Source organism: Leopardus geoffroyi, chromosome A3 (assembly GCF_018350155.1).
Source record: "Leopardus geoffroyi isolate Oge1 chromosome A3, O.geoffroyi_Oge1_pat1.0, whole genome shotgun sequence".
NCBI lineage: Eukaryota > Metazoa > Chordata > Mammalia > Carnivora > Felidae > Leopardus > Leopardus geoffroyi.
The window spans coordinates 10923703-11056453 of NC_059336.1; the positions used below are offsets into that span (position 1 = coordinate 10923703).

General features: G+C 46.8%; 4 protein-coding genes and 1 long non-coding RNA gene across 11 annotated transcripts; 3 read left to right on the forward strand and 2 right to left on the reverse strand.

The window, feature by feature from the left end:
- The first annotated feature begins 2087 nt into the window (after positions 1-2087).
- KCNG1 (potassium voltage-gated channel modifier subfamily G member 1) lies at positions 2088-21342 on the forward strand. The gene is made up of 3 exons (XM_045444224.1): positions 2088-2514; positions 13471-14282; positions 20171-21342. Exons 2-3 carry the CDS (start codon positions 13497-13499, stop codon positions 20939-20941), a joined length of 1557 nt encoding a protein of 518 aa, XP_045300180.1. The 5' UTR covers positions 2088-2514; positions 13471-13496; the 3' UTR covers positions 20942-21342.
- Positions 21343-52121: 30779 nt separating this feature from the next.
- On the reverse strand, positions 52122-69585 carry LOC123580016. The gene is made up of 3 exons (XR_006703078.1): positions 69498-69585; positions 61827-61831; positions 52122-52188 (listed from the first exon to the last, which is right to left on the reverse strand). It is a non-coding gene; the product is annotated as an uncharacterized LOC123580016 (long non-coding RNA).
- On the reverse strand, positions 65525-67831 carry MOCS3 (molybdenum cofactor synthesis 3). Its single transcript, XM_045444231.1, has one exon. The coding sequence runs from the start codon at positions 67804-67806 to the stop codon at positions 66430-66432; it is 1377 nt and encodes a 458-aa protein (XP_045300187.1). The 5' UTR covers positions 67807-67831; the 3' UTR covers positions 65525-66429.
- On the forward strand, positions 67804-88509 carry DPM1 (dolichyl-phosphate mannosyltransferase subunit 1, catalytic). Of its 2 annotated transcripts, XM_045444232.1 has the most exons (9): positions 67804-68289; positions 71884-71983; positions 77678-77711; positions 79730-79806; positions 79892-79917; positions 81879-81974; positions 85275-85343; positions 86828-86942; positions 87811-88509. In XM_045444232.1, exons 1-9 carry the CDS (start codon positions 68129-68131, stop codon positions 87913-87915), a joined length of 783 nt encoding a protein of 260 aa, XP_045300188.1. In that variant the 5' UTR covers positions 67804-68128; the 3' UTR covers positions 87916-88509. The 2 variants fall into 2 exon arrangements, with proteins under 2 accessions (XP_045300188.1, XP_045300189.1); XM_045444233.1 differs by lacking the exons at positions 85275-85343; positions 86828-86942; positions 87811-88509 and adding an exon at positions 82948-83076 and having other exon boundaries at positions 68103-68289.
- LOC123580012 (activity dependent neuroprotector homeobox) lies at positions 87933-121170 on the forward strand. 6 transcript variants are annotated; one of them, XM_045444227.1, is made up of 5 exons: positions 91682-91813; positions 93829-94002; positions 113178-113290; positions 115102-115194; positions 116965-121170. In XM_045444227.1, exons 3-5 carry the CDS (start codon positions 113183-113185, stop codon positions 120070-120072), a joined length of 3309 nt encoding a protein of 1102 aa, XP_045300183.1. In that variant the 5' UTR covers positions 91682-91813; positions 93829-94002; positions 113178-113182; the 3' UTR covers positions 120073-121170. The 6 variants fall into 6 exon arrangements, with proteins under 6 accessions (XP_045300185.1, XP_045300181.1, XP_045300183.1 ...); XM_045444228.1 differs by lacking the exon at positions 91682-91813 and adding an exon at positions 95350-95420 and having other exon boundaries at positions 92298-94002; XM_045444229.1 differs by lacking the exons at positions 91682-91813; positions 93829-94002 and adding an exon at positions 87933-88018.
- The last annotated feature ends 11581 nt before the right edge of the window (positions 121171-132751 follow it).

A 132751-nucleotide genomic window follows, 5' to 3' on the forward strand; every position in this document is an offset into this window, starting at 1 on the left:
TCCACACAACAGCTTGGGAAGGAATGTTTCTCAGGAGGGAGATGAAGATAGGAAGAGAAGAACTGAAAATCTGGAAGGCTCTAAAGGGAGGGAGGAACTGCAAAGAGGAAATTCCTTAAAAGGATTTAAAAGAGTTTTATTGGACACAGTTTAGCACAAGTCAGGGATAAGAGCAGGCAGTAATTTAACTCCTGGGCACAGAAAGTGAGTCTCTATATGTGGGTGGATGGGGGGCAGGGGGGAGGGGGAAGAACGGTCCTTAGGGATGGTCTCCTTGTGTTTCAGGGTCTTCTGTCCACAGGTCACCACAACATCTGACTCAGGTGCACAGTGTTCTGATAGGCCCATCCCCCGGGGACAGTACCCCTCTCCCAGAGGTGCTCATAAGGTCCAGCTCACCGGACACCCCACTGGATCTGGCAGATCATGTGGGCTTTAAAGTCAGACCCAGCTGGGTTGAGTTTCAAGTCTTCAACATCAATGGTTCTCAAAGCCGCAGACCAGGAACATCAGAATGACCAGAAAATTTATTAGAATGGTCTCACCCCAAACCCACTGAATCAGAAATTCAGGGTGGGGAGGGCACTTCTATTCTGCACCTTCCTCCCGTGCTCTTGGAACAAGTCCTGTGTCTCCCTGGAATGATCAAATCTACCCCCCTAGGACTGTCCTCAGTGCTCCCCCAACGACTCTTTCAGAAGCCTGGTCCGTCTGTGCCTGGCAATGTGGAAGATGCTAAAGGGACAGCACATAGTCCCAACCCTGATGGAGCTTGATGTCTCGCGGGGGAGACGGACAATCCGCAAGGAGAAAGAGACAGAAATGCCAGTTTTCAGACGGGATGGGAAGGCAGGGACCCGATCTACCACCTGGGGCCCTGTTTCTCAAAGTGTGCTCCAGGGACCACCTGAGCACCAAAGCCCACACAGCCAGGAAGACTTCCTCTCCTGCACACCCTCCCCACTACTCCTCTCCGATGCCCCTGCTATTCCTCAAATATGCCTCCCTCCTTCCTGCTTCAGGATCGTCGTCTTTGCTGTTTCATCCAGCTGCAAAGCTCTCTTACCACATCTTCCAAAGATGGGCTCCTTACCCTTGTTCATGGCTGTGTACACGTCCCCTCCCCAGCGGTCAATCTAAAGGGGTCTCGCCCCTCGCTCTGTACCCCCCACCCTGCTCCGGCTTCTTCGTCGCCCCTCTCACAGACCGCAGTCCTGCTCGTTCTCGGTGTTCCTGGCTCGGCCTTTCCCCCGAGCAGAAGGTGAGTTCGGGGGGACAAGTCCTTGTCAGTCGTAGTCCCCACCACCACGCCAGTGGGCGTTCAACTCACGCTTAAGGACCAGGTCTCAGACCCGGCCCACATCAGGGTTTCTCCACAGCCTTTCTTTGTTCTCTGATGGTGGGGAAAGGCCACAGAGGCTGGAAGTTAAAGAGGAAAGGAGGGTGGGAGGCCAGCGACACTAAGAGGCGGCTCTGCCGTGGCGCCCCCTCGGGCACAGCCTTCCAACCCAACCCCCCAGCAAAAGCGCGACTCCTACCAATTTCGAAGCGAGGCGTCGCTCCTGACCGGCTGCCTGTGCACTGGTTGCTGGACCCCGGGACCCCAGGGCCCTGTGTGAGTGCCCCGCGTCGGCCAGGGGTGCCGGCGGCGGCCGGGCCACGCGGACCAGGAGGGAAAGGCGCCCGGCGCGGCAGGTGCCGTCCCTAAGAAGTTGACGCCGCCAGGCGCGTGCCGTCCCTGTCGCGCGGTGACATGAGGGACCCGAAGGCAACGGTGCACCGGGACCTCGCGGTAAAGCACGGCCCGTGGCCCCCAGAAGGTTGAAGCGCATGCGGGGACTTTGCGTGGCACGTGGAGACCCTGGGACAGCAGCGCGAGGGGTGCAGGACCCGCAGGGCGCCCGAGGCGCGGGGGGAACGCACGTGACGAGGCGCGCGACCTCGGGGGGGGCGGGTGGAGGTGGGGCGCGGACGGCCCAGGAGCGGGGAGCGCGGGGCGGAGGGCGGAGGGGGCGCGCGCGCGGGGCAGAGGGGGCGGGGAGCACGGGGCGGAGGGGCGCGCGCGCGCGCGCGCCGCGCGGCCCCGGCGGGGCTCCGGCAGGGGGCGGGCGGAGCGCTGCCCACCCGAGGCGCGGGCCCCCCGCGGAACCGGGCCGCGGGGCGAGGCCAGCGCCGCGCTCTCCGCCGCGCGCCCACTCTCCCCGCCCCGCGCGCAGTCCCCTCCCTCCGTCCCGCCTCCCGCCCCGCACCCTCCCTCGGCGGCTGCGGCGCGGCGCTCCCGGCGCACTCGGAGCCCGGCGGGGACCGGGAGGCGGAGGCGGGGCGGCCCTGGGTCCGAGTGCGGGAGCAGAGCCGGCCCGGGGGCCGAAGTTTGCCCGCGGCTCCGGGAGGCGGCCCCGGGCGGCTCCCGGCCCCTGCTCGCGCCCTCGCCCAGGACCCGCCGGCAGAGCCCAGGGGGACCGCGGCCGCGGCCGGGCCAACTCCGCCGCGGGGACGCCGTGACGGGAACTTGAGGTGGGAACTTTGCGCGCGGCGGCCCCCGCGCCGGCACACTCGGGCTCCAGCTCGGGCTGGGGGGCACGTGGCCGTGACCCCCGGGCTCCCCCTGCGGGGGGAGGCACCGAAGGTCGCGGGGCTGGGAGGCTGGGGCGACCGAGGACCCGGCAGCGGCTGCGGACGGCGGCGCGGGGCGCGCTCGCCACCGTCACAGTGCGGGTCCGGCTTCAGTTCTTCCCGAGCGGTCCCCCGGGGTGCGAAGTGCCGGACGTGCTCCGCCGCGGTGACGGGGCAGGGGCGCAATCCTGGCTGTGGCGGAGGTTTCTGGATCCAGGATGGAGGGAGTGTTGGGGAGAGGTGATAGAGGGGGGGCCGTCACTCGCTTATTCACTCCATCCTTAGGCACAGAATGCAGCATCTCCACCAGTGCAGATGGGCTTTACTAAGTCATTCATTTGCTCAAGCTTTTATTGAGCGCCCACTGTGTGCTTGGCGCTCGGGATCCCAAGACGGCTGTGTTCCCTGGAGCCTCTAGCATCTGATGGTGGGAAAAGTGGTGGTCGCCTCCTTAGCCTCAGGGGCTCCATACCCAGGAGGGGCTCGGCCTGGATGGACTGGAGTCTGGGTGCCAAAGGAAAAGAGAGAAGTTCATTCATTCATGAATAGAACAAACCTGGGTTGAGCACCTACTGTGCGCAGCTCACCAAGCCAAGTGCCTCCCATGCATTATTTCATTCACTTAACAGTTGTTGAGGCGCTGAGCTGGGGAGGAAACACTGAAGGAGAGGGATGGGATGCGGGTGGGATAGGATGGAAGCATCTTGCAACCTGGAGAGAAGTAGGGACTGAGACCCAGCCCCTGCCGAGAGGAGGCCCCAGCCTGCAGGGGTAGCTGACTGCAGCAGCCCCCCTGTGTATAGGCAGAAGCAGAGTCGCCTTTGCCTTGGTTCCTGTAATGCAGTCATTCTCAAGGGGAGCGGGAAAGCTGGAGTAGGTTCCTTGGATAGGAAGAAAATGTCTTCAAAAAGCTCCATAGGGGGAAGGGGGTTGAGAAATCCTGATCTAACACTGATGAATGCAGGCTCCCACCAATGACAGTTCATTAAAGTTGTCTGTTCAGGCAGCATTTTCTTAAGCACTTAAAGGGTGCCAGGCACCAAAGTCACCCAGAGGATGAGACAGACATGGAGACCTGACCTCCTTCACTGACACCTTGAGATGAGGCACAGGGGGGAGGTGCCAGGAGGGAGCGGGAGCTGCTCTGATTCATTGGGTGGGGGGTGGAGGGGCTCCTGCCTCTATGAATCTGAGCAGAGCTTTATTCACTAGGGTGTGTCTGATACCCACACGCATGACAGCAGCCGGAGCCACTACGGGGAGCAAGTCTTCGGGGGAAGTTTGGCATTGCCGGAGACCTGGGGCCAGTGCCGGGGCCAGGGGAGGGACAGGTGGCCCGGGCACGCTGGCTTTCTTGAGTGGACTTCTGGGGTTCTCCCGGACCTGAGCTTGGCACCAGTGTCCTCTGTCTTGGACTTCTGCAGAGGCCCCTGCCGAGTGGGGAGTGAGGGACGGTGAGTTAGAAAGACAGGCTAGGATGGCCTCTGGGGATTGCCCTTATGGGTCATTCCCTAAAGCAGTCCGTTCCAGTGGAAGGATGTCTCCAAACCTGTGGGCAACTGTGCGTGTGCTGGAAACAAGGGAGCCTTGACCCCTGTCCCAAGGCTTGAGAACCCACGCTGGGGGCACCACAGAGCCTGGTTGCTGCCACTTTGAACTCTCTGCATCAGACACACAGCTGGATCCTGGCAAAAGTCTTGAGAGATGCCTCCAGGGAACATCCCCCCGGGTGCAGGGCTAAGACACTCAAACCAGAAATTAGGAATTAACCCCCTGGACCCCAAAAAAGTGTCTTCACTGGGCTGTCCTATCTCCACATCCCACTTCCAAATCCGTGATGAAGAGTCAGCATTTCCAGTTGCCAAAGACATAGGGGTCTGGGAAACCACTCCTGGCTGGTTTGTTAAACCCAGAAATGTGGTCCCTGGGTGGAAAATGGTGGCTGGAAAAGCCACTCTAAATAGGACGAATAAAAAGGGAGAGGCAGGAAAGTCTAGCCTGCGAGCACTCAATCACTGTTGGCCATTTTTATCATTGAGCAGACAGTATTTGGTTGGCAAAATCAGAACACAGAGTGAGTGGGCCACCGACAGGACCTGCATTGTGCCTCAGATTTGCCCCTGCCCTGTGGTGGCTTTGCATCACACCTGCGTCTCCCCAGGGCAGGCTGGTACAGCCAGGCTCTCCCTGCTTCCTCACAGCCCCGCCACACCGTGCCACAGGCACTGCAGCCTTAACACCTATTGAAGGAAAAGGAACAGAAGGGCTGCGTGTGCAGTGTCCCCTGCCTGCTGCCCCAGGTCCTCGCTGCTCCCCCAGACTGTTCCTCTGCTTGTGCCTGTGCTCCCGGGGTTCGGGGCTGCGAGGAGGCAAATAGAAAAGAACCTTTGCCTCCATCCCAGAACAGCTCCCAGTGGAAGACAGATGTGCATTGGGTGTTATTTTGCCAGAAGCAGAATAAGGAGACTCCGGAGGCCGATCTGTCTTTTCTATAGAGGGGTGCAGGGACTCTGGCACATTTTCTTTTGGGGAGCAGGTGGAGATGGAGGGAAGAGCCAGCTCTCCCTCAAATACTTCACTCCCACCGGTATCTTGGGCTCTCGGGAAGCAGGACTGAGATCCGCCCGGCACGGCTGCCTTGTGACAAGGATGGACAGCAGGTAACTAAGACAGACAGAGTCTCCATGCAGGCGCCGCATCTCGAGGAGATCCAGCGTGCTGGGACCTGGGCCAGCCCGCTGGCTGGATCCATTTTAATGCTTTAATTGGGAATTAATGCAGCATGACCCGCCTCTAGAATCAGCCCAGCCAGGAGCCCCTACCCCTGACAGATGAAGCCGCGCTGGCAGGGCAAGGACGGAGTGGAGAGATCTTGGGGTGAGGGCACAGGTTGAGAATCGTGGTGTGAGTAAAAGAAGCGAGAGCCTGAGCTGCTCAGGACAGAAATGCTTTTCGTTTAGCAAGTTGGCATTTGAAGTTGTGTTAGGTCCCCACTGCCACATCTTGCCACCAACGTAGCCGCTCAAAGCAACACACATTTAGTATCTTACAGATTGGGGGATCGGAAGTCCAAAATGGGTCTCGTTGGGCTAAAATCAAGGGGTCAGCAGGGCTGTGTTCCTCCTGGGGGAGAATCCATTTCCCTGCCCTTTCCAGCTTCTAGAACCTGCCCGCATCCTTGTCTCCTGGCCCCACGTCACTCCGGCCTCTGATTCTGTCATCACATCTGCTTCTCTGACTCCGACTCTCCTGCCTCCCTCTTTAAGGATGCTTTGTGATTACGGGGGGCCACCTGGATAATCCAGGCTCGTATCCCCACCTCAAGATCATGGGTTTAATTAATCACACCGGCAAAATCTCTTCTGCCACGTAAGGCCACATATTCTCAGGGTCCGAGGATCAGGACATAGACCTCTTAGGAGGACCATTATTGTGCCTACCATAGGGGTTTGCCTCTTCAGTTTATGTTACAGATGGGGAAACTGAGGTCCAACCAAGTGGAGAGCCAGCGCCGAAGCCCCCTCTTCTGACAGGTGTTTTCCACTTCACATTCCTCCCCTAAAGAAATGTAAGGGGAGGTGCCAGGCTTGCTACACAAAAGCCTTTCTAGCAAACACAGAGCCCTAACGTGCGCAGCCACAGCTCCAAGCACTTACAAGGTGGGATAATTACCCCAGTGTGCTGAGAACACTCAGGCACAGAGAGGTGCAGTCACTTTTCCTAAGGGCACACAGCTAGGAAGTGGTGAACCCGGCAGTGTGGCCCAGAGGCCACACCCTCACCTCTGGCTGGAACCCGTTTACACCACAGGAGAGCTCTTCTGCCCTGAGGCCAAAATGGCACCCCAGACTTTGACAACATCAAGGGTTTTGTCGATATCTTAACTCTGCTCTTGTGCAAATATACAATAGGAATAAATGCGTTTCCCCCAGCCGTGGGCGGTTGTCTGCTCCACCCCCCCCCCCACAAAAGACTTTCCAAAAGCTTGTCCGTAGAAAATAAGAGATGCGAGATCCAGTCCCTAGCTTGCTGCAGGTGGTGGAGACCTCTCCCTCCTCCCAGGAACCCGTAATCCAGGGAAGCAGTGAAATACAGACAGTTTGCCTTGGAGTCCTATAGGCGAAGATTGATTCTGGCTTCATCACTTCTGTCACCAGAATCCTGAGTTTTTATTTCTCAAAGCCTCAATTTCCTCATCTATAAGATGGGGGTGTTAATGGTCATGTCTGACATGACTCACGCAATTAAGGCTTTTAGCACAGCACCTAGCACTGAGTGTGCAATTAAGGGTGGCCGTGGTTGCTGTTCTTACGCTGTGAGTGTTCAGCGCTCTCCCTGCATCCCCCCTCCCACTCAGAAGAGGGACAGACAGCTCCGTCCCCGAGGGATCGGCACAGGGCTGGAAAACAGAGGCAAGAGAGACCAGTGGTTTGTGAAAAAGGCCGGGAGACGTCTTAGCAGTCGGGATGAGTGCGCAGCAGTTTATGGAACCCATTCGTGACCTTGACGGGACACGGCCATGGGGGCGAGCAGTCGGGCAGCACTGCTACTTCCCGTAGAGGAGTTCCACTCACCAGATCCCCACAACAGCCCTGTGAGGTAGGCACACTCATCCCCACATCATAGGGAGGAAAGCGGCTCAGAGAGGGCCGGTGACTCGGTGGGTGCAGATGGCTGTCTCGGGCCGAAGGCTCATCAGCAGGAGCAGCTGGGGTGGCCAGACAAGCCGGACTTGGACCTTCGTCCCATCCCGTTCTCCCCTCCTACCCCCACCCCCGGGTCTCGTACCTCCATTCGTAGTCAGACGCTGACCACACAGCGGCCCCATGGGCTCTGAGCAGCCTCAGCCACTCAGGACTTACGGTTTAAATGACTGTTTATTTTTGGAAATGAGTACTCAGCCCTGTCATAACTTGCGCACACCATCTCTCTCCCAAGGGAAGGGAAAGAAGTTGCATGGGGAGTTTCAGCAGATCTGTAGGCTCACAAAGGGGAATCTGATCAAGGCGGCCCCAGTGCAGAAGGTTTTCTCTCACACCAGAAGGGTTTCTACTGGGTACCACAGAGCCTTCCCGAACCTCCAGAGAGATGGAAAAGTTGGTCAGGGGGCTCCCTACCAAAATCCAGAGCAGCTGTAGCATCCCCCGGCCCCTGAGGGGGGTGATCTCCAGGTTTTCAAGGCGTCCACTCTTTGGGTCTCCCTTGAACTTGAGCGCACATGAGAATCTCAAAGGGAGCCAATCAGAATGCCAGTTCCTACCCCCCAACCTCAGAGATTCTGACTGAGAAGGTCTAGGGATGGTCCTAAGAATCTGTATCTCCACTGAGCCCTAGGGGCAATTCAGAACCTGGTGACTTGGCTGGTTTTGTGCTCCGCATTTTGCTTTACCTGGATTAACTCCCAGAGTTGTGTTACCTTCAGGCCGCTCTTCATCACTGGCCGATGCCACAGGCTGTCTTGTTCATGGTTCCCTCATTCCAGCCGCCCTGTTTGTCCCCTCCCCCTGCCCTGCCAGGCATCCTCCCTGTGGTTGATATAGATCCTTCCATGTGCTTGAGTCTTTGTGAAATATGTAACGTACGTGTGTGTGTGTGTGTGTGTGTGTGTGTGTGTGTGTGTTCATTTACATAAATAGCATAGTGCTATAAACTTCTGTTTCTTTTCCACTCGGCATCATGCTTTTCAGATCTAAATGTGTTACTAAACCTACATCTAGTTCAATCCTTCTAATTCCTCTGCGATGTATAGGAGTCCACCATCTGTGTCTACCACGACTCACTTGTCCATCCCTCCCCACCCCCACCCCCCACCCTGGGATAGACACCAAGGGACATCTAGCACCACAGGCAACGCAGGACATGCATTCTTGTGCCTTGTTCCTCTCTTGGATCGGGTTCCCCAGAAGCAGACCCTGAGTCAAGGATCTGAGTACAATTAAGATATTATTGTGTGCCACAATCCCTGTGGACCTAGGACTGGGAAATCTACCCGGGACTGGGACTCCTGGGTCATACTGCAGCAACATCCATCACTTCCCTCAATACCCCTTACAGCTTTCCCAGAGACTGTACCAGACTGTGCTCCCTCCAGCAGTGGGCTCTGGGGGTCAGACAAATGCTGGGTTCAGATCCCACTGGGTCGGGTCAAGAAAGGAGTCACCCTTGGCTGGTGGAGAGAAAGATCACAGACCTCTCTTCTAGCTAATAGTACAGCAGGTGTCCCTTGAGGGTCCACCGTGTGTCAGGCATTGGGCCAAGCGCATCACCCTGTGTCACCTGCCTTCGTCCTCACCATAAGTCAAGGAGGTCGGAGCTGGTCGTATCCCCATTTTACAGATATGGTTAGTGAGTCTGAGAGGCCTGACTTCCCCCAAGTCAGAGTGACTGGCCTGGAACCCAGGTCTCCTGATTTCAGAGCCAGTGAGCTCTTCTGCTCCAGCTTGGAGTAGTCAGCAGGTTGACCCCAGAGCGGGAGTAGGACCTGGTTTTTCTCAACATCCCGTGTGTTAATTTCCTACTGTAACCGAGTACCTCAAACTGAGTGGCTGAAAACAACACAAACTTACTACCTCACATTTTGGAAGACAGAAGTCTCAAATGGGCGTTACGGGGCTAAGATAAAGGTGTCTCAGCAAGGCTGCGTTCCTTTCTGGAGGGCCCGGGGGAGAGTCAGGTCTTGCCTTTACCAGCTTCTAGAGGCGGCCTGCTGTCCTCGGCCTGTGGCCCCTTACGTCTTCAAGGCCAGTCGCGTCTTCCTCACATCGCATTGCGTCTGACACACTTTCCCGCCTCTTTCTTCTATCTTTTAAGGACCCTCGTGATTGCTTGGGCCTCCAGAGAATCCGGGATCATCTTGCCATCTCAAAGGCAGCTGATTGGCAACCTTGATCCCTCCTCGCGTGTAATCTAACATATTCACAGGCTCCAGGGATCAGGATTAGGACATCTAGGTGGGGTTGCGTTACTCTGCCTACACATGCCCCACCAATGGTGTCTACCTGTGCTCACCAGACCTGGTGTGGAGTGCGGCTTCGATAGGGAAGTGGGTGCTGGGCATGGGGAGCCCCTCAGCCTCTGGGCTTCGCCATTTCTCTGCCAGCCTGGTCCTCCCGCCCCCTGTAGCCCAGCCAGGGCTGATAATGCTACCACCCACCCACCCCCACACACAAACACACAAAATCCTCAGGTCAGCTTTGGTGTGGTCTGACTCCATCCGACCATCCGTCCATCCACCCACCCATGCGAGCCACCCTCACCCCTGCTGTCTCTCCCGGATTTGCCCACCTGCCCTCCTGTCCCGCATCCCACAGCCAGCAAATGCTGCCCCTAACTCCGTTCTCATCATGGCGCCACCTAGCGTCTCCTCGGTGAATGGCACCACCGGAATCCATTCTCTTTCCCCCTCCCCCCTTCCCGTCCAACCTCAGCCCCGAGGTTCCCTCCTCCAAGAAGCCCTCCCAGACCCCTCCAGCTCATGCTGCTGTCGTTTCCTTGCTCTATTTCCTGAAATGACCTTACTTAGGGACCGCCTCCACCACTAGAATGTCCACTCCCTGAAGACAGGGGCTGGGTCTGTCTTTGCTTTGCCTATAGACCTGTCAGAGGCCCAACACGCAGTAAGTGCAGAATGACAGTTCTGGACCCCTCATCCTTATCCCCACAGCCCCGTTCTCAGACAGCTCTCTTCCCAACCGTCCACAGCCCCTCAGAGGCAAAATCACCAAAATCCATGGTGCTCTGGAACTGACAGATACAACACCGGAGAGAAATTTTAAAAAACCAAACTTCTCAGGAGGGTGTCAGGCTGGGTGAAAAGCGGCAGTATTTTCCAGAAGCAGGGCTTTGGGGCCTCTTTGATTTCTGGACTTCTTTCGAGACTCTAGAGTCTAGCATGCAGAGCCGTCTCCCTACACCCATCAGACGAGGTGTCCCCAAGACCAAAGGCCAAGGAGAAGCGTGCCTGTTCCTCATTTGGCAAACCCTAGCATCTGGCCTTCCACGTGCTAGCAGACCAAACGAAGTGGGCTTTTTCCTTCTCCATACCGTATAGTATGCTCTTGTTCCCTTCTCCACACTAAACAGGATAACTTTCCACATAGGACGCTGAGGCTTTGACTCACAACTGACATGAGTCAGGAGAGGAAGAAATGAGGGATCTCTAATTGGGGGAGCTTTCTGCCGGCGGGAAAGCTACAGGTTGAAGGAAGACATTCTGGAAGAGGTGATTACAGTCAAGGGGGTTTCACAGGGGCTCTTCAGGGCTTGCAGGACAAGAGGAATGAATGTTCCTTTTCCTCCGCCACCACTCTTGCCAAACAGAATGTCGCTTCTCCTCTTGTCTTCGGTGGCAAAGAGAAGACAGCAGAGCTGAAAAGCGGTACCGCTAATGTGAAGTGCCTGAAAGGGATTATTCTCGCTCCCCCAAAGGATTCTGGCAGGCTGTGCCTGAGGAGATCGGTTCCAATTTTAGGCGAAGTTAAGAAACATTCTCAACACTCTAAAATCAAATCATTTTCATTTCAAACGCAGGTGTCCCCTGGTTTCCCAGCACCCAATCTGTGACACTTTCCCCAAAGACAAATGAGTGGAGTGACGGTTTGCTTTATGTAAAAGAATTTCCGTTAGGATGGGAGCCTCTTTCAGATGGACTCCCCTCCCCCCCGCCTGGCTCCTGCTGAACTCTTTGCATCCATACAGGTGTACGTGCACCCGTGTGCGCGCTCGTGCATTTTCCCTGAACGTGTCCGTAGCACAGATTGACGCTCAGGTATTGGCAGTGGGTTTCCATTGGCACTGATAGACTTTGCTGCTACCACTTGCTTCCACGGGGTACTGGGCTGGAGGGAAGGATGATGATTTTTAAAAGCAGAGTATTAGACTGTTAATACTTTCCTGTGGATCAGCTTAACTCTGGAGAGCTCAGTTGCCATCATCTAGGGTCTCCAACTCAAATGCCTACAGGGGCCAGGAAGGAAACCTACATGAGTGAAGGGGAGTGGCTGTGCGAAAGATAACAGGGAGGGTCGGGGACTGTGGTAGATTGTAGCATGCACACCCTGCCGACAGGAGGCGGTCATTTCTCAGCCGGAATTTAGGCCAAATGTTGCCAAGTGTCTGATTTTTTTTCAAGAGAAACCGAGAATATAAATTTTTACACAAAATTCCTCCACTTTCAAAATCTCCAAGCCAGGCAGAATATTTGTGAGCCAAATTCAGCCCATGAGCTATGAATGAATACATAGCCTTGGTTAGCTTTGAGGGTTGGGAAAGACAGGGCCTGTGCGAGCAGATGTTTTGACCTCAGGTTCTCAGAAGTGCCTTCATCACATTGGCCTCATTCGGGAAGCCCTTTCAGCTCTTCCAGTGCTGGGCACGGGGATTCGGAGCGGAGTATCAAGCCCAGTTCTTGCCCCACAGAGCAAGCAGTCTTATAAAGGAGCCAGGCTTGCATACAGATATGGCAAAGATAATGCCCCAGGTACAGGCGTGGGAAGAGCCAAGGAACATTTCCTGGAGGAGTGGGCATGCCTGTCCGGTTCACCCCTATCTCCTCAAATTGATGTTTGCTGATACATGAGCAGCTGTGACACTGTTGTGATAATTAATGCGTTTCTTTGGACACTGCCTGTTATTTATGGCCAGCGATACAGGTTTTCCACTTAGGGAAGCAAAGCAAGGTGTCTCTTTCAGTTAAACACAAACAGTAATAATAGACAAAAATGATTGAGTATCTATGTGCCAGCCACTGTTATGAGGGGCTCTTATGCACATAATTCATGGAATCCTCTCAGTAATCCTAGGAAGTAGGCCAAGTGGTTTTACCCACTGTACAGATGAGGAAATGGAAACAGGTCAAGGTTAAGTACTACTTGCCCAGGCCATGAGGAACCACCACATCAGGGCTTCTCCACCTTCACACCGTGCACTTTGGGGGCCAGAGAATTCTCTGCTGTGGTGTCTGGCCGGCTCATCATACGATGTTGAGCAGCACCCTTGGCCCCTATCAACTAGATGTCAGTGGCCTCCCCCGGTCATGACCATCAAAACATTGCCACACGTCTACCTGGGAACAAAATCGGCCCGAGAACTCCTGGTCTACACTAAACTGACTTTCCAAGCCACATGAATACAATGATAACAAAAAACCCAGGCTAATTTAAAACAGAGCATTAGGTAGGTAATAGTACAGATGTCGTGTGGCAGTCCATTGGGATGTCGGCTGTGGGGGGGGGGGGGGGGCCGGGGACCGTGTCTGACTCCGTGTAAACCCCCAGTGCTTAGAGCAGTGCCTGGCCCACGGGAGCACTCAGTAAGTTTTGATGGCCTAAGTGAGGGGGATGTGGAAGAATCGTTCTGTGCAATAAAGGCTGAATGACACTATTGCTCTTCAGCTTGGGCTGCTGTGGCAAAACACCCACGCAGGGGCCGGAAACAACAGACATGCCTGGCTCCCGGTTCTGGAGGTTGGAAGGCCAGGTTCAAGGTGCCACTGTGCTTGGCTTCTGGTGAGGGCTCTCTTCCCGGCTTGGAGAGGGCTGTTTTCCCACGGTGTCCTCGCAAGGTGGGGAGAGGGGGAGCTCTGGTGTCTCTTCCTCCCCCCTAGAAGGGCACTCATCCGCCCCTCACGACTTCATGTAAATCTAATCACCCACCACACACACACACACACACACACACACACACACACACACACACACCACAGGCCCTGCCTCCTACTGCTGGCCCGCGGGGCTCAGGGCTTCCCCTATGAATCTGGGGGGGACACAGTTCGGTCCCTAACAGCACATGTCTGCAGCCTCGGGACTGCTTGCCCAGGCTCTGGAGTCGCTGAGGGTCTCTCCTCCCTTCTCCCCCCAGGCCCGAGGGGGATGTGAAGGCCCAAAATGACCCTCTTACCGGGAGACAATTCTGACTACGACTACAGCGCCCTGAGCTGCGCCTCGGACGCCTCCTTCCACCCGGCCTTCTTCCCGCAGGGCCAGTCCCTCAAGGGCGTCTTCTACCGCCGCGCGCAGCGCCTGCGGCCCCGGCCCCAGGACGCACCCCGCCAGGGCGGCCAGCCCGACGACCGCCGGCGGCAGATCATCATCAACGTGGGCGGCATCAAGTACTCGCTGCCCTGGACCACGCTCGAGGAGTTCCCGCTGACGCGCCTGGGCCAGCTCAAGGCCTGCACCAACTTCGACGACATCCTGAACGTGTGCGATGACTACGACGTGACCTGCAACGAGTTCTTCTTCGACCGCCACCCGGGGGCGTTCGGCACCATCCTGACCTTCCTGCGGGCTGGCAAGCTCCGCCTGCTGCGGGAGATGTGCGCCCTGTCCTTCCAGGAGGAGCTGCTGTACTGGGGCGTCGCCGAGGACCGCCTGGACGGCTGCTGCAAGCGCCGCTACCTGCAGAAGATCGAGGAGTTCGCCGACGTGGTGGAGCGGGCGGAGGAGGACGACGACGAGCCGCCATCCAGCGAGGACCCCGGCAGCGAGGGCGCGGCCGAGGGCGAGGGCCGCCTGGGCCGCTGCATGCGGAGACTGCGCGACATGGTGGAGAGGCCGCACTCCGGGCTGCCGGGCAAGGTGTTCGCCTGCCTCTCGGTGCTCTTCGTCACCGTCACTGCCGTCAACCTGTCCATCAGCACCCTGCCCAGCCTGCGGGAAGAGGAGGAGCAGGTAAGAGCCGCGGGCCCGGCTGCGTGCGGGGAGGGTCTCTGCACTCAGGACACCAAGCAGTCCTGCAGGCCGCTCCCTCCCAGACGCCCACACGCTCCGCGCCCGCACTGTCCCCTCCACCAGGAGGCCTTCCTGGCCTGCGCTGGCTGAGCAGCATCTCCAGGCCCTTCTGACCGCCTGTTTCCACGCGTGTTGTCCAACTCCGCGTTCACACATGAGCCCCGGGCCCCTCTCGGTGTGCGCTGTGCCCCCCCGGGGTCTAGAACAGGGTCCAGCCCGGACGAGGTGCTCAGCCGCTCTGGGGAAGGAGCAAATGAGTGAGTAGTACATGGATGATGTGATTTATGATGTGTCTGCCCCTGGGCTAAACACATAATATATCCTCAAAATTTATTTCACCCACGTGATCCCTCTCTCAGCCTTCCTAATTCCCGTGTTTAAAAATAGCCCAGGATGGGGTGCCTGAGTGGCTCGGTGGGTTGAGCTTTCTCTGACTTCAGCTCAGGTCATGATCTGGGGTAAGTTTGAGCCCCGTATGGGATTCTGCTATCAGCGTGGAGCCTACTTCAGATCTTCTGTTTCCTTCTGTCTCTGCACCCCGCCCCTGCTCACACTCTCTCTCTCTCAAAAATAAGTAATAAAACGTTGTAAAAAATATATTAAAGGAGCGCCTGGGTGACTGTTGGTTACCCAGTTGGTTAGGCATAGGACTCTTGGTTTCGGCTCAGGTCATGATTTCATGGTTTCATGAGTTCAAGCCCCGGACCGGGCTCCTGCACTGACAGTGCAGAACCTGCTTTGGATTCTGTGTCTCCCTCTCTCTCTGCCCCTCCCCCGCTTGTGCTGTCTCCGTCTTTCTCAAAACAATTAAGTAAACCTAAAAAACATGTCTATAAATATATATATCTATATATTTTGTAAATATCCCAGAACCATTTTCCAGGTCCTGAACATAATTTTTATTGGTAGCTGTATGTGTGTGTGTGCACATGTGCTCAAATAGTGAGCATCTCTGTGTTAAATGCGTGTAAAGTGTTTGCTCCATGGCCTGACTGAGGTGTGTGCTCAGGTCTTAGGGGTAGCACACGGCAGGCAATTACTAGGAGCCAGGGGCTGGGCTGTAGTTCTGCTTAAATCTTAAGTTCTCAGTGAAACTTCCAGCACCCCGGTATAGGAGGGGTTCTTATACCCACGTGACAGAACGCCGAGGCAGAGCAGCTTGCCCAGACCCAGGTCTGACTGCATCCAAATCCTGTGGTCTTAAACCAGGAAGTACGGGGCCCACATGGCAGCCTGGGACTCCACAGAGCCCCACGGAAGTGTGTGATTGGCCCGTACCGTGCTCCCTAAAAGTCTGACTTGGTTGCCAACTTTTAAAACTAAGGTGTTTTGGGGGTGCCTGGATGGCTCCATCGGTTACACATCTGACTCTTGATTTCAGCTCAGGTCATGATCTCATGGCTCAAGAGTCCGGGCCCTGCGTCTGGCTCTGTGCTAGCAGTGTGTGGATCCTGCTTGGGATTCTCTCTCATTCTCTCTGCCCCTCCCCTGCTCGCACGGTCTCTCGCTCTCTCAAAAAAAAAAAAAAAAAAAAACTAAAAATTTTTAAAAATAAAAGTAGGTGTTTTTCATTTAAAAATTTGAACTCCCAGCCTCTCAAAATGTATACAGCAGGCTTTCTGGCCTGTGCCCCCTGTGCAGTCCACACAGCACCTCTTGGGGGGCGGTGAGTCTACGGAAAGTGTGTGCTCCCCAGTTCAGCTTCGTAGTGTATGAGACCTTTGGGCTTTTCAGTTGGGACCCTTTCCCCATATGGGTGGGGGGGGGGGGTGGGGAGGGACGATTCTAGAAGCAAGTTTCAAGACCAAAACATTCAGACAGGTACAAACTGTATAAGCAATGGAGAAATAGGTATGGTTGTGTGAACTCAACATAAAAATAGCGCCAAGCCAGCATTTATTGAGCACTGGCTGTGTACCCTGCATGTGCTAAGTGCTTCACGTGAACTCTGATGGAACATTGGAACTGCTCACCACACGAGGACTTTTCTGTGTACATATGTTATGGAGGAAGTAACACCAACTATTGCATTCATGATACATGGGGGGTTTCTAGAGCTTTTGTATACATTAAATTTTTTAAATTTTTTTTTTTTATTTTTTTTTTCAACGTTTATTTTTATTTTTGGGACAGAGAGAGACAGAGCATGAACGGGGGAGGGGCAGAGAGAGAGGGAGACACAGAATCGGAAACAGGCTCCAGGCTCTGAGCCATCAGCCCAGAGCCTGATGCAGGGCTCAAACTCACGGACCGCGAGATCGTGACCTGGCCGAAGTCGGACGCTTAACCGACTGCGCCACCCAGGCGCCCCTAAATTTTTTAAATCTTTTAATGTTTATTTATTTTTGAGAGAGAGCGCAAACGGGAGGGGCAGAGAGAGAGAGAGAGGGAGACACAGAATCTAAAGCAGGCTCCAGGCTCTGAGCTGTCAGCACAGAGCCCAACACGGGGCTCAAACCTGTGAACCATGAGATCATGACCTGAGCCGAAGTCAGACTGAGCTGCCAGGCACCCCTATACTTTGAGTTTTTAAAATAAGTATTGAAGAGAAGCAGCACTCGACCAGTAAAATTAATTTTTGATAAGCAGAAGGGGGAATGATGAAGATGGCCTGAATTTGAATCCCATTTTGTCCACTCTGGCTGTGTGTCTGTGGGCGAGTTATTTAACCTCTCTGTGCCTCACTTTCTGAGCGAGTCTACGGGAAGTGATTGGAATGATGCCTGGTGCTGGAGCGTGCAGGAAGTGCTAACGATAAGGATTACATGCACCTGCCAAAAAAAGAAAGAGAAAAGTCTCATTGTTTGAGACCTGTCCGAAAGCACCTGTGTGTAGCATAAATTTCTTCTTCGCTCCAACATAGGCAATCCCGATTTTATCAGGAAAATACTAATAAAGCCACTGTTCTGTTCAACTTCTGACCCTTGCTTTTTTTTTTTTTTTTTTTTTAAATCATGCCTGGACTTCTTCATGATTCACCGAAAATGCCATTCTTTGACTTCATTTTGGAGACCAGTGGGATTCACTGTTTCACTTGCTCCCTGAGCACACCTTTGAGTGTATTGCACTGTCTTCAGGCATCGCCAGGCATCGCAGGGTGACCAGAATGAGTATTCCAGCTACAGGGACTTCAGGTCTAGTGCAGGAGGGACAGGGATACCCCTGTGACCCTGAGCGTGAGACACAAGCCAAGGGGGCTCTCGGGAGAGGCCCGCCAACTGTGCTGGGGATACTTCGAGGGGGCACACTCCAGGAGGGCTTTCTAGAGGAGGGGGCTTCCCATCACAGAGGACCGGGACCTCAGAGCCCCACCCAGGCCTAGTGCATCTCTCCAGCCTCTAACGTATTCCTAGAGAGAGCTGCTATCGTAAGCCTCCTAGAACCCAGCTGTGCCCAGGAATGACAGGTGCCCCAGGCTGGCACCACACGCACCTGCCCACTCTGTCAGACGGAGGTCTGAAGCCACTGGGGACGGTCTACCCGCCCAGTCCCATTGCAGACCAGAGAGACCCGCTGGCAGCCCGCATGCCAGATGCGGCACACAGATGCGTTTGAGTGGCCCACAGAGTGTTTTCTCTGTATTGAATTATCGCAACATTTAAAACGCAGGAATTTCACGCAGAACTCCAGAGTTCCAGCCCCCCTGCTGACTTTGGTGAGGCAGCAGCCTGAATTCTCCTGGGACAGTCGTCAGGAGGTAGTTAGCAGGACAGCTGTGTTCTCTGGCAGGCCTCCGCCCCCACCCCCCAACCCCCGTGCCCACCTCTCTTGGGCTCCCTTTGCCCACCTGGCCTTGAGTTGGCACTCCCATCTAAACGCCACTCCCGGGGCACCTGCGTGGCTCAGTGGGTTGAGCGTCCAACTCTGGATTTTGGCTCAGGTCACGATCTCACAGTTTCAGGAGTTTGAGCCCCTCTTGGGCTCCACTCTGGAGCCTGCTTGAAATCCTCCCGCTTTCCCTGCCCCTCCCCTGCTCACATTCTCTCTGTCTCTCTCAAAATAAATACAGAAACTTTAAAAATAGTAATAATAATAAATAAATAAACGCCAGTCCCATGTGCTTCCATCCATTCTGGTGACCAACATGAACTGGTCACCTGTCACGTGCCAGGCCGTTCCAGTCACTGGGGTCCTGAGGGTGAACAGAGAGAGAACACAGCTGCCCCTCCCTGTGGGGCTATAATCAGCTGGAGCAGGGGAACAGGGGAGGTGGAGGGTGGAAACTGACAATAAACATGACAAATAAGTAACTTATAAAGCATATTAAGAGATGATGAGGGGGATCAGGGTGGAGGACAAAGGGAGGAGGGGACTTTTAATCAGGGCGAGGATCAGGAAAGACCTCCCTGGGAAGGTGATAATGAGGCAAAGAGCTGGAGGAAAGGAGGGCAGAGCCATGTGGGTGTGTCCGGGAAGAAGACTCCCACAGGGGGAGCAGAAACTCCAGGCCTGGCTTGGGGGTGCAGGGAGCCCCGGGTGTAGGCTGGAGCACAGGAACAGGGCAGGCGGGGGGCTAGGGAGTGGGAGAGGTAGCAGCAAGGCCATGTGTCCCAGAAAGGACTCCAAGCTATCTCTGTGAGCCATGGAAGGTGCTGAGCAGAGAATGGACAGGATCTGATTCATGTTCTCTGCATCCCTCTGGCTGTGTACAAAATAAACTGTAGGGACCAGGGATCCCAGGAAAGAGGTGCCTGCAACTGTCCAGGCAAGAGAGAACGGTGGCTGGACCAAGGTGAGGGCACCAGACATAAGAGAAGTGGTTTGATTCTGGAATCATTTTATTTTTTTAAATGTTTATTTACTTATTTTGAGGAAGAGAGCGAGGGAGAGAGAGAATTCCAAGCAGGCTTTGTGACGACAGACCGAGAGATCATGACCTGAGCCAAAATCAGGAGTCGGACACTTAACCGACTGAGCCACCCACATGCCCCGGAATAATTTTAAGTGAAGAACCAACCAGATTTCCTGAGGATCATTTGAGAGGGTTTAGTATGTGGCTGAGTCTCCCAGACCCCAGCAACTGGAAAGGTGGATAGCTAAGAAGGGACAGCACTGGTGGGCAGGTGTGCAGGAGAAAGCAAGAGCCCAAAGAGGCTAAATCTTGATGGGTTTCCACCCCCCAAAAAAGAAATGATAGTTTCGCAAGGTGATAAAGGTGTTAGCTTAAGGTTGTGGTGGTAATCATATTGCAGTATTATAGATGTATCAAATCAACATGTTGTACACCTGAAGCTTACACAATATTAAGTGTCAATTATAGCCAATAAAATCAATAAAAAGAACTTAAAAAAAATCAGGAGCCACTTTGGGGCATAAGTTTGAGACACCTATCAGACACTCCAGGGGTGGAGTCAAGGAGGCAGCCCTTCTGGGGTCTTGAATCCAGGGGTGGGACCTGGAATCTGGGGGGTGGGGTCTGGAATCCAAGGGCGTGGCCTGGAGCCCGGGGGCGGAGTTCTGGGGTCTGGGGGGCGGGGTCTGGAATCCAAGGGCGGGGCCTGGAGTCGGGGTGGGGGAGTATGGAATCTGGGGTGTGGGGTCTGGAATCCGGGGGCGGGCTCCGGGATCCAGGGGCGGGGTCTGGAATCCAAGGGCGGGGCCTGGAGTCCGGGGGCGGGCTCCGGGATACAGGGGCGGGGCCTGGAATCCAGGAGCCCGGTGTGGCCTCCAGAGATGAAGAGCGGTGGATGCAGGTGCTTGCAGCCCTCGGCCTGGCCGGCGTGGCCCAGGAAGGGAGCCTCACTAGAGAGGGGCCGGGGCATAGCACGCAACGGCCTCGCTGGGAGGACGGCTGACCTCTCCCCCTGACCTCCCCGCCTCTCTCCCAGGGCCGGTGCTCGCAGATGTGCCGCAACGTCTTCATTGTGGAGTCGGTGTGCGTGGGCTGGTTCTCCCTCGAGTTCCTCCTGCGGCTCATCCAGGCGCCCAGCAAGTTCGCCTTCCTGCGGAGCCCGCTGACGCTGATCGACATGGTGGCCATCCTGCCCTACTACATCACCCTGCTGGTGGACGGCGCCTCCGCGGGCCGCCGCAAGTCCGGCGCGGGCAACAGCTACCTGGACAAGGTGGGGCTGGTGCTGCGGGTCCTGCGGGCGCTGCGCATCCTGTACGTCATGCGTCTGGCCCGCCACTCCCTGGGGCTGCAGACGCTGGGGCTCACGGCCCGCCGCTGCACCCGCGAGTTCGGGCTCCTGCTGCTCTTCCTCTGCGTGGCCATCGCCCTCTTTGCCCCCCTTCTCTACGTCATCGAGAACGAGATGGCCGACAGCCCCGAGTTCACCAGCATCCCTGCCTGCTACTGGTGGGCCGTCATCACCATGACAACCGTGGGCTACGGCGACATGGTGCCCCGGAGCACGCCCGGCCAGGTGGTGGCGCTCAGCAGCATCCTCAGCGGCATCCTGCTCATGGCCTTCCCGGTGACCTCCATCTTCCACACCTTCTCGCGCTCCTACCTGGAGCTCAAGCAGGAGCAGGAGAGGGTGATGTTCCGGAGGGCGCAGTTCCTCATCAAGACCAAGTCGCAGCTGAGCAGCATGTCGCACGACAGTGACATCTTGTTCGGAAGTGCCTCCTCGGACACCAGAGACAACAACTGAGCCCAGAGGACACACCCCGCCGCCCCCACCGCCGCCGCCGCCACCGCCGCCAGGATACCCCCAGCTCTGCCTGCCCTCTGCGGCCTGAAGCTACTGCCGTCACTATCAGAAGCCTCTTCAGGCACGTGCTGCTCTGAGCGCGGCCCTGGCACAGAACCGACTGGAACCACACCCCGAGGAGGAAGCCTGCAAGGGCCACACAGGAGCCCCTACCACTCTGCGTCCACAAGTGAAGCAGAAGCTGGCCGAGAGCCCAGCACCCCTGCCCCACCCCCCACCCCCCATGTCTGTTTCCCTCAATAAGGAGATGGCTTTGTTCTTTCCACCATGTACATAACATGCCCAGCAAAGACTTGCTTCATGGGCCTGCCTGGAGAAAAAATGCAAATGGCAACAGCAAATGTCTGTGTGTAGTGTGGATCGTATGCAATTAAAGAAAACCAGTGAAAAAGAGAGAAAATGCCTTCCCCAGGGCTCTGAAGAGAGGAAGCTGTTTGCAAAGCCAGCCAGGGCCGGTACTGGGAGTACAGGGGCCTGTTTCCTTGGGTCGTTCAGGCCTGGTGGGGCCCAGGGGGCGTTGGGGAAAAGAGAGAGAACAGAGGCCTTTGGGGAAGTGGCCAATAAATACCACATATCCTCCCCTAGTTTTCGATTCCTCTCACTTTCCTGGCCTCTCTTCCTCCCTTTTCCCTTCTCTCATATCCTCAGTTCTCTTCCTCGTACCTTAGGGTTCTCCGACTTTCCCCCAAGGCACCCCAGCAGTTAAGTAGACGCCAGGGGGGCCTGTCAGCATCGCTGATTATAAAGGAGAAGTCGCTTCATTTTATTTTTTAAAACCACTGTGGATATTCTTTTCTATCCACATTTATTGTCACATTCTTTTAAAAAAAAAAAAATGCTTTAAATCATTTACCTGAATCTACGTCTAGAGTAGGATGGATGCTTTGGGAAGGTGGCTGTGGTCCCCTGGGCAGTCTGGGAAGCAAAGGCAACCCCTCCGACGGGAATGTCAGGTAGTGTGGGTGATGCATCATAGAGAGAGACCCCCAGCCTGCCAACAGATTTCCTCAGCTCGAGGGCATCAGAGCCCCCTGTGCCCGGACAGGGAGGGGGCTTCACCCCCAGGGCACGGCCACAGCCTGCTGTCACCCTCACAGGCAGGGCAGCATTGCTTTCTTCATCACAAAGCCGCTACTGCCTTGGCCACGGCCCCTCCCCTGGGCCAGCAGCAGGAAGCACGCTCTGACACAAATCTGACCACCTCACTGTCCTGCCTGAGTCCACCAGTGGCCATCCATTACATCGAGAATAAAGCCCAAATGCCCTGAGTGACCCAGGCCCCGCCCTCCTCTCCAGCCTCGTCACCCACCTCTCTCTGCTTTGCTCACCGCCCCCAGCCACAGGGGCCTCAGCCCTTCTGACCCACCCAGCCGGTTCCCAGCTCCGGCCTTCACACCTGCAGATCCCTCTGCTGGGAATGCCCTTCCCAAAGAACACCGCGAGGCTGCCCCTTCCCTCGCCTCCCTGCCCACCTCTCTAAAGAATGCACACCAGCCTCTCCCCCCAACTCCCTCCTACCCTGCTTGATCTTCCTCGTCCACCTGTCGACCTTCCCAGGTGCCCTTTATTCTCGGCCGCTCAGTTATGGGCTGTCTCCCGCACGAGGAGGTCAGCGCTGCTCTCGCACTGTGAGCCCCACTCGCACTGCCGATTCCCAGCACCCGGCACAGGGCCTGGCACCTAATAGGTGCTCCCGAAACATCCGTGGAATGAACGAATGAATGAGTGGAGGGAGACGGGACAGAGGGCCCGGAAGTAGACAGGCCTTCAAGCACGTCCCTCTCTCTGTCTTGGGCGGAGGGGCATGGCCATCTCAGCACGATGTACACACAGCAGTGCAGAGTGGAAACATCATTTGAGTCACGAGGGCCTTGTTAAAGGCTCCCCTGACACCTGCTTCCAGTGACTCATGCCTGAAAAGTAAGTTTTCAGACTAATTAGCTCTACTACCGAAGCAATCCGGCACTGCCGTCACGGTACTAATATCTTAGATTTATGGGATGACCTTCTCCCCCTCCTTCAAAGTGGCTGTGAGAGACAGGGGTCAATTGAAAATGCTAAACAGACCGAAATGTGACACTTTGAGGGGGTATAGAATGGAGGGGAGTGGAAAGCAAATACCGTTTGGGGTGGAGGAGGGAGCCCCAAATGGGACAGCCCTGGTGGGGGAGATGTGACCCCCCCCACACACACACACTGAAGACAGAGTCTGGGGTTGTGCAGAGAAGGAGCTGGGGTCACTGAAGGGCTGAGACGTCTGCATGTTCTTCCACAGATTCTGATCTGCGCTGGTGGCCAAGATAGAGGCCCAGACTTGGGCACCTCTCCAGACCTCCCTTGAGGGACAGAGGAGCTCTAGACACTGACCCTCACACCCAGAGAGGGGTTGAGGGTTTTTGGCCCTAATTAAGAAGTAGGAGGCCTTGGAACACCTAATCTGCTGCTTCTAGGACGAAAGTGACCAACTTGACGGCTGTGGTTTTTCTACTTTTTCCTGGCAATGTGGAATGTAATGCAGAAAGCCCAGCTCCAAATCACACTGAATATAAGACCCCTTCTCATGGGAGCATGGCGGCAAATTCCTTGCCCCTGCCCTACTGAGCCTTCCCTTTTGACCCTGGGACAGGCATCTGACTCCATACAGCTGGGATGATGGTGTGCGAACCCACTGCTCTATGGGAAACAACAAAGGCCTTTCCTAATTTGTTTTCTTTCTTAGGTCACGTGGTTCTCCCCCATCTCTAATTTAGCTCGGAGCTTCTCTAAGACTTGCAGCAGGGGGTTGGGAAGGCAATTTAATAATACAGATTCTCAGGCCCCACCTCTGAGCAGGTTCAGGACTTGTCCCCTTGAGCGGAGAATTTAAGGGGAAGCCAAAAAAGACTCAGTAATCAAGATAAATCAGATTTTAATGCAGTGTTTTGTAAAAATCAAAATTAGGGGCACCTGGCTGGCTCAGCCAGTAGAGCGTGCGACTCTTGATCTCGGGTTTGTGGGTTCGAACCCCACGTTAGGTGTAGAGAATACTTTAAAAAAGAAAATCTTTAAATTTTTTTTTTTCAACGTTTGTTTATTTTTGGGACAGAGAGAGACAGAGTATGAACGGGGGAGGGGCAGAGAGAGAGGGAGACACAGAATCGGAAACAGGCTCCAGGCTCTGAGCCATCAGCCCAGAGCCTGACGCGGGGCTCGAACTCACGGACCGCGAGATCGTGACCTGGCTGAAGTCGGACGCTTAACCGACTGCGCCACCCAGGCGCCCCAAAAAAGAAAATCTTTAAAAAAAAAATCAAAATTAATACCCTAAATCCATGGTGAAAAAAATATCAGAATTTTAAGTAAAGGCAAGTGCCGTGGCACTTGACATGATTTGGCCCCAACTTGCCCCTCCCTGGTTCTGATCCTACCCTGCCCACCCCCCACCGCGTATCCTGCAAGACAACTCCAACTGGCCAAGGGCAAGTCTCCCAAGAAGTGCAGGTGGGGGCTTTGAGCACCTGGCACTCACAGCTGCTGGGACATGGGCACCCGTCCCCCTGAGGGGGATCAAGGAAGTCACCAAGACCACCTCCCCCGCAGCGGACCATGCGAACCGAAGACAATAATTTCTGACGTTGGTAAGCACAGCGTGACCTGGCAAGGAGTGACTGGAACCAGGGAGGACAGCCACTTAAGAGGGTCAAGGAAGGGGGGCGTTTGGCTGGCTCAGTGAGAGAGCACGCAACTCTTGATCTTGGGGTTGTGAGTTTGAGTCCCACATTGGGTGTAGAAATTATTTAAATTTTAAAAACTTAAAAAAAAGAGAGAGAGAGAGAGAGAGAGTGAGGGAAGGACTCCCTGAGGAGGTGGCATTTAAAAGGGGACCTGGAGGAAGCACCTGGGTGGCTCAGTCACTTAAGAGCACGACTCATGATTTCAGCTCAGGTCGTGATCTCACGGTTCGTGGGTTGGAGCCCCGCATTGGGCTCCGTGCTGACAGTGCAGAGCCTGCTGGGGATTCTCTCTCTCTCTCTGCCCTTTCCCTGCTCCCGTGCATGCTCGCTCTCTCTGTCTCTCTCAAAGATAAATAAACAAACATTAAAAAAAAATAAAAAGTAAGTAAAAGGGGACCTGGAGGAGGGAGATGGACAGCAATCCAAGCAGCGGGCACAGCCAGTGCAAAGGCCAGGAGGCGGGGAAGATCGGGACATTCCACCAGCTGTCGAGGGAACACATGGGCATGGAAACACGTCCCTGCTGGGAACATCCTTCCTCCCAGGGAGAAAACTCAGATCTGCAAAGTAGACGCTCTGAACAAACGTTTCCAGAGCACTTACTCTGAAGCAGGCGTGATCGCGGCAGCTGGGCACAAAACAAACAAAACAACGGAACTGGACTCAGTCCCTGCCCCAGGGGTGCTGCTCATCCGATGGCGAAAGGACACACGAAGAAGATACATGGAAATATATGGAATGATGGGGGTGCAGGCCCGGGGGCTGGAGGAGCCTGGAGAAGGACACCAGCCAAAGAAAGCATGGTTTTCACTCAGCTCTCCATTTGCTAAAATGGCCTCATGCATGTTTTCCTTCAGAAACAAACACGGTTCCTCCCAACACTAGTTCTCCTGCCTCTCCCGCTCTGTCAGACCTCTCCCCATCCTGGCCTGTCGGCTGAGAGTGGGAATCTACGCTTGTCTCCCCCATTGCTACAGCCGCATCCTCTCTCTCCCACCTGGATTGTTGCCAGAGACTCCTCTCTGGTCTCCCTGCCTCTCTGCCTCCTCTCCCCACCCCTTCTCTGCACAGCAGCAGAGAACCCAAGTCCCATCATGCTCACCCTCCGGGAGCACCCCGCCTCCTGCAACCTGGTGACATTCATCCCGTGCGCAGTAAAAGCCAGGGTCTCAGCCCTACCTCCCTGATCTGCTTTTCTGGTCTCTCCTCTCAGCTTGAACCTTGACCAAATACAGCCCGACCTCAGAGCCTTTGCACTTGCTGTTTCCTCCACCCCGGAGACGCTTCCCTGGGATACACCCACTGGCTCCCTCTCTTCATTCGGTTCTCTGCTCAAATGTCACTGAAACAGAGAGGCCTTATCTGACCTCTTCCCCCAGCCCCGCATAAAGACCTCACTCCCAGAATGCCCCCAGTGTATTAACCTTGTCTTCTTTTTTCTGTATTCTGATGCTTTGATCTGAGGCCTTGCAGACCTCAGAGGGATGGCCCCTCCCAGGATTAGCCAATGCCTAGAGATGATCAACGACGCGCCCATAAATGTGCTTTTCAAATACCAGCCAGTCCAGAGCCCATACTCAACCACCTCCTTTTTCAGGCTCTCACATACTAGGACACCATCCTCCTGCCCTAATCACCCCAGGGCTAGGTACCAGACAACCAGGAACAGCCCCCAGCCCCCAGGACCTGCTGAAGTCATTCAACTAGACAATTCTAAGCCGGCTTGCCTGGCTTCGCCTCTTCCTTCCCTCAGAGATCACGATAAAGACTCCTGCCACAGACCCCCCACACCTCTGCCTCTGACCAGCCCTGGTGCATCCCCATGTGCCCTCCCCCCTTTAGGTGTGCCCCCTCCTCTTAGGAACTATGAGTATAACAAACTAGCTTATTTTTTTTTTTAAGTTTATCCATCTATTTTGAGAGGGAGCAAGCAGGGAAGGGGCAGAGAGAGGGAGAGAGAGAATCCCAAGCGGGCTCTGCACTGTCAGCGTAGAGCCCAATGCAGGGCTTGATCTCATAAACTGCGAGATCACGACCTGAGCTGAAATCAAGAGTGGGATGCTTAACTGACTGAGCCCCCCAGGCACCCCACAAACTGGCTTTTCAATGGCAGTTTCTCCTAGTCTGTTGGACTCACCATACCTTAATGGTAATAAAATCCATTTTTTTAAAGCACCCAGCCCCCTTACCCTGCTTCATCCTCCTCTAAAACCCTTATTGTCACCTGACACATTATATATTTATTTGCTTATGGTCTTTTCCTCTCCACTAGATGTTCGGCTCCATGAGGACAGGGACCTTCACAGGAGCATCTCTGGCCTAGGACAGCAGCTGGCACATAGTAGGTGCTCAATAAACACTTGCTGAATCAACAAATCCACATGAATCCCTTACTTCTATACAGAGCCCTACAAAATACATACACGTATTGGGCCTATCTGCTCATATATACGGTGACATGAATCTCATTAAAATCTATTCCTCTGCAATGACACTACAATTACGGCAGGCAGAAAACCTGCCCCTCACCCAGGTCACCCGATGGTTTCTGCTTGGAAACAATGTCTCCCATGTGAATTTAGTTCTCCACCAACATCTTTGTATTTTGAATTAAATGTATGAAAAGATACTGTGGGGCTTTGTTTGCAACCAAAAAAACAGCCTGAAAGATTTTTTTCCTCTTGTGGAACGAACGTGCTGCTTATGCAAAGGACCTGTAAAATCCAAATAAATGAATTTCTTGAAATAAATTTAAAGCCGTCATCTGGCCTTGCTTTAAGAAATGGTGCGGCGGGGTGGGGGATGTGGGGACAGGGCATAATAAAGGACCAGATCCTAGGTGCCGGTTCCTGGTTATTAGGTTTTATTATTATACATACAGGGGCCCCCAAGAAAAAAAGTAATTAGAATCATTCTTTCAATGACAAGTGCATTTAATAGGTGGCCAGGACTGCTGCTAAATGGACAGAAACGGTTTCTCCATACAGTCAATTAAATAGGAACAGCCTCTTCACTTTGGAAGCTCAGAGGTCTTTTGCAATTGGCATAAAAATTACTCAGCAGTGACAGTCAATCAAGGTATCTGGGGACAGTTGTGGGGAAAGGGGAGCCGGCAGAAAAGAAGCCGGCAGTAGCTTTATTCTCTGGCCCTTGGCTGTTCAATTGTATTCAATTGTATCCCATTAGGGGCTGCTGGGCTATATTTTGCTTTCAAAGGAGAACACATTGGGAGGCCCAGCCAAAAGCACATCCCCAAACACTGAGCCTGATCATCTGCTGGCAAAGAATAGGAGTGGGTCCTCCAGCCTCCTCCACGAACGTAAGGCAAGACCCTGCCTTTGCCCAGAAATTGCCAGGCAGGGTCTGGGAGAGTTCGGAGGATACCTCCTCTCTGTTAAGAGAGTCTAACATATTTGCCTGCAGGGACTGGGGAAGGATCTAGAGGGTCAGTGACAACCACTTGTGTCTGTGATCAGTGCTCAGTCTCGGGGGGCAGAGGCTGCTGGGTGCCTACATGAAGGCTGTTCCCCTGACTTCCCCACCAGGAGGTCGAGCGTTCAGCCAGTCCCAGGGTTCAGGCCAGCCAAGGTCATCCCATCACCGTCTTGCCAGAATGTCCCAGGGGCAGGCACGTGACCAGCCCTGGCAATGAGATCCCAGGAGAAGCCGGCCTGAGGTTACTGCGGATGTATTCCCTCTGGGCGGAGAAAGCCCTTTTCTCCTCTTTCCTCCCTTCTGCCCTGGATGCAGTTGAGCGGGCACGTGGGTAGAAGACGCTGTGGGTGTCCAGCCCCGGCTTCTGTGCGTTGTCGTGCCTCATGGCAGCGCCCTCCCCAGGGACTCACAGCATCCAGAGGGGCACAGCCAGTGACCGGCTGACCGGGGGCGTGCGCGTCCCGTGATGGTGCGCATGCGTCCCAGCGCCCCATGGGGTCCTGCTGAGACCCAGCTCCAGCTGAAACCACACTTGGCCCTCTTCCCCGCGCCGTCCTGCTTCCCTCCTCCCTTGCTGGTTTCTTTTGCGGGCACGCCTGTTAAATCACGCGCCCGTCAACCCCCATCTCAGCCCCCCAGCTTCTGCTTCTAGGGAGCCGGGGCTAAGGCAATGGGTGCCGCAGCTGGGTGGCCACACTCGTCACCAGGCGCTGGTCAGCTGGGAGGAAGGAAACCCAACCGGTGAAGGAGGCGGGGCTGAAAGACGCAAAGAGCCCGCAGGAGGCCACGAGGATGTGACTAAGCTGCCGGACCCACCCGGGGATGTCTTCATGATTTAAGTTGCTGCCACTTGGGCGCCAACCACCCTGGTTTGCCCAGGCCCCCAGGGTGGTTGAATGTGGATGCCACATTCAATTCTGAACCCAGAAAAGCTCCCGGAAAACCTGGACAATTTGGTCATCCGACTGCTTGTCAGGCGTTCTCAGCTTGCAGCCAGAGCATATCCAGCTGGTGGGATTATGATCCCCATCTTGCAGTGGGAGAAACTGAGGCACAAGAGGCAAAATGACGTGTATCATACAGCCAGTTCGTGGCAGAGCTTATTTAGCAATCCAAAACTTAGGGCCACTATTCCGGAGCTCCTTCTAAGATACCCGTTTCACGCCGGAGGAGCTCTACGACCTCAGCACAACACTGCCGGCCGGCTTTAGTGGGCACCTGCACTCCCTCTCTCCACTAGCATCTGCCAACGGCCACTGGGACAGAAATTCTAGTGGCCCGTCCGACATCCACGCTCCCCTTCCTTCTTACTAATGTCGACAAAATTCCACCGAGTTGATCCAAATGTGCTGCCACTGAGAATGGAGGTTATATTTCCCAGCCTCCCTTGCAGCTGGATGCGACCAAACAGCCAATGGCCAATCCTAGTTCTGGCCAGGGAGATACAGTCTTGTGGGGGACTTTGAGAAGTTTCCTTCAAAGGGAGGAGATGGTACTTCTGTTCTTCCTGTTCCTGGAACATACATGCGATTGCTGGATCTCAAACAGCCCTCTTGGACCAGGAGGTGACCATAAACATACAAGCTAAGTGCTGAGGGCAGTAGGACAGGAAGATGAGAATCTGGGTCCTTGAGGATACCTTAGAGCAGATATATTTCTGGAATCTATCCTCCAAACGGATGTTCAGATTCTTATGGGCCTGTCAGCAAAGATCTTCTCTCTTGCTCACTGAATATAAACCTGAGTGGTATAGAAATGGTATAAAGATTGGCCTGAGAATAGAGCCAATACAGAGGAAAGAGATCCAAAGGACGGAGAGAGCGAAACTAGGTTCTAGGCAGTGTTGCATCTCTGGAACCAGAAATACCTGAAGCCATCCCTTCCATTGGACTTTTTATTCATATGATTCAATGAATTGGGTTTCTGTCACGTTCACTGAGTGGTGCATACCTGGGTCTGAACTGGGCGTCCAGGAAGGGTCCTGTGAACTTTAGCATCTATCAAGACAGCCTTAAGAATAAGAGTATCTTAAAGCTGAACTGAGCACTCTAGCCAACCAGGCACACTTGCCTTCAGAAGAGTCAATCCACCCAAGTTTCTTAATTAAACCACCCCAGATAGGCACATGCTCTTACGATGAGTGGGAAAACTTGGAGTAGCAGAAGGCGTTCCAAGTCCCAGAACAGAAAGAAGGATCCTGGGCTTTGGAGCCAAGGAATCTCCAGTTCGATTCCCTGACACTGCCTTGCTGTGTATCTCCGGGTAGGTTACTAAACCTCTCATTGGTCCTCTGTAAAAAAAAAAAAAGGGGGGGGCGGATAATAAGCCCCATCAACCTGGAGTGATGAGCCAATTGGGTGAAACAAACACTATAAAGCATCAAGAACAGAATCTGGCCCATAGTAAGTGTTCAATAAATAGTAGCTATGGCCATTAGTGTTAATTGCTCCCCGAGAACTCAACTAGCAACAATGAAAGAGGTCTGGTAAATTAATACCATACACAAGATAACAAGGGTATGTCTTAGCCTACTTTTTTATAACATTCCAAAGGACTTTCACACGTTTCTCATTTGCCTGCACGGCAGCGGCTGCTAATTACAAATGCACGTTCGCACTTCGTTCCAACAGGTTTGGCAGGACCGCAATTGGGAGATCTTTTCATTAGCAGTTAGATAATCAATGTGGGAGAACTGTATTGTCCAATTACTCAGGGACCCAGATTTCCCCCCTGCCTTCCCCTGCAGCCAGTGTGTATTGCCTGTTGCAGTGCACGGCTCGGGCCACTCGAGAAGGTGGACAAATGGCTTCGTTCTGCTGGGAAGCAGCATGGGGTGCTATGAGGGGCTGTGTCCTGTTTCTACCAGTGCCTAACTAAGTAGCCTTGAGCTAGTTACCTAGCTTCTTTGAGCATTGTTTTCTTCATCTGGAAAACAGGGATAATAATGCCTTTCTCCAAGGCTGTGTGGGGACGGGGAAAGGATCACGTGAGATAATGCAATCAAGTGTTTGGCAAGGAGGAGGTATTTGGTTGTAGTTTTTTCCTAAAGCCACTTTGTAAAAATTGTAATGGATAATATATCAGGCAGGACTATTATGTTTCCAAATAGCAGAAAACCCAACTCAAACTGGCTTAAGTGAGGAGTGGGGAGAAAGGAGTGTGGAGAAAGGACATTCATAGGTTCACGTATCTGAAAGTCCAAGGTCCTGCCCGCCTCAGGTGCAGTTCAAAGTCATGAGGAGTCACCATCTTACAGCCTCCACCTGTTGGGCTCCACTCTCTTGTTCCACCTGGCAGGTCAAGACTCTCCCTGCATAGTGACAACGGGGCTGCAGACGCCCCGCCTCTCATCTCCTCAAATTCAAGTCCAACAGGAAGGAGCAAGGCACCTTTTGGGTGGCTCCTGCCACAAGTTTTGAGATTCACTCTGACCGTGAGGTGGCTTAGACCATGTGCCCATCCCTGAGTCCATCAGTGAGGCCACCAGGAGTCAGTGCTCTGATTGGCCTGGCCTGGGGACATGCTCCACCCCCTGGGCTGAAAGCGGACTAAGCAGGAAAACAGGTGATCCAGCCGCATCCCTTTAGCGCCCTCTACTGATGGCGTTTAACATTGCACTCACTACAAAGGAAGGATGTTTGCGGAGCCCTGTGCGTTATCACAGAACAGGTAGTATTGAAGGGTGAATTTGGAGCCGACAGGCAAAATACATTGGTAATCGGAAGACATCCCCAGCCCTGGAGCTATAGAGGCATCTTCCCAGCAGGATCTGTGGTCGTATAGAAACCCACAGCTGGGGGCGCCTGGGTGGCGCAGTCGGTTAAGCGTCCGACTTCAGCCAGGTCACGATCTCGCGGTCTGTGAGTTCGAGCCCCGCGTCAGGCTCTGGGCTGATGGCTCAGAGCCTGGAGCCTGTTTCGGATTCTGTGTCTCCCTCTCTCTCTGCCCCTCCCCCGTTCATGCTCTGTCTCTCTCTGTCCCAAAAATAAATAAACGTTGAAAAAAAAACAAAAACAAAAAAAAACCCACAGCTGCAGGCCCGAGCAGGGAGGAAACAGGTAAAAAAAAAAAAAAATGCCCATCTTTTGCCAGTGCCTCCCTTTGCAAACCCAACCAGAAGCCAGAAGGCAGGATGCCTGAGAGATGCAGTTTCTATTGGCCAGTCCCCCGGGGCAGAGAATGGGTGTGGGGAGCAAACCGAATGCCCAGCTCAGCAGGCCCCGTCACTATCCCCACGTTGCAGGTAGAATAAGAAACTTGCCAAGGCCACACATGACCCAGCTCCGCCGTGCTGACCGCTCCGGAGCCATCCTATCTTCGCAGCAGTGAGAGGGAGCAGGGCTGGGGGCGGGGCTCAAACAGACTCCTTCTCCTCAAAACCGCATTCCTAGGAACTCAAGTGTCACTGTTGTCCCTTCCAGCATTTCAACAAACTTGCCTCTACTTGCTTGGAAGAAGGAGAGGGAAACACTTCTTTATTGCAATCTCTCTCCAGGGGGCGGCTCAGGGAGAGTTCTCATCTTCCCCGGGAATGTCTTCACTTGCACACTGACCCAGCCTACTGTGGGGTGAGAAGTAAGTGAGCTAAAAGGAGGAGAAAGGAGGAGAGGAAGATACCAAAGGCGACCCCATCGCACCCAATTAGAAAGACCAAACCAACCGTGCCTGTGACGGGCGCGGTCTGTGGGTGCTGTGCGTGGATTTTAAACAAAAATATATTCAGCAGCTGATTTGCACTGCAAAGCTGGGACCCGGACAAGCCAGTGGAAATACAAGTGTGCTTTTTGGATGATGAGAGCCTCGCTCTCTCCTCGTCATGGTCAAAAGTAGCTGGCTTGCAGGGATCCTGAGTGGCTCAGTCAGTTAAGCATCCAGCTCTTGATTTCAGCTCCAGGCATGTTCTCATGGTTCGTGAGTTCGAGCCCCATGTCTGTGCTGACAGCAGGGAGTCTGTTTGGGATCTGCTCTCTCTCTCAAAAATAAATGAACATTTTTTTAAAAAAAAGTAGCTGGTTTGCAATGAACCTAAGTGTGCTCTCAGCCCTTGCTACTCAAACTCTGGTGCGTGGACCAGGGGCATGGGTGCCACTGGTAGAAATGCAGGTTCTTTTGCCCTACCCCGGCAGTGGAATCTGTCTGCATCTCAGCAAGAGTCTGGATGACTGATGTACACGGTGGAGTTTGAGAGACACTGGTCCAAACCCACACTGGTGGGACCGGGAGGAGGCAGAAGTGAAGGTGATGGGACACTTGGCTTCTGCTAGGGTGACCAGCTGTCCCGGTTTGCCTGGGGCTTTCCTGGTTTGGTGCTTAACATCCTGCACAAACCACAATAGCTGGTCACCTCCGTTGCTGCCCCAACCACCTTTACCAACTTCTGGGGCCCATGTGCTTAAAAAAAAAAAAAAAAAGTAAACACCTCAACCCTCAAGCTAAAGTCTAAGACCCATAGGGACGCCTGGGTGGCTCAGTCGGTTCAGCGGCCAACTTCTGGGTGGCTCAGTCGGTTCAGCGTGCGACTTCGGCTCAGGTCATGATCTCGAGGTCCATGGGTTTGAGCCCCGCGTCGGGCTTCATGCTGACAGCTCAGAGCCTGGAGCCCGCTTCCGATTCTGTGTCTCTCCATCTCTCAGCCCCTCCTCTGCTCATGCTCTGTGCCCCTCTGTCTCTCAATAATAAATAAATGTTAAAAAAATTTTTTTTTTAAGTCTAAGACCCATAACACCATCTCCAGTCCTCCGTGACCAGGCCCCAGCTCCTCTCCCCATCGTCTTCCTTCTCTGCTTCTCCTTCCTCTCTTGGAAGCTCTGGGTATGTAGGGGTTTGCACCCAGGCCGTGGGGAAGCAGAGGACAGGAGGTTCAGGTCCGGGCAAGCTGCAGTTGAACGCGTAAGGGTTCACGCCCAAACCTTTCAGCCTCTCTCTCTGCCACACTGCAGATCCTCTTTACCTGGACTGTTCTTCCAGCTCGCCTTCTCCTTAACTCCCTCCCCTCCCCCCAACCCCACTGGGAGCTGCTCAGGTCATGACGTCACGGCCAGGTGTCTCCTCTCCCTCCTGCTACATCCCAGCCTCTAGCTCATGTCTCGCTCTGCACACATTTGCAAAGAGGCACAACCAAGGCAGCGTGTGGACAGCGTGTCATCAGGACTCATCACACTGAGCGGGGCTGAGGTTCTTTCCTAAGTTATCCAGAAGTTCTCAGCCCTGCTACGCTAGAAGCTTCTCTTCGGGGGGGGGGGGGGGGGGGGGGGCTTTGAAAAAAATCATCGATACCAGAGGCTCTGGTCAGGAACCCCTGAGATAAATCTGAAAGACACCCCCCACTCCCATTCCTACCCCAAAGGTCTCAGGAGACTGAGCAGAGGATGAAATTTCAAATGGAAAACTACAGGGCCCAGACTAACAACCTGCATGCAGAAATTGGGAGGCGTGTCAGATAATAAGGGTGGCAGGCCTTGTAGGGTACACGACCCAATCAAAGGCTGTCACCATGGCAGTCCCAGCAAGGCACAGTCAATGAATGGCTTTGAAAGTGGTCGAGAGGGAGCCATTTCCCCTTTCTCATCTGTAAATGGGTATGCCGATGAGGATACCTATCTCACAGGGTTGTTTTGCAGAGAGAAAACAAGTTAATGCACGTAAAATGCTTAGAATATTGCTTGGCACATAGTAAGTTTTCAGTTAGTATTGCTGTAAACACCACGATCTGCCAACCACAGTCTACCGCCCGGAGGCTGCCAGAAGCTGGCACCCACTGAGCAGCCAGATTTATAATGAGATCATGACCTGAGCCGGAAGTCGGAAGTCGGATGCTTAACCGGCCGAGCCACCCAGACGCCCCATGAAAAGCTGTTTTGAAAGTTAAATGAGGCAGAGCCTGTAAAGCACAGCACCTAAAACACAGGTGCTTAACCATTTTGGGCCATGGACAGCTGCTCAGAACAACAGTCTTCAATTCAGGAAATAAAATGCATAGGACTGCAATAGAAACCCACCATACTGAGATGCAGTTATCAAAATACGTGTTAACGTTTGCTTATTTATTTATTTATTTATTTATTTAGAGGGACAGAGGGATGCCTTCAAAATATTTTTTAAAACCAGTCGGCAGTTCAATAATAAATGAGCTTCTTTACTCACCCGTTAACAAGATACAGCAGTGCTCCCAATTAACCACAATTTGGAGGTAATGTGGGACAGGAACAGTATTTCAAGATGTCTGCAGCAAGTGTAAAGAATTACGAAAAATATCTGGGATTTATCATGTGAGGGATCCATGTAGGGGAAGAAGGGGAAAAAATCTTTTTCCTTCTACCCCTCTAGGTTCTCAGCTGGGTTGTGTAACAAAAGACAGATTAACAAGAGAGAAAGCACAAATGTTTATTTCATAAAAGTTTCGCGGGAGGTGGAGCCCTCATAAGGAAGTGAGGACCAAAGAAATGGCAAGCCCTCTGTGCTACACTAGGTTGAACAAAGTAACAGTTACGGAAAGGTAACCAAAATACATGGGAAGGCTAAAGGAGGATGAGTTATTTCAGCAGAGCTTGTGCAGATTTTTCTCTGCCGAGACTCCCTGTCTCTGGTGATAAGAATGTTGCTTTCCTTCTGGTGCAGGAGGAGACATCTTTCACGTGGGAGTTTATCTCCTGCTTTCAAAAAGGAAAAGGGAGGTCACGGTGTCTTTTTTGCACCTGCTGTTTTTCCAGTGCCTTCAGCTCCAAATAATCAATATGTCGAAACAGCACATTTGGAGGAGGCATGTCTTGAGTTCTCTCCCGTGTCCTGAACTCCATCATAGGCCAAGGGCACTGCGAATACTGTGGGGGTTTGTGGCTATGCACATGGTGGAAGAAAATGCTAAATTTCAATTCGAGGTTAGTGAAACAAAGACGGGTTTTTTTTTTTTTGTTTTTTTTTTTTTCCCATCCAAGTTCGAGCACTGAACCCTCGGCCCAACACAAAGTACCACTTAACTATTAGCTCAACCCTTAGCATCAATTAGTGGCCTCCCCACCTCCCCTGAGGTTTAGTTGGCTGGAGTGAGTTTAAAGTGTTGGCTTGGCCACTTACGAGGTGGAGGACTTGGCCAGGTTCCTTAAGAACTCTGTGTCTATTTTACTAGTTCTTAAGGTACCGAGGGTGCTCCAAGTGCGGTCCCTGGCCCTGCAGCATCAGCCTCGCCTGGGAGCCTGTTGAAATGCAGGTTCTCAGGCCCTGCAGAGACAAATTGCATCCGAAACTGCATGTCAGGAGATCTCCAGGTGACAGGTGACCGTGCAGGAAACCTTGCGATGCACAAAGGCGGTCTCAATACCAGAGGGGAGGGGGATCCACAGACTGATCTCCCCCGCCCCCAGTGGCTTCTCTTTATTACAGCAAAATACATAAAACATAAGATTTACCATCAGGGGCGTTTGGTACATTCACAACGTGGGGCAGCCACCGTTACTACCATCCAGTTCCAGAATGTTGTCATCACCCGAAACAGAAACCCCACATCCATTAAACAGTCACCCCCATTTTCCCTCCTCCCAAACCCTGGCAACCACTAACCTGTTTTCTGTCTCGGTGGAGTTGCCAACGAAATCCTACACTATGTGGCCTTTTGGGTCTGGCTTCTTTCACTTGACATAATGTTTTCAAGGCTTCTCCATGTTGCTACATGTATCAGTACTTTGTTCCTTTTTATGGCTGAGTAACATTCCCTCATGTGGATAGACCTCATTTTGTTTATCCACTCACCAGTTGATGGACATCTGGGTTGTTTCCACCCTTCCGGGATTGTGAAGAGTGCTGCTGGGAGGCAGGCTAATTCTGAGTGGGTGATTTCCAGATGTCCTGGTCCCTAACTTCTGAAGGAGGCACTACAGCCTGGCTTCCCACTGTGCTTGGCCTCTTATTCACAGAGTGACAGCAGGCAGAGAGGCTCGAGCTCTTCTGCCTACTCAGAACACTTCGCAGAGTAGATAAACAGTAACATGAGGTGACAGACATCAAGTCTCCTCCCAGGCACCTGGTGACACTCACTAGGGCTCCCTTCTTACCCCCCACCCCCCACCCCCTGGCCAAGAGACCAATTGCAACTCTTTCCAGAGGTGAAGACTTGGCAATGTGGAGACTGCATCTATAGCCCATGGAAGCCTTTTATTTGGACCACACATTGTCCCCTGAGTCGCTAACATTTTAAAACCTGGAGCTCTTGCATAAAGATCTAGGCATCTGGCTTCTCGACGCAGTCTGAACCTCAGGAAGCACCAGGCCTGTATTCTTGCCAAGCAGGCGCTGGTGAGGAACACAGGCTGAGGAACAGCCATCCCCTCCCGATGGATAGTCGCGTGCTGTCCTGTGGCTCAGAGTCCCCTGCCCCCAACAGCAGGCAGACCCGTCACTGCCTGACCTCCAACCAGAGCTCCAACCACTGCTTCTCTGGGGCCTGTAACGTTTCTTACAACAGAAAGATCTTTCTCTGCGCTTCTGACACCCACCCAAAATGGAGAAGCGAAACACATAATAAAAGGAGATGGGTTTCTCACACCCCCTGCCTCGTCCACTCAATCTCTGTTCCCTGCGTGATCCCGGATGTTTATAGTCTTGAGAAGGAAGAAGGAGAAAGATGCTGGTATGCAAAGGAGCGTGGAGGGGCCTCGCCCCGTAACAGATGGTACATAAGTGTCCATTAATTTCCGCCTTGTGGATCTCAGAGATATTAACGTACCAGAAGCTGGCATTCCCATGCTGTACTTGTGCGAGGGCTGTAGGAGTGGTAATCGGGCGGATCTGAACAAGAGTCCCGGGGCCGCTGGTTTTATCTGTTTTTTATCCTTCAGCCCCACCTACAGGTCTTTCCAAGAAGTACAGCCTTGAGTCAAGCCCAAGCTCTCCCCACCGACCTCGCTTGTAAAACTCCATAAAGGAGGTGAGAACCCCATAAGATCTATGCTTCTGGAAGAAGTTCTCCCCAAGGATCCCCTTTATTCCCCATGGTCTTCCATATCCGCAGGGAGGAATCATTCAGACTATCTCTAACATGTGTTCTCGGTCACATGGAGGCATGTGGTGGGCTATCTTTACAATCGTTTTCTGGTTTCCACGTCAGAGGAGACATCAGTCCCAAAACTGGGATAATGTAAACACAAGAGGAATACAGTCTTCTCCCAGACCCTCACATGCCCGGCTGCCTCTGTCTTCAGTCCTCAAACTCAGAGATCACCTCGGGAAGGACACTCAAGATGCCCCATTGCCATGGCTGCTCTAGGGCAGGAGGCTGGGGGGTCTCAGAATTGGGAATGAGGATAGGCACTTACGTTTTACTCTTTTTGTGTTGTTGGATTTTTTTCTTTAAACACTGCAGGCGTCTCTGTTTCAAGAGTTCAATTTGGAAAGCGTCAATAAATCTGAAGCTTAATCCTTGAAGCCAGATCACTTGATAGTCTCATTACATTTTTGGAGGGAAAGATACGTGCAAACATACATACGTGACTCAGTGACTACATACTTAGCTTTAAAAAAAAAAGTCATACTAGATCACACTCATGGTCCACCCTGCTCAGAATGCTCCCCCAAACAAGGGCCCTTGGAGTGACACCAAGCCTGTCACAAGGTAGACTGAGAGGTCCCCAGTCTCTGTGCCCTCCCACGGACACCATGCTGAGGTGCCTACTGCACACAGCTTTCTTCCTGTGGTCCTTGAACCTTTATTTTTGCACTGGAGAACATCTACATGGCTGGACCTCAAATAAGAAAAAATTTTATTCTACTTCTTAGAAAAACTTCAATGGTGGTAGGGGCGCTTGGGTGTCTCAGCAGGTTAAGCATCCAACTTCGGCTCAGGTCAGATCTCAAGGGTCGTGAGTTGGAGCCCCAAAAACGGCTCTCTGCACAGCACAGAGCCTGCTTCAAATCCCGTCTCCCTCTCTCTCTGCCCCTCCCCTGCTCACACGTGTGTGTGTGTGTGTGTGTGTGCTCTCAAAAATAAACATTTTTAAAAATTAAAAAATAAGTAAAATTGTCAATGGTGGTTCAAAAAAATACACATATTATTTACCATCTGAACATTCAATTTATTCACATTGTCATGCAACAGATCTCCGCAACTTTTTTGTGTTGCAAAACTGAAACGCTGCACCCATTGAACGTCCCCCCACTTCCCCCTCCCCCACAGCCCCTGGTTGCCAACCTTGTTTTTTCCGTTTTGACTCCTCAAGATACCTCCTGTGGGTGCCTCTACCTTCGGCCACAGTGGGACTCACAGCGAGTCTGGGAACACCTGCCTCCGCTGTTTCATCTGTAAAGCGAGGAGAATAATAGTACTGACCTCATAAGGTTGTTGTGGGGGTTAAACGAAGCCATCGTTATAGAGCTGTTAGACGATGCCTGGCTTACCAGACGCGCTCTCTAAAGGACTGCGGTGGTCAGGATGGATTTATTTTCGTGGGCATTAGAGAAAAGGTTGAACCAGTACAGAAAAGCTATGATTTCGTGGACGTTGTTTCTAAAAATAAGACTAAAGTGTGTTTTTAATGTAAGAAAGTTGAGTTAAAGAATGTTACCTTTGGGGGGGGGAAAAAAGTCTAGTAGACATTGTGACCTTTTCTAAAGTGATCTAGCGCCCCCTCCTGGTGCCGGAGCGGCAACTCTCCGGTTCAGAAGCAGAAAACCGCGAAGATGGAAGATGTCAGCCCCATCGCTCACGTCTTCACAGCCTGAAGATGTGATGGATGGCCAGCCCCCAAAAAACGCGGCCCTGCGGTGTCGAAGTAGCTTATCGGGAGCCACCCTCCACGCCGCTGCTGTTCGAAGGTAACGAAGGGCCCAATGTGTTCCTAGGTAGGAAGGTGACCCAGACTCAGCCGGCCACCCTGCACCTCCCCGGGGGATCCCTGTCTGGTTTCCCGGGCCGGCCTTGCCTGGACAGCCTGCAGACTTGAGGAAGCCCAGGAGACAACCCACCAGAGGGTCTTTCCTACTCCAGCAGGGGTCTGTGCCCCTCCAGCAGAGCCACCCCCGAAGGAAGGACGCGTCTTTCCTGCCCTTGTGCGCTTTATACTCACGACATTCCCTTGGCAGGTTCGTAAAACACAACTTTCCCACTGGGCTCTCCGGTCCCTACATCCTCTGCCCCTGACTTTGTTCCACCCCCTCGTCTGCCCTCCCTCCACGGCAGCACACTGGTCTCTGCCCTCCAACCTTGGGAGCTTCTTCCCACCTCATGGCTGGTGCCCTTGCTGGTTCCTCCACCCAGATTTTCTTTTTTTTTTTTTTTTTTTTTTTTTTAATTTTTTTTTTCAACGTTTATTTTTGGGACAGAGAGAGACAGAGCATGAACGGGGGAGGGGCAGAGAGAGAGGGAGACACAGAATCGGAAACAGGCTCCAGGCTCTGAACCATCAGCCCAGAGCCCGATGCGGGGCTCGAACTCACGGACCGCGAGATCGTGACCTGGCTGAAGTCGGACGCTTAACCGACTGCGCCACCCAGGCGCCCCTCCACCCAGATTTTCACATCGCTCGGTCCCTACCTACAGGTCTCTATTTGGCGCCGTCCCCCCCCCCTGAAGTCCCCATTCACACCGGCCCCCCCAACCCAGCTCACCCCAGCTCTCTATGTCCCGTTCTATCCCCTTCGTGAGCTTCTCAATGGTGCGACTGTTGTCTTTCTTCCCTTACCTGTTTGTCACCTATCTCTCTTAGCAACAGGTGCCTCCCTGGCTGGTTCACTCACCCTCTCCAGCTCCTACTTTGTATCGATGGTGGTTTAATGAATGACCATTATCCCCACTTTATGCACAAGGGAACTCAAGAGAAGTAAAGTGACTTGCCACGCGGTTACGAGTGTCCTTTGACTTAAGCCCACACTGCTCGGGGCTGGCACGGCCACACCAGAGTCGGGTCAGTCATCTCCAGGGAAATTGCTCTTCCCTTTTGCTGGGTAGTGGGGCTGGGACTCTGGTGACATCACGGGGGGAGACTTAGTCATGGAGCCAACTCACTGGCCAGCTCCATGGTACAGCCCTTCAGCCCATGATTCATCCCCCCTGACATTTTCAAAGAATGTGTAGACACAGTATCAATGGAACTTTTCACTCACAGGCAAGAGTAATAGATTACTCACTCCCTCAGCCACCAGATTGGCAAGTGAACCGTCTCTGGGAGCTGTGGACAGAAGGGGAGCCCTTATGCATACTCAGAGCTCAGACACATCCAGCCCTTTTTTTTTTTTTAGGGGTCATCAACTATTCCAAACCCTCATTCAGACCATAAGGTGGTTGCCCGGGCGATTTGATCCATCATTGGACAAATATTTATTGAGCACCTACTGTGTTCTAGGCCCTGGGATACAGCAGGGAACAAAACAGACGCAAGTTCCCACCTTTGCAGAGCTGATGCTCTAGGGACAGATGGTAAACAAACAAACTAGGGGAACATATGGTACAGCAGAGGGTGACACTCCGTGGAGGAAAACAAAGCAGGAAAAAGCCCGGGAGGAGGTGCGGTTTGAAATCGCATTTTTAAAGTTTAAGTTATGTAAATTAGCTAATTAGGGAGGGCCTCCCTGAAAACTGACATGTGGGTGAAGCCGGAATAGCCCGTGCAAAGGCCCTGAGGCACACATCTGGTGTGTTGAGGTGCAGCAGAGAGGCGGTGTGCCTGGGACAGAGTGAGCAGGAGACGTGAAGAAATCAGATGGCCGCCCTCTGGGCAATTTGGTTTTTGCTCTGAGGGAGACGGGAGCCAGGGGAAGATTTTGAGCACAAGGGCGACAGAGACCACCTCGTTATTAACAGATTCCCTCTGGCAGCTGTGGGTGAGGTGGGCGAGGTGACAGCAGGGCTACGAGGGAAGCTAGAGGTGACAGTGCCCGGACCAACGGAGGCAGTGAGAAACGGGCAGGTTCTGGCTGTATTTTGAAGGGGAAGCCAACAGTGTCTGATGACAGATGGGATGTGGCAGTAAGAGAAAGACAGGAAGCAAGGATGATTCCAAGGTTTGTGGCCTCGGCGCCCGGAAGGATGGCGGGGCCACTTTCAAAGCTGGGGACAGCCGCAGAAGGGGTTGTAGAAAGGCGAGCTTGGGAGATCTGTGTGGTACGCCAAGCTGCTTTGGGTCCATAAAGCTGGACATGGTCCCCAAACCAATCCTTCACAGAAACCCGAACGTCAGTCCAGCACCGGTTCAAGCCCTTTGCAAGCGGCAGGGAAAACCGTTACGCGGGTTTGCAGAAACTCCCGGTGGCATCAGATGCAGGACGCAACGGGCCGCTGAAGCAAACGGAAGGATCGAGGCTGAGCACAAAAGCCTCCCGCACGAGGAGGGTGGCTTGGCGTGCCAAGCCCTCGGTCCCCACACAGGATCCAGGCCGGGGGGCCCGGGGCCTGGATGGATCAGCTCCCAACTCGGACGCGACCCAACCCCAACACCACAAAGGAGGCCGCCTTCCAATCTGCAGCTCCTGAGGGGCGCCCAGCTCCCTGGGGAAGGGTCTCCATGAGTAAAGAGGCAGGAACTAAAGGGGCAAGGCCCCTTGGCACACCATGTGTCCCCAAACCTGACAGTCGTCTCTCAGCAGAAGCTGTCCGAATGGCAGCTGTCCTGCTGTTGTGTCTCTCACTTTGCCCAGCGCCTGTGCCTCTACGGGGACTAACACTCCTGTTAAAGCCTGAAGATAAACATCTTCAATTGCTCAGATCACCCCCTCGCTCCCGGCGACAGCAGACGCAGTTTCTGGGCGGTTTTAAATGAAGCACGAGGGTCTGGTGCCAGCGGCAGTGAGAACCGCAGCCATTGTCAACTGTCAGCTTTTCCCGACAGCCGTCCAGAATGGAGAGCCGTGGCAGGTGCCTCCCACGGGCCCTGGGACCCCGGGGGCGGAGCGGGCTGGAGACAGCCGGATGCTTCCTCAGACCCCAAGAGGGCAAACCAGGAGGCTCGGGGCTGCCGTGAATCCCAGCCCCAGGGAGAGAGGGCCCTTCCGGGAGCCCTGGGACAGGAACTGACCAAGAAAGCAGGGCTCACATTTGGGGCCAGAAGCGGCTGGAACTGTATTTCTGTGCCGTGGATCTTTTCTGCCTGCCCAGCGTCTGTCTCTACTTCTGCCCATGGAAACTGGATTTTTAGTTGGAGAAGTATAGTAATTATATCTTGTCATTTTGTATTTTTGATGCTTTCACACTTGGGGGCCTTGCCGGCCCTGGAGGGGCCGCCCCTCCCAAAGCTAAGCAATTCCTAGAGACAGTAAACTGCTCTGTCCGGGAGCTCACTTTTCCTCTGCAGACCAATGGCTCTGGAGCCACACCTCCAACCTTCCCCTCTGTCCTGTGCTCTCATCCTCCAGGGCCCTACCCACCTGCCCTAATCATTCCCGGGCCAGGTACCAAGCAACTAGGGACAGTCCCCCTGCCCCAGAGCCCGCTGAAATGATTCAAGCCAGCCAGCCCTAAGGCTGCTCACCCTGTCTCCCCATTCCTTCTCACAGTAACCACAGTAAAGGCACCTGTCCACCTCCCCTCTCCCCCTCACTCTGCCCTGCCCCAGCGCTTCCCCCGTGTGGCTGTCCCATAGCATGCCCCCTCCACTTGGGAGCTGTGGTAGAAAACCATCTTGTCGGGGCGCCTGGGTGGCTCAGTCGGTTAAGCGGCCGTGAGTTCGAGCCCCGCGTCAGGCTCTGTGCTGACAGCTCAGAGCCTGGAGCCTGTTTCAGATTCTGTGTCTCCCTCTCTCTCTGACCCTCCCCTGTTCGTGCTCTGTCTCTCCCTGTCTCAAAAATGAATAAAACGTTAAAAAAAAATTAAAAAAAAAAAGAAAGAAAACCATCCTGTCAATGGCAGTCATCTGCTGATCTGCCGGCCTCCCCATTCCTGAAAAACAATAAAAACCTGCTATTTAAGGCAAGAACCACCCCTCCGCACCTTGCAGGTGACCAGATCTGGCCAGGCAGGGACCCCGTGCTTACTTGCCACGCAGTTCAATGCCCAGGGAGAGTCAGTCCGGAGGTTTGAGTTGGAGCAACTGGGAAGGTGGCCGAGAAGATGACCTTTCACGGCCGCTTTACTCTTCAGCTCACTTCAAGCAGACTCTCCACCCCCTACCCCGCCCGAGGGCAGCCCGACCTCACCTGGCTAAAGAGCCATGCCAGTCAGCCTGGCGCTATTTTCTCTGGCCATGTTGAGTAAGGCATCTGCAGGGCTACGCTGGACTTAGTTAGCTCGGGGGCTTGGCCAACATATAACACATGTCTGTTGCGCATGTAACACAGCAAGAAGGCCAAGAGCGTGGAATATGCTAGAATGTGATGGTCGTGACGACAAGGGAATCTAGAACGGGTTAGAGGGAAGTGAAATTATGGGTTGGGGTGCAGTGAGAAGGTTGTAGGATCGTGGATTTGTAGGGCCCACGGCTCAAGGCGTTGCTAGAACCAAAGCACTGGGGGGAGGGAGTTGAAAAGCCCCACGTAGGGCTCTGCACAAATGGCACAGCCTGCCTGGGATCCTGTCTCTCCCTCTCTCAAAAATAAATAAATAAGCATTTTGAAAAATTGTGTTTAGTTTGGGGAGAGTGCGGGTGGGGGAGGGGCAGAGAAAGGGGGACCGAGGATCGAAAGTGGGCTCTATGCTGACAGGCTGACAGCAGCGAGCCCGACGTGGGGTTCGAACTCACAAACTGTGAGATCGTGACCTGAGCTGAAGTCGAAGTTTCAACAGACTGAGCCACCCAGGTGCCCCTAAATGAGCCTATTTTAAAAATCCTTGTAGACCATCAAAGGCTGCTAACATCACAGAGACATTACCTGCCTCCTGCTGGAAGAACACATCTCCACCTATGAAGATGTTTTGCCTAAAAAAAAAAAAAAATTGAGGAGCGCCCGGGTGGCTCAGTCGGTTAAGCGTCCGACTTCGGCTCAGGTCAGGATCTCGCGGTCCGTGGGTTCGAGCCGCGCGTCAGGCTCTGTGCTGACAGCTCAGAGCCTGGAGCCTGTTTCGGATTCTGCGTCTCCCTCTTTCTCTGACCCTCCCCTGTTCATGTTCTCTCTCTGTCTCAAAAATAAATAAATGTTAAAAAAAAAAAAAAATTGGTCCTAAATCTGATTCAGCCACTAGATCGAAATATCACTTTACAGCAGAGGATAGAGGAATATTTGAAACTACACCACGGGGCTGCAATCAACAAAATCCAGACCGTGGGAAACTCTACAAGACACGCCGCCCCGTGTGTTTAACACACGTACCACCAGGGGGAAGGAAAATTTGGGGCAAGTAGTCTATAGATGAAAAGAAACGTAAAACATAGATTGACCCACTGGGATATGTGAACTTTATAGAAATCTTCATTCAACTTTTTTTATATAATTTTTTTAATGCTAATGTTTATTTTTGAGAGAGAGAGAGAGAGTGAAATAGAGCACGAGTGGGGGAGGGGCAGCGAGAGAGGGAGACCCAGAATCCGAAACAGGCGCCAGGCTCCGAGCTGTCAGCACAGAGCCCGACGCGGGGCCCCAACTCATCAACCACGATCTCATGACCTGAGCTGAAGTTAGACGCCTAGAGCCACCCAGGAGCCCCAACTTTTTAAAAATTCTAATACTTTTGAGACAATTGGAAATTTGAATATTTATTGGATATCCAATGATATTAAGGAACTATTATTCTTCAGATACAATAATGGTATTCCGGTTATTACTTTTTTTTAAAGCCCTTATTTTCAAAAATATGGACAAAATGATGTGGTAGGCAGAATTCTAAAACGATCCCCAATCTCTCTTGCCTTGAGTGTGGGTGTGATCTATAATATGAGGATCACCATTCCTGTGATATGTCACATGTAGGCGAAAGGGGTTGCCGCAGTTGTAAACTAAGTTCCTAATCAGTTGAATTCACCAAAAGGAAGGTTATCTTGGGTGGGCCTGACCTAATCAGGTGAGCTGTTTAACCAACATCTGGAGGTCAGAGACAGAGTAAGTTAGAGAAATGTGCTCCTGCTGGCCTGGAAGAAAGCCAACAGCCATGTTGTGAACTGTTTGTGGGTGCCACATGGCCAGAAATTATAGGCAGCTCCCACGAGCAATGGCAGAAAGAAAATAGAGGCCTCAGTCCTACAGCTTCAAGGAAATGAATTTTACCAAGAACCAGTGAGCTTCAAAGAGCACTTCATGCCCCAGGTGAGAATTGTAGCCTGAGCAAATCTTGACGTCAGCCTGGTGAGATTCCGACCAGAACAGTCAGCTAACACAGACCCAGACTCCAGACCCGTGGAAACTATGAAATCGTAAACTGTGTGTTTAATTTTTTTTAATGTTTTTATTTATTTTTGAGACAGAAAGAGGCAGAGCATGAGCAGGGAAGGGGCAGAGAGAGAGGGAGACACAGAATCCGAACCAGGCTCCAGGCTCTGAGCTGTCAGCACGGAGCCCCACGAGGGTCTCGAACTGACGGACTGTGAGATCATGACCTGAGCCGAAGTCGGATGCTTAACTGACTGAGCTACCCAGGCGCCCCAGTGTGTGTTGTTTTAAGTTGTGAAGTCCGTGATAATTTGTTATGCAGCAATAGAAAACTGATAGAAGTAACCATGTTTGGGGTTTCCTTCCAGCTACTAAAGGCAGGAGAAGGTGGGTGGGGGTACACATAAAGAGGGTGGCTTGCAAGTTGACTGATGCCCATGGGGCTTCATTTTACTCTTCTGTCTCCTCTTGTGATTGAACGTTTCCATCATACAAAGCTACTAAAAGAAGGGGGTGTCGCTGAAGAAGCTAAGGATGAAACAAGATACATCCATAGGGATGAACGTCAACATCTTAGAAGGCAGCCAGACCAAAACGAAGGCGCAAATGAGAAAGGAGAGACCAAAATCTTCAAGGAAAAGGGATCGCATTCAGGTCTACTGTATCCTACAGGCGCATTTGAAGAGAGGCAGAATCCTGACTGTCGCGAGCACCCAGAGAAACCAACCAGAGGCAGAAAGGCCAGATCTTGACAGCCCAGAGCAGCCATCGGATATGGGGCAGAGACACAGAAAACCTTCACAGCTGCAGAGAGAGACTCCAAAGGAAGAATGAGAATGGAATCATCCCTTGAAGGTAGGGACATCCAGACCAAGTGGCTCCGACTCGAGAGGAAAACATCACAGTAAAAGAATCAAAATTATTATTGGGTGAGTTTCGCGGTAACAGGGACTCAGGTGAGCACACAGGACTTGCCTGCATCCAAAGGAGAAACAGGCTTACAGATGTCATTCAGTCGTGGGTCCAAAGATGACTTCAGCAAAGATGAGACAAATTAGAGAGGAATCATAGACCAAGTCGGGGCTGGTCCAGATGTCGGTCTGTGAGGAGAGTGTCTCCCAGGGAAGACAGCCCAAGTCAAGGAAGAAAAGGGAAAAAGGCTTGTATGGACGCTCCTGGCAGACCTCGAATTAACTCCGTATATCTCACCTGAAGAGACCCACAAAGAATGAAGAGGCCCCACGAGAAGAATACGGAAGAAAAACAATGGTAGGGCCAGAAAGCAGAGAGAAAGCCGAGAAAACCAACCCGAGGGCGACCACACTGTGCCTGCCTTCCTCGAGGAGGAAAGGGCCGGGGACCAGCCTTGAGAAACAACCTAAACCAAGGGTTGGCCCAACTGTGACCTGTGGGCCAACCCCGTCTGCAGCCTGTTCTTGTGTGGCCTGCAAACTAAGAATGGTTTTTGCCTCTTTTTGCCCCCTAATGGTTGAAAATAAAAATCACGAGGAAAATAGTATTTCGTGTCACGTAAAAAATACGTGAAGTTCGAATTCCGGGGTCCGTTGATAAAGTTTTATTCAAACAGAGCTTCGTGCATCCATTTACATACTGTGAGTGTGGCTGCTTTCCTGTAACAGCTGTGGAGGGGCGTAGTTGTGAGGAAGATTGTATGGCCTGCAAAACCAAAACCACTCACTGTCTGGGACTTCACAAAAATGTTTGCCGACCCCTGAGTTAAACCATTAAAACTCCAAATGAGCCTTGCCTATAGGATGAGACGAGGAGGAGAAATGCAAAACGAGTTGCAGTTCTTAAACTAGGTCCACAGCCTTCCAGGAGTGCCTGGGGTGTCTGTGAACTTGGATCGGGGAAAAAAACAAATACATCTTTAATGCTCACTCACCTTTAACCAACATGCCGCATTTCAGTACGAGCAGATTAACGGTACCGATGATTTGGCCACCGATCGAAATCACGGATATTTTTATAATGCATCAGAGTTGCTGCAAGTATCCCAAAATATTGCTTATGCTCAGTCATGGGGGTTGACCTTGTCGTCGGACTGTTATCTGATACACAAACAGCACAAAAACACAGGAAGCACAAATACCCCTACGTCACAAATTTCTTTCTACAGTTTACTGTGTTTCCCTGTAAGTGACTTCCTTTATAAGCCTCTGTGTGCCAAAGGAAGCCAACTGGATATTCTGAGAAGGGGTTCATGGGCAGTCCTAGACTGCCAAAGACACCAGCCCTCACCCTTCCAGCCCCCGTCAATTTAAGAACCCCTGTTAGCAGCGTGTAGCCCACTCTTGCAGAATGCCCCCCCCCCCCCGCCGTGGACAGAAAGGCCAGACCCTGACATAGCATCTCACCAAGAAACCATGCCCTGTTCCCATAAAGGCTCTGGAAACACAAGGCTCAAAGGGGAAGTAAACACAAAGAGGCTTATTTGCCGTAAATGATTATCTGAAGCGGGAAGAAAAAAGACTTCAAATGAGATCCTCATATTTTTTAAAAAATGTTTAATGTTTTATTTATTTTTGAGAGAGACGGAGACAGAGTGCAAATGGGGGAGAGACAGAGAGAGAGAGGGAGACACAGAATCCGAAGCAGGCTCCAGGCTCCGAGCTGTCAGCGCAGAGTCCGATGCGGGGCTCGAACCCATGAACTGTGAGATCGTGACCTGAGCTGAATTGGATGCTCAACCAACCGAGCCTCCCAGGCGCCCCAACATTTTAAGTGCTACCCTGGGAGGAAGAAGACATAGATTTCCCCCCTGGATATGGTAAATGGCTAGTGCCAAAAGTAACTTTTTGGTGGGAGATTTCTCCCAATTAAAGGACTGGCCCATTACGGTCCATCACCTGTTTTTATAAATAAAGTTTTATTGCAACACAGTCATACCCTTCGGCTAAATATTGCCTGCAGCTGCTTTCATGCTACAATGGCCGAGCGGAGTAGTTGCAAGAGACGCCATATGTCTTGCAAAGCCAAAAATATTTACTTTCTGGCCCTTTATAAAACAAGCCTTCCGACTCCTTTTCCAACTGGATGTACGTGTGCTAGCTGTGACGTGTGGAAACTCCACCTGGCTGCACTGCGTCTCGATGAAGCTGGTACCAACGTTATTTTCTGTTCTTGCCATTAGCAATCATGACGTGGGCCTGGATACTACCGAGAGGTGGGGGGTAGCACTATCATTTTGCTGGAAGGGCTGCTCTGAGCGGGAATTGGCACCCTCAGATGATGCTGTGGTTGCGGGTCTGGTGCCGTCACATCCTGGTTTCATTTGCTCTCTTTCGGTCCTTTAAGCGGGGGCTCCGGGAGACTGAGAAACAGCTCAGACCGCAGCTCCTGAAGGACCCCAGCTCTACCTGGCATGGGAATGAGACCCCCTCAGGGCTGACTGAGACTGAGCCGAGCAGGAACCCAGGGGAGGATGAATTTGGAGCCTAACTGCTTTGGTCTTACAACTTACAAGGCAAGTGGATGTGAGCTCAGCCTTTAATTCTTTTGGACTTCAGTTTACTTGCACTTCCAATTACCAGGAATCTTTGGACATTACTTCATCCTGGGAATATAATAAAGACTTTATATTCAAATGTGGGGGAATATACTGTTGGCTTTTATTCTGGGGGTATATATAATCTCATTACTGAGCCCTTAATGAGCCACATTGGATCACAGGGCTGGACGTAATCTGAGATAGGAAAATAAATAGGGAATTAATTTTCAGTGATGAGTACTGAGTGGGCTTTGTGTGGATTTAAAGACCATGCTTTTCCCAGCCCACTGCTGAGCCAATAGGTCCCGGAGGGCCTCAAGGAGCACTAGCTGATACTGGGGCTCGAGAAGGCAGACCCAGGACTGGCCAGAGGGGCTACTATCCCCCCATGGGGACAGACCAACCCTGGTTTGTCCATAGGCTTCATAGTTACGCTTAGTGGGTCAAGAGAACCAAAGGCGGGAAAATGTGGGAGGACAGCTACGTCCCACACTTCCTGCTTCCTTGGTTCAGCGGGACGGGGTGGCAGGGGAGGGGGGGGGGCCTCAACTTTGGCTGCAGGTGGGAATCATCTGGCATCACAGGGTGGCCAGATTTAGCAAATAGAAATACAAGATGCCCAGTTAACTTTCCATTTCAGATGAACAACACATACCTTTGCATTATAAATACGCCCCATGCAATCTTTGGGACATGCTTGAACTAAAAAAAAAAAAAAAAAAAAATGTTTGCGTTGTTTATCTGAAAGTTAACTGGGCATCTTGTGGTTTTGCTGAAAGTCCTGGGAGGGGGGAGCTTTAAAAAACAAAAACAAAATAAAAACCAATGACTGACACACACACCCGTCTTAAATTGTGGCTTCATTGAGTTAGAATGCTTCCCTGGGCAACAGGGCTTTTCAAAGGTCTCCAGCCTATTTTACTCCACGGCCATGGTGGAGAACACTGCCCTGAAATAATAGTCTGTCTTTGCTCGACCCTCACTTACCCTCCAGGGTGACAGCTGACCCAGCTGGTGAGTGGTGGGGGTGGGGGGGAGGACTGGGCATATATGCCTTGGCCCCTTCCTGGCTCTTCTTTGTGAGATGGGGGAGCGGGGGAGGGGGTACTCTGGTGAACCACAGAGCAGTTTTGTCCCTCGTGGTGAGACCGCAGGCTGGCGTGGTAAGTGCGTGGCCGGGACAGCATATGAGCAAGTCCAGTCACACCTAAGCCCAGTGGCCGGGTAGGTATTTTTTTTTTTATTTTTTTTTCAACGTTTATTTATTTTTTGGGGGACAGAGAGAGACAGAGCATGAACGGGGGAGGGGCAGAGAGAGAGGGAGACACAGAATCGGAAACAGGCTCCAGGCTCTGAGCCATCAGCCCAGAGCCCGACGCGGGGCTCGAGCTCACGGACCGCGAGATCGTGACCTGGCTGAAGTCGGACGCTTAACCGACTGCGCCACCCAGGCGCCCCCCGGGTAGGTATTTTAATTACAAAGGTGGAGGAACCTTCCATGGGGATGAAAACGATGTTAAGAATTTACACACACACACGTACACACACGCCCTGCAAGACCCCATTAGCCGCTGCCTCCTCTCTTCTGGGGCTTGGCTAAGGCATACACATTCTTTGTGTCTCAACTGAAAGGGCCTTTCCCCCAAGAAGCCTTCCCCAGACTAAGGCAGATCCCCTAGCTGTATGTTTTCATAAAACCCTCTGACTTTGGGGTTGGGTTTTTTTTTTTTTTTTAGACACGTATTAAAATTGTCATTGAAGCGGGACTTCTCAACCTTGACACAACTAGAAATTTGGGGGCGGATAAATCTCTGTCGTGAGTCTGTCCTGTGCATTATGGGATGTTTAGCAGTGTCCCTGACCTCTGTTCACTGGGTGTCAATAAGCCACGCCACTGTCCATCCCTAGCTGTGACATCCCCAGATGCCCTACCCCCTGTAATTGTGCTCGAGGCCAGCCGCAGGTGCAATCACATAGAGTCCCACATACCGTCTAATGCTCCGCTGTCTCCACCGTGAAACTCTCGGCAGTGTTCGAATAGGGGGCCCCGGAAATGATGTGGCTCGTTCCAGGTCTGTGCCTTTTTTTTTTTTTTTTTTTTTTTTTTTTAAATGTTTCTCTCTCAGGGGCGCCTGAGTGGCTCAGTCGGTTAAGCTTCCGACTTCGGCTCAGGTCGTGATCTCGCGGTCGGTGAGTTCGAGCCCCGCATCGGGCTCTGTGCTGATAGCTGGGAGCCTGGAGCCTGCTTCGGATTCTGGGTCTCCCTCTCTCTCTGCCCCTCCCCTGCTCACGCTCTCTCTCTCTCTCTCTCTCTCAAAAATAAAGATTAAAAAAAATGAAAATAAATATTTCTCTCTCACTACAACACGAGCTTTGGGAGTAAAGAGTGCGGTGTCTACCTTATTGACCGCACCCCCTCCCCCCAGTGCTGGCACAGAGAGAGTGCTCAAAAAATATTCGAAAAAGACAAGGAGCAAGGCGGAGACTGACTCGAGGCCCCGCAGCCTCTCCTGGCTTGGCTGCGGAACAGAAGGGAAATAGAACCTCGGCCAAGCCGAGTAAGCTGCTGTATTCAATAGCCTTCCTTCCCAAGGCTGCCGGAACATTCTTCTAAACTCCTCATGCGTGTCAAGCGGCAAGTGTACCCTGTGTGGTCTGTGGGTCTTTCACGTGGCTCTCCATATGCCATGTCAGCTGGAGCGAGCGCTAATCCCCAGATGTAAGAAGACAAGGCCGGGGTGAGAGTCCTAACACTGAATTTCTAAACTCTGCTCTTTTGAAGCAGCCTTTCACGTTGCATTAATTCTGGCCAGTCTAATTTGCACCCCCGTCCAAAACTACGGGTCCACCAGGGTGCAATTCTTATAGCCAGATGAGCTAACGGCAGTGGGCCCTAGCTAGGCAGATTTTCCTTACCACTAGGAACAGGCTGTTTATAGTAAGTCTACTTAAGGAGACCAGGGGCGGCTGGATGGCTCAGTCAGTTAAGCATCCAACTCTTGGTTTTCACTCAGGTCCTGATCTCACGGTTCGTGGGTTTGAGCCCTGCGTCCGGCTCTGTGCTGACAGCTCAGGGCCTGGAGCCTGCTTCGAGTTCCGTGTCTCCCTCTCCCCCTCCCCCACTTGTGCTCTGTCTCTCTCAAAAAATGAATATTTAGGGGCGCCTGGGTGGCGCAGTCGGTTAAGTGTCCGACTTCAGCCAGGTCACGATCTCGCGGTCCGTGAGTTCGAGCCCCGCGTCAGGCTCTGGGCTGATGGCTCAGAGCCTGGAGCCTGTTTCCGATTCTGTGTCTCCCTCTCTCTCTGCCCCTCCCCCGTTCATACTCTGTCTCTCTCTGTCCCAAAAATAAATAAACGTTGAAAAAAAAAAATGAATATTTAAAAAAAAAAACAGGGAGGGGGGAAGACCAAATTTCAGATTAAATAGTGGCGGGGAGAAAAGTTTCCTCGGGGCTTTCTCTTGAAAAAATGAAAGTAAAAATTTATTTGAAAATATGTCTATGTATGTTCTTAGCAGCTTTCTTCGTAATAGCCCCAGACCGGAAATAACCAGATGAACAATTAAACCACTGCACGCCACGCACCACGGACCCCACTCAGCAGTGAAAGGGATCGTCGCAGCAACCTGGATGGGGTTTCTGCCAGTTTCCTACAACTGCCATAAGCAATTACCATGAATTTGGTGGCTTTACGAAGAGGAAATTTATTCTCGTAGTTCTGGAGGCCAGAAATCCAACACAAGGTGTCCCCAGGGCCGGTTCCCACCACAGGCTCCGAGGGAGAATCTTCTAGGCCTGTCTCCCAGCTCCTGGCGGCTGCCGGTGACTCTTAGAACTCTGGGCCTTGTAGGTGCCACGCGCCAGCCTCTGCTCTGTCTTCGTGTGGCCTTCCCTCTGTGGGTCTCTGTCTCACTCCTCCCTCCCTTTTCTCTTACAAGGACACCAGGCGTAGGACTTCGGGCCCAACAGATATCCAACATAATTACATCCCAAGATCCTTAAATTAATTCCATCTGCAAAGACCCCTTGGCCGTATAAGTGTAGTCACATTCACGGGGCCTGAGGGCTAGGAACCGAGGCTTCTCTTTTGTGGCAAAACTATTCTACCCACCAGCCACCTCAGGGAAATCACTCCGAGTGAAAAAGAGCCCGTTGCTAAAGGTTACACGCTGTATAATTCCATTTATGTAACATTCTCGAAATCACAGAATTCTTTACTAGTGGTTGCTGGGGTTGGGAATGGGGGCGGGTGGGTGTGGCCATAAAAGGGTAGCTGAAGGGATCCCTGGGGTAATAGGACAGGTTTGTATCTTTACTGTTACGAAGCTACACTTGATAAAACCGCAAAGATATACACCAACGAATGCACGTAGCTGGTGAAATCTGAATGAACTCTGGATTGCATTGATGTCGTTTCCCTCAATTTGATATTGTTGCATAGTTATGCAAGATAGCAACTTGGGAAACTGGGGGAGGCCACATGGGCTCTGTAGGTTTTTTGCAACTTTGGCGCACCGATAATTACTCCAAAATAAAAAAATAATAACAATTTTATTTAATAAAAGGTGGGTTATTGTGGACTATAATCTCATCCTTGGAACAAAGGATAGACGAGGAATAGGTTTTGGGGGTAAATTTTCAACAAAAACCATTCCGTGTTCCAACAAACGACCACTTTACTCTCATAGCCCAAACATAAGGAGGGTTGTTTCTGGAATATAATTTCTTTTTTTTTTTCTTTTTTTTTTTAACGTTTATTTATTTTTGAGAAAGAGAGAGACAGAACGCAAGCAGGGGAGGGGCAGAGAGAGACGGAGACACAGAATCCGAAGCAGGTCCCCGGCTCTGAGCTGTCAGCACAGAGCCGGACGCGGGGCTCGAACTCATGGACCGTGAGATCATGACCCGAGCTGAAGTCAGAAGCTCAACCGACTGAGCCACGCAGGCGCCCTGCAATATAATTTCTAGACACTCCTGGAAATTATATGAAGTTTCGCTGATGTTCTAAAAGACTCCTGTTTGTTTTCACATAATTCTCCTACACAAGTGCCTCTCGGAGCATCGTCCTGTGGATTTCCTCTTTGCTGTTGTCTTTCGGATCCTCGTGTGGCGCCTTTGGGAGCTTTGAGCAGTTCTCCAACATCACCTGTGTTAGCCTTGTGAAATTCTGTATCTTTTGTGAGATTTGCAGTAGATTTGATTTGCTGGATGACTGTCATCGGTCAGTCCCTTGCTGACCATCAGGTGTCCCCAGCATCCAGCCAAGCGATCAGCCAGCCCAGAGCTGCAATGGGTGTGAGGAGGTGTTTACTTCTGCCTGGACACTTCAGCTTCTGCCTCCCTGTGCAACCTTATGGCTGGGGAGCCCAGGCCGGGGGCGGGAAGGGGTGCAGGGAGAAGCCCCGGCGGGCGTCCCTTCCGTGTGTTTCCTAAGGGCCCCCGGAATAAAGTTCCAGAGGAGAAGTTCCAGTACCCAGCATGCAGAAGAAACCAGAGTATTTGTGGAATGCACCAAATGTAATGCAGTCCATTCAGGTAAAATCCAGTGTGAACTAAGACAACTATGTTGTCTAGTCCTCCTTTATATGTCAAGGGGCGCCTGGGTGGCTCAGTCGGTTAAGTGTCTCACTCTTGGTTTTGGCTCAGGTCATGATCTCATGGTTCCTTGGATTGAGCCCCAAGTTGGGCTCTGAGCTGACAGCACAGAGTATGCTTGGGATTTTCTCTCCCCCACCCCTTCTCTTTCTCTGCACCCACCCCCCTGCTTGGTCTCTGGCTCTCTCTCAAACTAAATAAACTTAAAAAAAATTTTTTTTAATTAGAAAGTAAGTCAAAAACCAAAACAAAAAGAAATGAGATCCGAAGCTTCCATGCCAGTCTTCTTTTTTTTTAAATTTTTTTTTTTTCAACGTTTATTTACCTTTGGGACAGAGAGAGACAGAGCATGAACGGGGGAGGGGCAGAGAGAGAGGGAGACACAGAATCGGAAACAGGCTCCAGGCTCTGAGCCATCAGCCCAGAGCCTGACGCGGGGCTCGAACTCCCGGACCGCGAGATCGTGACCTGGCTGAAGTCGGCCGCTTAACCGACTGCGCCACCCAGGCGCCCCCATGCCAGTCTTCTTTACATGCTTCAGCTGCCGGAGACATTTTTTTACATGCTTTCTGGACACCTGCTGAGTGTCAGCTCCCAGGAGAGAGTTGAGTGAGGAGGGGTCCTGGGACGAGAATCTGGATGCAAGCCATTGATGTGGGAGGAGATCCCAGGAAGCTTTGGTAGTACAGTGGGGGAGTGAGACAGGGGCTCGGAAAAGTACTAAGTGCTAAACCAGTTCCCATGGTATGCTTGTTTTCAAATCAAGCAACTCAAGTGTAAAATTATATCATAAATGTGTACACAGAGAATCTTAAATAAAATAGTATATGCAACCCATGCATTGGAAATAAAGAATATGTATCAGAAATATCTGAGCTTTGGGGCGCCTGGGTAGTTCAGTCACTTAAGCATTAACTCTTGATTTCAGGTCAGGACATGATCTCATGGTTTACGGGTTTGAGCCCCACATCAGGGTCTGCACTGTGCAAAGCCTGCCTGGGATTCTCTCTATCCCTGTCCCCTGCTCACGTGCATACTGCATCTCTCAAAATAAATAAGAAAAGTTTATTTTTAAAAGAGAGAGAGACAGAGGGGCGCCTGGGTGGCGCAGTCGGTTAAGCGTCCGACTTCAGCCAGGTCACGATCTCACGGTTCGGGAGTTCGAGCCCCGCGTCAGGCTCTGGGCTGATGGCTCAGAGCCTGGAGCCTGTTTCCGATTCTGTGTCTCCCTCTCTCTCTGCCCCTCCCCCGTTCATGATCTGTCTCTCTCTGTCCCAAAAATAAATAAACGTTGAAAAAAAAAATTAAAAAAAAAAAAAAAAAGAGAGACAGAGAGAGAGAGAGAGAGAGAGAGAAATATCTGAGCTTAACTAATGGTCTAGGTGTCCTAAGTGCCCTGACCCCAACCATCTCCTCTTAAATTAAGACCCAACAAGAGGCCATCGGCAATGGACGAACAGGACACAGGTCTCTTTACAGTGGCATTCATTGCTTACAATGTCCCTCCATGGCTCCAAGAAAAAGGTTTTCTGATGATGGTCAGGACGCATAAAATATTTGGGAACAGCTGCAAATTTCACTCAGGCTACAGTAGAATCTTTTCTAAGACGCTCTACAGGGACAAGAGAGGCTCATCTCATTAGCAGCAGAAGGATTCCACTTTGAGAATAAGCCTCCCCGCCAACTAAATTATTTCAAGGAAATCTATTATTGATAAGAACACACAAGATGACCCTGAAAACAAGAGATAGTTCCCTGTATCTCAGATAAAGAATTGATTCCCTGCTGAAGGATTAGATGAAATAATGTAGGTTAGAAACGCTCTGTAAATGACATGTATGAAGTTGTAAAATAAAGAAGGCCTCACATCCTAATTACCTTGAGTCCCCAGAACGCAGCCAGCACCGGGGACACAGAGGACTGTCACTATATCTGCAGAATGAATTCATTCAAAACCGTTTTGCTAAGGAATACAGATCCCCCCCCAGTGGTCTTTCTTAATTATACACATATATCAATAAGAATGAGATCACTCAGTAGAAAAATGAGCAAAGAATAAAGAACTTTCTTATTCAAAAACGCTTTTAAGCAAATGGAACACTACTCAAACTTGTAGTAAAAATGTAAAATAACGCAATGAGGGGTTGCTGGTTTGTTTTAACCATCAGATTGGCAAAGATCTAAAAGTCTGAAAACACTAAGCTGGCAAGGGTGTTGGGAAACAGCCTTTCATAGGCATGTTGGAGAACATGAATATAGCCCCTTGGGAAGGAAATTTAGCACTGCCTACTCAAAATCAGAGCGTAGCACTCTCTTCGAAACAATACCATTTCAAGGAATTTATCCTACACATATACTCTCACAGGTGTTCCTAGAACCATGCTGGGCACATAGGAAGCGCTTGATTATTTGTTAAATGTATTTGTACAAAGATATAAATATCAAGATACTCTTTGAAGCACTATTACTAATAGCAAAAAAAAAAAAAAAAAAAGTAAAAATCCTGAATGTTCTTCAATGGGGGAACTGGTTAAAGAAAGTGTAGAGCACAAAAATAAACTCAAAATGGATGAAAGACCTAAACGTAAGATAGGAAGCCATCAAAATCGTAGAGGAGAAAGCAGGCAAAAACCTCTTCGGCCTCGGCCACAGCAGCTTCTTACTCAACTTCTTACTTGTCCAGAGATGAGGGAAACAAAAGCAAAAATTCACTATCGGAACCTCATCAAGATAAAAATTTTCTGCACGGCGAAGGAAACAATCAGCAAAACTGAAAGGCAACCGACAGAATGAGAGAAGATATTTGCAAACGACATATCAGATAAAGGGTTAGTATCCAAAATCTCTAAAGAACTTCTCAAACTCAGCACCCAAACAACAAATAATCTAGTGAAGAAATGGGCAAAAGACATGACTAGACACTTTTCCAAAGAAGACATCTAGATGGCCAACAGACACGGGAAAAAATGCTCAACATCCCTCATCATCAGGGAAATACAAATCAAAACCACAATGAGAGACCACCTCACACCTGTCAGAAGGGCTCACATGAACAACTCAGCAACAACAGATGTTGGCGAGGTGCGGAGAAAGAGGATCTCTTTTGCATGGTCGGTGGCAATGCAAGCTGGTGCAGCCACTCTGGAAAACACTATGGAGGTTCCTCAAAAAACTGAAAATAGAACTACCTTACGACCCAGCAATAGTGCTACTAGGTATTTATCCAGGGAATACAGGTGTGCTGTTTCAAAGGGGCACATGCACCCCAATGTTTATAGTAGTGTTATTGACGATAGCCAAAGTATGGAAAGAGCCCAAATGTGCATCGACTGACAACTGGATAAAGATGTGGTATATATATACAATGGAGCATTACTTGGCAGTCAAAAAGAATGAAATCAAGGGGAGCCTGGGTGGCTCAGTTGGTTAGGTGTCTGACTTCGGCTCAGGTCATGATCTCATGGTTCATGGGTTCAAGCCCCACGTTGGGCTCTGTGCTGACAGTTCAGAGCCTGGAGCCTGCTTTGGACGCTGTGTCTCCCTCTCTCTGCCCCTCCCCTGCTTGTGCTCTGTCTCTCAAAAATAAATAAAAGCATTAAAAAAGCAAAGAATAAAATCTTGCCATTTGCAACAATGCGATGGTACAAGAGGGTGTTAGGCTAAGCGAAATTAGTCAAAGACGAATATGTGATTTCACTCATGTGGAATTTAAGATAGAAAACAGATGAACATAAGGGAAGGGAAGCAAAAATAATATAAAAACAGGGAAGGGGACAAACCATAAGAGATTCTTAAATACAGAGAACAAACTGAGGGTTGCTGGAGGGGTTGTGGGTGGGAGAGATGGGCTAAATGGGTAAGGGACATTAAGGAAGACACTTGTTGGGATGAATCACTGGAATCTACTCCTGAAATCATCATTGCGCTATATGCTAACTAATCGGGATATAAATTAAAAAAAAAAATCAAAATAAAAAAAACATTTAAAAAATTGGTAAAAAAGAAGTAAATGTTCAAAAGGATAATAAAAATCTCTTTTTCAGATAATTATTATGAATCACCTATCTTTCAATTTTTTTTTTTCAAGAAAACTTAACCCATTTAACCATACTCTTTTTTCCTGCTGTTATTAGAGGTTAATTTATGGGTCTAATCCGGCCTAAACACTACCGGTGGCAAATCTCCAAATATATCATGTAAACTCTCATTTCCATCATACGTGCCCATCTCCACTCCGATTATCTATTATGCAGGTACCTTTTCCTAAGAAATTAAATGCAATTGGGGCACCTGGGTGGCTCAGTCGGTAAGCGTCCGACTTTGGCTCAGGTCACGATCTCATGGTTTGTGAGTTTGAGCCCCACATCGGGCTCTGTGCTGACAGCTCGGAGCCTGGCGCCTGCTTTGGATTCTGTCTCCTTCTCTCTCTGCCCCTCTCCACGTCTGCTCTGTTTCTCTGTCTCTCAAAAATAAATAAATGTAAACAAACAAAAAAAGAAATTACATGCAATCACCAATTCATCAAAATACTAGGAAAAGCAGAGCATAGATTGACAGTGCACAAAACACCCCAATACCAATTTTTCAGTCTTTGAAAAATATCAATCTCAAACCACTTTATGTTATATTAAATTTGCAAGGCATGAAAATGAACAAAAAAGTATACTTGCCTTCAAAACTTGAACCACCTAAGATGATCAGCTTATGAATACAATATAAATGCAAAGCATATAATACAGGTGTTAAAATTGTTAAACTGCTGTAGGCTACTACCCCCAACACTTAATTAACTTAATTAACTTAATTAACTCCATATGCACCAAGCTACCTAAGACTCAAATCGTGTTTTGCTGTCATTTGTGTTTCTCTTTAAACCTAAAGCCTTTATCCAGCCTACAGGTATGTTTCCATTGGTAAAACAGTTTCAGAATTTTAAAATCCATCCTCAACATTCCAAATCAGGAGATTTCACAGAAAACTCCAAGGATCCAAGTTCGGGTCTCCAAACATCCAGAATTTCTTCGTAATACTGAAAGATTTCACAATACCATACCCGTATTCCTGCACAGGCAAGTGGGCTGAAGCTGTTTAGTGGTTTTAGACGTGCTGTGTAATCCTAGACCGCCAGGGTCCCTAGCTGGCCACCCTTCCTCATTTTCTTGGCTAGCCCCTGGAGTTACGGAGTTTACAAATCACTTGAAGCTCCGTGCCAGATAGATATTTAACTGTTGTTCATTATGTCAAATGAAACTTGTGATCTAAAAGTCCTATTTTCCTTCGCAGCTCTCAAGACTACCAAAAGGATGCTTCCATTAGTATAAATTTAAGGCAGTAGTCCCTGCTGTACAAAGGTACATTTAAAAATCTTTTTCTAAATGTTTATTTATTTTTCAATATATAAGCTTTTTAAAAATAATTTTCATGTTTATTTATTTTTGAGAGAGAGAGTGTGAGCAGGGGAGGGGCAGAGAGAGAGGGAGACACAGAATCGGAAGCAGCCTCCAAGCTCTGAGCTGTCAGCACAGAGCACAGAGCCTGATGCAGGGCTCGAACTCACGAACGGTGAGATCATGACCTAAGACGAAGTCGGACGCCCAACCAACCGACTGAGCCACCCAGGCACCCGTTTATTTATTTTTAAAAGAGAGAGAAGGGCGCCTGGGTGGCTCGGTCGGTTGAGTGTCCGACTTCGACTCAGGCCATGATCTCGCTGTTTGTGTGTTCGAGCCCCACAATGGGCTCTGTGCTGACAGCTCAGAGCCTGGAGCCTGCTTTGGATTCGGTGTCTCCCTCTCTCTCTGCCCCTCCCCCACTCACGCTCTGTCTCTCTCTCTCTCTCAACAATAAACATTAAAAAAAAAAAAATTTAAGAGAGAGAGTGCTAGCGGTTAAGGGGCAGAGAGAGGGAGACAGGATCTGGCACAGGGCTCTGTGCCGACGGCAGGAAGTCCAACGTGGGGCTCGAACCCACGAACCGTGAGATCATGACCTGAGCAGAAGTCGGATGCTTAACAGACTGAGCCACCCTACGCCCCCTTCCTTTTTTATTATCTTAAGACCTGAGATGAGTAGCACTCTTGGCCCTCAACAGTGCAACTAACCGATGGTGTGTGTGTGTTTCTTAACAGTTACAAAATTGATGGAGAGATGTGGCATGACTATGGTGAACAGATTTGAACCGTATTTGATGGAAGAAAGTGTTTAGAAAGGCACGTTCCTCAAAAACTGCAGGGGAGGCTAAGAAAGGATATTTTCAGCCCTGCCAGTGGAGGGGAAAGTGGAACTGGAGAGGCTGTTGGGTAGACAAGCCAGAGTTCACCCCAGGGGATGATTAAGTCAAGATTGTAAACCACCACCTCTCCTTGTTTCCCAATAAAGCAAGCCTTGCTTGGAGTTTTACTGGACTTAAGAGTCCCCTGTTTCAACTCACCTGAACTTTGGACTGTTCTATTCTAATACTTTGTCTCTGGCCTCCCTCATCTGGAAGCATTGGGTAAAGCACTGCTCATTTGAAAGCATGCCCAGGGGGGTCTGGGGGGCCCAGTCAGTTAAGCTGCTGGGATCTTGGTTTCGGCTCCTGTCCTCATCTGACAGTTTTGTGGGTTTGGTGCACAGAGCCTGCTTGGGACTCTCTTTTCTTTCTCTCTCTGCCCCTCCCCTGCTTGCACTCTCTCTGTCTCTCTCAAAATAAATAAACTTAAAGAAAAATGCCCAAAATATCTTCCATCAATGTCACCCTACCCCTGGTTTTATAACCAAGGTGCCACCGAGGAGGGAAATTTTAAGACCTGAGACTTTTCACTTTCCTCCCCTTCAGCAGCTTGTTTGACAAATAGCATTCTGAGTAAGGGACGAAACACCTAGACAATTCACAATTGTTTCTTACATTCTGAATAACTGGACTGAAGATTAAAAGCCAGAATCAGTACCACTATATAGAACTTCGTAATAAATGATATCCTATTACCCCAATTCTGGGCTGGTTTAATGAGCTTTTCTTTCATATCCTGAGTGCTTCAGAGATTATAGTTCATCAAAGGTATGAATTAACCCTTTTTACCGTTTTATTTGCGAAAGACTTTACCACCCCTGCACCATTTTTTTTAATATTCCAAACTGACTCCAGAATTATCCTGAATCTTAAGGCAGGTGCACTGTTTCAAATGATGAGATTTTATTATTACCTGGACAGGGCTACCTCACTTTACATATGGAATCCTGAGAAGATACAACCTATAAAAACAAACAAATCTTCTCCTGGGTGAAGAAGCTAGGCTACATACCTGACCTCAGGCTCTGAGGGGCCCCTCTGCTGCTGTGGGAGGGAGCAGCTAATTAAAAATAAACAACATTGGGGGAAAAAAAGTTGTTCCTCTCCTATGGGAACATTCTCAGGAGGCTTACCGCCCTTTTTTGACCCCCCTCCTTGGCAACCCTTCTATTTACCATCTGTGACTCATGTTGAGACCTTATTTCTCAACTTCCTTGACCAAAGTGGCTCATTATTAACCAGACATTACCTAGGTAACCCACTGGTGTCAGAGGATTTCCAGGCTTTCCTTCCCTAGAGAGAAGTGTGCAAGCCAAGGGCATCCGAGTCCATTTCTGCCGCTTCTGAAATCCAAGCTCTTCCCTTCCGACTCTCAGGGCATGGATTGTTTCTCAAAAGTGAAACATGAAAGTTACAAAGTTCTCACTGAGAGGCAGTGTAGCATACTGCTTAGGGCCCTGGCTCTTCAGACAGACCATCTGGGTTCAAATTCCAAATCACAGTGTAAGTGCCCAATAAATGTTAAGCTGTTATTTTACTTGGACTAAAAACCAAACTTCTGGTCTACTGCCTACTTCATGTGTTCCCAATCTCCATAAACCTTGCCTTCTTATACTCTCAATTGCTCACAACCCACTTGCTTCTTCAGTTTCTTGAACTTGACAAGTTTATTTGCCTCAGGGTCTTTCCACTTGTTTTTCTCCCGGTCAGGGATGTTCTCCCAAATCAAAATGGCTCATTATCACCATTTACGTTTGGGTTTCATGTGGACCCTTCTGCAAAGAGCTAATGATGCAAAATAGCACTTCCTTCCCCACCCCCAAACAGCAGTTTCATTTCGTTTATGACACTCAACACAAATTTACTTGTTGATTGGTCTCCCCCCATTTACATGTAAATTCTGAAACAGGAAATCTCTTGTTCTTCTTTATCCCAGAGTTTAGAATAGTGACTGGTACACTTGATGTGTGTTAAATGAAAAGGAAAAAAGTTACAAATTAAAATCCCATATGAATATTAAAAAACTGGCCACAATCCCCACAGAAAACAAAACTGCAAAGAATAAAAAAATCTGGATCCTGTAACAGATACCTGTCATGTCAACAGCCCATCTTTTCAAAACAAAAAACCCAGATTGAGTTCTGCCTCTGATTGTAGACGTCAAAACTCACATTCCCAGCCGCTCTTGCCACTAGGATATAGGCATGTGACTAGGATTTACTCTAACAGACACACCTCAGAAGGCTAAGAACAATTGATGGAGGCACCTGGGTGGCTCAGTTGGCTGAGTGTCCGACTTTGACTCAGGTCATGATCTCACGGTTCGTGGGTTCAAGCTCCGCGTCAGGCTCTGTGCTGACAGCTCAGAGCCTGGAGCCTGCTTCGGATTCTGTGTCTCCCTGTCTCTCTCTGCCCCTCCCCCGCTCAAGCTCTGTCTCTCTCTTTTTCAAAAATAAAGATTAAAAAAAAAAAAAAAGAGCAATCGATGTAAAGCCGATTCTGCTTTCTGCCCTGAGCTGTGGCTAAAGTGTTGGACTTTCTGGGAGAGCAGCGGGGCCAGGTCAAGTTAAGATCAGTGAGGTACCCTAGCAGTTTCCCCTAGTGCTAGATGGGGCAGCATTGCACAGCAAGTGTTCTCAGATCAGTTCTGTGCATGGCTTTGGCCATCACTCCTGGAATGAATAGCTCCCAGGCATTCACCCAGATTCTTAGAAGCACCGTATCTCACTTTCATAAGCCCTTTTCCCACGTCAGCAGCTAGAGTCACCTGTGCTATTGACAACCAAGTTTGCAGGGACTACCAAAACTGCTTAACTTTAGGCCATCACTCTTTAGAATATCAAGGAGTTCCTACGTCCACTTTCTTGTTTAATATGGATCAGAAGCAGCTTTTGTCCTGGAAGTAAGAAGCTGAGACACAGGCCTGCTATCTTTGTTCTCTTCTCCTGGCCTCAGTCATTCATTTCCACAACTCCTTGGGGGAAAAGCACAAGAAACCTGCTCCTGTAACGTGGGTTACCGTATTTCACAGTTAAAAAGTAAGGGCTATCCTAATTTTGCATTTGGTAAATAATACCACCCTTTTATGATAAACTAAGAGTCTATATCAGAGATTGCAGACTGCTGAGTAAATCTGACCTGCAGAGGGTTTTGTCTGGCCCGCATAAACTTTGCATATATACTGTATATATTCTATGTATATATATTGTAGCCAGAGATACAAAGATTCCACACATCTGTGATTTCTGAGAATTATAGACTCGCAGGCAACAATCAGCTGGAGAGTGGAGGCTCTTTTGACATGACATGTACTCAATTTGCCCCAGATACTCACCAAATCTTTGCCTTTAATTTTGTACGTATTTAGAAGTTAGGCAGACTACCTTCCATCTCATGAAAATGTTGTTTAGGAAGCAAACATAAAAGCACCTACAATTTGTACTGCCATAAAATCCTGGAATAAAATAGATTAAATCAAAGTAGAAAGAGTAAATTGAAGGGGAGAAGTGGGGAGTTGTTTGGTGGGTGTTTCAGCCACGTGGGATGCGGGCTCCAGGATCTGTTGCGCAGCGTGTGCATGTGGTTGACAATACTGTATTGTATGCCTGAAAGTTATTGAGGGGTAAATTGTGTGTGTGTGTGTGTGTGTGTGTGTGTGTGTGTGTTTTGCCACCATAAAAAGAATCAATGTAGTTTACTGCATTAACCGAAGTGAAAAAAAAGCAGCACCTAATAATGCAGAAAAAGCACTTGACGAATTCAACCAAAGCTTAGCAAACTATACACGGAAGGAAAATTCTTTAATCTGATAAAGGGCATCTCTGGTAAAGCAATAACAAGTAATACTGGTCAAATAGTCAAGTTTTTCACCTGATTGTGAAGGAGATAAGAATGCTCACTATTCCACTTTAATTCAGTATTGTATTTGGGGTCCTTGGCCGGTAAAGCAAGAAAGAAAAATAACAGGTTGGATAAGGAAAAAAGGGCAGGGGAGAGCAGAAGGTTGGGACTTAAGCTTGAAGATATCAAAGCAAGCCAAACCGCAGTATATCACGTATACAACACTATAAGAAACATTTTTTCTAAATCATCAATTTGTAAGAGAAACTGACAGACTACAAAGGTTTATCTTGCTAAACTACAAATATCTCACTTTGATATTAATCCAAAATGTTTAACAGAATACCCTTCCCAACATAATTAAAACAATTTACATTTTAAACACTTACTTCGGTAGCAATATAGTCTATCCTTTGAAGTAGAAAAAAGACCCAAACAATGTCTTAGCAAACATTAAACTGACCTTAAGTATATCATCTGTGATCAATTTAGTAAAACTACGTTTACAACACTTTTCCAAGCATCAAAACGGACGATTTAAAGTACTTTTTGATTGAGGGAGGTGGACAAAAAGGGACACACGATCTATCAAAACGCAAAACCCTGTCACTTAACATTACAACTCATACGTTCAAGACCTCATCCGAGTGCTAAAAACACAAGACAGATCTCAGAAACAGTAATATAACTGAAAATGACAGCATCCAATACGTTACGACAACAAAGCCCCTTATATAAAGGAGTTGAGGTATTCAGGCTCTTCCATACATTCCTGAAAAAAAAATGCAAATAAATGTATCTTTTGGGTAACACAGCCATCTTCCTCAGGTCAGACTCTCCCATCCGCCTCAGTACTGCGGAAATGTTCCATCGATTTTGGCAGCCCAAGCCATAAGGCCCCCCACAACATCTTGAACTGTGTAAGATTCTAACTCCTGGACTGCTGTCAAGGACTGCAGGATCTTCACGGCTTTCTGGGAGTCATTGCCCAGTTTGCAAATCACATAAACCGGGAAAGCTGCCCCTTCCTGTGTGCCCTGCTTCCCTTCCCGGATAGCTTCTCCTAAGAGTTCCAGGCTCTCTGCATCCCTCCGTTCCAAACGTTTCAAAGGGATGTGTAAGGCATGAGGCAAACGACAGATGTCCACCTCCACTTGAGGCCTAACGTCCAGCAACAGGTGGGGTGAGCCGGAATCCAGAAGTCGCTTATAGTCGGTGACCGAAACTCGCTCCTCTGGGCTCAGCAACCGCAGAGAGCGGCACTTATCAGTGGCTGAGGAACCACAGAAGGCTTCGTAGTCCTGCAGGGCAGTCACTGTGGGCCGCTCCCCACAAGCTGCACAGTCAGGCCTGCGGCCCCGAAGCTGAATACAACGAAAATGGCCTCTGAGCGCATCAAAGATCAACAGGCTGCCGCTGTAAGACGGGCCCAGGCCTGCTGCGATCTTCAACACTTCCAGCGCCTGCAAGCAGCCCAGGACCCCGGTTACGACACCGAGCACCCCGCCATCCGCGCAGTTGGTCACTGTCTCCGCTGGAGGTGGCTGAGGGAATACGCAGCGGTAGCAAGGCCCGCCGTCATAGTGGTAGACCGTGATTTGGCCCTCAAAGCGCAGGGCGCTGGCTGACACGAGAGGCCGGCCGGCTAGCACACATGCGTCATTAACCAGGTAGCGAGTGGGCACGTTGTCAGAGCAGTCAGCCACCACGTCATAGCGGCGGACTAAGTCTAGCGCCGTGGCTGGCGTAAGCGCCTCTGCATAAGGCACGCACTCCACCGCCGAATTGAGGCGGCGCAGCGAGGCGGCGGCCGAAAAGACCTTGGCCTGCCCGGCCAGTGCCTCGCCATGCAGCACCTGGCGGGCCAAGTTGCTCATTTCTACTACGTCGTAGTCCACAAGGCCAAGGCGGCCTACGCCGGCCGCTGCCAGGTACTGCGCCAGTGGGCAGCCGAGCCCACCGCAGCCCACTACTAGCACCGATGCAGCGGCCAGGCGCAGCTGTCCCTGCACGCCCAGCTCAGGAAGCACCAACTGCCGGCTATAGCGCAAAATCTCATCTCGAGACAGGGAGGCCTTCGGCGGCAGGGGTGATACCGAAACCAGCCGCTCTGGCTCCTGCTCCGCCAAAATAGCCGCCGCCAGCTTCTGCTTCAGGAAACTCAGCTCCTCCTCGCGCTGGGCAACTTGAGCCTGCAAGGCGAGTACCTCCTCCCTGGAAGCCATGGCGCCCCTCCCGGAAGTTGTCCTGAAGAGCATTTCCGCTTCCGGCTTGCCGTCTCCTAGCGACTGGAATAAACTAAATAATTTTACGGAGCTGGGGAAAAAAGCGAAAACTAGACATGCACTTCCTGAAGAAACCCTAAGATTCAAGTTTAAAGATTTATAGTTCCTGGATATTTCCAACGGAACCATGAGGAGAGCCTTAGGAGAACTAGAACCTGGCCACATGGACTGTCCCCCTCTCCCCGAATTTGGTACGGTCCGACCCGCCCCTTCCCGCGCCACGTGACGTCATTCCGTTTCCGGCGTCTCGCGCAGTTCCGCCATGGCCTCCGAGGAAGCGAGCGGTAGCCCTCGTAGGTCTCGGCGGGAGCCGGAGGGGCGCGTCCCGCGACAGGACAAGTATTCGGTGCTTTTGCCCACTTACAACGAGCGCGAGAACCTACCGCTCATCGTGTGGCTGCTGGTGAAAAGCTTCTCCGAGAGGTAGCGTGCCCTGCCGCCCTCCCCGAGGAATGAGATGAGCTGGCTTCGCCGGCCTGGGTGTCGGCAGTTGGCTGCGCGAGGAGTCCCTGCAGGCCTCCCTTCGGCTCTTGAGGGAAGCCTCGGGGAGAAGGCCACCCTGCGAGAAAGAGGCGGCGGATACTTCTGGGGTTCATTCTGTGTCTCGGGTTCTCATTCTTGCCCTTGGGTTTTATGAGACGTTCCTTTTATTGTACACTCCCATCCTCTGTCCCCCAACCCCACCCCACGCCCCTGGTTGTCTTTTTCTTAGTAGCGTTGTCCACCTTTTCAGTCGGAGCGAGGTTGAAAGCTTGACCTCACTCCTACTTCTGGGTGGTCAGGATGCGGCAGGAGCCGGGAGACTAACCGAGCACGCTCACTCCCGCCCCCGTGCTGAGTGCTTATGTAAGCATGAGGTTTGATCTCTGTGGGTTAGGGAGCTGCTGCTGGCCTGGGCAACTTCGTTGGTCACTAGTGGATGTTTGGTGTGGTTGCTAGAAACTGGGGCTTTTAGAGTTTGAATTTGAAAGTGCTGTACAATGTTTTTAAGATTTCGGAAGATGCTGGTATCAGTATGAAGTAGCTTGTTTTAGATCCAGTGGGATCGCGTATAGATGAAGATCTTTCTGTATCAACACATACAAACTTCGAAAATTAAGTAACTTTCTATATGGCTGTGTTATAATTTAACCAGGTCATCTCCGTGAACACAGATTATTTCTAGAGCTTTCTTGTTTTTCTTTTTTGACTTTTGTTTTACGAATGAAAACAGGTACTTTGCTCGCACCATATTGTCCAGCATTTAGAAGAGCGCTTGACACACACTGAATGCTCCTTTATTAAATGACTGTTACAGCAAACATGCTCATACTTTTACTAGTGTACTGGGGATAAAGTCTTCAGGATGGAATTACTGGGTCAACTGATGTGCTTAAAATGGACAGTTATTCCCTCTCCTGCTTGCATGGTCACGCTTGCTCTCTCTCAAAAAACAAAACAAAACAAAACAAAACAAAAAAGAAAAAAAAACAAACTAAAAAAGCTTTAGGGGCGCCTGGTGACTCAGTCGGTTGGGCATCTGACTTCAACCCAGGTCATGATCTCGCAGCTGGTGACTGCCACCCCCATACCTGCCCTCAGTGCAGAGCCCACTTTGGATCTTCTGTCTCCCTCTCTCGCCCCTCCCCTACTCTCTCTCTCTCTCAAAAATATAAAAATCAACAAATTGCTCACAGAAAAAATGATTGTACCACCTTAGGACTAGCATTATTTGGAGAGTGCCTGTTTCCCTACTAACCAACCAACCTGAGCTTTATTAAACTTAACATTTTTGAAAATGCTAATTGGTGAAAAATATTGCTTTTTTTTTTTTTTAAGTTTATTTTATTTATTTTGAGAGAGAGAGAGAGAGAGAGAGAGAATCCCAGGCAGGCCCCACGCTGCCAGCACAGAGCCCAACGTGGAGCTCAGACTCACGAATCATGAAATTACCAAAGCTGAAATCAAGAATCAGACGCTAACCGACTGAGCCACCCAGGCGCCCTGTAACTAACTGTCTTAATGTACGTGGCTCCTTGCAGTTTTTGTACTCATATCTTTTTCTTTATTTTTTATTTTGGTTTTTACAACCACTTTGCAAATTAGAGAAATTATCTTAATATAGTTGATCTTGTTTATTTTGTCTTCTGATTCTCAAATATTTTTTACTTTAATCAGAATGATGTTTAATGAAGGAAACAACTATTTTCAGATATGGTCAGATTACTTAAAGGGAGTTTAGCTTGATTCCTTTAAACTACCCTTACCCTCAGGTGTTCTGGGCACTTTGAAATGAGAGAAAGGAATAATTTGCTTATGAATGACTTCATTTCTTTATGAAGTATATCTCTTTCAGCATATCAACTGGAATCAACATCTTAACAGGTTTTGGCTTGTTAAGTACTAAAGCACCTAGGGGAGAAGGCTTAACAGATGGGCTGATTTTACCCTTCTTTTTGGATTTTGGGGCTGACTTTTGAAAGCCTTTTAACAGAATGAATGTTTTCTTGCTGATTTCCTTACATATGTTTATTAAGACCAAGAGGAAACAGTGTTGTGGGGGTTTGATGTGCTTCCTTTACTTTGTCCTTAAGCTTCCCAATAAAGTTATCCAAAAAAAATCTAAAAGGGGGGTGGAGGAAGATGCAGTGATCACATGTACATCCAAGTATTGTGTTGGCTTATTTTTAGAATAGAAACTGTAACATAAAGTTAATGGAGAGCCAGCAGAGAGATTTTAATTTTGAAGCACATTAAAATCTTATGTAATTTTCTGTGCTCTTTCTAATGACGTGAGATAATGGTACAACTATTTGAAATAGTGGTGTAAAGATTATGTCACCATTTTAAAGAGGGTTTTTTAACAGATGAAATGAAATCCTATTTGTTCCTGATTATGTTATTTAAATTTATTTGGGATTAAATTTAAAAGAATATTCAGTCTAAGGTGGCTCAATGGGTTGTGGCCAACTCTTGATTTCTGCTCAAGTCATGATCTCGCGGTTTGTGTGTTAGAGCCCTGCATGGGCCTCTGCCTCCATGCTGAGTGCATGGAGTCTGCTTGGGATTCTGTCTTCCCTTCTCTCTGCTTCACCACCCCCCCCCCCCGCCCCAATGCACACTGTCTCTCTCAAATAGAACATTAAAAATAAATAAAAGAATATCAACTCAGTCAACTTGAGATATCTTTTTTTTTTTTTAAGCTTTTTTTTTTTTTTTGAGAGACAGAGACAAACTGCCAGCCTGGGGAGGGGCAGAGAGAGTGGAAGACACAGAATCTGAAGCAGACTCCAGTCTCTGAGCTGTCAGCACAGAGCCTGACGTGGGGCTTGAACTCATGAACCGCAAAATCATGACCTGAGCCGAAGTCAGATGCTCAACTGACTGAGCCACCCAGGCGCCCCTTGAGATATCTTTTAAATGTACTTTTGAAATATTTTTTATAACTAAGACTTGATACTAAGGTTCTATAATTCCACTTCCAAAGTAGGTAAGTAAAATTTTATGATATCCTATGGTGTATAATGGACGGATGTATATGTAATCGCTGTGAGTTTTTAAACAGTGTGTTTTTGATTTGAGAATTTTTTTTTTTTCAACATTTCTTTATTTTTGGGACAGAGAGAGACAGAGCATGAATGGGGGAGGGGCAGAGAGAGAGGGAGACACAGAATCGGAAACAGGCTCCAGGCTCTGAGACATCAGCCCAGAGCCTGACACGGGGCTCGAACTCACGGACCGCGAGATCGTGACCTGGCTGTAGTCGGACACTTAACCGACTGCGCCACCCAGGTGCCCCGAGAATTTTTTTTTTATCTCAGGACTTCATTGTAACGTTTTTATCCATAGGCTGCTGAGTTTGGAGGTAAAGTACTAAATGTTTGACATTTGTTTCATTTGGGAATTGAAGTTTTCTTTGGTGATTAATATGACATAAATTCCCACTTATATTGGTGAGGAAATAGTAATTTTAAAGTTATTTTTTAATTGGAGAGTATTGTCTCTGCAAGCAATACAAACTTTCTTTTTTTATTTTAGTGGAATCAGCTATGAAATTATAATCATAGATGATGGAAGCCCAGATGGAACAAGGGATGTTGCTGAACAGTTGGAGAAGATCTATGGGTCAGACAAAATTGTAAGTCATGTGAACATTCTTCTGTCACATTAGTTGTGTTTGTAGGGGAAAGGTGAGAAATGACAATACTTAAAGTCAATCTGTTTTTCTAGAAACTGAAATGAAAAAGAACATCTTGCTTGAGTTTTTCCATGTCTTTGGTAAGTTGGGTCAGTAGCAATTTTACAGCAAAATAGTGAGCCTTTGGATAAAGTCTGTTTTCAGAACTTACTCTGCAGATGAGTTTTCTTGAAGGGCAAAATTAAAGCATGATATTGACAGGAATATTAATGGAACTGGATTGCAATTAGTAATATGTGTCGTGATCTTTCTTGCTCCCCTTTTTTGCAACTATAAAAGCTTGTAGCTGGGAAACGTGATCGTTTCCATGTGAAGTTGGCATCTTTCTATTTGTCAGAGCACTTGGCATCTTTCTTTGTAGAACAGTCATCTGGGAGTAGATTGACTCTCTGAGTCTTGAACTTTATAGAGTTTCCCACTGTACTTTAAAGGGTGTTGTTTTTCTGCTGGAGTAACTTAGATGTAGAATTCATTTTATAATGGCTTTATAATTTTTATTTTTTATTAAAATGTTTTTTTTAATGTTTATTTTTGAGGGGTAGAGAGAGGCTGAGTGTGAGCAGGGGAGGGCAGAGAGAATCTGAAGCAGGCTCCAGGCTCCAAGCTGTCAGCACAGAGCCTGATGGCACAGAGCCTGACAGGAAGGGCTCAAACTCAGGAAGCTCGAGATCGTGATATGAGCCAAAGTTGGACACTTAACTGACTCAGCCGCCCAGGTGCCCCTATAATTTTTATTTTTGACCACTGGTTTATTTTTTAATGGTTTTTATTCATAAGTATTTGAATACACTTGTGAGCTCTACTTTAGGTAATTTTGGGGCCGAAGCAGACAGTTGAATCCAGATTTAAACACATTCTGAGCATTGGGTATTTTAGAATTTGTATGGACCAGAGTTTCTCAGTCTCGGAACAATTGGCATTTTGGACCTAATAATCCTTAGATGTGGGGTACTGTCCTGTATGTTATAGGACATTTAGCATCATCCCTGGACTCCACCCACTAGATGCCATTAGCAGCCCGTCTCCCCAGTGGGCCACCAAAAATGTCTGTGAGTATCATCAAATGACCTCTTGTGGGCAAAATTGTCTACTCCTCCCAAAAGAGAACCATTGGCATAGACATAAAGAAAGAGGTCTCTTGGAGAATCTTTGTTGATATTTTCATCTTAAGAAATAGCAATTAAGCATTATAAAAAAAACTGTCGCAGGGTGCACAAGTTGGAGGAGATATTGGTTGATGGAAGGGAAGCATTTAAGGGGAACATGTTCCTCTTACACGCATAGTAAATCTCTCCTATACTAGTTATTCTTTCCATATCACATCTGGGCAACTCAAAGATCTATCACCCTTCCAATCCTCCTCCAGATGTACAGGAAGAGATTAAAAGTTGACAGATTTCCAGCCTTCTGTCAGTGACTTCTTATGATGCTGGGTTCGTTTTTTTGGCCACAGTCCCCCAGTTTTTCTTTTACAAGTTCTGGGCCAAAGCCACTAAATCACATGTTACATGTAGAATACTCTGAGTTAGGCACTTCTGTTTAAGCCAGGAATATCAACCTGACAATATTTTGAATACTTTTGCCAGAGAACTTCAGCCTTGAGGTATAATTGATCGATCTTAGGGTATGTCGACTAAATTGACCTTTTCAAATGCTAAAACAATATGGCCCTCAAAGAGTTCCATTTTCCCCATCAACCAATAAAATTCAAAATAATGAGAAAAAAACTGCATTCACTATTACGATTTTCTTATAGTTCCTTTGTTATTTTATGATCTTCAAATCATTTAAACTAGAAAAATTGCCCTTTTTTCCCCCTCAACAATATCAGGCCATGCCAGAAATGGCCCTTCTTGCTTTTAAGTGACAAGTGCCACAAGTTTACTTGGGAGAGAAGATGGAGAAGGATTATTATTGAAGCTATTTTACAATATCTCAAAACATTAAGCACCAGATGCTTTGTTTGCTGGTCTTTCAAACTGGCTGGAATGAATGTTTCAGAAAATGAAGGAAGTTTGTTTGTTTTTTAACTCTGTGTGAAGAAACTGAGCCAAGAGGTTAAGTCACTTCCAATGTCATATAGCTAATAGCAGAGGTGGGACCATACAAAAGTAGAAGCACATATCTTGAACTGTTAATGATGGTTATATAGATCAGGGAGAGCTGAGGTTGTGGAGGGCTTCAGCCTTTCTGTGTCGAGTGCTTACATGACATTTGATTTACATCATCTGTTTCAGCCTCCAACCTGAGGTCAGATTATATCACCTATATTATTCCATAGTTTAGTATTTTTACAAGTTCTGATAATGTAATGCATATTCATTACTTTTAAAACATCAAATATAACTAGGATTGAGAGGTTTGACTACTTAAAAATACCAAAATATTACCTCTGACAAAAAGATCAGTATCCTAATGAGATGTACAAAACCATAATTCATAAGAACTATAAACAGCCAAAAATGGAAAAAATAAAATGAAAAAAAAAAAAGGGAGCCTCATTGATAGTAAGGAATTGCAAAACAGGAGGAAAGTACAATTATTAGCCTTTTTTTTTTTTTATGTTTATTTTGAGAGCGCGCTCGTGAGAGAGAGACAGACAGAGAGAGAGAGACAGAGAGAGACAGAGCACAAGCGGGGAGGGGCAGAGAGAGAAGGAGACACAGAACCTGAAGCAGCTCCAGGCTTCCAGCTGTCAGCACACAGAGCCCGATGTGGGGCTCGAACTTAAACCGTGAGATCATGACCTGAGCCGAAATCGGACGCCCAACCGACTGAGCCACCCAGGCGCCACTACAATTAGCCTTTCTTAGCTGAAGATTTATTTTCATTATGGTAAAAAAAAAAAAAAAAAAAAAAAATCCACTCAAATACTGTTGATCCTGGTTTTTCTAAAATGTCAAGATTTTCTATAGTAAAAATTTTTTAGAAAATAAGTTTTTTACCAAATCATAGGGTCACATGAAGTATCTTATAAGCAGTTGTGGTGAGCATTCATCAGAGTGTGTGCCCAGCACTCCTGCACGTACTTTCTGTGAGTTCACACTTGTCCTGATGGCTGTGAGATAAGCTCTGTTGTGCCCTTTACTGCTTTGAGCCATCCTCATTGATGTGAGGGGGCAGAAAAGGAAGGGGCTGGAATTAAGGATTTGAAAGTACAGCACGCTAAATGAAACAGTGTGAACTTTTATTACCTAAGAAATGAAAAAAACTACATTGTTGTCAAATGAAAAAGTTACTGATAAAACTGAAGTTGCCGTTTATGAACCTCCTAGTCCCTTCCCCAGGGGAGACCTCTGTCAGCAGTTCGGTGGGGGTGGCCTCAGACCTTTGTGCATGTGTGCGCATGGGTCTCCATGTGGAGAACTGGGTAAGGTGGTGCTTTTGTTTTTTTAACGTAGATGTAATCTTCCTGCATTATTCTGTTGATTTGTAATTATAGCTTGGAGATCTTTTAATACTAAATTTTCTCATTCTTTTAACTGTAGCACAGCATTCTTTCATATGCAGCATGGTTTATGTTTTATAAACACTTGAGAAAAGACTTTTCTAGCAGAAACAGGATTATGGAAGATCTAAGGTGAACTTTTATTTTTTTTAATGCTCATTTATTTTTGAGAGACAGAGCATGAGTGGGGGAGGAGCAGAGAAAGAGGGAGACACAGAATCCGAAGCAGGCTCCAGGCTCTGAGCTGTCAGCACAGAGCCGGACGCAGGGCTTGAACTCACGAGCTATGAGTTCATGACCTGAGCTGAAGTCGGACACTTAACTGACTGAGCCACCCAGGCGCCCCTCCCTGTTCAGTAAATTTTAATTACTGTACATGATTGATTGAATGTCTAGTTCTCCTGTAAGAGCTCATCAAGCAGAAGTGTATTTTATCTTTGTTCCTCCCCAAGACTTGCATGCAGTTTGCATGTAGTAAAAAGTACTACAATCTGTCCTGGTTGAATTGAACTGAAAATACTCTGTTTAGAGATTTGCAGTCTGAGGCAGCCTGCTTATAGACTGGCAAATGCAGAAGGGGACAAGATAGGCTCAGTAGTGAGTCTACTTGAGCCCTGTAAGAAACAGTAAGAAAAGAAAAAATACAATTTTTTTTGTTAGGAATATAACCCTAGGGGCACCTGGGTGGCTCAGGTGGTTAAGCATCCGACTCTGGGTTTTGGCTCAGGTCATGGTCTTGTGGTTTGTGAGTTGGAGCCCCACATCGGGCTGTCTCCTATCAGCACAGAGCCCACTCTGGATCCTCCTCTGTCCCCTTTCGCCTTACCCCTCCCCCACATGTGCTTTGTCTCTCTCAAAAATAAACATTAAATATATATGTATGTATGTGTATATATTTAGGAATATAACCCTGAAGTCATGTAATTGTGGCATTAGAGAATGTAATGAGGTCATCCAAGGATAAAGTCAGGATAAGTTGATGGAGTGATGTCAGCATTTAAGATCATAAAAGGAGTTCAAAGAAAGGAGTATAAATACCCTTTCAGCCAGTGATTCAACTTTTAGGGTGCTAATTACAGAAATAACTGGACCTTGGGACACCTGGGTGGCTCAGTCAGTTAAACATCTGACTCTTGATCTCTGTTCAGGTCATGATCTCCTGGTTCCTGAGATCAAGTCCTGCCTAGGGCTCAGTGCTGATAGCATGGAGCCTACTTGGGATTCTCTCTGCCCCTTCCCCACTCCTTTTCACTCAGTGGTGCGCTTCCATTCAGTGGTGCACTCTCTTTCTCAAAATAAGTAAATAAACTTTATATAAAAAAGAAAATGGGGCGCCTGGGTGGCTCAGTCGGTTAAGCATCTGACTTTGGCTCGGATCATGATCTCACAGCTAGTGAGTTTGAGCCCCGCTTTGGGCTCTGTGCCGACAGCTCAGAGCCTGGAGCCTGCTTCAGATTTTGTGTCTCCTCTCTCTGCCCCTCCCCTGCTCACGCTCTTTCTCTCTCTCAAAAATAAACAAACATTTAAAAAAAAAAAAAAAGAAAACAGGACCTATACCAAAGGATATATGTACAAGTGTCTTTGTTGTAGGTATATTTGTAGTGGCAGATACCTGGAACCAACCTGAATGCCATTAACTAATGAATGACCATATATTGTCTAACTTGTAATCTTAAGCCTGTGTTTTTGTAATTGAGAAAAATAAAAAGGAAAACAAATCAAGAACTAAAAACTAAATCATTAAAATCACAAAAGGAATTGGGGAAACAAATGTGGCTATCAAATATTCCAAGAAGATATGGAATTAAGTGGGTTAAATCCTCAGTTTTCCTAGGGGAAGGAACCAGTAGATGTTGTTCAAAATGCTAAGTAATAGATATAATATATTGTTTACATACTGTTTTCTGGTGGATAACTCCAGGAAAAAAAAAAATGTTTAACATTTGGCCTGCAGTGTTGGGGTGAAATTTTCCAAGCTGTTAAACTATTTGATTTGTTATTAAATACTAAGCACTTTTTCACTTTGGCAAAAAATGTTAAGCATACTTTGCTTTAATGTCTAATATGAGGTCTAACATATGGAACTATGTTCCTGTTAAAAAGGGTAAGTACCTATAAAAATAATTTTTAATAGTTTTGTGTGTGTGTGTGTGTGTGTGTTAAAATGCTGTTTCTTATTCTTGTAGCTTCTAAGACCACGTGAGAAGAAGTTAGGACTGGGTAAGTATAACCTCTCACCCCTCATACCTGCTCCTTGCCTTGGTAAGGTGATCCAGTATGTGTTTTCCCAATTTGGAACAGGGCCAAAATACAGTGTCCTCCTGTAATGGTTTTTAATGATCTTAATGACATTGAAATGGTTTAACTTGAGTTGTCTCTATCTGTCAAAGCCCAGTTGGGAAAGCAGAAACCACTGTCAGTCTTTCAAGGTAGGGAATTTAATACGAAGAATCTGGTTACGCAGGTGAAGGAATGCTGAGAAGCCAAATGGAACCGTGAAGCTACTCAGACTAGTAACAGCTAGTGGTTGCTACCACCCCTCAAAAGAAGCAACAATAGGAGATGGTGCTTTTGGAGCCCAGGAACCCCAGGTTATTTAGAAGGGGTTGGAATAATGGAGTGGGGGCTACCTGGCAGGAGCTGGAGCCATGGGGATACCCAGTCAGTGCTGGGATGCAGTGTAAGAGTGGGGACACACTTCAACTTTTCCTTTTCTCTCCTGGCAACTATCCCCTGGTGTCTCCCAAAGCAATTTGGCAGCCAGTTGACAAGAGCCCTTGGGAAATGTAGTTCCATGCAGTGTAGAACAGAGAAGGGGTCCGAGAGCAAATGTGCTGGGACCAGCACACCACTTTAGCTCTAAATCTGAGTATTTTTTTAGAAGTTGTAAACAGTTACTCTTTGTTTTTAAAAAAGAAAGCTTTTCCAGCTTTTAATTATAGGAGGTTATAGAAAATCTCAGATGAACTTGGTCCTTCCGAGATGAATATCTGAATGCCTTTATTTCTTTTCTTTTGGTTATAGTTGCTTATATTGGGAAATAATAATAATTTTATTAAAAAATTGAGAGAGCATGGAGGAAGCACAGTTCTTTTTTGTTGTTTTTTAATGTTTATTTGATGTATTTTAGAGAACAAGAGAACACAAGCAGGGGAGGGGCAGAGAGAGAGGGAGACACAGAATCTGAAGCAGGCTCCAGGCTCTGAGCTGTCAACACAGATCCCTTGGGGGTCAAACTCACGCACTGTGAGGTCATGACCTGAGCCAAAGTTGGATGCCTAACCGTCTGAGACACCCAGATGCCCTGGAAGCACAGTTCTTAAAAATCGATTACTTGCTGTCCTGAAGACCCTTAGTTCTCTGGCATCATAAAGTATCTGAATATCTGAACCCAGAAGTTCTTTGGGATTGAAGTAATCTGGAAACTGCCGTGAAAGCAACCAGGAATTACTAACCAGTCAGTAGAAATCCAAAAGGCTGTGATGGTGACTTTTGAGCAAAGGAAGTTAGAACTGAGTTCGGCCTTGGGGCACCTGGGTGGCTCAGTTGGTTAAACGTCTGGCTTCAGTTCAGGTCATAATCTCATGGTTCATGAGTTCCAGCCTCGTGTTGGGCTCTCTGCTCTCAGCACAGAGCCTGCTTCAGATCCTCTGTCGATCCTCTGTCCTCTCTCTGTCCCTCCCCTACTCCTGTGCTCGCTCGCTCGCTCACTCACTCTCATAAATATTTAGAAGACTTTGCCCTTACTAAGAAGATACTGTGGTGGCTTGGACCTGGAGAATGCAGGAATCCTCAAATCCCAATTTACCCTTACTTGCCAGGTCCATAGGGAACTTTTAGGCATGAGGGTGGCTAAATAATTCCTGGCTGTGCCTTTGATCCCAGACACCAGACCAGGGCTCTAGTGTATTAGGCTTACAGCGTAGAAGACATTCACTGGGTAGCTTTTATGAAGGTGGGACAGGAGTGATGGGGAAGAGCAGAGGCAGGGCAACACTCGCCAGGTCAGGATCCAAGCATCAGAAGATGGTGCCTGGGACTAAGGTGAAGTTGGAGATGAAAGAACGGACTCAAGAGATGTTTTTTATTTTGAATAAATAGGATTTAACGGTAGTTTAGTTTTACCTCTGGAGAACTGCTGTATGCTTTTCAGATGCTTAATTTAATTTCTCGCCTGTTCACGAGTATACTTAAGCATTTCTGGTGATTTTCTTTAATGGATATGTTTTTGTTTCTAGGAACTGCATATATTCATGGAATGAAACATGCCACAGGAAACTACATAATAATTATGGATGCTGATCTCTCACACCATGTAAGTGGTATCTTTTTTTGTTAGCTATTCATGATAGGTTAAGCCTGTTTTACTGACTTACATGTTTATTTTTTTTTAATTTCAGCCAAAATTTATTCCTGAATTCATTAGGTAGGTATTTCTAATATTTGAAAAAATTCTAATTCAAATCATTTATCTTATGTTGATTTTGGGCTTCTTTTCATTTTTTTCATTCTTTACTAATTAAAAACGGACATGCTTTTTTTGTTTGCTGTCAAAATGGATACCAACATACAGATTTGAGGCTCTTGACTATAGATATGTGACTAAATGATATATTTTAGGAACTAAGCAACAGATAATTCCTTTGTTATCTAAATTCTTCCAGAATATGGGAAAAGATGGAAGGTCACTTTGTTAAATGGAATTAAGCCCTGCATCGTAAGGGTGAAACACCATGAACAAATAGGGTTTATTTCAAGAATGCCAGGATGGTTCATCATCAGGAATTCATCAACATAATTTATCACATTAACAAAGCATGATTGAGTCTATAGATGCTAAAAGGTATTTGATAAACTTCCTGGGTCACCTCTAATGAAAACTTGAAAGTAGAAAGAAAAGGAAACCACTTAAACTTGATGAAGAAAATCCAGTCCTAACACAAACATCTTACTAATTGGTGAAATGTTGAATCATTAATGAATGCATCAAGTTAGGCATACCAGCTGTTATTATACATGGATATTTTAAGTGATATATTAACAAGCATGTAGTATAAATATTGATAAAGGATACAAACTTGTATTTATTTGCAGGTAGTATAGTTGTATTCTTAGAAAATCCAAAACAACATGAAACCTCTCAGAATAAGAATGTGGAAGCTGTGCTCAGTGTAAGCTGAATATACTAAAACAAAATTAGGTAACGTTTCTCCCCTGTTTAGATCACTTCAGGCTCTTTTCTTTGCCCTTCAAACTGCTGTGTGATCTGGCCCCTCTGCCCCTCTCCTTTGCCTAAAATGTTCTTTCCTTTCTCCTTCATAGCCAACTATTCTCATCCTTTGATCTCTGCATAAAGTCCCTTCAGAGATACCTTGTCTGCTTATATGTTTAATACCCAAAAGCCCCTTTGACCTGTGAAGGAAATGAAATCAGGGGAATAGAAAATTTGTGAAAGACAGAAATAGGCCATATGTAGAAGAAAGCCCAATGGCTGATAAACCCAAGAGAAGATACCCTGGCATGTTGTCAGGGAAATGCAATTGAAATAACTGTGGTAGTTTATTACCTGTTAGTTCGTCATAATTACAAACTTAAAGAGCAGCACATCTAGTGCCAATAAGATGGTGGGAAGTGGACACACAAATATTGCCGGAGAAATGTGAGTTGCTACAACCTTTTTGGAAAGTAATTTCTGGTGATACCTGTTAGAAATACTCCTAAGCTTTATTTTAGCAAATCTGTTATGTTCCACTTTGGGTCATCTAAGCACCAGGATGTACCTTTATAAAAACATTGCCACGCTTCATTGTGGTTGTGTTGTTGGGGGTGGGGAAACCCACCATGAAAACAACCATATAAGTATGTGGGTTCAGTGTTCTGTGGGACATTTTTGCAGCTATTGGAAAAAATGGGGAAATTCTCTGTTGACCTATAGGGATGTCCATGGTTCCATTATGTATGTTGTTAATGGACACAAGGCAGTTGCAAAATGTACTTTTTTGGGTTCCGGTTTTGTTAAAACAACCAGAACGCCTGGAGTTCCGTGTGTCTTTATCTTTCTGCAAAGAGAAAGGTCTGGAGGGTTACCAGACTGTTTTAGCACTGTTTACTTCATGGGGCCGAGAACAGAAAGGAGGGAGATTACATCTTAGGATGGTTTCACATGGTACAATCAGCAAGTACTATTTTTTTAGTTTTAGAAGTTAACAAAGGGGAAAAAAATCAGAATTGAAATATTACATCAAAAGATTTCTTAGTGGTGTAGTTCATGTTTTCTTGGCATTATATTTCCTGTGCAAGTCTTAAAAGTTCTTTTTGTATAACCCATGAAAACAACTATTGAAAGCTCAATAGCTTTTTCTAATTGACAACTGATTTTTTCTATAGGAAGCAGAAGGAGGGTAATTTTGACATTGTCTCTGGAACTCGCTACAAAGGAAATGGAGGTGTATATGGCTGGGATTTGAAAAGAAAAATAATCAGGTATAGACATGTGCTATGGTTTCTGTCTTGTTTAGTGTAACTGGACATATGTTTGTAACAGGTACTTGGATTAAATCACCATGGTGCCTTGGGATTTCTGGGACCAGATTGTTAACTTCACATATGTGTATGTATGTATGTATGTATGTACATATGTATATGTGTATATATATAGTCATCTCAAATGTATGTAATCATTTCAAATAAATGAGACACTTCATGATCAGCTATTACTAAGCAGCAAAAGTAGTGAGGCTTTGGAGTCAGACCTGGGTTAAAATCCTGATTGTGTCATTTAATCCCTGTGTCACATAGCATGTTGTACCTTTTCTAGCCTTACTTCCCTCATCATAAAATGGAAATGAAACATACTGTTTCAGTTTTCTGTCACTGTATAACAAACTGTGTCAAAGCTGAGTGACTTAAAACAACTATTTCTCCTCATTCTGTGACTGGGTTGATGGTTCCCCTGCTAGCTTCACCTGGGCTCATTCTTGCAGCTTCTTCAGCTGGAAGGTCAGGGTCAGGTAGGCTGAAAGGTCCAAGATGGCCTCCTTCCTGTATCCAGTCGTTGGGGCTGGTTGTTGTCTGGGGCATCTCACTACTGCACCTTCTGGAAAGCTTGGCCAGTGTCTTCACATGGCATCCTAAGGGCAGCATCCAAGAGTCCTAAGGCTGCAGCAGCAAGGCCTCCTAGTCCTAGGCTCTGGAGCTAACAGCATTCTTTTTTGGTCAAAACAAGCCCATAATCAAGTGGTGAGGAAGGAGAATCCACTTCTTACTGGTCTTCATCCACAAGGAATTTGTGAGCATATTTAATCTACATCACTTTTTTGTGCTTATTAGGAAGATGAGGTCAATTTTAATCCATAAAGGATCTATCCAGCTTACTATGTTACACATGACGACATAATTTTATACAAATTCTTACTAATGTTAGTGTTTTTTATCACCCTTTTCATCCCTGTCGAAGGTTCTGTTGAGTTAATCTCCGTTCTGCTTCTTAAATGTGGAACCTTGGGCAAGTCGTTTAAGACCTGTAGGACCCTCAGCCTTCAGTGAAATGAAGGGGTTGGATAAAGCAGAGAAAAAATCCTACACTGCTTTTTCCTGTTCGCTCTTTCTTTCTCGTGCACACACACACACTATATACACCATTTGAATGGATCACCACAGGTGGGGCAAAACCATCAGTATTTTCCACAGGCTCTCCAGATGATTCTATTGTACAACCAACATTCAGAACAACAGATGAGTGATCTCTCTCTCAGACCCCTCTGAATTTGGTCATCGGAACTCTTATTTAAAATAAGGGAATCCCAATCAGATACAATTTACAGCTTTTAGTTGGATCATTAAGTTATATTGAGTTGTGTTTGTCATCACTTGTTAATGCCTGCACTGACTTAGTATATAAACTCCTGAGAAAGATTATGTAATCACTTGCCCAAAGTCTCATTTGTGTGATCCAGAATTAGAATTAGAATCCAAGTCTGTCTCACCCTTGCTGCATATTTTAAAACAAACCCCCATTTAAAAATACATTATCTTGACAGGCACCCTGGTGGCTCAGTCATTTAAGCAGCAATGCCTGATTTTGGCTCAGGTCATGATCTCAGTTCGGGAGTCCAAGCCGCATGTCAGGCTCTGCGCTGACAGCTCAGAACCTGCTTAGGACTCTCTGTCTCCCTCTCTTTCTGCCCTCCCCTACTCGCGTGCTCACTCTTGCTTGTGCATGCTCTCTCTCTCTCCCTCTCTCAAAAATAAATAAACATTAAAAAAAATACATTAGCTTGAATAGAGCTGCAAATACATACGTATACATACACACATAAACATATACGCATGCTTTCCTTTGATTAAACCCATCTTAGGGAGGTAAACTATGTCCTAGAATTTTTTTGTTATCTATTAGAAGCATCTTGAAAGGGAAAATGTTTGTGAAATTAGCCATTATCCCAGCTATATGACTAATCATGTTATTTGTATAAAAATAATCTTTCCGAGGGAGGGCCTTGGTAGTTAGTTACCTTGGCTTTGGAGAGAGACTGTTCTTTCCAGTTTGCCCCGGAAAACTTTTTTTCCTGAATCGGAGTTTACTAAAATAGCTGCAATAAAAAAGTCACTTTTTCCAAGGGCAAGTAAAGTCTTTTTGAAATGTTAATAATAGCTATTAGTAATAGCTTGAAACTGATACTTGGTTGTGTTGGAAGCACACATCCTGTCATTGTTGTAGACTGGATGTCTTTGCTAAAATTCATGTGTTAAAGTACCTTACCCCCAAAGCATTGGTGTTTGGAGGTGGGGCCTTTGGGAGGTAATTTAAATATAGTGACCATGGGGCACTCATGGTAGGATTAGTGCCCTTTCAAGAAGAGACCAGAGAGATTGGCTTCTCTTGGCCTCCTCCCCTCAGCACATAGCATGAAGGCAGCCCTTTAAGCTAGGAAGAGGGTCCTCCTCAGGAACCAAGTCTGCTGCACCTTGATCTTGGACTTCCCAGCCTTCAGAACTGTGAGAAATGAATATAAGCCACCCAGTCTGCAGTATTTAGTTATAGTGGCCCAAGGAGACTGACACAGTCTCAGAATGAACCTTTGTTCAATTTCCACAGATTGCCAAAAACCAAAACCCTTTCCCACTTGTATACTTCCTTTAAAAAAAAAAAAAAGCCATATTTATGCAGACTGACCTGTTGCATTACTTGAAATCCACAATCCCTTGTTGCTGATTAGAATCTGAAAAGGATACTCCAAATCCCTGATCCCTTTTGCTGAGAGATGCTCATAATTCTAAATAATGGCTGTTGGCAAATAGGCAAGTTGAATTTAAGATTTTACCTTTCTTACCTAAAATGTATAAGAATGATTGTTTTATAGGTCCCCTCTACATGTCACATTTGAGAATAAAAGTCCCCATTTTCTGGAAAATGAGAATGTCAAATCTTTTACTGACTAAACTTTTTTATAAAATTAACATTTTTTTAAATGTTTATTTTTGAAAGAGAGGGCATGAGTGGGGTTGGGGCAGAGAGAGAGGGAGACAGGATCCGAAGCAGGCTTTGCACTGAGAGCAGAGAGCCCAATGTGGGGCTCATGAACCATGAGATCATGACCTGAGCTCAAGTCAGATGCTTAACTGATTGAGCCACCCAGGCACCCCTATAAAATTGACATTTTTGTGAAACAGTTGTATTTATGAAATTTGTGTAGCAATTTTAGCACTCTGATCTCAGATGTGTTTCTCTTGTTTAAAAAAATGTATTATTTATAAAGAAAATCTGATTGTTTTATTTAACAGCCGTGGGGCCAATTTTATAACTCAGATTTTGCTCAGACCAGGAGCATCTGATTTAACAGGAAGTTTCAGGTACAGTAAAAACTTGTAATTTTATATTTTCTATATAAACTTTCTTGCTATACGGTGGCTTATTTAGGAAATGCTTTTCATTTCTACCCCATTTTTCTTCTGGAACACACAAAGGCCGACTGAAGTTCCTTCAGAGTTGCTAATGAGGCCTAAGCATCTTCTTAAGGAAAAATGTGTACTTTCTAAAGAGCATCCAAGGCAGGGCTTAGGTTAGTGTGTTTGTTAACATTCTCACTGGTGCTCAGCCCCTTGGGGGCCCCCAGAGGGCCAAGGTGGTTACTCAACTGCTTATTCAGAACATGGCTGTCACTGGTGATGTGCTCCAAAGAACACGTCTACCAGCAATTTTCTGCAATTTATATGAATAGTTATGGCACAGTCCACAGAAAAGTTTAAAGACTTCAGTTACCTTGTTCTCCATATGCTTTCAATTAAAAAGCAAGCCTTGTTTAATTGGAATAAAGCCTCCTGCCAGGTTGGGAAGGGGTAATTTTTGTGTGTTTTGGGGGGTGGGGGTATGTTTTTAATTTTTGAACTGCTATAGTAGATGAACTGTTTCGTATGACCATGCCAAATGACTAAAGACTGCCACTTTTTTGTCTCTGAAGCTAGAAGATGTCTGTTCCTCTACTTTAAGGCCTAAACCTCATGCATTAGTTGATAATTTATATTACTTGATACTTGCTCTTTTCCATTAAATGTTGATTCTTTTTTTTTTTTTTAGTATTGACACTCTAGGTTAAGCTAGGTTAAGACAGGAACTTAGGCATCACAGGATTGAGGCAGTCCTGGTAAGATACAGCTATGACCAATTAAGGTCACAGTTAGATATGTATAATGGACAGATGTCCAGCCCAACTTTAGATGGGCTGCAGGCCAAACAGATCCCATCAAATTTACAGAGTAAGACCGAGGAGCTAAGAAGTCCTGTGGGTGAACCCAGTCACTTTCTTCAGGAACTCTCCCTTAAGTCCCCTAGAGGTACTTCAGTTTATCCCAGGGAATTTATTTAGTAGATCTTGGGAAATAGAAACTGGTCATAGGCATTTGTGAGGAAACACCTGTTAGTTACTGAGTGTGTTCTGCTTTATATTGTGGATTCATCATCATCTGTCAACTCTATTGTTGGAATATTTGGAACAGTTTCCCTTTGTTCAACCTGAAAAATAAATTCTAAGAAAATTTAAAAACTAAAAACAGTGGGTGGTTCTGCTTCAAGTGATTCACTTTACCCTATTTTTATAACTTCCTTAAAAGACACTAAGAATACATTTTCAAAATTATTCTAAATTATTTACCAAATATTTCATGACCATTCCGGTTCAGGACAAGTGTCATAATCATCAGCTGTGACCACTTTTCTGCATACAGATGGCTAGTGAAAGTTTTAGGTTTTATAAATACCAGTGAACTTTCCAAAGATCAGGTTACATGTAGGCAAGTGTATTTACCTAGGTGTTCATGTATATTTTAATTTCTCACAGGTTATACCGAAAAGAAGTCCTACAGAAATTAATAGAAAAATGTGTTTCCAAAGGCTATGTCTTCCAGATGGAGATGATTGTTCGGGCAAGGCAGTTGAATTATACTATTGGCGAGGTAGGCAACTGATGGTAAATAGTCCACTGTATTCCTTGTAAAGGAACAATAGGTTTAGACTTTTTATAATAAAAAGTTTAACTTGCACAACTACTGAATAAATGTGGAAAGCTTCCAGTTGTTTAGAATGTCCGTGCACTAAAGGATGAAAATTCATTTCACTTCCAAATTACTACCTACATTTGACCTAAGATGTAAAACCTTAATAGAAGGCAGCATTCTCTCTTAAGGGATTAAAAGCTACTGGTACCTTATTCATTTTGCCCTTTCTTCCGGTCACCCAGCCTTGTGGGATGAGTGTCTTTGCTCCTTTTCTTCTTGCCGTTGCCAAGAGCCACCCTAATGATGAATCCTTTTGCCATTTCCTAGGAGTAAATGAAAAGGACAGGAATATTTCCAGCCAGCTAGTGAGCTCTCAGGGAAGGCTCTCCTCACTTAACACTAATGTTTGTATTCATAGCAAGAAAATAGCTAACTAGCTTGCCATTTCTCGTGTGGAAGTTGCAAGATTTTTAACTTAACACTAAAATAGTGACGGATAAATTTAATGGACTACTGAAAAATTGTACTTTTGGAGTATCAATTTTTCTTGAAGTACAGGCTGAAACTTTGGTAAACCAGCTTAATATTCAGGATCAGTGCTTTCAGACAGTTGTAGATTTGGTTCATATGACCGATTTTTACATAATGAAATGTTTAGATTTGGAGGTACACACAATTGCTGTAAGAATCCTCTAATTGTGAACTTACTTGAAGGACTTGGCTATCAGAAGTTAAATTTTATTTGTATTGTATTGGTGTATGCCTGCTATACTTCCTTTCTAATATTTTTGAAGGCTGACTTATCATATGTATTTTTTTAAACTAGGTTCCAATATCATTCGTGGATCGCGTTTACGGTGAATCCAAGTTGGGAGGAAATGAAATAGTCTCTTTCTTGAAAGGATTATTGACTCTTTTTGCTACTACATAAAAAGAAAGTTATTCATTATACTTATCATGTTGATTCATTTAAACATAAAAGAAGCCTGGTTGCTGATTTTTATAAAATGTACTCTTAGAGCATAAATCATAAGGTAAGGTAAATTTCATACAAATCTTTTTTCTGAGGAAACTACATTTTATATGTCAAATTAAATTAGAAAAACGAGCAGTGTTCTCAATTTTCACTTGCATTTTGCTGTATTAAGACTTGTAAATAAATGTATTTGGTTTGTTTTTTTTTTTATCCCAGAAAATATTGCTTTCATTAGAATATGAGTGCAGAATTTCTTACATGGGGAAGATTTTGAAGTATATAAAAACTGGATTCATAGCTCTTTGGAATAGTGTCAGAAGTAAGAAAAATGTTAATTTTATTCATGAAATATATATGGCTGTTTCTGTACGAATGAACAGGTAGACACATCTGCCCCTTCTTAAAAAATGTATCTCAAATTTCTTAGATAAAATAATATATCCAGATCACAGTTTTAGAATTTGGCCCTTTGTAGCTGTTGTGTTGATGAAGCATTACATCTGTCAAAGCAAGTCTATTTAAAATACATACTGTGAATTGGAAACTTGACATCAGTTGATGGCATAGTTTTTTTCTCCCCTATCCTGAGCAGTAGCTTCTATCAGTAAGAAAAGAATACTGATGACATATTAAGGTATCGATATTTTAATGACTTCTTTTAAGACTTAGCTGCTATAGCACTTTTTAAACATCTTACTCTTACTAAGCTGTAAGTGTTCTGCCAGGTAAATTGCAGGCTAAGTTGTTCCTGAAAGCCAGCACGAATGTTCTGTGTACCTATCTTGTCTAACCTGGGTGTTTCAAAAACACGAAATTTCTAACTGTAGTATAGCTTATGGAACATACAGTATCTTTTAAGTTTGCAGGAAGTCATACTTTGAGCAAATAAGCGTAGAAACGAGTTGACTTGCAGATAAGAGACATCTCTAAGTTATTTAACAAGCATATTTATTGAACTGTATTCCTAATTACATTTTCCTGGCTTAATTTGGCTGCTAAAGAAACTCAAAGTCTGATTTTTCCATTGCATTTCTAACAGATACTACCAGAAATTAATACCAGGACATAAAACCTTTGGTGTCATTTTGAACATTACCTATTCCCATAATTGAATCCATAGGACACATTCCAATAGGGCCTCTACTATTCTGTTTCCCTTTTACACGGAGCCAGCCAGCTCACTACAGACCCACCTCCCTTGGGGAAGTGACGTCTCTTTGTCGTTAATAACAACTAGAAAGTTCATCACTGTTGGATGTAAAATTAGTTTTAAGCTAATGAAATACAGTACTTGCTGTTGTGGTTGAATGTTTAGAATCTCTTCTACTTCATCTAAACCCAGAGTTTTTATTGTCAGGTCTGTGGAGCAGAGATGAAGTAACTACCTCGGAACTCACTAGAGTAGATAGCTATCTTTTGCCTTTTTAATCTTTTTGGTTCCTACACCCACAGTCATTACAACACTGTCACTATTGGAATTTATAGTAAAGAAAGTATTTGAGCAATGAAGACTTTTCATTACTTAGAAGTTATTTAGAAAATCTGGACTATTTAGATGCATTTTTTTTTTAGTAAATATGAGCACTAAAATATTCTTAAACATTTACATGTCAATCTAGCATCTCTTTTTACTTTGTAAATTAGGCCAAGGACGAAATCCAGATGTTTTCCCTTTGTATCTGTATTATCACTGTATGAAATCTAAGTATATCTAAGAAAAACTAAACTTGGGATAAAATTATTTTGCTTGTTTGATGGTAGCTTTTGCCTGTATTGTGCAACATGTAATTAGGTTTTTCATCTTTGTTTCTCTAAATCAGATGCTTTGGCGCCCCTCCCCTGCCCCCCTTTTTTTTTTAAAACTTTTTCATCTATTGTTTTCCCTTGAAACACTGATTGGGCTTTTAAAGATATATTTTATTACAATTTCAGAGATGGGGTTGGATGAAATGTCTTGTTTAAACCCGCTAACTAAGTCTTTGACATTGAGCTATATATAACCACAATTTGTACTATTTTGAATTACGTCAGAATCTTTTGGGATGTTAGGTATGGTTTGAAACTATTTTAACTTGAAATTTAGAGAAACAGCCCAAGATCAACGTACTTACAGAGCAGACCTTAAGAAAACAGTCTTGGTTAAACCTTCATGATTGGTATTCCTTACGCTCCAGGCTGTTTAGCCAAGGACATACTCTCAGATGCACTCTGCTATGAAAGGTGGGTTCAGAAATGTTGACATGATGTGTTGGTTGGGGTTGACCTAAATCGAGAGGCAGACTGCCCGTGTGCCATCCAGATTGTGGTCACCCTAAAAGTGTCCCCGAGACTACAGTTGGCATAGCCATTGAGCATCTTGGGGAGGCCCGTTGGCAACACCCCTTCTCATCTTCAGGCTTCACCAGTCCGGTGGCCTCAACGCGCTAGGGATCCCGTTTATTTTCTCAGGCCAAAGAGAAGAGCCCATCACCGACCCGGAAGAATGTCCAGTCCCAGGGCGGCAGCCGGCCTTCTGTAAGACGCAGCCCCTGCCCACCGAGTAGCCCACCCCACCAGAACGGAGCCAGGCCTCCGAGGGCCTGTGTCTCCTCTCCAGTCGGTGTGTGAAGCACGAGGCCCTCACGCCTCATTTAAGGCAGGAGGCATCGCGCACGGCCGGCCAGGTGCCCCTGCCCTTCCCGCGGCCGCCGAGCCCGTGAGAGCGCGGGCCTCCCGGCACGTGGAGCCGCCGGGCTGCCCGCACGCCCCCTCCCGCCAGATGTAGTCCAGGCCCAGCTGGGCCCGCGCAGGGATCCCCAGCACGGCCACCTGACTGAGTGCAGGGCGTGCTGCGGCCCGCTGCTTGTGCCTCCGCCGCCGGCGCTGCGGCCGGAGGAAGGCGCCCGCCGTGCACACGGGCCCTGGAAGCGCACTGCGGCCATTATCCGCGGCGCCTCCTAGTGGGTCAATGGCAAATCCTCTTGGTTCTCGCGAGAGCTCCCCCTCAGAGGGGATTATATAATTTCTCTTAGGTGGGGGTGCTGGTGCCACCCTCCCTCCAAAAAAGTTTGGTGCAAGCACAAGTGGGAGTGAGACAGTTGTCCCTGGGGGACATGGGGGGAAGGGGTAAAGCCCCCCACTGCCCCCCCCCTACTTAGCTGGACAATGAGTCCTCTTATGCTAATGAGGTATTTACGTCACTTCCGCTCTTTCTCGGCCGCCATTTTGGCTAGGGCAGGTTCGGGGACTCGCTCCGAGGCGCTTGTATTGTCTGCTGAGGGGAGACGCGGGATCAGCCCCCTCCCCCGCCCGTTGCCGCCGCCGCCTCCGCCGGCCCGGTCTCCCCTCCGCCGCCCGCCGGGATCCATGAGCTGAACTCCCGCCCCCCCCCCCCCGGCCGCCGCCATCTTGTGCCCCCTCCCCCTCCCGCGGGCAGCGCTAAGGGGGATTTTGGCGTCTCCTCAGACACAGCTCCCTCTCTCGGTCCCCGCTGCTGAGGAGCGAGAGGAGCGCGGCCGCCGCCGCCGCCCGCCTGCCCGCGCCGGTGAAGCCGCCTCTCCCACACCCTCCGTCTCCTCCCTCCGCCCCTCCTTTGTCTGCACCGCTCGACGACGCTGCCGCCGCCGCCCGCGCGGGGACTGGAGGGAGCCGCTCGCGCCGCCGCCGCCGCCCGCCGCTCTGCTGCGCCCGCCGCGCCCCCCGGCAGCAGCCGCGGCCGCGGCGCGAGCCGGAGCCCGCCGAGCCGGAGCGCGACGAGGCCCAGGGCGCGCCCTCGCCACCGCCGTGCCGCCGCCATCCGCCCGCCGCCGCCGCCGCCGCCGCCGCCCGGCCCCCGAGCACGCCGGCCCCGCGCGCGCCTCGAGGCCGAGTCAAGGTAAGCCCCGGCGGCCGCCGCGCGCGCCGACCCGCGGCCCGGCCCCGCTCCCGCCGAGCCGGCCCCGCGGGCGCATTGTTGTTTCCCCCGCCAGCCCTCCGGCCGCACACGCTCCTTCGCCTACTCCGGTGCTGACGGAGCGCCCGCCCCGGCGCGGACCGCTACCCGGGCTCCGCTCCGGGGTCCAGGCGCCTCCTCCTGCAGCCCGACCCCCCTTCCCCGCCCCGTGAGCCCGCCGAGGCCAGCAGCCAGCCTGGCCCCCGGAGCTCGTGCCGCTGATGGCATCTCCCTCCACCCCGCCCCCAGCAAGAACCGAGCAGCTCCCATCCCTGGAACTAATCCCTTCTTCCCGTTCCCCCCCCTCCCAAAACGAGCCCCCCACGCACACCCCCAGTGCTTGGGACGAGCCTTCTGCCAGGTCTGCCCACCCTTAGCTGGGGGGAGGGGGGACAGATTGGGGGGCGGGGAGCATGCATGGCACGGGAGTGGAAAGTCTGTGCCTCCGCCGTGCAACCCTTCCTCCCTAACATGCCAGCTCCCCTCCTATCCTAACCACGGAGTCCACCACCACCCCCTTTTCTCAGAGTCGCAGCTGCCTGGTCAGCACGACCTCTTCCGAGCATTCTGAGCCCCAACTTTGCAGTAAGACGGTAAAAAATGGAAATTCAGAAAGCTGCGAAAAGATTTTTTTTTTTTATTGCAATGAATGGGGAGGAGTTCTTTGAGCACCCTTTTATTCACCTCTCTTTCCTCTGGGCTGCCTGCCTGCCTGCCTTCCCCTCCCCCCAACCTGGATGCCTGTCTGCTGGAAAAGGCGCGATTGCTTCTCTTCCTCTTCTGCCCAAGATCAGGCACTAAGGTCTGATATCCTTTTTAGTTACACGTGTGTCCACACTGAGTCTTCTTGATGTTCTTGCATTCACCAGTTCCTCTGGACAGTTCTTGCCATAACCCCATTTCTCAGACAAAGGCTTAGGAGGGAAAAAGAACCAAACTGCTTCCTGTGTTTGCCATTTTAGTGCTGTCCATCCCCACACGCCCAATTCCTATCCCTGATGTTTCTCGTGCCAGTGTCTTGAACCTTCAGGAGGAAACAAAAAAAAAAAATCTCCTGGGTAGCTTGATACAGTTTCTTTATAAATCTGCATTGTTGCTTCTGGTTTATGGCCACGAAGAAAATACCAGCCCCCACCCAAAATGCACCGCAGCCAAGTCGGCTAAAGGCGATGAGTGTTGGAGTCAGTAGGGGGCGCATTCCCTGCACTGGGTAAGGCTGCAGAGGGGGGAAGGGCCCCAGAGCTAGAACAGGATGTGCTTCACAGCGCCTTCTACAGACCATGGGAAAATGGACCCAGCAAGACACACACTCTTAGTTGGTGAGCTGACAGCAACATGGCGAAGGATTAAGTGAGTCAAGAGCGGTGATTTTATTTCTTTTAAAGAATCCACCCAGCATTTTAGAAGTTCTGTCTTTTGACTTGTTCAGAACTGTTGACCCTGACAATCCACATTTGTTCTTGGCACATCCTTGGTACACAGATTTCCTGTTCTCTGGAATTCTTCCACCTTAAGCTTTGAATGTGTCACCATGTCTTTCCAAGGTCAGGTGGTAAAGGGGGAAAGTTTAAAACCTGAGAGTAATGGGTTTGGGAGTATTGCTGATAACCTCCTGTCTTCATGGCCCAAATCTTTCCAAGTCTTTGAGAGTTAAAAATCATTCTTGAGGGATGTTAGATTTCAGTGGGGTAGTAATTTTCATAAGCATGTAGATGGGTGTCATGATTTGCAAAGCCTTGTTGGTAAACATCGAGCCCATGTTGAGTTCTTCGTTGTCAAACTCAACAGAGTTGATTGTCAAATTTTGTTGCCTTCCAACTTTGGACTTGTAATTGCCGTTCATTATCTTCAGTAGCCAACCACCTTTGCAAAAGTGTTGACACCGGTCTTCTGTGAGCACCCACCTTCTTAGGGTGTGTTGATTTCTATAGATTTTACTCCTCTTGTTATTTCCATAGGTGTGAGATGCACAATGCGAAACCTAGGCCCCAGCTTTTGCACCATGATGCACAGGGTTGTACTTTTTGTACTGAACTGATAGGTGGCCTAGTGGTTATGCCCTGTACTACCATTTTGAGGATCTGGACTCCGTTCCTGCCTTGCTCTTTGGACCACATTGTCAATTCACACCGGTGGGTATATTCATTTTGGAGGGTGGGAACTGCAGCAACAGGGAGGCCAGAGACTTCTTCCTCCTTGGTCACCACCAAAGCCAACACTTCCAAAATATCAGCCTAGCCACATTCCTCAAGGAACGGGTTAGAGCTGGTTGCAGTCGTGGGTTCTGAACAGAGAAATGACTTAATGGCTTGTTTAAGAGAAAAATTTTTAAGTTGCTAATATTGTTTTAATGGTTTGCATTCTGCACTCTTGTGTATAAAGTTCTCAATTACTGTTATCTTGATGACCAGTCTCAAGAGTTGCTAAGCTTCTATAAACCTTGGAGATTCTCTGATCAGAACAGACTTTTTCCATGAACATGAACTTGCTACCAATGACTGACAGTGGTAGTTGATACTCAGAGGGAACTTTAAGACTTTGTTGCAAGTTTTATATAGATACACCAAGATAAATTTGTGGGGATATGAATGGATGTATTCTTTGATAGACACAGTTATTCGGTTGGTGCTTAAGGGAGAATTTTCCTTGAGCATTTGCTGCCAAGTAACATTTTGGTGAGTGAAAAGGAGGCAGTTTGGTTCAGATATTCCATTTGGAGACAATTAAGTATTGCTTTTGCAATTTTTTAGTGACTTCAAGAATCAGATACTAAATCTAAGTGGTATTATTTATAATTTTAAAAACTGCTCAGTATTTATTAAGTATAATTTTGACCTGTACTTGGTCTTTGGTATATACTTGTATGAGTTTTTAAATGAGTAATTTGAAAACAACTTACTTGAGTCCATGTTTGAGGTGAAGTTTGTGAAGGTGCTTTTGTTTGCTTTGGCAAATTATACATACGATACAGTGTTAACTGATGTCCTTAGTGGTAATAGCCATTTTTCCCCTACAGGAAAACTTGCTGTGATCTCTTAGAAAGCATGTATTTTGCAGTTTCAAGGTTTCCTGGTTTTACTAGTCAAAAGAAATAAATAAAAGGTGAAACAATTGGGCTTGAAGGCTGGAATTTAGGTAAACCTATGAGGGTTTGTTAAAAGTACAGAAAAAAAAAAAAAGCCTTAATAAACCAGAGGGTGGGGATGGGTATTCTGTTTAATTGAACTTTTAATAGAAATTCCTAGTTTATCTTGGCCCTTGTTAGAAATTTACTGAAATTACCTTATTAGAGGCTGCTATACATTGAACTAACCAAATCTTTGATTCTGGCTCTTAAAGTCTCTGTATAGAAAACTTAGGAGATTGGGCTTTGAATCTCTAAAGACTTCTGGCCCTGGCTATCCTGGAAGTCATTGGTTGTAAACATACACACTGTGAATTTGTTTTGCTTAAATTTCTCTTTTTTTTCCTTAAACCAGAGTGCAGGAAAAGTTCTAATACTATTTATATTAAAATAAAACGTCACCATGTTGAACAGATTAAGTGTCAAGTAAGTTCACAATTATTGTTTTTTTTTTTTGATGACCCAATACGAAGAGTTGCTAAGCTTTTAAAAACCAGAAAGAGTCTCTGATTAGAATAGGCCTTTCCATGAACGTGTAGTTGCTACCAAATAACCAGCTAAGAGGCTTTTATCAAGTAAAAATGGCTTTTGGTTTTTGTTATAATGTAAATGCACATACTTACTTGATTATGAAAAGGAGAATTAAATAAGGTCGCTTTACTAGTAACTATCCACAGAATTTGAAAAATATCTACTGAATATAATTTTCAGTATTTTAAAATGTAGATATTTAGCAGTCTATTGATTCACATATTTAAGATGTACATACACTGGCTACGTGTTTAATTGTGGGAATTACCTTGACGAGGATGATATGGCTGATCTGTTAATTCTTTTTTTTTTTTTTTTTTTTTTTTTTAATTTTTTTTTCAATGTTTATTTATTTTTGGGACAGAGAGAGACAGAGCATGAACAGGGGAGGGTCAGAGAGAGAGGGAGACACAGAATCCGAAACAGGCTCCAGGCTCTGAGCCATCAGCCCAGAGCCCGACGCGGGGCTCGAAGTCACGGACCGCGAGATCGTGACCTGGCTGAAGTCGGACGCTTAACCGACTGCGCCACCCAGGTGCCCCTGGCTGATCTGTTAAAAAGGAGCAAGTAGGGATCGATACTTGGGTAGAGAGAGATTGAAAGAAAAACCTCAGAATTTCAGCAGTATTTTTGTCCTTTGGGAACTATATATATATATATAAGTAACAAAAATTGCATAAGTTGTAATAGACTTTGGCAGGTTGAGTCCATTAATGGGCGTGTGTATATACACACTTCAAATACAACCCGCTTTTGTAGAGTTGAAAATGACTGGCCTGTTATGAAATACAAAGTCCATGCATTAGAGATGCAGTTGGGAAACAGTATATTAACTATGGAAAAAATGAATTAGACGTTGTAGTTTTTTTTTTAATAACCTGTTAAAATCTTAGATAAACTTTTAAGAAATGTGAAAAGTACAAAAAAATGAAAAATTTTATTTTATGATAAGATTAGAAGCTGATTTGTAGTTTTTACCAAGATGCTCAAAACTGTTGTGTGATAATCCACGTGTCCATCCTGGACTTTTAAGACTTTCACTTTAAAGTCTGTTATGTCTTCCAGAAGATAAAATACTTTTCATGAGGAGTTTAACTTTCATTTATTTGCCTAAGAGACATGAACATTAAGTAAAACTTTGCTCCCCTAAGTAAATAATTCAGTTAGATTCACAGAGCCTGACATGTTCTTAGCCTCACAAACTTAGGAAGTTTTTCTTCTCCTAGTTTTCTAAGAGCCTGTGACATTAAGTCTGGAACAAATGGCCATATTTTGCTGCTGTGCATCACTGTCAGTTATACATTTTATGTTAGTTTGGAAACTTGGCGTTTAAAATTGGTGAGAAACCGCCCCACGCTAACTGAATTGATAATTTTGAACTTAGAAGGCATTTCTTATTTACTCATTGGCACTTTTCTGCCTTAATCATTGAGCTACTTTATGAAAGAGGCCATCTGTGTTTGGCCCAGCAGCATATGAGTGGCCACAATTCCATTATGACTTTATGCTTTTTATAGCCTGATCGTGTTAATTACAAAGTGAGGGAAAGGCTGATTGTGCTCCCTCAGTCTCTCAGGGTCTTAGTACTCCTTAGACCTATGTTTTGGTTGTGATCTACCTTTGCTCTCTGGCAGTTTAGGAGTCTGCTTAAATGAGAATCCATATTCTGCTTCACTGGAAGAAGGCTCTCCTCACGTATTATCAAGCTTCTCAAACTGGGGTACAGATATGTGTACTTGATTATATTGTGATATATGTGTCTGTCTTAGGAAGTCACAGATAAAATGTGAGCCAGCTACATAAAGGAACCATTTTGATTGAGGGCGCACATTTTCTAATGAGTGTAAAATGCAAAGTTCTTTCCATCTGGGTTCTCTCCTCTCTGTGTATGCATTAGCCAGCCTCTGCCTGTAGGTCTTTGAAGTGCACTCACAAGCTGCCTTGCTTTTATTGATCCCTGGTTTAGTTCTAACACAGCAGCTAGAGAAATACTGAAATCTCCAGAATGTCAGCAGTGTTCCAGAAATGAAGGTTCAGAAGAAAGTAAGCAGAGCGTAAGAACTTTTGGTAGAGTTTACTAAGGAAAGACTGCCCTGAACATATACTGCAGTTTCAGATTTAAGGTTAAGGTTTAACTCAAAAGCATGCACGTGATCTGTAGGAGACTTGTGCATTGTTTGACCATCCCTTAGAATTAAAAATAAATCCCTACACATCCTAACTCCCTCTCCAGTAAGGGTATAGAGTTATAATTGAGTCACTCAGCTGTGGCTTGTTGCTGTTTATGTGTCACTTTTCACATGACTTGGTTGATGATTTTAGTAAGGGTGAGCTGTGAGTGGAAAGGCCTCTTTGCTGGCCTTTGTGGTGTTATGATATTAACGGTATGCCTGTTTTATTTGCCAGGCACTTTATGAAACCATTCTCAACTGTCTCAGGATTGTCCTTGTTTCACAAGTGGGCAAATCAAGGCACTGCGACGTGCACTGATGAAGTGAGCTACAGAATGTGTCTGTGCCAGGCCTGTGCCTGGAACATAGGCTTTTATAGGTTCCCATGTGCTGTTTGGCTGATGAGGGCACACACGAATGCTTCATGGTGATGTTTTGTGCTTCTGTATAAGAGAATACCCAAGGATCCTAAGTGGGCTTCACAAAGAAGCTGGCAAGAGAGCACCGGTGAAAATTGTGCTGGGGGGTGGTTAGTTGAAGTAGTGTGTGTCTAGTTTGGAGTTGCCTGTCCAAGGATCTAAAAAGAAAGTTTGTTTGTGGTCCTGTTGCTTTTTCCAATGTTTTGGTTTAGGGCAGTCTTATTCCTTCTCTCCTCTGAGCAGTTATTTTTGCTTAGACAGATAATTGCTGGCTTTTGCCCTTCTGCCTTTCCTTTTTCTGAACCCTCTGTGCTCCGTTGAAGAGTTTTGTGTGGAAACCTGTGCTTCCCTTGAAAATCTGCATCTTTTTCTGGTGGGAACTGGCAACAATTGAAAACCTGTATGAGTGGTTTCTTTTGAAATGTGATAGATCTGAAAAAACTTCTGTCTGGTGGAAATACAGAAAAACTCATTAAAATTTTAAGTTGGGGTTGTAAACATAAGTCAGTAGTTGGAGTTCTTGCTGTCGCGAAAGGGAGACTGGAAGTGTCTTACACAGTGGGCTCAAAGTCCTGGTTCTGAAACAGTTAGGCTTAAAAACAACACCAAGAAAAAACTTCTCTGCAGAAGGTGTAAGGGTTGAGCCAGCAAGTGGCAAAGCCTGCTGCAAGAATAATGCTTCTGCTACAAAGAAAGCTTTGCCTAAACTTTGACTCTTTGGAGGTAGCTTAGAAAAACTTGAGGTGATTCAAGTAAATTATTCTTTTATTCATGGATGAGGAGAAAACTAACCTTTCCCTTACTCTGGGAAAATTATTTGAGTAGTTAGGATAGAGTATGGAAATGTTATCATTAAGGGATTAAAAATAACCGGTTTTTTGTCTTAGGCGATTTAGATGTGAAGAAGAAGGACACGTCACTGGAATGATTAAAACTAGATGTACCTAGATGTCTTCTTAGGCCCACTTGTGAATTGATTTCCCTTGTTCACGTATCTCTTAAGCCAGGTTGTCCACCTAAATTGACGGCAGCAGCACTAAGCTATGCAGTTCTTACGTAGGCACCAGTGTTGGAGTCGTGCCCCACGCTGTGTCCCTGCCTTGCCGGAATGCCTGTTTAAAACGGAGTAAATTGGGAAATCCTCCCCGTCTCATACTCTCTGAAGTTAGATTAGGGTGTTAGAGATGGTCTCCATCCTTTTGGGGTGGGCGGTAAGCTGTGAGGCATCTTTCTCCCTGTCACATAAAATTGCGTCTACTCCAGTATGTAATATCAATAAAGGGTTAGGGACCATACCTCCAGTTGCTCAGCTGTCATCTTGTCCCTCTGGCCTCATCTCCCCTTCCATCCATGTATATATCTTAACAGTTTCAGCACACTCTCAGAAGTGCACCCTGAAAGCCATTGGTTCCATTGGTGTTCTGTAGATTCTGGCGGTCACAGCTAGGAATCTCATGTGAAATCTAAATACTCCCAAGTAATAGGGAGTTACCAGTTATAGGCACTAGTCTTGTAGTGTGAAAGTCTTCTTAAAAGAGAAGTGACCCACATGCTTTTTAAAATAATAAATATGCAAAATCTAGATCACAAGTTTCTATGTGACTGTAAGTCACCTAGGCTTATTGTGGGTACCTGCAGATACGCTATTGCAAAAACGTTTTAAGTGCCGCAGAGTTTGTGAAGTTAAGAATATGCTAACTCTTTAACATGAAAAGCTCCCGTAAACATATTCTGTGAAAGCACTGTTATGTGTGTGAATGCGCATTATAATGTGTATAGGAACAGGTATATGGCAACCACATCTGATTCTCAGGAATAATAGTCCATATTTTTTTAAAAAAGATTATATATACTGTGGTGGGAGCTCATAATTTTCAAAGTGATTATTCCAGTATCTGATCTGGCTTAAGATAATAATGATAACTGCTATAAATATTAACTGGTATCCTCTCATTTAATCCTTCTGGCACTTGAACAATGGGGATAGTGTCCTTCTGGTTATACCATAAGGAAACAGACCTCCAGAGGTTGAGTAACATTTTTAAGTTCACAAAGCTAGTAAGTGGCAAGAGTAAGGATTTGAACACAGATCTGTCCAGCTCTGGAGCTGGAGCTGTATTCTTAATCACTACATTGTACCATCTTTCTTTTGAGCAGAGGAAAACTTTGTTGTGTCCCTATTTGTTACATAAGTTTGAAGCTGTGAGGTAACAATTTTACATGTGGCTGATAGGTCAGCTAAATTTTTATTCATAAAAACAATATAGTCTTACTGGAAAACAGATTTTAATGTAGGCTATAGGGTTCAGCCTTGAACTTCACCTTTTGCTATCACTTCAATATCGTATTACCTTACCTTACCTTGTACCTAAGGCTCTGGTGATTTTGCAGACCTTTCAGATCGCATAGGTCTGAAATGGGTGTAAGCTCTCTCAGGCAATTCTGACAGTTGCTTAGGCCTGGTATGCCACTCTTTATAGACTTCCTTTAGGCCTTTTTTAAATGGGACCCGCCGACCACGGCCAGATGGATTCTCTTAAAGTGCCATTAGAACTGTATCACTTCTCTACTTTAGTATCTGCAGCGTCTCGGTGCCTGCCAGACATAGCAGCAGACTCTAGCTTCACAACTCAAGGCTTCTTTCCTGTCCCCAACCTACCCTTCCACCCTTGTCATTCATTATTACTCAGAAGCTTGACGTATCAGCCATTCTGGACTCTGTACAGTACTTCCTAAAACTCCTTGCTTTCCCACCTCTGGAACTGTGTGCAAGGTTTTGTTTGTTTGTTTGTTTTTGTTTTATTTTTTTGCAGTGAATGCAGATTCTCAACTAACCTAGTGGCCCCAGCTTAGCCTCTATTTCCACCTTCTCCTGAGCTCCCCTGCTGAGAATGAATTCTCCCTTTTATGAAACCTCAGTGCATTTAGTTTGTCACACATCTGACACTTTGCTTCTTTTCCTGTGTATATTTATGGGGTGTCATCTCTGTAAGTCCTTTCTAGGCAGGGACTGTTCATTCAGTCGACATGTGTTGAGTGCCTGCTATATGTCAGCCACCATTGTAGATTGCTAGAGATCTAGCAGAGGGAAAGAAACCAAGCAAGATCTTTTCAATAGACTTTCTTTGCTTTGGATACTGAGATGGCACCCTTGTCTTCTTGCATATTTTAAGGGTTCTTAAGTCCATCAGTTGAGATCAGGAAGATCAGTCTCTGCTAAAAAATGATTCATAGTGATTGAAATTTACAGCCATGACTACCTCTTTACCACACTGTATCAATTATAATTTCAGGTCATAGTTTTACTAAATCTGAACTCACCTGTGATGAGTATTTAAAATAAAACATTTGAGTCACAGTGTAATTGTAATTTTGAAGATAATGTGAATGGGGCTGTTTATTTCCCACTAGATTCGTGGTTTGATATTAATGAGCCACACCACATGAAGAAAACAAAACTTAGTAAACTTAAATTTTCATCACTGTGTCACCTTTGAAAAGTCTTCCTGATTTATTTTTGTTAGGACCTCCCCCCTTTTGCAGTTCTACTTTTGTAACCATTTGAAAGAAATGTAAAGTCATTTAAAAATTTAACACATGGAAAATCTTTGAAAATCTTTTATGTACTGCTACATGTTTTAAGTTTATTTATTTTGAGAACGAGTGCACGAGCACAAGCAGGGGAGGGGCAGAGAGACAGAGAGAGAATCCCAGGCAGGCCTGCACTGTCTGTGGATAGCCAGATGTGGGGCTCAGTCTCACTAACCCATGAGATCATGACCTGAGCCAAAATCAAGAGTCGGATGTTTAACCAGCTGAGCCACCCAGGCACCCCTTCACTGAGATTTTTTTTAAGTACTCAACAGTTGGGGACCATTAGTATGTTACCATAGAGTCATTCATTTAATACTGTCCAAAAGGTCCAGAATTTTACAAAGGCCTTCAACGTTCCTTACATCCAGGACCTGCTCTAGAAGATCTGTCCTGTGCAAAGAAATCTTAACAGATGCTTAATATTCACAGTTTTGGCAGAGACTCATCAATGATAAATGCCTCTGATTTCGAACCAGACTATCCATGCTGATAAAATTATTAGCAAACCTTATTTGGTTCCATATTCAGCATTGTTGCCTCAGATTTTCCAGTAGTGACATTTAGTGTCTCCTATGAGTAGAATCACAGTATTTGTCCTTTTGTGACCAGCTTATTTCAGTTAGCCTAATGTCTTCAAGGTTCGTCTGTGTTTCCAGTAGCCACATTTTAACTTTTAATTTCATTTAATGTTAACATTTAATTTAAAAATGAAATTAATTGTAATGTGTTTTTAACCTGGCAAAGTATGGTCATTTCAACATGTCAATATTTTTGAAAAGGTACTCACAAGATATTTTTCATTTTTTAATTCTAAGTCTTGGAAATCCCAAGTATATTTTACATGTGAAAGCATATCTCAAATTGTCAAAGACTTGAATAAACCTTTCTGCAAAGAAGACATACAAGTGGCCAGTAAGCACATGAAGATGCTCAGTACCCTTCATGGTCATTAAGGAAATGCACATCACACCTACGATGAAATACTACCTCACACGCATTAAGAGGGCTGTGATAAAAAATTAACAGATGTTGGTGAAGATGGGGAGAAATTGGAAGCATTGTGCACTGTCGATGGGAATGTAAGTGGTAGAACCGCTGTGGAGACAGAATTACCGTGTGAAAAGATACTTGTACGCCCGTGTTCACAGCAGTATTCACAATAGCTAAAAGGTGGAAGCAACGCAGGTGTCCCATCAACTGCAAAATGTGGCACGTACATAGCATGGAATATCATTCAGCCTTTAAAAGGAAGGAAATTTGGGGGCACCTGGGTGGCTTAGTCGGTTGAGCCTCTGACTTCAGCTCAGGTCATGATCTCGCGGTGAGTTCGAGCCCCGTGTCAGGCTCTGTGCTGATGGCTCAGAGCCTGGAGCCTGTTTCAGATTCTGTGTCTCCCTCTCTCTCTGCCCCTCCCCTGTTCATGCTCTCTCTCTGTCTCAAAAATAAACAAACGTTAAAAAAAAAAAAAAAAAGAAAGAAAGAAAAATTGCATGTGTGTAAAAATCCAGAAGGATAAATATACCCAATGTTAACCCTTGCCTTTGGGTATGATTATTTGTGTTCCATGCCTTTTCTACGTTTTGTTATATTAGCTCCAGTTGCCTTTTTCTTTTGTCACAGTTTTACGGAGATGTAACTCATACACCATACAATTCAACCCCATGAAATATATGATTTTTTTTTTGTATATTCAAAGAGTTGTGCAGCTATCACCCCACAAAAGAACCGGGTCCCCATTAGCAGTCACCTTCAACCTTCCCCCCAACTCCTCTAGCCTTTGGCAGCTTTACCCTTTATGTCTCTGTAGATTTGCCTATTCTGCACCTTTTGTGTAAATGGAATCCTATAACAAGTGGCCTCTGGCAGCTGACATCTTTCACTTCTTTTACATTATATTTCATACGATGTTTTCAGGTTTCATCTGTGTTGGAGCATATATCAGTACTTTTTTATGGCTGAATAATTTCATTATGCGAATATACCACATTTTATTTATCCATTTAACAGTTAATGGAGATTTGGGTTGTTTCTCCTTGGGTGTTAATAATTACTGTGAGAACATTTCGTGTACAGGTTTTTACGTGGATGTAGGTTTTTATTTCCCGGTTGCTTTTGTAACAAAAATGAACGGAACTTTATTTGCCAAAAAGAGCCTAAGAGGTAGTTGAAAGCAGACCAGCCTCCTGCCTAACCCTGTTCTGCAGAAGAAGAAAAAGGATCACCAAAGCCTCTTCTTTCCCAAGCAGTTTTTGGAGTAGCATGGTTCGAGTATTGATGATTGGAAGGTGGTAAAAGAGAGACATAGGATACGTCTGTTTTTGAAAAGCTGTCGTTTTACTTAGGGATACAAAGGTTGTGGTTTCCGTTTTGCAAGGTATTATTACGATCTAGATATCCTTCCAGCGTGACTGTTTAGTGAGTTGGCATTCATGGTGATGATAAGAGCACTTTAGAGCAAGTGGTCTCAGCACTAAGTTCTTGTTTCAGTTCTCTGGATCTCACGGGGCCATCTGACCTGAGATATGTGCGTATTCTTAATCACAGTTTCACCTCTTGAGCTAGTTTAGTTGAGCTTGTATAAGGTCATTTCAGTCTTGAGTTTTGAAGTTTTGGCGTTTGGAGATGTATGTATTTGACATGCTCTTGTTTATTACCTTCAATGTCAGAGATCAGACCTTGGTCCAAATGGGTAATGGGAGGAGGGCTGCATCCTAGATCTGAAGATGGCCTTGAGACCCGGCTCTGTCACCGACAGGCTCTGTCACCGACAAACTGATCACCCTTGGGTCAGGTGCTTCACCTCAGTTGCTAATCTGTAAAATGAGAAGAGTTTAGATTAGGCAACCCTGAGGCTCTTTCAGTGATTCACAGTGTTCCACTTTAGAATCCGAATACTCTTGCCCCTTCACTTGAAAAGATACTTAAAGACTTGATAATTACTTCCCTTCAAACCAAACGTGGACTCAGTACAGATTTTTTTTTTTCTCACCAACTGAACCACCTAATACTGAAACACGCAGCACATATTTAAAAAAAAAAAAAAATCTTGGTTAATTGTCACATGTGAGGTGGCTGCCGCCAACACAAATAACACCTTTCAGGAGCATTAATTTAAAAATAATACCCAGGGCATGCCCAGTGAGTGGAACATGCGACTCTTGATCTCAGGGTCATGAATTTGAGCCCCATGTTGGGCAGAGAGATTACTTTTTTAAAAAATAATAAAATTTGAAAAAAAAAAAAAAACCCAGTAACATCCAGAACTAGAGAAGTGTTGTCCCATTTGACCTTCTGATTTAGCATATCTGGAATAAGTTTATTCAGGGCACCAAAGACATTGACAGACTGGAGCCTGTCCACTGGAGATTGGCTTCTGTGATAGCAGAAGCAATGGTGAAAAGAACTGAGTGTGGGTAACTTGGAGAAGGGGGAATATTTGGGAGGAAAAAGGGTCTGAAAAACGTGGAAGGCTGCTCTGTGGCTAGAGGATTAAAGATTTCTGTACCCGGACTGAGAGCTCTAGGCTTGTGGACAGAGCTTTCCGGCGTGGGACAAGCTTCCTGGCAGGGTCTGTGCTGTGCTCACTCAAGGTGATCAGGCAGAGAGATGATCTTAGAGCAGGGCTGCTTGTGGGAGGGATTCACCCATGGTTCGTCAACAGTGGCCAAAAGTGTTCCTATGACCAAACGTTGTACAGGATGCTATATTTGCATAAATATACTCATGTTGCCATCTACTTACCAAAAAAATAGTATGAAAGCTTAAGGAATTTAATCATTGATTTGGTTAAGACTTGAAGGACATCAAAATGTCTTTTTTTTCTGGAGGCAGTTTTGTATTTGACAAGATTAACTCCATTGGGATTTACTATTATCAGAGAATAGTAAAAGTCAATGCAGTTAGTGGATAAGAATAAAACAGAAATTGGTTACATGTCCTGCCTGCTTCTTTATTAACAGGGCTCTAACATGATTATCCTAAGCAAAATAATTCATTATTCACATTTAGTTTTTGGTACAAGTGTGTCTTCATTTGCAAAGTAATTTCTCTTCCTCATCCTCCTGGGCTTTCCTAATAAACCCCTGTTGTGGCCTCAACACTACTTCACAATTTCTGTTAATTAAGGAGAAGGGAGCCTAAACTTTGTTTTCCTACCTCTCATGCTGCACAGTTTTATCTGCTAATCCAGAAGAGCATTCTGCTCCTGGATTATCAGTTGCATGCTCTGTGGTATTTGGGATTGAGAAAGAGAGATGATAATTAGAGCTGCCTTTCTATGAAGAGCCTCTGGCATCTGCAAGGTCTTTTGCCCAAGTTTATAGGAAATTGAAAGATTAGCTGCTTCTGTTCAGGACTGTGGCTTAAAAAAAAAAAAGATTGAGTAGGGTGATTGCTTCCAGACTGAATGTTAGGCTCTGGGCTCTCAACACTGTCACTCGTTGGAAGGTTGTTCTAGAAAGGCTTTTACAGGGTTTCTTTTTCAAAATACAAACATACAAACTTTTTTACGACTGGTTTAGTTTAAATGTAGGACTTAGTGACACCCTTAAAAGCAAATAAGATGTGTCTGTTCACTGCTTCTGATCCCAGAATTATCAGGAAAGATAAGCACTTAACTGATTATAAAAGAAACTGTGTTTTACAGTAACCACATTTATGCTCTGTGATATCGACTGGTATTAAATATGTTGCTGAGGAGGTGGTAAGAGGAAGAGTGAGTGCACAAATATGGAAATGTTTTCTTTTGCCTAGTTTTTATTTTAATGGGTCCTAAATGTTTCCACAGAGACGTCACAAGAGCTGTTTTAAAAAAAAAAGTACATCATAGGTAGCATGAAGATTTCATGAAAATCTTAAAACGTCTGTGCTTCTTAAAAAATAAAATTTAGTTAGCGATTTAAACTTAAAATATATCTGACCCTTAAACCCCAGTGTGGGTTATAAGATCTTTATATAAATAGTTGAATCCTTAGAACATTGGAATACTTTGTTTTCTTAATATCAAGGGTCTGAATTTCTTCTTACATGTTAATTTGGACTGAGGATGTTTTAAAAAATGTAATTGTTTATATTGTAGTAGTTTGAATGTCTTCCTAATTCTTTATTAATTTAGAAAATAACAACTGCCATTTTTCTTCACTAGTAATGGCATAATTCCCGGCCTTTGATCCCACCCCCAGCCCCCAGTAAAAGATTTTCCCAGATGTGTATTTTTCTTTACAGCTTAATGTAGAAAAGTTTAAAAGACAACATCAAAGTATAAACTGTACTTTAATCCTTAGGCTTATTGTGGGCTTCTGATAACCATACTCTGATCAGACTGTAATTTTATGTGGCGGAGATTTTCAGTAAACTACTGGAATTCTGCTGTAGCCATCAAACTTCTTGCTTTGGGTGATTGCCCACCAGGTCCCGATTCGACATTTCACAACTGCCACCTTGGCATATATATTTGCTTTAGAAACAGTTTAGGCAAGTAACTATTTCAAGGAGATTCTCGGGAACAGACTTTTCCTTTTTTCTCTTCCCATTTCAACCTGAGTCCCTCTACTTTTTTATAATTCAGTTAAGATTTATTTAGAAACCAGGGTTTCCTCTTCAAAGGGGGTGTCGGGGGTGTTGAAAACCCTGGTTTTAGACTAAGCAGCTTATGTTTCGGTGTTACCAGGAAGAAGTAACCATTCCTGGCTAGCTCTCAGTGCATTGTTAGAAACATTTGCTTAAGATAATTACAAGTTATAATCACTAACATAACTGATGCATTAGTTGTCACTCGGGTATATGCTTAGATTTTGGTTCCCAGATACGAGAAAGTTGCACTTGTACTTGGGGGTGATGGAAACTAGGACATGCTGTCGTATTTACTTCCGTATTTTCTGGCATGTTAAATTAGCACCATATGTTCTTATTAAGAACTTGGGAAACATAAGAATGCACATAAAAATATGAAGAATTGTAATACTGAAAAATCCCATGTTACATCCACACTTGAAGGAAAAGTTTGATGTGGGGCTTTTTTTTTTTTTTTTTCTTCTGGCTTGTTTGATTATCTGTGCCTGGTCAAAGGTTTAAGGTTGGGTTTTTTGTTTTTAACTTTCTGTGGGCACAGTTATGTTTTCTGCTTTTCTTGTACCCCTAAAAACAGAGACTAAAGGATGCTATCCTTGATCTGATGGCTCTGTGAGGGACCTTATCATACATAGACAAGCCTCATTGACTCTTGGTACATCAGGTCCTGCCAACCTTGCCTTGAGCCAGATAAACTAGCACCGTCTGTCGGATTCCTGTTCGTCTTCCTAACCCAGGAGAACCTGAGTACGACACCTAGCTTGATTCAAGCCTTTCGGCAGAGATTCTGCTTCCTAAAGGATAATTCTTTTTCTCAGATAATATCGGCTTCTTTGCTCCTAAGGAAAGTTCACAGTGAGGTAGTATTGTCCTTCCTGTGTACAGATTCAGCCTATATAGATGGTACGTCCTCATGAGACACACTCACTCTGCCTCATTTACTCTCTCGGTATGTGGAGTAATGTTTTTGTTTTTGGTATATGGAGGGGTAGAAGGAGTATGTATTTGATGAATCTTCAATATGTGTTTTCATTTCATCTCTAGCTTAGGGCTACAGATCTCAGATTTTCATTTCTGCCATCTGACTCGTGCTTTCTAAGAAAGTGCATGAGTAGGAGTTTGGCCAGGATTATTACTAAGACTTTAATGTTTTGGCCCCAATCAGTAGGTGTGGATATAATTCTCAAAGATCAATAGGAAGGAGTGTGGCTGAATCATTCAGCAGCAGTGAATTTAAATCATTCTCAAAAATTGATATTTTAAGTCTAGTTCATCAGATGGCATATGCTTACCCAAACGCTACTTATTTTCCGTTGTTAATAAAATACTTGGAAATGTTAACTCTTATTAATAGGTCATTTAGGGGCGCCTGGGTGGCCCAGTCAGTTAAGCATCCAGCTCTTGACTTCGGCTCAGGTCATGATCTCACAGTTCGTGAGTTTGAGCCCTGTGTTGGGCTCTGCACTGACATTGTAGACTGCACTGACATTGTAGAGGCTGCTTGAGTGTCTCTCTCTCTGTCTCTCTCTCTGCCCCTCCCTCCCTCACAGGCTCTGTCAAAAAATAAATCAATATAAAAAATAAATAAGTCATTGAGCTTTTAGAATTTAGAAAGTGATTCTTTTCATACAGTGTTTGTTTCGATTAATGAAACCAGGGGCCACATCATCTTTCAGAATGACTGTCTTCCTGGCAAACTCTTATTCTTCCTACTAGACTTAATTTACAGATGTAATTACTTGGCATAAAGTTCTTCATCTTTTCTCTTGCTCACTTCCTCTTCTGTGTCCCACTGCCCAGTGGTCTACTAAGATTTTTGGTTGCAAAGGAATGAACTAAGCTTAAGCAGAAATGGGCATGTACTTGGCTCTTGTTTAGGAAAAGTCGAACAGGTGTCCTTCCTCCCTCTGCTTTCTGCATGTAGTAGTAGGTCCTGAATCCTTTTCAGCACCACTATCAGTCTTGTTTGGGCACATGTCCAACTAACTCTACCAGTCAGTGTCTGTAGAGATAGAATACTCTTAATTGGTGTACCTGAGTCCTGCACACTCTGCTCTAATGGAGGAAGGGCCTTCTAATGGCACATCATTTGTACCAGGGGTGGCTCCAAGGGGGAACGTTATTAGCAGGTAAAAACAACCATCTTTTTTATTCCAGTGCCCGAGTGCCTACTGTGTGCTCTATAGGTCCTGTCCCTTAGACACGATGGATTTTTGAAGGGAACAACTAGGTCCTGTTTATCTCCCTTTTCTGAGCACAAAGTATAGGTTCTCCAGAAGTGACAAACAGGTCAACTGTGGTTCCATTCTATTCTATTGGATATTATCCCCTTTTTTTGCCATGAGCTGAAAGGATTATGGTATGACTGAAGGGAGCTCTCCTTGGTATTGAGATAATGGTGCAGACCTGGTGAAATAGCCATCCTCACGGCCAGGGAGGTTCAAGAGAAAGAACTAGCCACCTGGAGACAAATCTGAAGAGGAAGACTATCCTGCATTCCTTTGAAAGCCCATCACCAGACAATTTTAACATTGTAAGATATCTTCCTCCCTAAGAGTAATTGTTGTAAACACTTTGTTTTTAGCTAAGTGAGGCAACAGCCCTTAATCCCAGTTGATTTCTTATTTACTCTGTTCCTGCCCCTCAGTCACTTAAGGTATGGGCCCCTTGTCCAGGTTTCTAATTTAAAGGGCTTTTTAGGGCTGCAGAGGAGGCCAGGAGTTACTCTTATAGAAGTTTTAAAGTATGAATCAAATAGATAACATGGGTGAACCCTAAAGCCGGCAGTTGGAGTTTTTTTGTTTTGTTTTGTTTTAATGTTTATTTTTGAGAGGCAGGGGAGGAGCAGAGAGAGGGGAAGATACAGAATTTGAAGCAGGGTCCAGGCTCTGAACTGTTAGCCCAGAGCCCGATGTGGGGCCCGAGCCCACGAACCGGGAGATCATGACCTGAGCTGAAGTCCACCTTAACAGACGGAGTGCAGCCACTCAAGGCACCCTGAAGTTGTTTCCTAACAGCAAGCAACAGGCTGGGGAAAACAACAACATAGGGCTCTTGAGTTCTTTTTCTTAATCATCCATACTAATCCTAACATTCACAGATAAGAGTTTGTTGGAAATGTTCTTTTGGAACCTTTGGCTTGTAGAAAAGCTTGACATAAAGGTGGCCCCTATAGGAAGGAGGAGAGCTCCATTGCTGGAGGGCAGGAGTAGGAGGGAGGCTTCTTTGCTTATATTCTTACACTGTGTGCCTGTTTTGTGCAGTGTTTTACTTAAAAAACAAGAGTCTTTGTAAATGTTTTTGATAGTGCTAACACATATGAATGAATGTGTTATTCTCGCTCCAGATGGACATAATCTTGTAAGTGATCTCCATAAGCAAGATACGTGGAGGGTACCTCCATCTGAGGAAGGGGGTGGAAAGGATTCCCCAGATAATTAAAAAAAAAAAAAACAAAAAAACTGGCATTTTTTAAAGTTTATTGTTTATTTTGAGAGGGCATGAGCATAACCGGGAGGAGGGGCGAGAGAATATACCAAGCAGGCTCTGCACTCCGTGCTGAGCCCGACACGGGGCTCAGTCCCCACGACCTGTGAGATCATGACCTGAGCCCAAATCAAGAGCCAGACGCTTAACTGAGCCACCCAGACACCCCCCCCCCCTCAAAAAAATGCCAGGAATCTTAACTCCGAGTATTCTGTATCTTTCAGTGTAAACTTAGGCTCCTCCTAGTTGCTAATCATTAAAAAAAAGCCATTTTTGTACAACATTTTCTGGTAAGCAATGTTCACTATTTATATATCTGTTTAATTCAGCCTAAGTAAACTTGAGATTTACTGTATGGCTGTTTTATAAATTATAAGTTTCTTGTAGCTAAGCTCCTTTATGAGCATACTCACTTTTTCAGACCTATAGGTTTATAAGTTGGGTACCTACCATCCAGTGAGGTGCTTCAGTTGGAGGTCTTAAAACAATTTTGCTTGCTGTGAATGGTGGGCACTTAGGAGAATGAGTTTTCCTTTATCCTCTGCAGCAGTTGAGCTCCCCAGGATGTTTTCTGTATAGGTGGGTGGCTTCGGTGGTGGCGACATTTCCAGATCATTGGGCATTTGTTTTGCTGAGATGTTGAGCTGCTTCTATCCAGGAGGCAGGGGAGACCAGTAATGGCTGCCTTCTGGGCCCATCTCTCCTCTGAAGTAAAGCAGGACTGACTAGGGAAGTTCGGAAAGAACTGCTGGGTTTGGGCCCACAGAGTTTATGAATTGAATAAACAAAAAATGTCCCTTCTCAGACTTGGGTGCTTATGGGCATCTGTTTGATGCCTGGTCTCTTCAGAATTAGCCTGTAACATTTTCTGTTATTTCTGAAACATTTCTATCAGGTGGCTTTCTCCAAATGACCTAGTTTGGGGAATGGTTTTATTAAGCAACTAGTTAAAAAGTTTCAAAGAGATGATTTAAAAACAATTTAGCAATAAAATTTCCACAAGGAATAATGGATTTGGTCTTGAATGCACATTAATTTGTATGCAAAGTGACTTCTGAGTCCCCTGTTAACCACTAGGCTGATTATTGGATGGCACAGTGTGGAGGGCACCATAGTCATGCTTCTTAGCTGATAGAGGAGTTTGGTGTTGAGCATGGGAAGGCTGATTTTTTTGTTTTTTGTTTTTTTAGTGAAGTGCTTTTCTTTTTTGACCTCAATTACACTTCAGTACTTCATGTAGAATATTTTGAAACTTCTAAGTTCTGGTGACATATCAAATTCTAGGAGTTACTATTTGCTTTGGTGTAGGCTTCACTCTCTTCCATTTTTCATAGTCCACAATATTGACTTTTGGATTCGAATGATAAATGAGGCAACACGATTCTGTATTACATTTGGATTAGTTGATTATGGTCGTGCTTACAAATGGTAGTGATATTAGAGAGTACCTGCCTTTATTAATTAGAAAACCAGATTTGCATGTATTAAACTTTTAATTCCTGATGCTTTGGCTTTCAGGTTTGCCTCTAGTGTGGGGTTTTGGAACTCTTTCATATCCTACAATATTTATTTGGACTACTAGATAAGTTCTTACCATATTTTATAGGAAAATATAAATGATCATGTTGAAAGCCATACAAATACTAATTTTATTTTCTTAACTTTTGTTTTTTAAGGAACTTGGTGAAGTGGATCTAAATTTCTGCTTTAATGTGTTAGGTCATTTAAATAATTTTTCAGTTCCTTCACACATATATAGGCTTTTCATTTTTCAAAAGGATCCCCTAAAATCTGTAACACAGCACTTGCTCTGATGCTGAGTGCCTAGCTTTCCCCATCACCATGAGTGAGTGCCTTTGTCCAGGTGTGGTGCTGGCTGGGGGGTAGGCTACACAACCGTTAGTGTCTGTAGTTGGGATAGTATATGGAAACACTGAAGGAGATTTCTTTAAGAATATCATAGCAGCATGCAGGACGGTTCCCAGAAAACAAACACTTCTTTTCCCTGGCACTCAAAATTATGTGGCAATGATGCTGGAATGGTGAACATTTTTCTATTTTCAGAGGCTCAACATCACAAGGAGAAAAGCACTCACACTCAATTTTAAAATAATTGGTTGGTATTTATTAACCTAATTCTCCACTTTAAGAAAACCAGTTTGGTGATGAAGTTAAGCTCTAGAATTGTGCCAGATTAGACTCCTAGTCCACCTATGATGTAAGATGTCCTGTTAGACAAGGTCAGAGAGCACTTACTTTGCCTGCCTGCTCTAAGTATCAGAACAGACTAGGTAAGGGTGTCTGCTCACCTTCTTGGTCAGTGGGCCAGGGTTTGTGGTCCTGCCATCAGTGGAACTAGGAAATATTACAAGTTGTACGTGTTTTGACTTGACTTAAATTTTTTTTTCCAATAGAAACTATGTTCCAACTTCCTGTCAACAATCTTGGCAGTTTAAGAAAAGCCCGGAAAACTGTGAAAAAAATACTTAGTGACATTGGGTTGGAATACTGTAAAGAACACATAGAAGTAAGTAGCATGCCATTTTTTAATTTTAACATGACTCAGCTTCTGATCCATTACTTTGTGTCAGCAGCCAGGATGGTTAATTCTTAGCTGGGATTCTGAATTTTAACTGCAGCATTAGCTTCCCCAGAGCTTTCTCAGTTGGCTAAACTTGTTCCCTTCTCCCTAAAATGGGCTTTTTCATCTTTGCATCATGAAGCAAAAGCAGTTCTACCATTGAGGACATATACGTGTCAGACACTTTACTAGGTGCTTTAAAATGGTCTCTAAATTCAGATCCTTAGAACAACCCCTGGGGGAAATGTAGCAATTCTCATCCAATTTTCAGATGAAGAACCGGTAAAGAAATAGGTTCACCTCACAGCTGAGCGTATGGCAGGGTCTGTCTGCGGGACTCCAGAGCCTGTTCTCATTCTGATATGCCTGAGTGTTCTGGTTGACCTTCTGATTGTTGAGGCGTGGTGGTTTGGGTGCTTGTTGTCTCTTTCCTTAGGATTTGAGCAGTCGTTGGCCCTTTTGACCCATCATAGACGATTATCTTCCCCTTGTGTAACAGTTTGGACTTTTGCAAACTGTTTTTCTAACCTGTTTATTCTACAAGCTTTTAACAGCCCTGTGGGATAGCCAGTGTGCTGGTCTCCTCCTTTTCCAGATCTCCTTGCTCCAGATCTTGCTGGTTAGTTGGTCAAAGCCTCTGGTTGAAATATTTAAAGCCGTTTTCCCCTCTAGCCTTTAAGTTCCAGCTGGCCAGGGACCAGAACTACCTTGCCCATCCACGTATAAGCAGCACCAAGCGCAGTGCTGTGTACATAATAGGCACTCAGTAAACGTTTGGATGGAATTGAAAGTTAAAAAGTGATTTCCTTCATACAACGGGTTTTCTTTTCCGGATTCCCATGAGTAATACTCTAGGGGTGTATGATGAAGACTGAAGCTTCTCCAAAGTGGGCTTCTCTAGTTACGTTGTCCCCAAGCCTGGAAGTTCACTGCCTCTCCAACCCCACAAATTCAGGTAGATCTGCCCAATGAAACAGTCCATCCACTTCCACTTTGCACTCAGTTGGGTAATCTGCATAAGAATAAACGCAAATGTGAAGATACCTTTTCTATCCTGCATTTGATGTGTTCCTCCTGTTACTACGCCCATTACATCCTCTGGAATTTATACGTACTTGATTTTTCCACAGGGAACTGTGAACCTTTTAGGAGCCAAGAGGAATTTTCTCCTAAGACTTTGCTATCTTCCTGGCCTGGGGGGAAAATGGGCCATTAAATTTTTATAGGAGAGTATAAATTTAACACAATACTGCTTACTTTCTTCAAATAGCTTTCTTTCTTCCTTTTGTGGGTCCAGAAATCGTGAGTTTTCTTCCCAGTCCATTTCTACCCCCCCCCCAACCCCCCCCCCTTTTTTTTTCCTGCAGAAACAGAGTATCACATCCATGGTGCCTTAAGCAAACATTGCTAGTTCATATTCCATTTTAATACCACAATTGATGAGTTACAATACTCTAATGAAAAGGGCTTTGGTATTAATATGTGGCTGAATTTTTTACTTAATTAGAACTTCAATTGGTTTCCTTGGAAACCTGGCTGACCATTTAGGGGAATGTTTGGTTGTTAGAAGATGTTGAATGCAACTTCCATATGCCTTTTCTATTTCCTAATAGCCTTATCGTTCCTAACTTTTAGTTCTTGGTGGGGTTGGTTTTTCTGTGTGTCTCCCCAGCTCTAGCCAAGAGATGGGATTTAAGTCAGGTTGGGCTAGAGTTGGTATCATGATGTTTTTGTAAACTTCTTTCACTGTTTTCTAGGATTTTAAACAGTTTGAACCTAATGACTTTTATTTGAAAAACACTACATGGGAGGATGTAGGACTATGGGACCCTTCACTTACAAAAAATCAGGTAAGTAGCAGAGGGGACTTAATGACAGCATCCTTGGTACATCCCCTTTTCAGCTCTAGGCTTTTTCATAATGATGCATCGTTTTGTAGGCAGCAACCTAATGTGGAAAATGTCCACTTCCTAAGTGGCAGGGAAAACTAGAAAGAATTTGTCTTTTTTGTCATTGGACAGAAACTTCAAGTGTGAGAATAGGAAATTTTGTTACTTAAAGGTTGAGGCCCAGTGTATATCACCATTCCCTCACAGAAGTACTTTGGCTCTTTTATTTCTGTTTCTAAACTGTTCCCTCCAACATTCTGTTCATCTAGGTCATCCATCATTATTTTTGTGTCTGTCACAATTCTTATTTTTTTGGAGAGGGTATTTTTTTCTAGGTTGGTGTCATCCGACCTCTGTGGAGCAGGATGGCTTTGTTAGGATGGCAGTGCCAGGTGTAGCTTAAATTTTTACAGATTGGAATTAAAAACACTACTAGGTAGTTCAAGGCACCAGCAAGTGTCAACAGGTGAAGATGTGACAGAGAAAGTGGTATAGGTGGTGGTTCCTGTCCCACAGGGAGAAGTGATTGTCACTGCGGACTTTACCATTACCTATTTCAGTAGCGATTGTAACTCTATTAATCTGTTTGTCCATCGGAATATACTTAGGGAATTACTACTTTTCAACTCTGTGTCAGAAATCTGATAGTATAGTTACTTGTTTTTTTTCTTCTAAAAGGTATTAACCAGAAGTCTTAGAATGTAAAAGCTTTCCAGTGGGACAGGTCACTTAATTCGGTTTTATGAATCCCAGAGCTTCGTATTCTAACACTAAATAAGGGTTGAGCTTTAAGGAAAAGGGGAGTATTTAATATTGCCACAAACCAGCATCTGAAACAAAGTAAGTTTCTACGGAGGAAAGGTAATCTCTTGCCCAGCTGGTGTTTCACTGGTCTTCAAAGGACAAACTGCACAGGTGCTAATGAGCATAATTCTGGAAGTTGCTCTTTGAAATCAGTATATTCTGCAATACTTGTTGGCTTTTTAACACCATGCATTGCTCATAGTCTATAGGAAATTTTTATTTAACTTCTTAATTTGAGTCAAAGCAGCTGTCACTTCATTACTTCTTTTGAAGCTGCTCTTGCTTGAGAAGAGAGCATGGCTTCTAGAAGAAAGCAGACTCTTCAAATCAGTAGCTTTTTGATCAGCAATGAAATCTGAATACTACACTGTACTTCGATCAGAGGGAAAAAATGTTCTGAGATTTTTGAAGATGCTCCATGATGGGAATAGGATAAAAGGTGTATCTTTATATCTTACTGCCTAATTGCACACAGCACTCTGGGCCCTGAGTTTTACTGAAGAGTAAGTCCGAAACCTTTAGTGATTTACTGATTCAGGGAGTGAAAGTGATTTCACAGGGTTTATTCTTGTCGTGTCTAACTGTAAAATGTTTATCTTTGAAGCCATTTGTCTTTGGCTTTTCTAAAACCAATCAGCAAATATGACTTTGATCTTTTCTAAACATTGAGGAAAACTGGAACGGAGTATTTTGTTTATACTCTGGAAACAAAATAAAATTACTTGATTTCAAACTGCTTTTCCGTCTGGGTTTATATTTTATAAATCCATTTTGCAGAAGGAAAAATAATTAATGCATTACAGAGTTTCAGTTCTAAAAATATCATTATATCTCTATTAAAAATAGAGGATGTCTGGGGGAAGACCCAGAACTTGTTAGCGCCTATCTGAAGTGGCATTCTCATTCCAGTTTTTGTCTTTTCTTTAGGACTACCGGACAAAACCTTTTTGCTGCAGTGCTTGTCCATTTTCTTCAAAATTTTTCTCTGCCTACAAAAGTCATTTCCGGAATGTCCATAGTGAAGACTTTGAAAATAGGATTCTCCTTAATTGCCCCTACTGTACCTTCAATGCAGACAAAAAGACTTTGGAAACACACATTAAAATATTTCATGCTCCAAACGCCAGCGCACCAAGTAGCAGCCTCAGCACTTTCAAAGATAAAAGCAAAAATGATGGCCTTAAACCTAAGCAGGCTGACAGTGTAGAACAAGCTGTTTATTACTGTAAGAAGTGCACTTACCGAGATCCTCTTTATGAAATAGTTAGGAAGCACATTTACAGGGAACATTTTCAGCATGTGGCAGCACCTTACATAGCAAAGGCAGGTGAAAAATCACTCAACGGTGCAGTCCCTTTAGGTTCAAATGCCCGGGAAGAGAGCAGTATTCACTGCAAGCGATGCCTTTTCATGCCAAAGTCCTACGAAGCTTTGGTACAACATGTCATCGAAGACCACGAACGCATAGGCTATCAGGTCACTGCCATGATTGGGCACACAAATGTGGTGGTTCCCCGATCTAAACCTTTGATGCTAATTGCTCCCAAACCTCAAGAGAAGAAGGGCATGGGACTCCAGTCGAGAATTGGTTCCCTTGCTTCTGGAAATGTCCGGTCTTTGCCATCACAGCAGATGGTAAATCGACTCTCAATACCAAAGCCTAACTTAAATTCTACAGGAGTCAACATGATGTCTAATGTTCACCTCCAGCAGAATAACTATGGAGTCAAATCTGTAGGCCAGGGCTATGGCGTTGGTCAGTCAATGAGACTGGGTCTAGGTGGCAACGCACCAGTTTCCATCCCTCAGCAGTCTCAGTCTGTGAAGCAGCTACTTCCAAGTGGAAATGGAAGATCTTATGGGCTTGGGTCAGAGCAGAGGTCCCAGGCACCAGCAAGATACTCCCTGCAGTCTGCTAATGCCTCTGCTCTCTCATCAGGCCAGTTAAAGTCTCCCTCCCTCTCCCAGTCACAGGCATCCAGAGTATTAGGTCAGTCCAGTTCCAAACCTACTGCAGCTGCCACGGGCCCTCCCCCAGCCAATACTTCCTCAACTCAAAAGTGGAAAATATGTACAATCTGTAATGAGCTTTTTCCTGAAAATGTCTATAGTGTGCACTTCGAAAAAGAACATAAAGCTGAGAAAGTCCCAGCAGTAGCCAACTACATTATGAAAATTCACAATTTTACTAGCAAATGCCTCTACTGTAATCGCTATTTGCCCACAGACACCCTGCTCAACCATATGTTAATTCATGGTCTGTCTTGTCCATATTGCCGTTCAACTTTCAATGACGTGGAAAAGATGGCGGCACACATGCGGATGGTTCACATTGATGAAGAGATGGGACCTAAAACAGATTCTACTTTGAGTTTTGATTTGACATTGCAGCAGGGTAGCCACACTAACATCCATCTCCTTGTAACCACATACAACCTGAGGGATGCCCCAGCTGAATCTGTTGCTTACCACGCCCAAAATAACCCTCCAGTCCCTCCAAAGCCACAGCCAAAAGTTCAGGAAAAGGCAGATATCCCTGTTAAAAGTTCACCTCAAGCAGCAGTGCCCTATAAAAAAGATGTCGGGAAAACCCTTTGCCCTCTTTGCTTTTCAATCCTAAAAGGACCCATATCTGATGCACTTGCACATCACCTACGAGAGAGGCACCAAGTTATTCAGACGGTTCATCCCGTGGAAAAAAAGCTCACCTACAAGTGCATCCATTGCCTTGGTGTGTATACCAGCAACATGACCGCCTCGACTATCACTCTGCATCTCGTTCACTGTAGGGGTGTCGGAAAGACCCAGAATGGCCAGGATAAGACAAACGCACCCTCTCGGCTTAATCAGTCACCAGGCCTAGCACCCGTGAAGCGCACTTACGAGCAAGTGGAATTTCCCTTGCTGAAAAAGCGAAAGTTAGATGAGGATAGCGATTCGCCCAGCTTCTTTGAGGAGAAGCCCGAGGAGCCTGTTGTGTTAGCTTTAGACCCCAAGGGTCACGAAGATGATTCCTACGAAGCCAGGAAAAGCTTCCTAACGAAGTATTTCAACAAACAGCCCTATCCCACCCGGAGAGAAATTGAGAAGCTGGCTGCCAGTTTATGGTTATGGAAGAGTGACATTGCTTCCCATTTTAGCAACAAGAGGAAGAAATGTGTCCGAGACTGTGAAAAGTACAAGCCCGGTGTGTTACTGGGCTTCAACATGAAAGAACTAAACAAAGTTAAGCACGAGATGGATTTTGATGCCGAGTGGCTGTTTGAGAATCACGATGAGAAGGATTCCAGAGTGAATGCTAGTAAAACTGCTGACAAAAAGCTCAGCCTTGGGAAGGAAGAGGACAGCTCCTCAGACAGTTTTGAAAATTTGGAAGAAGAGTCCAATGGAAGTGGTAGCCCTTTTGACCCTGTGTTTGAAGTTGAGCCTAAACTCCCTAATGATAACCCGGAGGAACACATACCGAAGGTCATTTCTGAGGATGCTTTAGAATCGGAGAAGCTAGACCAAAAAGAGGAGGATGGTTCAAAGTATGGAACTATTCATTTGACTGAGGAACCAACCAAACTAATGCATGATGCTTCTGACAGTGAGGTTGACCAGGATGATGTTGTTGAGTGGAAAGACGGTGCTTCTCCGTCTGAGAGTGGTCCTGGTTCCCAGCAAGTGTCAGACTTTGAGGACAACGCGTGTGAAATGAAACCAGGAACCTGGTCTGATGAGTCTTCCCAGAGTGAAGATGCAAGAAGCAGTAAGCCAGCTGCCAAAAAAAAGGCTACCGTGCAAGGTGACAGAGAGCAGTTGAAATGGAAGAATAGTTCCTATGGAAAAGTCGAAGGGTTTTGGTCCAAGGACCAGTCACAGTGGAAGAATGCATCTGAAAATGATGAGCGCTTATCTAACCCACAGATTGAGTGGCAGAATAGCACAATTGACAGTGAGGACGGGGAGCAGTTTGACAACATGACTGATGGGGTTGCTGAGCCGATGCACGGCAGCCTCGCCGGAGTTAAACTGAGCAGCCAGCAGGCCTAAGTGCCAGGCTCTCTGGCATCGGGGACCTGCTGCAGCCCGGAACTCTGCTCTCCTGGCGGCAGGACTGCACAGCTGTACTCTCACTGGCACTGCCTTCTGAGCGCTGGGTCATCGGGCTGCGGGGACGCGTGGCCACTGCAGCCCGGTGGTGGTTTCCAAGTCTGTGACACACGATCGGCTGATCTGGCTTCAGAACTTGCTGTGACAGATACGGTAAATAAATGTGAAAACCTAAGAAGCTGGTGGCTCACGAACGCACACGAGGAAAAGCAGAGGTTTACTTTTCTGCCTTCTCGACATTTCTTTCCCTCTGTAAAATGTTTGGTTGGATGACCTTGGGAGGCGTTCTCCTGATTCGCGTGGTGGTGCAGGGCCAACAGACAAGCTGCCAGTCCCGTGTGTATAGTAGACTTTGGGGAAAATCAATTTTTTTTCATGTATTCATTCTGAATAGTTGAAATGTATATTTGTACAGTCTTTTAGACCTATTCAAGTGATGCCTATGATATTGTTATTGTGTACCCATCATAGATTTTTTTTTTTTTTTTTTTTTTTTTTTTTTTTTTTTTTAGTGTTGCCCTTGCTGTGTAATAAACGCTATACCTAGTTTACCTAGCAAAAGCTTGAAACTGCGCTAGTATGGACCTTTGGACAGACTTAGTTTTTGCACATAACCTTGTACAATCTTGCAACAGAGGCCAGCCACGTAAGATATATATCTGGACTCTCTTGTATTATAGAATTTTTCTTGTTCTGAATATCCTTGACATTACAGCTGACAGAAACAAAAACTGGTATTTCAGATCTGTTTTCTGAAATCTTTTAAGCTAAAATCACATGCAAGAATTGACTTTGCAGCTACTAATTTTGACACCTTTTAGATCTGTATGAAAGTGTGTTGTGTTGAAGCAGCAAACCAATGAGTGCTGCATTTTTGGATATTTAGTTTTATCTTTAGTTAAACACCACCCTGGTGTATTCATTTATACCATCTAATATATGACACACTGTTGTAGTATGTATAATTTTGTGATCTTTATTTCCCTTTGTATTCATTTTAAGCATCTAAATAAATTGCTGTATTGTGCTTAATGTAAATATTTGCTTTATTACACATTACAGTCCTGTGTCCATTATGTCTTGTGCCAGCTGATGCCATGGCTCACTTTCATCAGAGACAAGCCACGGCCACTGAGGAAACTTGTGAAAGACCACAATGTGCCATTGGCATAAAACAATGCTTTCTCTCAAGGCACCTGTTACAAAATCTTTTGGTTTTGTTTTCGTCTTTTTCCTTTTTTAACTGCTAAAATAAACATCCTTGAGTTTTTCAGTTCCCCCTTTTTTTTAAGGAGCAGAGCCTGCTTGTATGTGTAAATGTCTCCGTGATAAAAGGATGTAAACAGATTGGCATTAATGTGCAAGCAGAATGTTAATGCCCTGGCCTTCTTCTAAAGGAAGTAAATGTTGGTCTTCACCTTATAATGGGAACAATTGTACTCAACAGGCAACTTCTGTCAGCTTTTATTGTAATTCTCTTGACCATCTTGCTATTAAAAAGGCTTTGGAGATCACACACTTGGAGGGCTAAGATGGAAGGAGCTAGCATATTTACAGATTCCCAATAGCAACTTGGACTAAAGAACGGTTACAAGGAGGCAGTGTTAGGCAACATTTTCAGTAATTACAACTATGATAGAAAGCTCCAGTCCATACAAAGGGCAGAAGCACAGCAGGCACCTACCTCTCGGGGCCATTGGTCTAAAGAGTTAAGTGGCTGGCTTCCATAACTTCTAAGACTCCTTCCAATAGATAGGTGTAACGAAAGCATTAACAAGACCAAAGAAAGTTGGAACGACTTCCTTCTAAAATGTTAAGTCCTGCTTCTCAACTACAGGAGAAAGTGCAAGAATAGACTAGAACCTTTAGGGCATTTGGGGCTGGCATGGAGTTATTTTTAAGTCTGTTATACAAGTAGATTATAAATTCTATAGACCCCAGCTCATAAGATTTAGGACAGGATGTCTCCAAATTAAGATGCCACAAATTACCAAATCAGAAAAACTGGCATTGATAAAGCCTGTTTTCTCTTACTTAAGGATAGTAATAGCAGCTGAATTTAAGCCATCTCACACTTGGTTTGAAAGTAGTCTGCCTAATAAATTACTAGGTGGGAAGGACTTAGCCTGGACTCGAATCCTACCCGGAGGTCTAATGAGACTTGAATAGACTAGTGGAGGGGGGAGGTATGTTCCTGGTTGGACTTTTGAGCAGAGACAGATGAGCATGCTTCCTTGCTAAGGTGGTGGGAGTGGGCATTGTTGGCATTCAGAAAATAATTTAGCCACCTAAGAATTGGAAATAAAGAAGATCCCCAACTAGAAATGTTGCAGAAGTCCTAAAAGTGTCTCAATAAAAGCCATTTTAAAAGAACGTTGTTGCTACTGTTTGCTTTTGGAATAATCTGGAAGTAAAAAGCTGCAGCAATCTGCACCTTCTAATTAGAGAATGTCTCTGTGGACTGAACAATTTTGTGGATTTTCTTTCCAGGAAACTTTTTGCCCTTCAGGTTTTCTAGTGGCCAGGAGTTCCAGAGTCCAACTAGCAGCATGATTTCTCTCTCTTCAGTACATCAAGAAACTTTCTTGTGCCATCTTTGGTCTCTTGTAAAAAGGGCTTGTGTCCTCTCTTAAGAGCTAAGCAGAAAAGGATCTACACCTTTGATTGCCCTATAGTTGTGTATCCAGTCTAAGTGCCCGCTCATTTGTAAAGATGAACGCTTTTCAGAGAACAAAACCAAGTCCTTGCTAGATTTGAAAAACGATCTGTCAAAGATGGGGGATGCCCCTCTGAAACACCCCTGGAAGCCATTAAACTTGTTGTCAAGTGACTAGTGCCATACACGGGGATGGCTTCCCTACCTCCACACCAGACTGCCAGCATCAAACTCTCAAGATGGGAGCCCCCAAAATCCTCTCTAGGGGATTCTGTGCCACTAAAGCTTGAGAGTCAGTTTGAGTGATGGAAAACACTCTTTACTAATGAAATTAAGTAGGATGTATTAAATCTATGGTTTTCACAGAGCATCAGGTCAGCCTTCTTGCCCCTTAGGCAATGGTCAGTCTTTTTTACCCATTGTAACCCTGATTTCTAACCTACCCTGTTGCTCATTGGGTTGGCCCCAACCGCAAGCATGTCTCACCGAAGTGTCATGGAGGAACATCTCAAGATTACTGAGCCTCAGAAAACTGGAAATAAAAGAGCTTGCTTCATCATGCATTCCAACATACCAGTTATCAGTTGGGCCACCATGAGGTGGTCTGGGAAAAGACAAACTCTTGGTGTGTCAGCTTGGAAAAGGAGGCAGTTTCTACCAACTACTACGTTAAAAATCGATCCAAAGTTAACCAAAGGATAGTCACTGTTGGTAATCCTTTGCATCATCTGGCTACTTCCCATCAACATACTCCACTTAAAATAACTTTAACATTGACTATAATTTAAATCTAAATGGAATTGCAAATAAAGTAGGGGTTGTATTCAAAACCAGTTTAAGAGGTGAAAAGTTCCAGATCCTGAAAATCCTACAGTCATGATTTCAAAGTGCTCTGAGTAAGAGGACACAGAAAGGAGGTCCACAGTCCTTTCCAGGGCAGATGATCTGTGGATGGAATAAAGGGCAGCATCTTTACTATTTAAATGAGTTGTTGGCAGCTGTGTGTTTTCAGAATACGACGTTCTTGCATCTGGTGCAAACCAACTGCATCCGCCTGGCCCGTTTTGCATGAATCTTGCTGGACCTTTAGTAATGTCTTATTACTAAGTGAAGCAAAATGGGTATCCTAGTAAGTACCTCGCTCACCTTTTGGACACTGATAAAGCAAGAGGCTAGAAGTAAAAGGGCTTTTCCAATATAGTTGTAAGCAGTGTGCTGGCTGCGACCTGGACTAGAGGGAATGTGACAGCTATGTTGTACTGACCGCGTATGTGAAGCAGCCATACGTGAGAGCCTAGAGATTAATGGGAAAGGCCGTGCACAACTTGCTAGTGGCTGCTTCCAGCAACAAGTCTAGATATCGGGTTCCCTGGGAAGAGGGAGCCAAGAGAGACTCAAACACAGCCCTGTCCTCCAAGGAGCCCTCCAGGCCAGGGGCATGACTACACCTTTCCTCGCAGCTTAGCATACATTGCGAGTACTCCAGTACTTTCTGAACATCCCTGAAATGTTCCTGGGACTAGTTGTAGAGTACTAGAGTTCAAGATAATTTGAGTCCTCAGAAGAGTCCTCCAGTGCCCCAATACCCCTCTACTCCCAAGCTCCCCCTCCCCACCGCACCCTCCCCCCACCCAAAACAAAAACAAAAAACCTGTGTAGGAAGACTAGCTCCAGGTTTGAGAAGCGAGCTTGTCCCAAGAGCCCAACTGGCACAGGGGAGATGCTGACTTGGACCCAGGACATCTGAGCCCACGGTCACTGGCGTTCCAACCATACCGTGCAGCCTTGATCGTGGCTAAAGACCAGCCTCATAAGAAAGGTTTTTCCCTGCTGTGAATGCAGAGACACAGGAGCTTGGTCTCTAAACCAACACATCAACACGTCACACTTTCCCCGACAGACACTGCGTCTCCCAAACTGCCTGTTCATACAGCCATCTTTGTCATCTGCCTAACAACCATTTTATGTACTTAGTAGGTTTCTGCTGCCCTTTTCATTTTTCTTTAAAGTTTGTTCGTGTTTTGGGGGGGGGGGGAAGTGGGGGTTGGGGAAGAGTAGTACAGAGCCTGACAGGGGGCTTGATCCCATGAACTGTGAGATCAGGACCTGAGCTGAAACCAAGAATTGGACACTTCACTGAGCCACCCAGGTGCCCCTCAACTGCCCTTTTTTATTTAATTTTTTTTTTCAACGTTTATTTATTTTTGGGACAGAGAGAGACAGAGCATGAATGGGGGAGGGGCAGAGAGAGAGGGAGACACAGAATCGGAAACAGGCTCCAGTCTCTGAGCCATCAGCCCAGAGCCCGACGCGGGGCTCGAACTCACGGACCGCGAGATCGTGACCTGGCTGAAGTCGGACGCTTAACCGACTGCGCCACCCAGGCGCCCCTCAACTGCCCTTTTTTGAAAGGAAAGCTTTGCCTCTACAAGAAAGGATGACCAGCATAATTTGCCATTAATGAAGACATCCCTTAAAATAAATACAAGACAAAGCATTGTACTAAAACTTTGTCATCTGTTACTGCTTGCTGAGGGCTGTTGAGTCTGAGGTTGGCTCTGCTTGTTAACAAGGAAAAGCACAAGGATTCAGGGCACACTAGCACCAAAATGAGACTTTTTCCTTGACCCAGGCAAGACAAAGAATTGGGGGAGCCTTGAGTCTCGGGGTGACTTCTGTTGCCTAATGGCATGCAGAGTGGCACCCAAGAGCCAAGAGGTGGTTCCGGCCCAGAATGTTCCCCAGGGAAGTCTTTGCCCATCAATGATCACCGGACTCTCCTCACCCAGCTTTAGACTCCTTTTTTATGAAATGGGAGTCTCACTGGCAGGCAACGGAAACTCCAACTCAGACTGTGTTTGATAAAGGGGACATGCAGGTAACACTATGCCTGAGTGGCAGACTGCTCAGCAGCATAGGCAAAGGCTCAGGTGCACCGTCCTTCTGCCCTGCCACCCACATGTTCACCTTCATCCTAGGCAGGCACCCTGGTGTCCATAGGCTGCTTCCCATTCACCTTGCCTGGGAGAGGGTTTCTCCTCCCTCCCTAGTGAGCAAGAATCCTGACGTTGGAGCCACTTGGACCATTCCAGAACTAGTTTCTGTGGCTGGTGGGCCACTGGGAGTTAGGATGACCTTGATTGGCCTAGATCAGTCAGTACCCATCTCCGGAGCCAGGGTGGACTCAGTTCAACACAAACCAGAAGCCAACTCAAACCCAATTCCGCATTACACTCAGGAAGGCGGGAGACAGAGGTCAAGGGCCCTGCACTCTTCAAATTAAACCTTGTGCAGGATGTAAAACAAGAAGGTGTGGTTGCTGCAACCCAGGTAGCCAATCGCTGAAAATCCCCTGACTGTTCTCCCAGAGCTCAGCCGCCTCAAGGCTGCGGATCCAAATCCCCTGGGGAGCTCGAACTTGGCCCCTCCCCCGGGGCTTCTGATGTAGTTGGCCCTGGGCTGGTCCGGCCAATTCCCCTGTGCAACCAAGACTGAGAAGCACTGTTTTAAAGACAGACACGTGAACATGGCCTACAGCACGAGCCTTCCCCGGAGAAATACACTTGCCTGTGGCTTTCCTATGTAAGAGCATTGATTCCACTTCTCCCCATTCAACAAACATGAGTCGGACAGCTTAAGAACCCCCACCTCTACACTCAGGCGACATGTGTGTAGAAACCAAATTTTTTTTTAATGTTTAAAGAGAGATGTTTTAATGTTGAAAGAGAGAGAGAGAAGTGGGGAAGGGGGGATGGAGAGAGGGAGCCAGAGGCTCAGAAGTGGACTTGACAGCAGAGAGCCTGACCCAGGGCTCGAACTCACAAACCGTGAGATCACGACCTGAGCTGAAGTCAGACGCTTAACCAACTGAGCCACTCACGTGCCCTGAGTCTAATTTTTTAAAGATTTTTTAAAAAGTAATCTCTACACCCAATGCGGGGCTCGAACCCACAACCCCGAGACCAAGAGCCACATGCTCCACCAACTGAGCCAGCCGGGCGCCCCGACAGAAACTGGATTTCACGTGTGTCTCCTGGGCTCACGGAGGGACAACAAGGAGCCCCTGGGCCTGAAGGGACAGCCCCCGGTCCCCAGGCGGGGTCACCGCCGCCGCCCCCACCCTCGGCTCTCTCACAGATGAGCCAACGGAACAAAGGCACAAACCTCGTTCTCCGGGCGCTCCTCCGGGTCTGCTCCCTCTCCTCCGCCTCGGGCCTGGCTCCCCAGAAGAGCGGTGGGGATGGAACGCTGTGCTCCCTGGCCAGCAGAGTGGCCCCGGGGAAACCCGCGAGCAAGTCCTTCCCGTGGGAGGGCCCACCACCAGCCTGGCCCGGCCCGCGTGGCCCTGCGGTGGGACCAGAGGCCTGTCCCGCCCAACGCCCTGTCCACTGCGGTCCTCTCCTTGCAGCCTTCCTCGGACTCAGCCCCACGTGCAGCCGGGAAAGCGCGCTGGCCACGAGTCCCGGCCAGGAAGGCAGACGCGGGCCTCAGGGCTTTGTTCTCCGCCTGCAAGGCTGAAGTGCGTGCAGCTGACAGTCGCTGATAAGAACTTGGATGCTTTGGAGTCCACAGGGATCCCACGGGACTCACAGAGATTCTGTGAAAGCTGTCCAGAGTCAGAATCGCTTTGAACCCCAAGATGGTTGTGCTCTTGACTGGAAGACAGAGTGGGTCAAGCCAGTCTAGGAGCCTCCCAGAGCCCAGCGGCCTTTGAGGGCCCCACTGCCACCTCCTGGTATCCGAGCTTCTCTGCCTGAATCTCTCTCCTCCCCCACCACGAGGCAGCTTGTTGTTGTTGTTTTTAAGTAAGCTCTACACCCAACACGGGGCTTGAACTCAAGACCCCAAGATCAAGAGTTGAGTCTCATACTCTACCAACTGAGCCAACCAAACGCTCTCACCAGGCCGCTTTTCACCTGGTTTTTATAGCCCTCCCTCAAGCCGTGGGCCAACTGGAAACAATAAAGCTTCCTGCGGAAGGGGAAGAAAAAAAGCTTAAGTGGGATTTTGCTCTAAGATGGGGAGGAAGATGCCCCGGTGCCTCCAGCTGCCTGGGTCGACAAAGCATCTCCAGGGAGCTGGTGATCCTATCAGTAGACGCCTTTGGGGGTGTCTACCCAGCCTGTAACCCTGCTGTCTGAGAACTCGTCACACCCCAAGAAGGAGAGGTTTTTATCGTGAGTGGCTGTTAGATTTTGGCAGATGCCTTGTTCCACACCTACGGAGATGATCGTGTGGGTTTTGACCTGTATTAACACAGGGTGTTACACTGATAGACTTTCAGATGTTAAACCAACCTTGCATTCCTAGGAGAGATCCCACTCGGCCATGTATCAGACATTTTATAGGTTGCTGGATTCAGTCTGTTGATATTTTGTTGACAAATTCTGCATCTATATTTGTGAGGGATATTGGTCTACAGTTTTCTTACAGTGTCTTTGTCCGAGTTGGTGTCAGTCACTTCCAAAAGGAGGGCCGTGGAAAGCACACACTTCTAGAGTAAGACCACACCCTCTGGCCCCAGGGAATTCGGAACTGGGGCACAGAGATGGTTGCTGGCAGGCCAGTTGCTTGCACTGCAATGGTCACTCAGCTGTCACTTCTCCCCAGCTGCATTTCTTCACAGACCCCCCACACCCTTGGAGTAAATTCTCCAGCGTCTGAGGGTCTCTGGTTCTCAGGCTCTCACATGCAAATTGCCCACGGGGGCCAGGCAGATCAAATAAATTGGCGAAACAATAATGGATACAAGGGAAACCTGGAGAGCACGAGCCCCTCTAAAGCGACTCAGCTTTAGCTCATTGTTTCCAGCAACAGTGTGAGCCCGGAATTGCCAGCCATTCCAGGTTTTTTTAATTTTTTATTTTTTAATTTGAGAGACAGTGAGTGGGGGAGGGGCAGAGAGCGAGGGAGACAGAATCCCAAGCAGATTCTGCACTGTCAGCATGGAGTCCGATGCAGGGCTCGAACTCACAAAACCCTGAGATCATGACCTGAGCCGACACCGGCTCAGTGGGACGCTTAACCGACTGAGCCACCCAGGCGCCCCTAGATATTCCAGTTTCTGAAGAGATAGGTAAGCACCAAAAAAGTATAGAAAAAAACTGAAATGGGAAAAGTCTACTTCTCACCCGAAACATATTCGTGGTTCTCAAATTTTTGTTTATCCTTCCAAAGAATGTTAATGCCTTTCTCACACAGATGGAAGCATATCACACATATTCTCCTGTACCTTGGCTTTCGTATCTTGGTGATGTTTTCATACCAACTCACAAAGAACTCCTCTTTAAGTTTATTTATTTTGAGAAAGAGAGAGAGGTGAGTCTTAAGTAGGCTCGACACTCACATCCTGGAGCATGATTTGGGGCTCAATCCCACGACCCTGGGATTACGACCTGAACCAAAATCAAGAGTCTGACGCTCCTCATAAAGAACTCATCCATTCTGGGGGCACCTGGGTAGCTCAGTCGGTTAAGCATCTGACCTCAACTCAGGTCATGATCTCGCGATTTGTGAGTTCGAGCCCCACGTCAGGCTGTGTGCTGACAGCTCGGAGCCTGGAGCCTGCTTCAGATTCTGTGTCTCCATCTCTCTCTGCCCCTCCCCTGCTCACACTCTGTCTCTATCAAAAATAAATAAACACTTAAAAAAAAAAAAGAACTCATCCATTTCTACAATTTCATGGGATTCCAGCCGTCTGAGTGTGTATAGATGTACCAGAACCGAACCAATCCCATTCTGATGGACACTTAGGTTCCTTCCAATCTCGTGTTATTTCCACATGTGGAGAAGAGCCTTTCGCATTTATCATTTCTCTCCTGTGTGTGTGTATATTGGGAGGTGAGATCCCTAGAGGTGAAGTTACCAGGTTCAAGGGCGTCTACACTTGTCATTCGGACAGGGACCGTCCAGAGACCTCCACCAGAACGGTGTCTCACTGCCAATGCATGAGAATGCTTCTTTCTTCAAAATTTCACTAAGTGTCATCAAAAACTTCCATGTTTGCCAGCCTGAAATCGTGAAAACTGAGGAATTTCAATATTCGTTCATACTTACTGGTACGGATCGAGTATCTCTTCATAGGATTAAAATGTCTCTTACATTTTCTTTTCTGTGAAATGCCTGTTCATATCCTTTGCTCATTTTTCTACTTTTTCTCTTATTTATTTGTAGAAGCTGTTGAATATTAGGGAGACTATCCCTTTATAATACGTGCTGCACATATTACTTTCCCAATTTGTCATTTGTCTTTTTGGTCACTCGTCTTTCAAATTTGCTTAGGATTTATCATACTGTATGGATTTTTTTTGGTTGAATTTTTTATTTGTTTTTGCCATGCAGAGGATTTAACTCTGGTTTTAAGGCTTCTGGATTTCGAATGATTCTCCAATGTTTCTGCCTCCTCATATAAATTCATTTTATACATCTAACTCATCCTTAATCCGTTTGGAATTTTGGAAATGTTCCTGGTGTACAGAGTGAGGTATGGAACTCACTTTATTTTTTCCAGATGGTTACCCAGTTGTCTCAACATGAAAACATTTTTAAACAGTTCAGGGCAAACCACACATTTCTGCCAACCTGTGAGCCACCTTCTTGGAACCTCTTGCTTTGACAGACATGAAGTTCACGTCTGCTGGGAAAGCAGGGAGGTGACTGACCAAAGAGCCTCGCTCTTAATGAAAACTTGCAATGCCCTTTATACTGTGCCCCACAACAGAACCTCTTCCCTGGCTGCAAAATGACCCCGGCAAGAGCTATGGGGCCTCCTCGAGCCAGTAGTCAAGGCTTTCCTTTACGTGACAGGACATCAGGTCACCTCTCCCAAGGACGGTGCCTCCAGAATACCAGCAGCTCAAAGGATTGCCGGCAGGCTCTGTGTCCTGGCCTTCCCTCCCCCACCCCCCAGGTGTCCCCAAGTGTCCCTAAAAGCTCCATTTAGCACTGCAACTCCCAGAAAACTCGGAATGGCCAATCCTAGTTCATTAGTCAGCTTTCTCCACACATGTTCTCATGCAACCTCTCCCTTCCTCAATGACTCGGGGGAAAGGGGGGGTGTCCCTAAAAGAAGCCCAGGACAGCAAAACGCAGAGAGGGCTAGTTGGCCTTGCCAACTCTTCCACAGCCTGTTCTTACTCTGAAATTCAAGGGCGGTCCCTAAGGCACTCGCTGTTGATGCTCTCGGATGCCAGTGATCGACGGAGAAAGAGCACACAGTCAGCCCTTTCCCCACAGCGCCAATGACCACAACAACGTCACCCATTGCGGTGCTCGCGGCCAGCCCTGAGTCAAGCGCTCACACGGGTCACCTCTTCTGCATTCTTGCGGAGGACGAAGCTCGGCTCAGAGAGGGTAAGCAACTAACCCAGGGCCACACAGCTGAAGCGTGCAGGAGATGATGGTGCCACCCAGGCAGGCTGACCTCAGAGCCTATGAGCTCTTGGCCACAGCCCTGTGGGTCTCTATTTTAGGACACTCGGGCTGCTGCGGCTTGGTCACATGGCATTCCCTTTCACGTCTCCCTGGCCCCTGCGCCAGGCTCTGAGAGGAGAAAGCAGCCTAGGCGGCTCCAGCAGTCAAGTACTCGGCCTTCTGGAAATCGGTGTCCTCGCCTCTTGCCTGAAAAATTAACTTTCCATCGAATCTATGCTTTCCCTGAGCAGACACAGTGGTGCACAGTGAGTATCTGAGCCTCCTTCATTAAAACCGGTCCCGATCAATACAGCACAGCCACGAGAACGACCAGTCTGCAGCTACGTACCAGCCAGGGAAGCCGGACACAGAGACGACACCACGTGCACACCATCCACCCATCCTCCGGCTACAGGAAGTACAGACACCAGCAACACCTGTCTCCGGTGACAGATGTCAGGATGCTGTTAGCCCCGGGTGGGGTTGGTGAAAATTCAGTGAACCTTACACCTAGGTGAATTTTTCTGTATACAAACTATACCTCAGTAATTTAAAACAATGTATACAAGTTTTTACTAAAAAAAAAAAAAAAATCTATATAAGTGATATATATAGATAGATATAGATATAGATATAGATATAGATATATACTCCACGGAAAAATACTGGCTTTTCTCGGGGCACCTGGGCAGCCTAGTCAGTTGAACATCTGACTTCAGTTCAGGTCAGGGTTCATGAGTTCGAGCCCCACATCCGGCCGTCTGCTGTCAGCACAGAGCCTGCTACTGATCCTCTGTCTCCCTCTCTCTAACCCCACCCCTGCTCAGGCTCTCTGTCTCTCTCAAAAACAAATAAACATTAAAAAAAAAAGAAGAAGAAGAAAACGAAAGGAAAACGCTGGCTCCTCTTGAAATAAGATGTCTGCCTACAGCTTTAATTCCAAGAAATTGTCCTAAAATTGTCAAGATGCAGCACTCCCCTTGCTTTTCTACTGCTCTGTCTCCTGATTCGTTAGGTTAGATTTCCTTGAAATTCTAATGCGGGTCTGCCGTTCAGCTGGGCGAGTGTGTGTGTCTTCTTGGCCCTGGGAGGAATTCCAGAAAAACCAGAATTACCCATCACCAAACTGAGAAATCGGGAATTTCAGGACAAGAGCAGGAAATTCAATCGCATGAAACCTACCTTTGAAGATCCCTGGAAATCCTATTGACCTCTGCATTCTTTTTTTTTTTCTTTAAGTTTATTTATTTTAGGAGAGAGAGAGAAAGCAAGCACGAGCAGTGGATAGGCAGAGAGAGGGAGAGACAGAATCCCAAGCAGACTCCTCGATCAGCAAAGAGCCCGACGTGGGGCTCAGTCTCACGAACCTGAGATCATGACCTGAGCTGAAACCAAGATTCCGATGCTTAACTGACTGAGCCACCCAGGAGCCCCACCCATTTTTTTTTTTTTATTAAAAAAAAATTGTTTTTTAAGTTTATTTATTTTGAGAGAGAGAGAGAGAGAGAGAGAGAGAGAGCGTGCAAGTGGGGTAGGAGCAGAGAGAAAGGG

Excerpts from the sequence above, each read along its gene's own strand:
- DPM1 (XM_045444232.1), top strand. The coding sequence starts at position 68,129 with ATGGCCTCCGAGGAAGCGAGCGGTAGCCCTCGTAGGTCTCGGCGGGAG. Across the intron at positions 71,984-77,677 it reads TCTATGGGTCAGACAAAATT|CTTCTAAGACCACGTGAGAA; the intron begins GTAAGTCATGTG and ends TTATTCTTGTAG. Across the intron at positions 81,975-85,274 it reads TTGAAAAGAAAAATAATCAG|CCGTGGGGCCAATTTTATAA; the intron begins GTATAGACATGT and ends TTTATTTAACAG.
- MOCS3 (XM_045444231.1), bottom strand. The coding sequence starts at position 67,806 with ATGGCTTCCAGGGAGGAGGTACTCGCCTTGCAGGCTCAAGTTGCCCAG.
- LOC123580012 (XM_045444229.1), top strand. The coding sequence starts at position 113,183 with ATGTTCCAACTTCCTGTCAACAATCTTGGCAGTTTAAGAAAAGCCCGG. Across the intron at positions 113,291-115,101 it reads ACTGTAAAGAACACATAGAA|GATTTTAAACAGTTTGAACC; the intron begins GTAAGTAGCATG and ends ACTGTTTTCTAG. Across the intron at positions 115,195-116,964 it reads CTTCACTTACAAAAAATCAG|GACTACCGGACAAAACCTTT; the intron begins GTAAGTAGCAGA and ends TCTTTTCTTTAG.
- KCNG1 (XM_045444224.1), top strand. The coding sequence starts at position 13,497 with ATGACCCTCTTACCGGGAGACAATTCTGACTACGACTACAGCGCCCTG. Across the intron at positions 14,283-20,170 it reads TGCGGGAAGAGGAGGAGCAG|GGCCGGTGCTCGCAGATGTG; the intron begins GTAAGAGCCGCG and ends CCTCTCTCCCAG.